The sequence below is a fragment of the Pelophylax lessonae genome, assembly GCF_965119305.1.
Source record: "Pelophylax lessonae genome assembly, chromosome: 1".
NCBI classification, from domain to species: domain Eukaryota; kingdom Metazoa; phylum Chordata; class Amphibia; order Anura; family Ranidae; genus Pelophylax; species Pelophylax lessonae.
In genome coordinates, this window is record NC_138768.1 from 92,368,114 (window position 1) to 92,512,292 (window position 144,179).

At 44.3% G+C, this 144,179-nt stretch overlaps 1 protein-coding gene across 1 annotated transcript; it reads right to left on the reverse strand.

The window, feature by feature from the left end:
• Nucleotides 1-29,646: 29,646 nt before the first annotated feature.
• Nucleotides 29,647-110,550, reverse strand: EMB (embigin). Its single transcript, XM_082246042.1, has 9 exons — nt 110,345-110,550; nt 72,591-72,674; nt 68,515-68,701; nt 53,105-53,187; nt 45,133-45,260; nt 37,337-37,619; nt 34,750-34,783; nt 34,592-34,657; nt 29,647-29,783 (listed from the first exon to the last, which is right to left on the reverse strand). Exons 1-8 carry the CDS (start codon nt 110,430-110,432, stop codon nt 34,600-34,602), a joined length of 945 nt encoding a protein of 314 aa, XP_082102168.1. The 5' UTR covers nt 110,433-110,550; the 3' UTR covers nt 29,647-29,783; nt 34,592-34,599.
• Nucleotides 110,551-144,179: the final 33,629 nt, after the last annotated feature.

Below are 144,179 nucleotides of genomic sequence, written 5' to 3' on the forward strand. Positions count from 1 at the left end.
TCTTCTTGTAGAAATCCTGTCCCTTACTGTCAAGGCTATATTTGTTCTTCTGACCCCCTTGGCCAACTGTTTTGTGCCCAACCCCTCCTACCCCTGTCAACTTTGCAGCCTTGGTATCGTGCCAACAAGATCAGAAGTTGCAGCCACACAAGTGAGAAAGGGAAGTGGATAGGCTGAAGCAGACTTAGCCTTTTCTGCATTCTTTCTTGGTGCTCTGATCCAAAGAAGGAGAACCCTAAGCACAAGTGCATTATTTAGTCAACAAAAAAATGGGGACAGGAGCAACAAGCATCTTTATATTATACATGGGAATGTGATACTATAGGCCAGTAATATGAGGGATGGGTGGTTGTGTGCTGTCCCAGGATCCCTGCCACTTTTGGTTGGCCATATAATTATGATCTTTTTCATATGATTGTGTGCTGTGCAACCTTGCTCTCATACTCCATTATGCATAGATAAAACTAGTGGGATGGAGGTGCTGGAAAACTAAGTACCTCAGCCTGCATTTATCACATTCTGAGATCTTCAGAGAAAAAGGATAACTATCAACTACAGGTTTTATCAATGGACGGCTATATTTCATAGGGAGTAATGTGGAAGTAGAGCTTTGATGACATGCCAGGGGTGCAGAATGGCATTAGCAAATGTTATAAAGGTCAGTGGAACACGGATCATTCTTTAGCTATAAACTGGAGTATTCATAAGTGTGGACAGATGTTGAAAGGATATTTAAAATGAATATACATATTTTGCATAATTTTACATACTTATTCTCAGTGGCTTCCTCTGCTTAAGAGCTTTAGAAATAATATATCACGCACACATGTGCATTGTTTTCAATAAGTCGGCTAATTCAAAGATTTTTATTGTGAGAAGGTTCAGTAAAGCACAACTATGGTGCAGCACTGCAAAACAGGAAACAGAGTCTGTATATGTAATAAGTAAATATGTTTAAGGTTTTCCTTATTTTTCTATTAAACATTTACTGAATATTTACATCAAGATGATGTCTTTTACGTGTAAAACAAAAAAAACGTTGAAAACGCCAGACTTTCCTTTTAAGAATCAGAAGTGGTACCAACAGTGGCTTTGGTGGGCATGCATGATAAAGAAAAGAGCAAGTCTTGTACCCACGTATATGTACTGCCTTGTTCTAGGACCATTTGCAAGTGATGCACATGCACCTGGCCATTCACATGATGTAAAAGTTAACATGATTCTTAAGACCAGTCCACCTTCTTCCCCCATGGTCCAGTTCTGATGTTCAAGTTCCCATTGTAGACAGGGCTGCTGTTAGAAACCACAGGGCCTCATACAGAAAACCTGACAGGACCCCCTCCACCCCAAATAAACACAGTTTACTATGCATCTCTTATGAATGAACACAGTAAACAATTGGCAATGATCACTCATTGTGTTTACTCAGGAAAGGAAGGGGCTGGTAAGGGGCTGTGACATATTAACTAAACCCTTCCCCCACTCTCCATCCTGAAGGATCTTATTGTGTGCTTGCACCTGCCGGTGGGAAGGAGAGGAGGGAACCAGGCAGCACTGCGGGGGTGGGGTCATACAGGGGGCCTGGGCAGCAGGGGGGAAACGTATGGGGCACAGGGAGGATGATCAGTGCGTCGGGGGGGGCTATTACTGGAAATGATTCCCTATATGACTCTCTCTGCAGCAGCTGAAAGCCAGCAGAAGGGAGAGAAGTAAAGAGAACCATATACTGTAGGTAATCGGTTCCAGTAATTACCCCCCCCCCACCATGCCGATCACCCTCCCTGTCCGCATCTGATTCACCCAGTTGCCTGGGCCCCCCTGCTGGCCTGGGCCCTGTACAGGAGGACCAGTGGTACCCCCTTTCCTTGGCCCTGGTTGTAGGTTGGCTTTTGGCTGCAGACACATGTCAGAATGGGCACCCTGACCGCTCTGCAACTAAGCTGCCCCATATACATTGAACTGGCATCAACTTTTTCAGAAATTTGAGCTACAGTTGTTCTTCTACTGGATGAGACCACATGGGCCAGCCTTTGTTCCTCACATGCATCAATGTGCCTTGGCCGTGCATGACTCTATCACCAGATTGCTGGTTTTCCCTCCTTGCACAACTTTTAGTAGATCCTAACCACTGCAGACTGTTAACATCCCACAAGAGCTGCTGTTTTGGATTCGCTCTGACCCAGTTACTGTATCTAGCTAATACAATTTGGCCCTTGTCTTAGTCTTATTGGTTGAACTAGATGGATTTGTGTCTTTTTTGAACCAGACTAACTTACTTATGTATCTATGTAGCTATGCAGTTGCAAAATCCTTACGCTTGACCATTTTTTATGGTTTCAGCACATCAACTTCAGGGGCAACATGTTTACTAGCTAGCTGCCTAATATATCCCACCCACTTTCAAGTGCCATTGTCATGAAATAATTAAAATGATGGCTGATCAGTGTAAATTTACTTGCATCAGAAAGTAGACACAGTCCATGTACTGGTTAATAGAAGACATCTGCAAGAAGACTGGGTTGGGTGAACCCAGTTTGTTCTGAAAGGATTGCATATCATGATTATGTATGCTCACATTTTGTTTGCTGTGAATTTGACAAAATGCTAATTTAACCAAGTGCCGAGTTAAAAAGCAGGAGTTGAAAACAGGAGATTAAAACAGAAGACCTCTAAAGTATAAGGAATTTTAACAGGTCTGTACCAGCACTATTGGTGATTCTTCTGTTCTGGGTCAGATGAGAGGAAGCACCATTGAGATTGAAGGACCAACCATATCCATATATTATCACATGCATCTCTGAAAGGAAGACCAGACCAGTTATTAATGAATACATTTTTTTCTGCCCTCTAATTTAGACAGCAAGTGGTTCTGGTGATTTTGCACTTCATTTTTTTGGTGGAGGAGAGATTGAGGTGGATTTTTGGAGATTGCTGATCATTCCACGCCTGGATTGTTTATTTGCACATAAGGGCATTGTTCTCAGTTTGTGGTGTAATCACTTGATTTTTTCAGTAAAACTCTGTTGATGTACTTTCTTCACTCTTAATAGAGAGTAAACTGATATAATTTGTTAATATTTTATTTATAGCGCTGCATTTTTCATTTTATATGTATAAACTTTGTTTATTGCGTTTTTCAGAACTTTTTGGTTCTTTTTTTGGTCATGCTCCAGACCACCTGTGGATTGCAGTTGATCTTATTCCAGGAGTCCTTCTGCACCACTGTCAGTATAAGACAACTAGAGAATATATATTCCAAAGCTCTCCATATTCACCATCTGGCTATTGTGGTATATATAAGGTGTAGGTGTTTACACGTACCCTCACCCGTGGTGATATAAGAAGCTCCATCTGGATTGATCGCTTTCTATGCCCTTTCTAAATATATTTCTGGTAAGAAGTAAACCTGGAAAGGTGGTGGGAAACTGTCACATCCCTTGCCGAAAAATCACTCCATTTTTTCGTCACTATTTCGCGTCTTTTGGACATTCACCTGTTTGAAGTTTAAATTGGACTTTGGGACTTTTTTCATTTCATACACTTGATTGTGGACAATCTATTACAATTGGATTACACATGTCACAGGATTTGGTTGTTGTATAATTGAATATATTTTATTTATATTGCATATTTAAATGTTGATTTATATTTGCACAGTATTTTTGTAGCGCACCAAACTTTTTTCACTATCACTCTATTTCCAACATTGGATCTTTGGTTGCAGCACAATTATTTTCTACTAGCACACTTTCTCATCTTTTTATATACCATCTGAACACCAGAGGTGCAAACACATGTGATTTTGAAAAGTCGAACATTATAACACTTTAAAAAGCATGAGACCTGTAAGATGCCAGTAAAGTGAAGCCAACCTAGAGGTTCACACAGTACCGTAATATAGTAAGGTATTTGAACTTGAATGACGTATGACAATGGCACAGGTTACCCATAGATCATAAAAAATCATAAAAAAAAGAAAATGAGATTTGCATTATAGTTAGGTCCAACTGGTCATACCAGCAAGATATTCTACATATATAGTACAAATAATAGTACATATAACCAAGATAGACAGAACTTTTAATAATAGGAGGGTAAGTCACCTTGAAAACGATATATGAAACCGGTGACAAAGAGTGAAATCACAGTGACATCTTTGTTTTGTTCTGTTGCTCAGCTATATTAGGTTGGGGGAAAAGGAGAGACAGGGGAAAGATTTTAAAAAAATCCAAAAAATATATATAATATACTGTTGGTGGGGGGGGGGGAGGTAGTTGGAGGGGTTAGAGGCTAGGGTTAGCACTGGATCTCATGCTCAAGACTCTGCAGGGTAGGCTAAGAAAGCCAAATGGAAGTTGAATAGGAGAATGCAAAAGGAGAATGAGTTACGGAAGTATTCCCATTGCATCCACACCGTTGGAGGTTGTTCCAGAGGTTTCTCTTCGACATTGATCATCCTTTCCATGGATTGGATTTTGTTCATGTAGCACCCTCCTAGATAGGCAGGGAGTATAGTTTGCTCTGCCTGCTTACCAGGAGAGTGGCAGGTAAAACCTAGTTGCTCTGTCTGCCTAACAGGGGAGCAGGATTTCTAGTCAGGCCTGTTGCATGTATCCATGTGTGATTTATCTGGTCTGATGGAGTGTCCCCACTGGATCCAAAAGGGGAGCCTGTTAGACAGTGGAGAAAACCCAGCCAGTGACACACAGGCTTTGTAACTATCCCAGTGTTGGCACAAATAGTGGTGGTGCATCCTGGGATAGGTTATGAAAGCCAAGGTCACATGTAACAGGGGGTCTTTGGGCGGGAAGCCAGGTCCCAGGACGAAGGTGACGGCTGTCTCTCCTCCTGTTTGCTGAGGAAGGTGGTCACAGGCAGTCGGCCTAATGAACCAGTGGTGTGGCTGAACCCAGAGGTCCAATGAAGCTGACTGTGGAGGTGAAGGCAGAGCAACTCTGGAAAAACAGTGTCAGTGAGTACAGGGGAGCTTGCCAAAGGATCTGCCTAGGAAGGGGATCACTCCAGTGGCTAGAGTCAGCGGATGGGTGTCAGCACACAGGCAGTGATAGTAAAGCGGGTGCCAAGTTGTTAACCTTGAAGAGAATATTCAAACAGGCACAGTCTTCACTTCTGTGGCAAGGTGAAGCAGCGGCCTTGCCCCACACTACAGATAGCTGTCCTCAAGTTTGTGAATAGTTCATGGTTGGAGTATCCCACTCCTCCCTTCTCCCATCCCAGTTCCAAATAAAACACAAAAACCAAATCCCCTGGACTGATTATTGTCTGAGCCAAGAACTGTTACTGCCGTTTATCTACTGTCAGTCGCTAATGGTAATTTTTAAAAGAATAAGATATTGCGCTCAACATGTGTCATGATCAAAGTGCTTGTGCAAATACAAATATATATAAATAGTGGTGTGGAAAAAAAGGATTAAAAAGTCTCAATAATATCTTAATATCAAAGTGTAAAGTCCATAAACAGCAACAATGAATCATTAGAGTCCATGAAGCGTTGACAATACTAAATAAGATAAAGCAAAGACTTGATAGTGGTATTGAAAACCCTCCACCTCCACACTTCCACCCAGTGTTCAAGCAAGGTACTTCTTACCAGAATTATATGACCCCTTAATTATAGGAGGTCATATAGACATTTGGATCCAATCAATAAACGATCCTCAGCTCCAATTTCCATAATCCTATGGCGAGCTCTCAGACAAAAGACCAGGATCTCAATCCGGACATATATAAAGCAAAAGAGACTCTCATGGTGCAGTAGATTTAAAACATTTCAGTTTTTAATAAAGTATTGCACTTACTACAATTCCATGTCAAATCGCTTGTAAATCAGATATCACAATAGCCGGACGATGAGCACTGCTGAACGCCAGCGCTCCTCCAACCCGGAAGTGGTTATGGTCTCGCGCTCCCCAGGGAGTCGGGCCAGGGGAGGATCAGCGGCGTAAACACAAGCGGGCGGATCTCCTAAGTGACAGGCAGGGTCAGATTGCAGGGTTCAGCATAGCTGAACCTACGATCTGTCCTTGTGTCACTCAGTCACCTCCCCCCACACATGTTAGTAAGCACCAGGCATACATTAACCCCTCCCTCTCCAATAAAATTAACCCCTTCCCTGCCAGTGTCATTTTTACAGTAACAGTGCATATGTATAGCACTGTTTACTGTAGTAATGTCACTGATACCCCCAAAAGTGTCAAAACTGTCAGTCAAGGGTTCCGATCTGTCCGCCGCAATGTCGCAGTCCCGCAAAAAAAAAATCGCAGATCACCGCCATTACTCGTTAAAAAAAGAAACACCAAAAAATTACAGAAATCTTTCCCTTAGTTAGTAAACGCAATAACTTTTGTGCAAACCAATCAAAATACGCTTATTGTGATTTTTTTTTACCAAACATAGGTAGCAGAAAACAAATTGGCCAAAAATTTAAAAAAAATTTGATTTTTAAATTTTTTTTAGGTGAATTTCATATAAAAAAATGTGAAAAATATTGTTATTTTTTCAAAATTTATGCTCTTTTTTTGTTTATAGCGCAAAAAGTAAAAATCGCACAGGTGATCAAATACCACCAAAAGAAAGCTCTGTTTGTGGGGAAAAAAGGACGTAAATTTTGTTTGGGTACGGCGTCGCACGACCGCGCAATTGTCAGTTAAATTCGCACAGTGCCGAATCGCAAAAAGTGGCCCAGACGCAAGACAGCAAAATCATCCGGTGGTAAAGTGGTTAAAGTGTTCTTTCACAAAGCTGATACATTTCTTCTTTAAATATAAATAAATGGATATGTGATTGGTACACTTGCAGAGTTCATATTACTGATTGCTTCAATTCCTCATGTGAAAATAATCTATTCCACATACTCTTGCACCATCTGCTGGATTCTTGTTGTAGTTACACACTCACTATGCTATGCACTGTGTTTATTTCAGAAAAGTACAAATAATGTAGAAGGCAAAGTGCAACACTAAATGACCAGATGTTTGTGGAAACCTGACCATCACACCCATGGGTGTCCACAGGTAGGGGCAAGAAAGGCATCCCCCCCCCCCCTGGAATCTCAACTTCCCCCTTTCAGGTGATTGGTAAGCCAATTTATACCATCCTGTCTGGTCTGTTTAATAATCCTGTTTGTCCCTGTGTCTGTGTTTTAAAAAAATAAGCCATTCTTTACCAGTTTTCAGAGGGCTGAGGCCGCTCACGTGACCCATCGGCTCTCTCCTCTCCCCATCTGACAGCTGCCTGCAGCGGAGAGGACAGAGGGAGGACAGGAGAGCTTCGGATGACGGAGGCGCGTAAACTGACCACACTGTCAGGGCTTAGCCGCCATGGTAAACCATATTCAGTTTACAGAGGAGAGGACATAGCCTGGCAGGATCAGCCAGGTCTTTTAGGTGATAGAAGGGCCAAATTACACAGCACAAGCATTGTGTTGTATAACATGCTTTAACCACTTGCCGACTGCCTACTTTAACCACTTGCCGACTATTTACGTCGGCAGTCAGCCCCTCACAGGCAAAGTGACGTAGATCTACGACACTAGCCTGTGAGGCTCTAGGGAGCGAGCGCGCACCGCTGGAGGAGCGCTCCCGCTTGCTCATGGACCCCCCCCCCGTGCAAGTGACCGGCGGACATCGAGTCGGTTACATCGGGAGAAAGGCAGGCGGCTAATGTAAACAGAGCCGCCTGTCTTTCTCCTCTGTGTAACAGCACAGATCATACGGTCCTGCTATATAGGACTGTAGATCTGTGCAGTTACACACACAGCCACATCCAATCACAGTTAGAATCACGCCCCTAGGGACACACTTAACCCCTCCTTCTCAAATAAAGTTAACCCTTCCCTGCCAGTGTCATTTTTACAGTAACAGTGCATATGTATAGCGCTGATTACTGTAGTAATGTCACTGGTAACCCCAAAAGTGTCAAAAATGTCAGTCAAGGGTCCGATCTGTCCGCCGCAATGTCGCAGTCCAGCAAAAAAAGTTGCAGATCGCCGCCATTACTCGTTAAATAAAAAAACAATAAAAAAGACAAAAATCTTTCCCTTAGTTAGTAAACGCAACAACTTTTGCACAAACCAATCAAAATACGCTTTTTGCTATTTTTTTTTACCAAACATATGTAGCAGAAAACAAATTGGCCTAAAATGTTAAAAAATTTTAGATTTTTACAATTTTTTTTTTGGGGGGGGGGGGGAATTTCATATAAAAAAAATGTGAAAAATATTGTTACTTTTGCAAAATTGTCGCTCTTTTTTGTTTATAGTGCATGATCAAAAAAATTGCACAGGTGATCAAATACCACCAAAAGAAAGCTCTGTTTGTGGGGAAAAAAGGACGTCAAATTTGTTTGGGTACAGTGTCGCACGACCGCGCAATTGTCCGTTAAAGTCAAGCAGTGCCAAATTGCAAAATAGGCCCTGGTCGGGAAGGGGGTAAAATCTTCCGGGGCTTAAGTGGTTAAGGGAACAGGATCATTATTATTATTATTATTATTTTTTTTTTAGGTTAACAAATGCTTTAAAAATAAATGCGACTGTTTTCTCTTTAAAAATAAATACTCAAAATAAGTATATGGGATAAGCCCCTGTCCTTCATGACATTTTTGAAAAGGGGCAGAGCATGGGTGACCTTAAAATGTCCTTAAAATGTTTCCCCCCCCTGAAAAAAGTTCTGCGGAAGCCCATGTTTACACCTATATTAGCATGTTGGACATCCCATTCCAATACTATAGGCAATAATGTGAAGTTGACCTACCTCCTTCTTGCAGAGTTTAGTGATTCTGAAGTGAATTGGCCGGATGTGAGCTGGAAGGACTACAGCAATGCATAATGGTTTGGCTCTGTACTTCTCTCGTACAGCAAACGTTCCTCTGCCTTATGTCAGTAATTCACCAAAGCTGTTTTAAGAAGGGGGTGCACTTTTATTAATTTGTAATAAAATAGTTTTAAGCGGTGAACACTATGCTCCTTCTTTTGTTTCTTTGAGCATTATCACTGGGAATCTCCCCCTGGATGGTTTACCCGGCCGAATAATTGATTAGGCTGTTCCTTGTGAGCCTAATGATGTCTTGATAGTAATACATGTTGGCTGATGCAGACTGGAGGTTTGCCATTTATCTGTCCATTACTAAGCACCTTGCTAGATCCTGGTATAATAGAGATGTGCGTTTCAAGCTTTGTCAAATCTTAAGGTGAGCCAGACACACAGCAACAATCCATTCACTTTGGCTCAGAAATCGGTGTGGGGGATGTTTTTTGGGATTTTTAGTGCTGAAAAACTTGATTTAGGTGTAGGGAACGTAGCACTGCCCCCTTGAGGACTGCTGGATTGTTCACATTGGGATTCCCCTGGGTTACCGATACTAACTGCCGCATGCACAATTTAACTCTTAATCTCTGGCTCAGTCAATGAACAGCCTAGGGGATGTAGTTGTTTTTGCGGTTTTATTTAAATAAGGGATGGGAGAAGGGAAGAGTGGGATACTCCAACTTGAGCTATTCACAGTAGATGAGGACTGTCTGAAGATGCAGCCAGGCTGCAGATTCACCTTGCCACTTAGATGAATTTAGGATTAAGTCTCTATGTAGATGACTTGTTAGGATGAATTATCTTCTGGATACACACCTAGTACCCCTTTTCACTGCACCTGCTGACACCCCTCCTCTAAATATCCTACACCAGGGTGGCCCCTCCCCAGGTCAGGCCCCTAGACATGATCCCCTGTACTCATGATACTGTTTTTTGAGGGTCTCCAGTGTCTCTACCCCTTTAGTCAGCTCTCATGGGCCTCTGGGTTCAGCTCCTTCCTTCTGGTCCCGCCCCCCAAAAAAAATTGTAAAAATCTAAAAATTTTTAACATTTTAGGCCTGTGACCGTGTGCCACTACTACAGAGGAGGAGGCAGCCACTACCCTCTTTCCAGGACTCTGCTCACCAGCCAAAGACGCTGCAGCACATGTGCTCCTGGCTTTTATACCACACCCCACAATGCACTGAGACAACCAGTATGTGCCAATCACTGGGGCTGTATGAAAGCATGTCTACCCATTGGTCAGATTTCCTCCACTGTCCAATATGCCTCCCTATTGGACCAGTGTGAAACACTCCCTAGACCAGATGAATCACACACTGAGCACTATGAGCAGACCCAACTCACAGATCCTGCTCTCTGGTAGGCAGAAAGCAACATAGATTTACCTGATGCTCCTCTGATAGGCAGGCAGAGCCAAAAACTATACTCTCTCACTAGCACCTACCTAGGAGGGTGCTATAGGTGATATGGGATACTGCAGATTTGCTGAATATTTGTAGGAGGACACTCCACTTTGCTAAGCCTTCCTGAACAATCTCTGTGCAGAAACAAGTATAAATGGCAGAACTGAGTCCTCTTTAGAATCTCTCCTAGTCTGAACTATCACTATCACTCTTCCACTCAAAGAAAACAGTACACAGTCACTAGGACCCTTGGCTTCAGCTCAATACTCACAAATGTCACAAGATCACCGGATGCCTCCTTTCAGTATCCACCAGACACTCTTTAGTGAAGGAGAGATTATTACTCACAACACCCCTAGGACAGCTAGACCTTTTCCAACTTCCACCAAGCAGCGTTCAGTGAGCTCTTCATACCAGGTCCTTAGGTAAAGGTTCCATTGATTAGTTCCATATAAGGGATTTTGGAAGCAGTCCTCCCATCTATGCCGAAGATGGGACCTCAATGAACATGCAGCAAACTCCAGCTTTCTACCCAGTGCCCTTCAGACTGGGGACTCCTCCAGCAGGGTTAGACAGAAGACGCTCTCTCCCCTGCTCCAGGCCTCAGAATGTTTATGTGCTCTTCAGCCACCTGCTGGGCACACCTCCATAGGGATTGACTGAAGTCCCATAAATATTTAGACAGCTTTTTTGACTTTTACAGCCCACTGTAATTCCAGAATGATCTAGAATACAGGGGGAAACTTGAATGGCACCTAAAATCACGATGTGGTTCTACCACAATCGCTGTGACCCACATTGTTTGAAGCTTCTTGCCCAAAAAAAGTTCAGGAGCTACTTTTGAGTGACATGCTTCACGTGATGCAGGTTGCCACAACTGCAGCGCGATTTATGGCGTGACAATTGCATCAGAACCAGACCTCGATTTTAGGTGCCATTCAAATGAATGGCATCTCAAATGTGCGTTCTGGAATTTGTCATACACACCTCAGCACTTTGAATCATGGCAAATCTGCCTGAGGTGTGAATGCAGTCTTGGATTGAATTTTTGTTAGTATATGTTTACTTTCAGAACAGTTCCCAATACATTTACATTTTTTGTTCAAATCCCACTGTTTCACAAGGGATTTTTAGAGGTAAACCCATGTTTCTCGTTGTTTGTTAAGTTCTTTGTTTAGTGCTTTCTCTCCTGTTAAAACAAATTCTGATGTTATGCGTATTTATGATAAATTTAATTGAAAGTATTAATAAATGGCCCTTTTCCATCCCCTCTCCCTTCTTGGCCATTCACAGAACCATTCATTCTTTGGACCATTTAAAGACTATATCATTATGTGAATGACCAAGGGGAGAGGGGAGTGGAAAAAAATGACATTAGCACTGGAATCTATAAGACCCACTTATCTCTCATATCCTGAGCAGGCCAGAAGTACAAAAGGAGCTGTACTATCCAGCAAAAAAGTATTGATTTTAAAGTACTGTGTAGCTAGTCAGTCATTTATTACAGGTAAGCAGAGGTAACATTTTTTACACATCTCTATACCTGGAGTACCACTTCGAAGCAGACATAAGTTCACCTCCCCCCAAACTCCCGCCAATGTTGATATGTTTGCCTGGTCTTTTTCCAGGCTCGAGATCTACAGCCATCTTGACTGGCCAGTCCAGAATGACATTCCCTCTGATGTGCATGGGAGTTCATTAATTCTGTCATTAGGGTATACCAAGAATGGATAAAAAGCCTGTTTGCTTGCAATTTTTTTTATTTTTCTGCTAACTTCTGCTTGAACCAAAAGAAGCATTCATAACATTTTCTGAATTTTTGTTAGCAAAAAAAAAAAGAAAAACTGAATTCCTCCTTTGTAAACATTTTTATATACAGTATAGTGTAGATTGGGGTACTCTGAAATCCATGGCTTTGGATAGGCGTACTGTAATAGTATATTTTGGAATTTATTTTTGGTGTTAGATATTCTCTTGTGGTAAATAGTCTTTCACTCTAGACAGGATAAGACATCTAAGGCCCCGTACACACGTACCGATCGTCGGCATACAAACGTTCGTCTTTTGTCCCCGGGATGTCGGTGTCTGTTGAAAAGTGCAAAGACTGCCCAAGAATTTTGTCCGCCGACTACAGCCGACTGCAGAAGTGATGTCATGTAATGGTTAACTTTCCCTGTGTTTTTTCTTTTCTGAGCATGCCCAGTCTTGCAAATCTGCGGTCTGTCGGCCGAATTCTGTACTGACTGGCGAACAATCGGCCGTTCTGGTGTCGGCATACAAAAATTTTAATGCTTGCAAGAAAGACTTGTAGGCAGAATGTGCGCTGACAGCTGTCGGAGGCACCATACTAACAAGCGTACAATCGGCAGATCTTTTGTCCGCCGACGTTTGTATGCCGACGATCGGTACGTGTGTACGGGCCTTAAGGAAGAAAAGGTAATACCAGGTGTATATTTTTTTAATTCACTGCCATAAGATACGTATGTGTTGCATATGTGTAGCTCCACAGATATTAAGTAAGTACCATGAACATGAGCATCATTAGTGACGACTGGATCTCAGCCAGTGAGAGCTTCAGCTCATAGGAAGGCTAGCATTACTCCAGAGTAAGGTTTGCTCATCAGGAATGCTCAGAGATGGATCAGGGTAAAATGTGGCCTTAGGTAATGTATTAGCATTGCTTCCTCATCTCTTTGATTGACATCTTACAGGATTGCATAGGGAAACCCCATTTGCAATGTTTCAACTGGCATGGTCCCATCAGACTCCATAAATGTTCTACAGGTGCATCCTCCTTTGTGAAGTGTCAGGCAGGTATACAGCTTTGACCACTGGTTGCATATGCCCACCTCCCTTAGGCTGCATTTACATTTATTGCAAATCGCGGGACGCCTAGCGTTGCCCGTTGATTTGCAATAGCCCCCCAAACGCCGAGCGATGCTGCCCGCGATTATAAGCTGACATGTGAATGCAGCCTAGAGATCCACAGACTGCCTTGAGAATAATCAGGCTCTGGCTAAGCTTTTGATGAAGCATAAATGTTATTTTGTTTTAATAATTATTTTTATTAGCATGCACTATTTAATACCGTACGTTTCTCTTTTTTTTTTTTTTTTGCAAATATATGCCAAAATAGGAGCTACACTGGCATACCATCTAAAATGCAAAAATCGCTGTTAGTTTTTTTTTTTTTTTTTTCTTTTTTAAAGTGGTTAGGTGACCACTCGGGCCCTGTTCTTCTACAGCACAACTAGGGGCATGGACTCTTTGGCACTGCCACATCACTTCCTCCTTCAGGCCCCGTAGTATTGGTTCTTGCTACAGGATGACAACACCTGTACATACTAGAAAGGGCTGATGCAATCTTGCATGATTGTAGTCCACTGTGGAGCTAGCTACAGGAAGAGGGTAACAGGGAGAGCTGTTCAGTACCTAGTGTATCGCAACCCCTAAGAACTTCAGGGGCAACTCTTATATACAGTCTCTATATACAGCTCCTCTTCTTCCTCCAGCACACACTAGCTTGCAGAACCCAGCTGTGTCACATTGTAGTCATTTTTGTAGCAAAGGCTCATTACAGGCAGGGACTCACAGCCCCTATTCTTGAAGAGCAGATAGGGTGACACAGCTTACCCTTTCCCAGCACCACCTCTTCAGGCACTGCCAACCCGCCTGGCTGCAGCTGCCCCTTTACTAGCCCTCCAGGCTAACTCTCCCCACAGTCCTCCAGACTGACACACACCAGCTGACCTGTTCCTGCTGTCCTCTCCTTGCTCCCATGCCTCCAAGAAGAATTTCCCCCTGTGCGTTTTAAGAGGAATCCCCAAGTACCCAAACTCCAGGCTTAAAACCACCCCCCCCCCACACACACACACACACTAGGGGGCACTCTCAAGGGCCACCGACAGCTTTCTTAGCACTCCATCTCCATCTTCCAGCTGACTGCCCCTTCTGGCATGACTCATGACTATTTATAAGGAAGTCTGCCCCCTGCCAGCCCTTTAACTGGGGATTGGCCAGATGCAGTTGTGCATAATAACCAATTAGCTTATAAACTTCAGCTAGTTCAATTTTGCTTTGATAATAAAATCTAGAAGCCAATTGGTTACTATGCATAACTGTACCAGGTTTTAGTAATTCCCCCCAATAAGTATTGCAGTGAAAGCTGGATTTTTTTTTAAATGCCGGGCAATTTATAAATAAATAAATAAATAAATAAAAATAAAAACAGCTTTGGGGTGGATTAGGTCAGAGCTGTTTCTCCCATTGGGAATTGTCTGGTTTCCTTCATCCTCTTAAATAGTTTTCTTAGTTCCCTCTCAGATGGATTTTCCATAATATTCTTGTATTCACCCAAAATACAATTTGATTAGGCACTAACTGAAAACAAATAAAAATGGATGGTATTCTGAGTCTGTGTGAGGAAAGGAGAGCCGATAACCGGCAAGACTGTCAGTACATTGTTTACACTAAAATCAGTGCAGCCCCATCAGTGCTAATCAGAGCCCATTAGTATAGATCAGTGCCCATCAGTTCAGCCTTATCAGTGCCTCCTCATGAGTGCCCATCAGTATAGCCTCATCGGTGCCCCTCTGTGCAGCCTCTTTAGTGCACATCAGTGAAGAAGTAAAATTACTTATTTACAAAAATGGTAAAGCAGAAACCAAGAAAAACATAAAAAAAAAAAAAAAGTTCAAGGTCTTTTTTCGTTTGTTTAGAAAAAAATAAAAAACCCATTGGTGATTAAATACCACCAAAAGAAAGCTCTATCGGTCTCAGAAATATGACAAAAATGTAATTTGGGTACAGTGTTGCATGACGGCGCAATTGTCATTCAAAGTGTGACCACGCTGAAAAGCTGAAAATTGGCCTGGGAAGGAGGGCGTGAAAGTTTCCGGTGTTTCGTTGATTTACCACTTCCCGCAAACCTACATACCCGTACATCGGCTTGAAGAAGTGGTTGTACTGGGGAGATGCCTGCAGCTAGAGGCATCACCCTGGTTCTGTTTTTTGAGCCTGTGGTTGGCTTCCTGGTGATAACAACCGATGCGGCTCAGCAGCTGCTCGGCCGTTATCACAGGGAGCAGGAGGAGACGCTCTTACTCCTGCCGCCTTCCGCCGCTCTGCTCGGGTCTCTCGTCCCACCGGGAAACCTGAGCGACCAGCCTAGGCCGTTCTTCAGCTCAGTTTCAGGGTCTTGGCAATCTTGTAGCCTAGGCCATCTTTATGTAGAGCAACAATTCTTTTTTTCAGATCCTTAGAGAGTTCTTTGCCATGAGGTGCCATGTTAAACTTCCAGTGACCAGTATAAGAGAGTGAGAGTGATAACACCAAATTTAACACACCTGCTCCCCATTCACACCTGAGACCTTGTAACACTAACGAGTCACATGACATCGGGGAGAGAAAATGGCTAATTGGGCCCAATTTGGACATTTCCACAAGGGGTGTACTCACTTTTGTTGCCAGTGGTTTAGACATTACTGGCTGTGTGTTGAGTTATTTTGAGGGGACAGCAAATTTACACTGTTATACAAGCTGTACACTCACTACTTTACATTGTAGCAAAGTGTAATTTCTTCAGTGTTGTCACATGAAAAGATATAATAAAATATTTACAAAAATGTGAGGGGTGTACTCACTTTTGTGAGATACTGTATATATACTAGTTGCTCAGCTGTAATGCTTATGATTTACTTTTAATACTATCTAGGTTACTGAAGGAAAACATGTATAGGGATAGGGAATTCCAACTTCTTTTTGCCACATGTTTGCTTCAAGTCAGGGTTTCATAAATATTCAAGCCAAGCAAAGCCAGACAACTAGCATTTTCAAAGACAGGTCAGGAATCCGGAAATGTCAGTCCCATAGTTTCTTACATCTGATGTAGATTAAGCCCCCTTGAGCAGCTTGCTAACTTCCAGAGAAGGGCAGCAAAGATAATTAGGGGAATGGAGGACATCAGCTATGAGGAAAGACTACAAGCACTGAACCTATTCTCTCTGGAGAAGGTACAAACTTTTCAGAGAAATGGAATACAATAAGACACGTGGCCAATCACTAAAACTAGAGGAAAAACGGTTTAACCTTAAAATATGTAAGGGGTTCTTTACTGTAAGAGCAGTAAGGATGTGGAATTCTCTTCCACAAGCAGTGGTATCAGCGGGGAGCATCGATAGCTTCAAAAAACTATTAGATGGGCACCTTAACCACTTCCCGACCGCTTACGCTATATTTACTGCGGCAGGCTGGTTCGTACAGGCAAAACTACGTAGGTCTACGTCGCTTGCCTGGAAGGAGCTAGGGGGCAAGAGCGCCCAGCCAACGGCGCGCTCCCACCCCCGATGGTCAGCGGGGAAGCCGATGCGTGTGTCAGGCAGCTCCGATTGCCGCCTAACACACGCGATCGCTCCCCGCAGAGAGAGGACTGTCGGCTGTTGTAAACCTTCTCCCTGAAATGATCACAGAGCTCATGTGATCCTTCTAAATAGGATCACATGTCTCTATGGTCATCTCAGAAGCCACGCCCCCCACATTTAGAATCACTCCCCTAGGGTCACATTTAACCCCTTGATCACCTATATTATTAACCCATTCCATGCCAGTGCCATTATTACAGTAACCAGCGGCGGCCGTTGTGTTGGGGGCGCCAGGGTGCCGCCCCCCTGTCCATGCGTCCGGCTCCCTAATCTGCATGCAGGGGCGCTGGACGCATGGAGTTCAATGGGGTTTTTTTTTTTGCATCACCGGATTAGAGCCAGAGGCTCTAATTGGGCGATGCAAAGGGTGGACCCGGGGCGCAGAGCAGTGCGCCCCAACTCCGCCCATTGTGAAGCCGCCGCTGGGACTGAGGAGAAGCCGCCGCCGGGACTGAGGAGAAGCGGCCGCCGCGGCTGCACCAGGGCTCCAGGTAAGTGCACTGGTCTCGGGGGGGGGGGGCACACTGCATTGAAAGGGGCACGCACGCTGGTCTCTGCATTGAAGGGGGCACGTACGCTGGTCACTGCATTGAAGGGGGCACGCACGCTGGTCTCTGCATTGAAGGGGGCATGCACGCTGGTCACTGCATTGAAGGGGGCATGCACGCTGGTCTCTGCATTGAAAGGGGCACGCACGCTGGTCTCTGCATTGAAGGGGGCACGTACGCTGGTCACTGCATTGAAGGGGGCACGCACGCTGGTCTCTGCATTGAAGGGGGCATGCACGCTGGTCACTGCATTGAAGGGGGCATGCACGCTGGTCACTGCATTGAAGGGGGCATGTACGCTGGTCACTACATTGAAGGGGGCATGTACGCTGGTCACTGCATTGAAGGAGGCATGTACGCTGGTCACTGCATTGAAGGGGGCACGCACGCTGGTCTCTGCATTGAAGGAGGCATGTACGCTGGTCACTGCATTGAAGGGGGCATGCACGCTGGTCTCTGCATTGAAGGGGGCATGTACGCTGGTCACTGCATTGAAGGAGGCATGTACGCTGGTCACTGCATTGAAGGGGGCATGTACTCTGGTCACTACATTGAAGGGGGCATGTACGCTGGTCACTGCATTGAAGGGGGCACGCACGCTGGTCACTGTATTGAAAGGGGGCACGTACGCTGGTCACTGCATTGAAGGGGGCACGCACGCTGGTCTCTGCATTGAAGGGGGCATGCACGCTGGTCACTGCATTGAAGGGGGCATGCACGCTGGTCACTGCATTGAAGGGGGCATGTACGCTGGTCACTACATTGAAGGGGGCATGTACGCTGGTCACTGCATTGAAGGAGGCATGTACGCTGGTCACTGCATTGAAGGGGGCACGCACGCTGGTCTCTGCATTGAAGGAGGCATGTACGCTGGTCACTGCATTGAAGGGGGCACGCACGCTGGTCTCTGCATTGAAGGGGGCATGTACGCTGGTCACTGCATTGAAGGAGGCATGTACGCTGGTCACTGCATTGAAGGGGGCATGTACTCTGGTCACTACATTGAAGGGGGCATGTACGCTGGTCACTGCATTGAAGGGGGCACGCACGCTGGTCACTGTATTGAAAGGGGGCACGCTGGTCACTGTGCATTGAAAGGGGGCACGCTGGTCTCTCTGCATTGAAAGGGGGCACGCTGGTCTCTCTGCATTGAAAGGAGGCACATTATACCTTAATTACTGAAGGCCCCTTTCACACTTTTGCGACCTCAAAGTCACGCATTTTTTTATAGCGTTTTTTGCCGCAAAGCAATGCCTATTACATTTTTCTGTTTGCGCCCCCCCCCCCCCCCACACAAAAATTTTGAGCACCAGCTGCCACTGACAGTAACAGTGCATATTTTTAGCACTGATTACTGTAGTAATGTCACTGGTCCCCCCAAAAGTGTCAAAAATGTCAGTTAGGGGCCCGATCTGTCCGCCGCAATGTCGCAGTCCCGCTAAAAATCACAGATTGCCGCCATTACTAGTAAGAAAAATAAAAAACAATAAAAATGACATAAATATTTCCTGTAGTTAGTAGACGTGATAACTTTTGCGCAAACCAATAAAAATACGCTTATTGCGATTTTTTTTTTTTTTTAACCAGAAATATGCAGCAGAAAACAAATTGGCCTAAAATGATAAAAAATTTTGATTTTTATAATTTTTTCTTTTTTTGAGAATGTCATATAGCAGAATGTGAAAAATATTGTTTTTTTTTTTTTTTTCAAAATTGTCGCTCTTTTTTGTTTATAACGCAAAAAATAAAAATCGCACAGGTGATCAAATCCCACCAAAAGAAAGCTCTATTTGTGGGAAAAAAAGAACGTAAATTTTGTTTGGGTACAGCGTCGCATGACCGCACAATTGTACGATAAATAACGCAGTGCCGAATCGCAATATAGGGCCTGGTCATTAAGGGGGCAAATCCTTCTGGTCTTAAAGTGGTTAAAGACCACAACTTAAAGGGGCACACAATGTACGGTTAACAGCAAACACATCATAGGTTGAACTGGATGGACTGATGTCTTTTTTCAACCTCACAAACTAGGTAACTATGTAACTTTATTGAATATGCCAGTTGGTGACATGTTACAGGTCTATGAACAGGAGCATCAGATTCAGCAGCAAGATAATCTGAGCATGTTTTCAGGAGAAAACTTCTCATATAGGATTTAAAGCTGAGCTGGATGCAAACAGCTGAATGTACAGATGGAATACATAAAAGGAAGCTGTTTCACTTGCCAAACAGAAGTGGTTTTACCCTCCAAATCATTTCTATTTCTGTCCATCCAGTTCTGAAAATGCATAGCTCTGCCACATAGCACAGCCTGTCTGGCAGGGTAGGAAAGCTGATTTATCCCCACTGCAGTTAAATTCCACAAACAGATTTTGCCCCTCTTCCAGCCTATAACTGGAGAATGAAAGGAGAAGCAAGCAACTGCTGAACTCATCGCTTTCACTCTCCTCTCTCCTCCTATCAGCGTGTTACATGTTTGTGTATGAGAACTGCAGCACATTTCAGTGTCACCTTTAGTGCTCATCCATCTCTCTGTGTGAGCTATGTGTTACACAGACGATTGGTAGAGGCTGATACCAGGTTAAAGCAGTAGTAAACTTCACATTTTAATTTTTACCTACAGGTAAGCTTATAATAAAGCTTCCCTGTAGGTAACATGAATATCTCCTAATTGTGCACCGTTTAGGAGCTATGTCAGGGAGCAGCAGCCGGTGACGTTACCGGTACATGCACTCTGAAGAAAGGGCATGCCCATGCTGTTCCTTCAGAGCTCTGTGCCATGGCCATGACTCCCGTATGCATGCGTGGGAGTAACATCATTGCGTCTCGGCCATTCAGGTGGCCTGCAGCCTGCAAATCCAGAAGGAAGAAGATGGAAGCCTTTGCAGCAGTGACAGCGCACCACTGGAGGGCTTCCTTTCAAGTCTTTCACAATGTGCTAGTATGCGGTGCATGCATTTATCTTGCAGGGAGAACATTTTTTATTTTTTGGAGTTTCAGAGTTTACTAGCGCTTTAAATTCAGCTACTTACACAGCTTGTGATTACAACGTGCTATACAATTACTGGTTTTATTATCAAATACAGCGATCCATTAACCACTTGCCGACTGCCGCACGACTATTTACGTCGGCAGTCAGCCCCTCACAGGCAGAGTGACCTAGATCTACGTCGCTAGCCTGTGAGGGTCTAGGGAGCGAGCGCGCGCCCCCGGAGGCGCGCTTCCGCGTGGTCACGGACCCCCCCCACGCGTGTGACCCGATGTCCACCGGTCACTCGGCGATTGTCGCTGCAGAGGGAGAAAGGCAGGCGGCTAATGTAAACAAGCCACCTGTCATCCTCCCCTGTGTATGAACAGTGATCATACGGTTCTACTATGTAGGACCGTTGATCTCTGTTCCTACACCTCAAGCCACAGCAGATTAGAATCACGCCCCTAGGGACACACACCACCCCTCCCTCTCAAAAAAGTTAACCCCTTCACTGCCAGTGTAATTTTACAGTAACAGTGCATATGTATAGCACTGATTACTGTAGAAATGTCACTGGTAACCCCAAAAGTGTCAAAAATGTCAGTCAAGGGTCCGATCTGTCCGTCGCAGTACCGCAAAAAAAATCGCATATCGCCGCCATTAAGCGTTAAAAAAAAACAACAAAAATGACAAAAATCTTTCCCTTTGTTAGTAAACGCGATAACTTTTGCGCAAACCAATCAAAATACGCTTTTTGCGATTTTTTTACCAAACATATGTAGCATAAAACAAATTGGCCGAAAATGTTAAAAAATTTAGATTTTTACTTTTTTTTGGGGGGAATTTCATATAAAAAAATGTGAAAAATATTGTTATTTTTGCAAAATTTACACTCTTTTTTTGTTTATAGCGCAAAAGAAAGCTCTGTTTGTGGGAAAAAAAGGACGTCAAATTCGTTTGGGTACAGCGTCGCACGACCGCGCAATTGTCCGTTAAAGTCACACAGTGCCGAATCACAAAATAGGCCCTGGTCAGGAAGGGGGTAAAATCTTCCGGGGCTTAAGTGGTTAATGTGTGCATTGTATATCTGCCTGAATTTCAATAATAATAGTAGTAGCAGTGAGGGTTATTTACTATAATTGGAGAAAGCAAAATATTTTGCAGCTCTGCATAGAAACCAATCAGCTTCCAGGTTTTATTGTCAAAGCTTAATTGAACAAGCTGAAGATAGAAGCTGATTGGCTAAAATACACAGCTGCACCAGATTCTGAGTGCTCCAGTTTTAGTAAATCTCCCCCCAATTTGTTCAAATTTGCATTTCCAATGAAGTGAATAACAGCAATGCATGGGAAAAGCAACAAGAGAAAACGCTGCTCCTTAGGATCTTTTTTAAAACCACACTGTGTTCCTTTGTAAAAAAGTGATTACCATACACACATGAAAAACACAAATGCCTGTGTATACTAGTCCTGTCCAGGGCCGCTGATAAGGGGGGACCACCAGCCCTCCTGTACCGGGCCCGGATCTGTCATCTCAGTAGGGGGGGCTTGGAGGTAGAGCGGGCGGGGACTCCAAATTCCTGTCTACCAATTAGAAAATCCCCCGCTGTGCAGCTATTTAGGAAAAAAAACATCTCCAGGCCCCCTGTGTTCAGTGGTAGTGTGGGACAGTAAGTGGACTATTTTATTCTTTTTGGGTTTAGGCGGTCTAATGCGCCGCAGCACTCTACACAGTTGAAGCCCGGCCTCTTCATTATGAATAAACTGTGACAGGCTGGGAATGCTGCTTAGTAAATGAGGTAAAGCTTCACTTTGCAAAAAGTACCCAATCACCAGCAAGGAAATAAAAAATCAGCATTTTTTGCTTGCACGTGATTGGATGATGGAAGTCAGCAGAGCTTTTGCTCATTTACTAAGCTCTGGAGAAACTTCACTATGCAAAGTTCACAGTCCTTTTGCCTTTAGTAAATCAACCCCATAGTTGTACATATACTGGGTGGGTTTACTAAAGGCAAATAAATGGTTTGGTTTACTAAAAGCAAATAGACTGTGCACTTTGCAAAGTGCAGTTGCTTCAGAGCTTAGTAAATAAGGTAAAGCTTCACATTGCAAAAAATGCCAAATCACATGCAAGGAAAATGAAAAAGACAGCAATTTTGCTTGCACATGATTGGATGATGGAAGTCAGCAGATCTTCTGCCCATTTACTTAGCTCTGGAGCAACTGCTCTTGCAGTGTGCAACTGCAATTTGCAAAGTGCAAAATGTATATTCTTTTAGTAAATCAACCCCAAAGTGTGCACTTTGAAAGTGCAGTTGCAATATTTTCCCCAGAGCTGATTTCCATCATCCGAACATGCAAAGCAAAAATGCTTTTTTTTTCTAATTTCCTTGCACCTGATTGGGTATTCTTTAACCACTTAAGCCCCGGAAGATTTTACCCCCTTCCTGACCAGGGCCTATTTTGGGATTCGGCACTGCATGACTTTAACAGACAATTGCGTGGTCGTGCGACACTGTACCTAAACGAATTTGGCGTCCTGTTTTTCCCACAAACAGAGCTTTCTTTTGGTGGTATTTGATCACCTGTGCGATTTTTTGATCATGCGCTATAAACAAAAGAAGAGCGTCAATTTTGCAAAAATAACTATATTTTCACATTTTTTTATATGAAATTCCCCCCCAAAAAAATGTAAAAATCAAAATTTTTTAACATTTTAGGCCAATTTTTTTTTTTTACCATATGTTTGGTAAAAAAAATTGCAAAAAACGTATTTTGATTGGTTTGCCCAAAAGTTATTGCGTTTACTAACAAAGGGAAAGATTTTTGTCATTTTTGTTGTTTTTTTTTTAACTAGTAATGGCGGTGATCTGCGATTTTTTTTGCAGGACTGCGACATTGGGGCGGACAGATCGGACCCTTGACTGACATTTTTGACACTTTTGGGGTTACCAGTGACATTACTGCAGTAATCAGTGCTATACATATGCACTGTTACTGTAAAAATTACACTGGCAGTGAAGGAGTTAACTGTATTGGAGAGGGAGGGGTTAAGTGTGTCCTAGGGGCGTGCTTCTAACTGTGATTGGCTGTGGCTGTGTGTGTAAGAACAGTGATCAACGGTCCTACATAGTAGAACCGTTTGATCATCATTCTTACACAGGGAGAACTGACAAGCGGCTTTGTTTACACTAGGGTCATCGGGTCCGTGACCGAGCGGGAGCGCGCCTCCGGCGGCGCGCACTCGCTCCCCACACCCTTACAGGCTAGTGACGTAGATCTAAACGATGATAACCTGTCAGGGGCTGACTGCCAACGTAAATAGTCGTGCGGCAGTCGGCAAGTGGTTAAAAGTAAAGCTTCGCCATATTGCATTTACTAAGAAAAACAGTCTATTTGCCTTAAAGGGTAACCCCACTTTCGTGGGGAAAAAAATATGAAATAAAGAAAAAACAATATAGCGTATACAATTGCGACAAAAATTATATTGTTATTAAAAATGACTTTTCCTTTTCAATCTGCAGATGTTTTAATTTTCAGAAAATGCAATGTAATATGGCCACCTGGAGCATTTCTGTACACAGAATGTGTACTGACCACACCCCAGAAACATCATTTCCTGCTTGTGTGATTGGCTCACCAATTTTCCCAGAAGTCTGCCCTAAGATACAAGTCAGATTTCTGGCATCCCCTGCAACTAAAATGTAATTTTTGGTGAGATACTCCCAATAGGAACACGTCTAAAGTGATGCAGGCCCAGCAGATTTTCTCATGTGAGCCCTGCAGCTGCCACAGCTGACAGATAATTATGAAACCACTCCAATTAGACCCACTCAGCACAGAGGAACAAACAATGATTTCTTCAGAATAACAAAAGGTGGGAATCTTCAACAAAGTTTGTTAAAATCCCTGCAATGTACAGAGATCACCCAGAGGGGAATGTTTTTTTTCTCAACAAAAATGGAGTTACGCTTTAAGAAATTCAACCCCAATGTATACTGCAGTACATAATGAAATAAAAATCACAAAAAAAAAAAAAAAAAAAACAGCAAAACAACAATTTATAGAGTTATTATTTATTTTGATTCAGTACATATATACATATATATATATACACACACACATACAGTATATTCTATTAAATTAAACCTATAAAAAGCACAGTGTTCCTCTACAGCAGACATTTTTTGCTTCTTCTTTGCGGCCATCAATGTAACTAAAAGAAGACCCAGCCGTTCTTTAGTCGACAAAAGCAATTTTTGACGCTCAATACTTCAAATGATTTATGAACCCTCTTTCTGGTTCAATATGTTGCAATGTACAGTTGTTACTATAAAGTTAATTATGAAAAGTGATACAATATAATCTTCTGCAAATAAATAGAGATGTCCCAAATAGAAATAATACAGCCCCTGGAAGATGTATTTGACTCAATGAGCCCACTGCTTCATTGAAAGTCACAGTATATATGAACCAAGAATATAAAGTAAACCAGCAGGTGGCCCCCTTGAGTCACACGCACAACATTTCATTGGGTAATTAATACTTATATTAATTATTATATTCTATAGGGCAGCATTTATGTACAGTGTGGAACGTCATGGTGGCTCGGTGGCTGTTCTGATCTGCTGGATTATTTCCTGCAGGCTGATTCTGTAAGGCACAGAGCAATGAGTATATTACAATAACCCCCAGCAACAAAGCAGAGATTGTATTTCACTTGTGGTTTCAGTAAAGTGAAATATAATTTGTTGCTGTGACTTATTGCCTTTTGTACCATCACTGATTGTTGTACTACTTCACTGAGCTTGCCCCAGTTTTCTCCCATATCACAAAAGATTATGGATTCTGAAGTCTGAATTGCCACAGCTGAGTCACCGGTTTGCAGTGAATTGATCTAACTATATTCCCTGAAATATCTGCTTTGCCCGCAGGCTGTCACCTAGTGATGAGCATATTTTATAGTAGGATTTATCCCTAGTGAATTTTTAGATATATCTGTAGAATATCTAAAATATAATTTTTAGATATATTGTTTTCTGTATCTAATACTGTCAATATGTGACCATCTTCTGTTCCTAAGAACATTTGCCTGCTGCAACCCTGTGTTCAATTTATGGCAGAAGGTCAGGTAAGTAGAACCCCATTCCTTGCAGTGTATAGTCTGGTATTCTATTCCTCCCATGATACTACCCATATTGATTTAACCTCCCTGGCGGTATGATTATGTCAGGAATTACATACCAAAAGCGGTACAATTGTTTTCATGGAAATTTGGCGTTATGTATTATAGGCCTACAATTCTTAGTAATTACTGACTTAAACCTGACCAAAACAAGAGTCTAGTAGACATCCCAGATGTGATAAATTTGAAACACAAACGCATTAATTATAATCGAATCAATAATATTATTTTATTATTTAATATATAATATATATAATAAAATTATATTATTGATTAGATTATAATTCATGCATTATATATTATATATAGATATATGTGTGTATATATATATATATATATATATATATATATATATATATATATATATATATATATATATATATATATATATATATATATATATATATATATATATATATTACATAACGTATTAATTATAATTGAATCAATAATATAATTTTATATATATATATGTGTGTGTGTGCATATATATATATATATATATATATATATATGCATATATATATATATATATACCGGTATATATATATATGCGCATATATATATATATATGCATATATATATATATGCATATATATATATATAAATATATATATATATATGCATATATGCATATATATATATATATATATATGCATATATATATATATATATATATATATATATATATATATATATATATATATATATATATATATAATATAAAATGTGTTTTGTGTTTTGTGCAACGTTTTTTTTTTTTTTTGAATTTCCCTCCCTAGTTCCGCTCCCATGCAGCATTGCTGCTGCAGGGAACGGAACTAGGAAGTGATCAGACCGACGGAGGGACGGAGGAGCGGCGGGACTCTCGGCTGGCGATCTCAGCAATGAGAGATCATCGCTGGATCACCAGGATAAGGTAAGAGAACACCGCTGCGCTCTCTGCAATCCACCCCGAGCGTGACTCGGGGTTACCGATCCTGCGATGAAAAATCAACCCCGAGTCACGCTCGGGATTACCGCCTAGGAGGTTAATATGTTCTCTCCTTGTTTGTGTCATTGTCTTTCGGGAGCATTGGTGTCTAACTAAGAACATACCAGTAATTTAATTTCTTTTAGGCCTCTTTCACACATACGGTCCGGTTGGCCGTTTTTCATCCATCCGTTGATGGATGAAAAACGGAAATCAATGCATTCCTATGGAAAAATGGATGTAAAGGGTTTATCAGGTATTTACATCCGTTTTCATCCCCTTCCGTCAACATTTGTTTTTTTTTAAGGCCCCTTTCACACAGGGAGTCCGTTCAGATCCGCCTGTCAGTTTTTTTGGCGGATCTGAACGGACGCCCCATGTATCTCTATGCGGCATCGGATGTCAGCGGAGTCATGTCTACCGACATCCGATCTGATCCGATCCGTCAAATCTGGACAGATGGAAACCCTATTTCGGATCAGATCGGATTCCCATCCGATTCCCCCATAGAGAACAGCGGGACCTGACGGTTGGGGATCGGCGAATCGATCCCCCGCTGAGAAAGACTGAGTCATCCGACGGACTCCCCAGTGTGAAAGGGGCTTAACGGATGAAAGCCCTATTTTTCATCCGTTAAAAAATGGATCGGATGAAAACGCATGAAAAACTGATGACAACGGATGTAAAACAGAAGACAACGGATGAAAAACAGATGACAGCGTATGACAACGAATGAAAACGGATGAAAAATGGATGACAGCGGATGACAAAGGATGAAAAACAGATGACAAGGAATGTGGGGAAAAGGGGAGCTGTTTCTAGAACCCCTTTTCCTCATGGGATGGCGGCAGGAGTCGGTCAGTTTCAAGGTCCCCTATTGGCCTTGGTCATAGGGTGAGGAGAGTGATGTCGCTGTCTCTAGGGAAAAGGCTAGCTGACCTTTTCCTTGGGGTCAGACGACCTCCTTTCCCGCTCAAAGTTATCTCTGGGGAGATTAGGTTAGGTGACCTTTATTTTGAAGTCAAGCGGCCCTTCCCGCTCAAAATTCCCACCTAAATTTCCCGCCAGAACACTCCAGAACCCAGGGTCAGGTCTACTTGAAGGGGGCTCCCTAGCAGCTCGGGCTCAGTCGCCTCAGAAACAGAGCTGTGGTGTTCCCCTCCCCTCCTCCCCTTGTGTCTGTCGCGGCCATATATTATTATGTAGTAGGGTCACCTTTGTGTAATGCAAAGGGGGCACAAAAATGTTTTTAACTGTGTTGATATGTTGTAATTTTGTTATTGCTGGATAAAATTATTTGAGTCAATTTTGTGTATTTTACAACCTGAGTCGTAGTGGCTAGATTGGTGGAGTGTTTTTTATGAATAATTTATGAAAGTGATTTGTATGTTTATAAAACCAATAATAAAACGGCTGCGGCCTTATTTTATTCAAACCCAATGTCGTGTTGTGGTTTATTGTGTGTTATTATTTCCTGTAATGTTATTTTTTGTTGATTATTTTGATAGTTAAGTATGGGGTATGAAATTCCTGCCTGCTGTCCCACGAAAAACGGATGACAAGGGATAAAAATTGGATGACAACGGATGAAAAACGAAGGACAATCGGATGACAATTTATGAAAATCGGATGACAACGGATGAAAAACAGATGACAAAGGAAATGAAAAACTGATGATGACTGAAAAGAAACTGAGTACAAAAAAAGTGACTGAACTGATGAAATGAATGGTCCGTATGTGTGAAGGGGCCTTAGCCCTGGAGTGTGTTATGCCCATCTGTATGATTGTAGTAGGGATAGTAGATTGTAAGTTTCTTCAAGAACAATGACTAATGAAAACCGTTGTGTGTGCTCCTCAATGCTCTGCATAATAAAATTGAGCTACAAATGTATAGAAACAAAGACGATATTTCCCTTAAAGGGTAACTCCACTTTTGTGGGAAAGAAATAGCAAATAAAGAATTAAAGGTGCGTCTTATGGAGCGAAAAAGTATTTTCCGGCGTATAAGACGACCCCCCTAAGTTTCAAGTTAAAACATAGGTTTTGGGCTATACTCGCCGTATAAGACTACCCCCCTTCTGAAGCAAGGCAACACCATTGAAAAACATCAGATTTCTCATAGATCCTTAAGGTACCCCAAGTACTGTAAGACATGTAATCTCTCATAATATCTCCAAGGTACCCTAAGTATAAGTATTACCAGTAGATGTAATCTCAAGAAGCTGGCTGTGTGGGAATCCTGTACCGGTATACCGTATGTACCGTAGCTTTGGCTACATACAGTATACCGCGCTGAGCCAATCACAGTGAGCGATGTATCCTATTATTGAAGGTCAGGTATAATCTATGTGACTCCAATTTTTACACTGTATGGTTTGTCACCTGTTCCTTTACTAAAGCACTAATAATGGAATTGTATATAAGGCAGAAGCAGCATGATTTAGTGACAACTCACAGGAGGACAAGCTAAAAGAATGTTAAAGGATTTTTTCAAATGTTTTTGTTTTTTTCCAAAGGGTGAAAATCTCACAGTGAAATAATTTGGTACTATGGAATTAAAATTTACATTTCAACAGTATTGACTTAAGTAACCTAATACATATATCTTACTGATGCATAAGAACTTCCATTCTGCTTCTAGCTCCCACCTCTATGGGATGGGTGGGGCAAAACACATAGGGGGTGTGGTTTGTGAAGCGTAGGCTGATCCTACTTCTTATTTCTATATTATACTGGATAGCTGGGAGACCAGCATTCTTGCTATTAACATGCCTGTTACATTTAGACGCTGGCACCCCATTTCCTGAGGAGCAAAGGATGAGTTTTCTTGGAGCGACGCTCCAAGCTCTTCACACATATCATTATAAATATAAACCTGTATCATTGAATGGTATATACAGTTGTTTCTGATGCATTAATAAATAACTTTTATCTGAACTAGCAGACAGAAGCTTACATCTCATTTAGCTCATATAACAAACAGTAACACATACGAGGCTTGTTCTTCACCTAAACTTTTAGAATTAAGAAATATACATGTTACAGTTCCTAGAAGCCCCTGTGACTGCAAATAGGACAAAGTGATCACTGAATCATAACTATGGGGCTTATTGATGATAGAGAGCAGATATCAGTGCGTAGTAAAATTTCCACAACCAGGTCCCAGAAAGTGAGAAAATCTATGCTCAGTCAGATAATCTGACATACTCACTATATAGTAAACTGACCAAGTAGTTTTGGCTGGAGTTGAGTTTTAGCTGTAATTATTTTCTAGGTAATATTAGGGAATATATTTTTTAGCATGTAAGCAGCATATGCATTAAAGTATGCATATATTATTATTGGAAACCACAAACATTCAAGAATGTGGGATAGGTTGAAGTTGAAGCCCAACTTTGGTTCATCCTGAAGACGGTTCAGGTCGGCTGCATAGACCTCTAGAGAGGGGCTGCATCTCTGCAGAGGGAAAGGAAGAGAAATCAGTATATAAATTGGACAATATACAACAGCATCAACCTCATTTACTGTATATTCCCCACTTATCCCAATGAAGATTGTGGGGGAACAAGATGGGCAGGCCAATTAAGATCTTTCTTTGCCTGTTCATTTGCTCAGGTGCCCTCTGTGAGATATCCTCAATATAGGCTTATTATTAATAAAGCCTATATTGAGGATAATGCGCTAGGCCGGTGCGCCCTTTTGTTATTTGTTTGCAGTACTTGTTGGACTACCCCGGTCCTACAGGGCAGCAAGGCCATAGCCATTTGAGATGCCAAATGTGAGTCCCGTGGAAAGAGTGGTCGAGGAGCTTGGATTCTGAGCGCAGGAGCAAGGTGTTATATAACACTATTTTGTTTTGAAGCCCTCTGTGAGATAACATGACAAACCACAACAGGCAATTATTAAAACCGCATTCACACTGCAGCAGCACGACTTCTGCACGACTTTGGGGGCGACCTGTGAAGTCCCGTGCACCGCGACTTCATATCAATGTCTATGCAAGTCGCTCCGAGGTCGCCCCGAAGTAGTACAGGACCCTTTTTCTAAGTCGGAGCGACTTGTGTCGCTCCTATTAGAACGGGTCCTGTAGCACTGCATGGACCGCGAGGGACTGCGACTTGTCAGGCTGACAAGTCGCCTGACAAGTCGCGGTAGTGTGAATGGAGCCGAACAGTTTTTCTTGGATTTGTAATACCTGAAAAAATGTCAGGTTTCAGCCTAGTGTTTTGGTTATTCAAGTGCAGCTCGATTCCCCAACACTCCACCTCAGTTCAGTAAGAGGGCTGTAAACGTAAAGTTGGCTTTCCACAATTAAGGCAGGCCATAAATTATGCGATTTTCTTCAGGAAAGAAAATCACTCAATTCCCCCATCAACATAGTCAGTGTCCCTTCCGTGGCCACTAGCAATAATCACATGCTAAAAATCCGACATGCTAGTTGTACTCAAGTTGATCGATGGATGGACTTGGGTACAATCAGCCTCTCCAAAGATCGACTGAATCTCAGACAGTTCAGCAGGGACTGGCCAAGATTTGATCCATCTATGCTGGCTTTAGTCTTCTAGAACAGTTGAGGCCCAGGTAGATGGGCTATTGTTCACACCAGACCTGCTTCTCTCCCCATACAAGTCTACAGGAATACAAAAGCAGGTCAAATGTAGGTCAGAAGGAGATCAGTTGAAAGTCGAAAGCAGAAAAACAAACAAAAAGGCGCCTCTAAAGCTCCGTACACACGTACCGAATGTCAGCCGAACGATCGGCCGTCTTTTGTCCGGTGCTGTCCTGTCGGCTGAAAACTGCAAAAGACTGCACATGAATTTTGTCGGCCAACAACAGCCAACTTCAGAAGTGATGTCATGTGATGGTTAACTTTCTGTGTGTTTTTTCTTTTCTGAGCATGCCCAGTCTTGCTAAACGGCTGTTTGTCGGCCAAATTCTGTACTGACTGGCGAACAATCGGCCGTTCTGGTGTCGGCCAACAAAAATTTTAATGCCTGCACACCCGATTCTGTTCGGCTGAAAAGTCGCTGTCGGTTGTCGGAAGCATCATACTAACAAGCCGACAATCGGCCGATCGTTCGGCGGCCGAATATTTACGGCCAACAATCGCTACGTGTGTACGGGGCTTTAGTGTAGACTGTAAGATTATTTTTTTTTACAATAAATGTAAGACTCACATGAAAGTTGATGAGAAGAACCATTCCCAATAGTATGTCTGCAGCCAGGAAGGCAAGGGCTTTCATAATTCCTTTAATAAAGTCCACTTTATGCTACTATTGTGTCTGGTGTGAGTCTGGATTCAGTTCAGGGCAGGTCATTATTGGGAATGGCAGGAGGACCCAACATCTCAGCACCTCCCTAGCGACCCATAACAGGTTGAAACCAGAAGGTCCTAATAACAGCAATGTTATTTACATTTTCATAAAGAGTGAAGCATTGTGATCCACTGGAGCGAACACTTAGCTTGAAAAAGGAGCGTGCATTATTTCCTTTCATCCACTGCGCATGCTCCGAAACCTGTCGTGGACCTGTGACGTCAGAGTAGCGACACTGCCTTCCATCGTGGGCCTCAGCCCTCGCTCCCAGCTGGGGGTTTCATCTCACTCCATTTCCAGCTGGATTCAGTGGGACCCGAGAGGGTGACGCAATACAGCACCAGCACAGGCACTACTGCCCCTATTCCTCCAAACGTCTATTTGGCCATCACATCACCTCATATGCTTCTTCTCATGAACTTTCATGTGAGTCTTACATTGATTGTAATACATTTTAATCTTACAGTCTACACTCAGAGGCACCTTTTTGTTTTGTTTTCTTCACGTGTTTGGGGATGCAGCTTCTACTCCCCCCCCCCCCCTTTCTGAAGGGCAGCCCTGCACAGTGGACTAGCATCTTCCTTCATATGGACATTTATATGGACTTTTCCCTTGCATAAACAGTGCAGTTTCATGTATAGATGTATAGACAGGGCTTTTTTTCAGCAGGAACGTGGGGGAACGCAGTTCCGGCACCTCCAGCACTGAATGTATGTAATAGCAAGGGGTGTGTTGGAGGGTATCTTGATGCTGGCTGCTTGGGGATCTATTGTCACTGGTAGGGATCTATTATAGTGTGAGGGTCTATTGTTGTTGGTAGGGATCTCCTGTTGAGGTAGAGGTCTATTGTTGGCTGATATATTGATACTGGTTTCTGGGAGAGCTTTTGTTGCTGGGTGAGGAATTTTGTGGGTGCGTTGGAGGTGGGTAGGGGGTGGAACCAAGGGACAGTGCTCAGAGGTGGGTAGTGGGTGGAGAATAGGTGTGACTCAGAAGGGGGGAGTTCCTGCACCTATTCTCCGAGAAAAAAAGCCCTGTGTATAGATGTCCATGTACTAGTGCCTAACTATTCATGTCTACAGAAAGTAAAAAGCACCTGTTCATTAATTCGGAATGATCTCAGAGGCATCCCAAGCTGATGTCAAAAGTACACTCATTGTGGCAGAAGCTGGTTGACACTGGCCTTTAATCTGGTTCTGGCACTGTCCAGGATAAGGCATTCGGGTACACCGACATGGAGTTTTTTGCAGATAAAAAAATGTGCATTTATTATTTATTTCTTTCTTTATTTATTTATTTTTGAGCCTGTAAAGCATTGCACCAGCGATCAGCAGATCGCTTGTGCTATGCAGGTCTTCTACAGATCTGTCAGTGTATCTGTGTGCCCATACATCCCGTACGGCCAGGAAGAATCAATCAACTACCACAGTGCTCCACAATGCCATTGTAGTTCATTGATAACTACAAGCCGACATCCACATAAGACTTGTAATTCATTAATTTCCCACATGGCCATGGTGATTTAAAAAACTGACAGCTAGTATGGGGAACTTCTCCCTGTACTGCTGTCACAGGGAGGGGCGATCGGGCAACACCTGCAGCACTGGGAACATGTTACTTGTTCTACCCTAAAAATGGGTGGAACATCTAACATGTTCCCAAAGGTGAACTTATCTTTTAAACGAGTATTCACTGACAGAACGCAATTACTTCCAAGCAGCGAAGAGCAATGCTTATATGCAAAGCATAGTATTGGCAGCCACTAAATCAAAGTTCATTATCTGTATTTTGACAATAAAATGCAATTTCCGATTTGTTGGCAAGAGGAACCCCACACCAGGCCGGGTTCACACTAGCTGCGGGCGCGGCTCACAACAGGGGGTCCGGTGCGTCCCTGATTTCCGCTTCAGGTGCGAATCAGGTCCGAATTTTTGCCTGAATTTCAACCTGCAACAGAGCCAAAGACGCACAGGACCCATTTTCAGTATGGACCACGGCCACCCCAGAGCTGTGTACACCAGCTCCATTGAGAGTCGGTCACAGTCTCCTGTCATGCGAATTGAATGTGGGGAAACCCAGCCTAAAGGCAAATCCACTGTGCACTACAAGTGCATTTGGAAGTGCAGTCGCTGTAGATCTGAGAGGGACATACAGTTCACGAACTTAATTCGTGAACTGACTCTGGTCGCGAACCGAATTGGTTGTGAACCGAGGCACATTTTCCCATAGGGTTCAATGTAAATCCGGTTAATCCGTTCTGACCTTTTTTTTTTTTTTTTGGTTTTTGAAGCACAAAAATATGAAACAAATTACAATACACATTAGTACAGTATAGTAATGTATAAATAGAGAACACTAACCTTGCTTGAGATGACTTCTGGCATGGAGGAAGGCAGGTGGGAGGCTGTGAAATACAATACAGTAAGTACAGTATTGTACAGTACAGTACAGTAGTACAGTACAGTACTGTATGTGCTAAAAAGCACACCAAAAAGCAAAAAGTGTCTTCACAGTACTAACAGTACTTCTTTCTGTGTCTCTTCTTCTCTCCACGATCTTCCTACAAGAAGTAACGACCATGTGACAGCCTGGAAATAGCATTAAAATGGCCACGGCTCCTGTTCGTGAACCGAAGCGGAGTTCGTGAACCGGAGCATATTTTTATGAACTTTTCTGTTCGCGAACCGAGTTCTTCGTGAACAGAAGCGTTCGTGAACCGAGGTATCACTGTACAAGGAAAAGAAAAAACAGCATTTGGGCTTGCACATGATTGGATGATAGAAATCAGCAGAACTTCCCCTCATTTCAGATCTTCCCCTCAGATCTATAGTGATTGCACTTCCAAGTGCACTTGTAGTGCACAGTGGATTAGCCTTTAGTAAATAAACCCCTATGTTTCTGTATTCTGAATTGATAGCAAAATGAGATCCCCCGTAGAAGTTCTATCACCTTAGATATTAGGCTTTCCTCTGCCTTGTGGTGCTTGCTTCACTTGTGCCATTTTCTTCAGATTTCCTAAAATAAATGAACATTAAGTACAAATATTAGGTAATATACATTTCACAACAAGACTATTAAGCAATGAAGAAACATGGGCGAGTTCTTACAGGTTTGTCATTTGTTCATCTTCACTTTTAACATCTGTAGAAGAGAATTAAAATATCATTATAAGCAAAGCATAGATAATGCTTGTATAACTCACTGTAATCTCAAATATAAAGGGCAACATAACATGCAGTTTTTTTTTTTTTTTCTTAACACAAAACAAGTATGAAAGAGACCACTGTTCCCCATGCTTGTCTGTAAGGCCCCTTTCACACATGCGGACCATTCAGATCTGCCTGTCAGTTTTTCAGGTGGATCTGATCGGATCCTCCATGCATCTCTATGTGGCAGTGGATGTCAGCGGAGACATGTCTGCTGACATCCGATCCGATCCTGTCCGTCAAATCTGGACGGATGGAAACCCTATTTTCCATCCTTCTGGCGGATCGGATGAGAACGTTCTCATCCGATTCCCCCATAGGGGACAGCGGGGATCTGACACCTCCGTCTCTGCACACAGAGCGGAGATGAAGCTGTCATCCGCCTGCTCAGCGGGGATCGGCGGATCGATCCCCCGCTGAGCAGAACGGCTCAGTCGACGGAATGGAGCCGTGTGAAAGGGGCCTTAAAGTGACCCTTACCTATTTCTATCGCCACCCTAATGCATATCTGGAAGGAGAATACATGCTGTGCAAAATACGACCCACTTTTCACCTGTGTGATTTAACGCCTGTTTCCTAATGCACTTTAATACATGATAAAAGGGTTCCCATTCTTTTCCATGGGGTGCTCCACACCGTGCACTTTCCTGTACACTGGTGCTAGGGGGCAAGAGTGCAATGCTAGGGGGCAAATCCTTCTGGTCCAGAACTGGTTAAATTACACACAGGTGGACTCAGAGTAAAGGGGCTGAATACAAATGCACGCCACACTTTTCAGATATTTATTTGTAAAAAAATTTGAAAACCATTTATCATTTTCCTTTCGCTTCACAATTATGTGCCACTTTGTGTTCATCCATCACATAAAATCCCAATAGAATGCATTAATGTTTTTGGTTGTAACATGAAAAAATGTGGAAAATTTTAAGGGGTATGAATACTTTTTCAAGGCGCTGTATGAATTCAGTTGTTTGTGTTGTGTACCAAGAGCCCCGGGTCTCGTACTTACAATCTGGACCTGGGATTCCCAGTTCCCAGTCACCTAATCACTGCGATAGCCTCTGATTGGCTATCACACTGATCAGTCACTGTGCAGCCCACCCATGTGTTTTCTTTATCTTCTGAATGGAGAGAAAGATACATTATATCTTTTTCTTCTTGCTGGAGAGAAAGATGTAAACAAACAAAAATGTGTAAGAAAAAAATAATTAAGAAAAAAAATTGCTAAATAATGTTTGATCTAGGTAAGTGTCAGGGCTAGTGTCAGGGTAAAAGGTCAGGGTCAGCATATTTTAGGTAGAATTTTAGAAAAACTGCATTTCTAAAATTAGTATCTGTTATTGTCAGAGTGCAAAAGCAAAATGTGCACTATTGTTTCTGGGCCCTACAACGTGTACATACAACAAATGATATACACATATGTGATATCACTGCGATTGTAAGGAGCAGGAAAATTTCTCTTGGGTTGTTCTTTGGCAGTAGTAACTTTGAGCCAGCTTTCCTGTAATAATAAGAAAAAATTTAGAAAATATTTGTTACCGTTTACCACTAAATGAAAGCCCAACTTGTCCTGGGGAAAAACAAGATATAATTCACCTGGATACAACTAGTAGTTGCAATCATATGTACAGTTTTACTAACACACATAGGCATGTGCACAGGGTGTCCCGGGTGTGCCTCGGCATATCTAAATCACCCCTTGCAGTGACGTTTTCCCCTGCTTCCTGGTGCCCCCTGTCTCCCCCCTGCAGTACTTACCACCCCAGCTTACCTCCTCTCCCTCCAGCTGCTGCAGGGGGTATTTCAGGATGGAGAGCGAAGGAAGGAGCTGGGAAATATGTAATGAATGAACACATAGAGTGATCTGTACCGGTCCCTCCTGTGTTTTTTCTTAACTGAAACATAGTAAACTGTTTACTATGCTTCAGTTTGTAAATGAACAAGAAGCCGCTCAGCACAGAGCACTTCCCATTAGTTCACTGTCCAGTGCAGCTGATGCTGCAGAGAAAGGGACTGGGGAAGCTCTGTCCTCAGTCCCTTTCTCTGTCTCAAAAGTGAGACAACAGGGGTCTGTTTAGACTCTTGATATTTCACCAAAGCCCCTGAATAGGGCTCCTAAAAAAAAGTGTAAAAAAAATAAAATTTAAAAAATAATAATATGAAATAATAATATTGTAAAAAAATAATAAAAATAAAAACTACTGACGCCAATCTCTGCTCTACTGACACCATACACTGCTATGCTGATATACACGCATGTGTGTTTGTGCTCTGGAGTGCACACTCTAATGCAATAGGCTGCTCGCACCAATGCTAACACATGACAAAGTTGCAAAATTAGGTCTGGGCAGGAAGGTTTCTTTTGCCCTCCTTCATGAAGGGGTTAATGCTTAGGATCCCTTTAAAACAATATATCCTGAAAGATGCTACTTCATCATTATACTAAAAATAAGGAAACATTTACAGCACAAAGCTGAGAATCTCTTACCCTCTTCCCTGTGTTTCTTCTTGCTTAGCAATTCATAGCCTAAAATAAGGCCTACTAAAACGGCAACTTCCGCTACGATAGCAAGAAAGACCTTAAACGGCACCATTAAATTGAGCACACTGATGTCAACTTGTCCTTCACTTTCTCCAGTCTTAAAAACTGCCTTGCACACATAAGCGCCACTATCGCCTTCAGTCAGGCCTGATATGTGCAGCTTTGTCTCATTGGCTGTTTTGTTGTCTTGTTTGAACCTTGAGGATTCTGAAGAAATAGTTAAAAGTACCTAAAAAAATGCAAAAAAAAAAATTGTAATAAAATACATATACCGGTACTGTATATTAAAGTGGAAATAAACTTAAAAAGCAAATTTTTGCAATATTATTGGGAACATTTAGGGATTATCATTCTGCCTGGATTTCTGAAAGAATCAAAATGTATTTTTGCATTTGGAACAGATACAACAAAACACTTTCTATGGTTTTTTAACAGAACACAGTGGAGCTCACCTATAGCGTTACATACATTTTAAAGTAATTGCTACTTCTAACTATTCTTAAAAACATTTCCCCCCTCTTCCTCTTATATATCTCATGCATAGACTGTATAAAAAAAGAAATATCAGTAAACGTAACTTTTTAATAAGGTTCGGTTACGTGATTCAGCAGTTCTAACTCTCCTAGGTAAGGGAGCGCTCCACAAAGGCTGAGAATTCCCCGAGCAGTGACGCCACCTATAGGCTCCCATGGCCCATCCTTCCTCTTGCCTGCAGATGCTGCTCACTGTCACAGAGGCAGGGCCGCTGATAGGGGGGACCACCAGCCCTCTTGTAGGGGGCCCGAACACACAGGGGGCCCACACAGAGAGGGGGATTAGTGATGGACAACAATTACAGAAATCTTCCTCCAGCACCTGAATCTGATCTGTCCTTCTCCCTGCTATCAGCTTTTATCTGTTGAGAAATAGACAGTCTTCCCTCACTAATCCCCCTCCCGTGTGTGGGCCCCCCTCCCAGCACTTATATCTGCTCAGGAGTTTATTTGTAAATTGTAACTTTGTTTCTCTCTCTCTGTCTCTCTGATCACTGAGCTCCAACTTGCCCAGCCTGTATATTTTTCTCATCTCATCTTCTTTTTTATTTAACATAGTTTTTTTTTTAGATTTAGTAGGAATTATGCAAGTTATGTTTTTTTTGTGTCTGATAATAGTGATTTTTTGTAATTTTAGCTAAATATATCTTTAATATTTTCTTGGGGGGGGGCCCTGCCAGGTAGTCTGTACGGGGCCCCGCAATTTCTAACAGCAGCCCTGCACAGAGGAGCCAGAGCTGCAGGATCACTTCACTGGACCAAGGTGGATTAAAAATAGGTAAGAGCAGAGATCCTTTTTTATACAGAGTATGCAGGATAAGTTGGAGGAGGAGGAGCAAGGGAATGTTTTAAAGAATAGTTAATATATGCCTTAACTTCCACTTTACCTTAAAAAGGCCACATAATAATTCATAGACCTTGCGAGCACACCGAAGGGGCTTACACAGAGAGGGGGATTCGTGATGAACGACATTTACAGAAACCTTCCTCCAGCAGCTGAAAGCTGATCTCTCCCCCTCTGCCTGCTGCCAGCTTTCATCTGCTGAGAAAGAGACAGTTGTCTCTCACTAATCCCAAACCCTGTGTGCCCCCCCCCCCTCCCAGCCATGGCTCCAATGTTAGCTCTGCTCTGGAGTTTGTTATCTCTGTAACTTTGTTTCTCTCCCTGCAGCTTTTCTTATACTCCTTGTCCCAGCCTGTATATTTTTTTAATCTTTCTCTGCTTTGCTCTGTCTTCTTGACTGTCAAAGCTGATTAGCTGCATTTCCATGGGGTGAAGAATTTACTCATACATCGGTTCCATAGCTGGCTGTGATCTTGCCCCAGTGCAGTTCAGTGTGCTTCATGTAGCTGGACTTCACACTCCTCTCCCCCAGACTGCTTCCTGATCTATGCAACTTTTCTCCTTCTCCCCTTCACTGTCGGTTCCCTCTGCATCCATGTATCAACTCCTTCTGTTTAACCATTTACTAACTGATCTGGCAATAGTAAACTCCATTCTTTATCTTGTATCTACAGGTAAGCCTATAATAGGACTTACCGTAGGTACAGTGAATATCTCCTAAATGTAGCAGCTGATGATAGCACCAGCGAATGCGCACTACGCTCTCAATTGATGACATACCATCCAATGAGAGAGCTGTGCTGTGACCATGACACAGGTGTGCTATGGTTGCCATCTCATCCCTTTAAACCAGGACACATATAATTTACACAGGTTCTGGGGCTAATATAATGCACATAAGGCATTAAGGCATTAAGTGAGTTTAATTACCACCTTAATCAGTCACAGAACCTGTGTAATCAAGGTGTGTCCTGGTTTAAAGGGATTGAAGGGATGAGGTGGTAACCCTACCGCGTGCATGCGTGTGAGTTACATCATCGCAGTTTGGCCAAATGACTGGAGCCCAAGAAAGCAAAGAGAAGACCAGATGAAGATATAATTCCTCTTAGTAGACAGCACACCGCTGGAGAGATCTGTTTTTTTAGGTTAGAAAAATAAAATGAAGGGCTCATTCCCACAGGTACTCTGGCTGTGTGAAGGAGGGGTTTGGGCTGGAGCCATCTGTCATTCTTTGGGGTTGCATTGCTTGTATGAACACAGCCGCAGGCCCTAATTGGACAGGTGTGCAGGCGAGTGGCCCCCAAATGCACACTGTCTGTGTTCGGTCTGTACACCTGCATCCCCACGCCTGTCAAATTAGGACCTGCAGCTGTGTTCGTATAGCTCCAGGTGGCTCAAGCCGCATAAATGAACCACTGATTCACACTGTACAGACCACAGCACCCATGTTCATGAGCCCCAACACCTCCCCCACACACAGAGATGTATTTATCAACTCAGTTTCATCTTTTAGATTTAGCAGGAATTCTGTGATGATTTTATTGTATTTTTATCGAAATATAGCTTTAATATTTTCTTGGGGGGGGGGGGGGGCTGTCAGGTAGTCTGTACGGCCTTGTGTGGGATACTCCAGTACCTTTAGCAGCAACTTGAGAACACTAATCTTCCTCTTATCATTCTGAGCAGAGTCCTTGCACAAGAAAATAGTGGACTGAGCTATACAAGGACACCAAGCACAATGCCCCCTTTGGGCAATGCTGACTCTAATATCCAAAGGATAGCAGCAGCAAAGGGATCTATCACTCCAGTCTGTACTCACTGATGGATACCTAATGGTACTACTTGGATAACTGGACGCCTCCGTTCTAATATCTTCTAGACACCTCTCCATCGACATCTGAAACAGGCGGGGCTACCCCTGCACAGAAAAACACCTTAAACACGGGAACACAACTTATCCCTCAAATGTTCAGATATATATAAAACAATACTGGGCATGTGGACAATGTAGATAATGCTGATATTAGCAATCTGCTGTAAAGGTTCATGAGATCTCACTTTGCTAAATCTACTTTTATCAGAGGCACTTCTCAGCTACTGTAGCTACCAGTGGCGGCCGGTGCATAGGGGGCGCCAGGGCGCCGCCCCCCCTGAAAAAAGGAAGAAAAAAAAAAAAGATAAAAAAAAAAAAAAAGATTGCAAAACGAGCAATAAAGTTTGAAAAAAAAAAAAATTGCGTTCGCCGCCGCCGCCGCCAGCCGATGTGGAGGGGGTGGGGGGGTGGGGTTACCACCCAGAAGAGGCGCCAATTGGCTGCCTTCTGGGGGGGCGTGGGGGGCGTAACCTGGGCGCAAGGCAGATTCCTTGGAAACCCCCACTTCGTGGATTCCTGGCTGTGATTGGTCCAGCCTCCAGCCTGGACCAATCACAGCATCCAGGACATCCAACGCTGACCCCGCTGACGTCACTCGCAGCAGTGGACCGGACCGCGGGCGATGGAGTCGGGTGGACACCGGACGGGAGTGACGGCGGCACCGGAGAGGAGACCAGACCACCGGAGGTCATCTGCTGGAAGAAGACATCACCACCGGTGAGTCCTCGTGGTCCTCCTGTCCTGTCAGTCCTCCATGACCATCCATCCAGCTTTTCCACCGCCATCCCCCTATGCTCTGCCTCATCCCATGAGTCATGGGATGAGGCAGAGCAGAGGGGGATGGCGGTGGAAAGGCTGGATGGATGGATGGTCATGGGATGAGGCAGAGCAGAGGGGGATGGCGGTGGAAAGGCTGGATGGATGGTCATCATGGGCCATGACCATCCATCCATCCATCCATCCAGCCTTTCCACCGCCATCCCCCTCTGCTCTGCCTCATCCCATGACCATCCATCCATCCAGCCTTTCCACCGCCATCCCCCTCTGCTCTGCCTCATCCCATGACCATCCCTCCCACCGCCATCCCTTTGCCTGATCCCATCTCTCCCACCACCATCCCTCTGCCTGATCCCATCTCTCCCACTGCCATACCTCTGCAGGGGGCATGTACGCTGGTCACTACATTGAAAGGGGGCATGTACGCTGGTCACTACATTGAAAGGGGGCATGTACGCTGGTCACTACATTGAAAGGGGGCATGTACGCTGGTCACTACATTGAAAGGGGGCATGTACGCTGGTCACTACATTGAAAGGGGGCATGTACGCTGGTCACTACATTGAAAGGGGGCATGTACGCTGGTCACTGCATTGAAAGGGGGCATGTACGCTGGTCACTGCATTGAAAGGGGGCATGTACGCTGGTCACTGTATTGAAAGGGGGCATGTACGCTGGTCACTGCATTGAAAGGGGGCATGTACGCTGGTCACTGCATTGAAAGGGGGCATGTACGCTGGTCACTGTATTGAAAGGGGGCATGTACGCTGGTCACTACATTGAAAGGGGGCATGTACGCTGGTCACTGCATTGAAAGGGGGCATGTACGCTGGTCACTGCATTGAAAGGGGGCATGTACGCTGGTCACTGCATTGAAAGGGGGCATGTACGCTGGTCACTGCATTGAAAGGGGGCATGTACGCTGGTCACTGCATTGAAAGGGGGCATGTACGCTGGTCACTACATTGAAAGGGGGCATGTACGCTGGTCACTACATTGAAAGGGGGCATGTACGCTGGTCACTGCATTGAAAGGGGGCATGTACGCTGGTCACTGCATTGAAAAGGGGCATGTACGCTGGTCACTACATTGAAAGGGGGCCTGTACGCTGGTCACTGTATTGAAAGGGGGCATGTACGCTGGTCACTGCATTGAAAGGGGGCATGTACGCTGGTCACTACATTGAAAGGGGGCCTGTACGCTGGTCACTGTATTGAAAGGGGGCATGTACGCTGGTCACTACATTGAAAGGGGGCCTGTATACTGGTCACTACATTGAAAGGGGGCATGTACGCTGGTCACTACATTGAAAGGGGGCATGTACGCTGGTCACTACATTGAAAGGGGGCATGTACGCTGGTCACTGCATTGAAAGGGGGCATGTACGCTGGTCACTGTATTGAAAGGGGGCATGTACGCTGGTCACTGCATTGAAAGGGGGCATGTACGCTGGTCACTGTATTGAAAGGGGGCATGTACGCTGGTCACTACATTGAAAGGGGGCCTGTATACTGGTCACTACATTGAAAGGGGGCATGTACGCTGGTCACTGCATTGAAAGGGGGCATGTACGCTGGTCACTGCATTGAAAGGGGGCATGTACGCTGGTCACTACATTGAAAGGGGGCATGTACGCTGGTCACTGCATTGAAAGGGGGCATGTACGCTGGTCACTGCATTGAAAGGGGGCATGTACGCTGGTCACTGCATTGAAAGGGGGCATGTACGCTGGTCACTACATTGAAAGGGGGCCTGTATACTGGTCACTACATTGAAAGGGGGCCTGTACGCTGGTCACTACATTGAAAGGGGGCATGTACGCTGGTCACTACATTGAAAGGGGGCATGTACGCTGGTCACTGCATTGAAAGGGGCATGTACGCTGGTCACTGCATTGAAAGGGGGCATGTACGCTGGTCACTACATTGAAAGGGGGCATGTACGCTGGTCACTACATTGAAAGGGGGCATGTACGCTGGTCACTGCATTGAAAGGGGGCATGTACGCTGGTCACTGCATTGAAAGGGGGCATGTACGCTGGTCACTACATTGAAAGGGGGCATGTACGCTGGTCACTGCATTGAAAGGGGGCATGTACGCTGGTCACTGTATTGAAAGGGGGCATGTACGCTGGTCACTACATTGAAAGGGGGCCTGTATACTGGTCACTACATTGAAAGGGGGCATGTACGCTGGTCACTACATTGAAAGGGGGCATGTACGCTGGTCACTACATTGAAAGGGGGCATGTACGCTGGTCACTGCATTGAAAGGGGGCATGTACGCTGGTCACTGTATTGAAAGGGGGCATGTACGCTGGTCACTACATTGAAAGGGGGCCTGTATACTGGTCACTACATTGAAAGGGGGCATGTACGCTGGTCACTGCATTGAAAGGGGGCATGTACGCTGGTCACTGCATTGAAAGGGGGCATGTACGCTGGTCACTACATTGAAAGGGGGCATGTACGCTGGTCACTGCATTGAAAGGGGGCATGTACGCTGGTCACTGCATTGAAAGGGGGCATGTACGCTGGTCACTGCATTGAAAGGGGGCATGTACGCTGGTCACTGCATTGAAAGGGGGCATGTACGCTGGTCACTACATTGAAAGGGGGCATGTACGCTGGTCACTACATTGAAAGGGGGCATGTACGCTGGTCACTGCATTGAAAGGGGGCATGTACTGTGTGGTCTGTGCTAGGGGGTCTGTACTGTGGGGTTTGTACAAGGGGCCTGTACTGTGGGGTTTGTGCCACTCTGTCAGTGTATCCCATAATAGGGCCCCTGCTCCCTATTATGGGATATACTAGTACTGATGGAGCCCTTAATATGCGATATATTGGGAGAATTGGTTCACGCAAGCAAAATACAGGGGACAAAATGGGTGGGGTCTATAAGGGGTGTGGCTTCTGAGAAATGGGAGGGGCCAAAATAGAAGGGCGGGGTCTTGCGCCCCCCCATCTTAAAACTTCACCAGCCGCCACTGGTAGCTACTGTATAATTATTTAAAAACTCTGGGCATTTGAGGGTTAGGTTGTGTCCCCATGTTTTAAATGTTTTTATGTGCAGGGGTTTTTCCAGCGCTGGCTGTTTAGATATTATTTGGTAAAATATTCACAGAAGTCATGTGAACTGGCTAGTTGCGAGGAGATCCAAAGTGTACATTGGACCTCTCCAGGGATACCAGACCAGATCCTTTAGATAAAAGTCCCTCAGTCAGTTCCAGCTACTTTTAGCCTTATACCCCCCCCCCCCCCGCTAGCTTAACTTGGACCTCGATGAACAGCAGACTCATGGCAAGCCTGTCTGGGTGGGCCCCCCAGGCTGGGATCTCCTCCTCAAGGACAAGAGCCCCTCTGCTCCAAGTTTCAGAATATTTATGCTCCCTCCCAGCCACCATCTGGGCACCTCTCCCCAGGGATTGGCCAGGGCTGCAAACATATTTATCTGCTGATATGACTCTCTCATTCCACTATCTTCCCAGACAGGCAGGGGCAAGCAGTCAACCCTGCACCCAGTGAAACAGAACAGACCAAAGCAATCACATGAAGCTCAACTGATTAGAGTGAGTCATTAACTAAATGTACCTAATCTAGCACATATCTAGGATGGTGCTACACACATACAAGCCAAACTTCCTACTGTACTTGCCCATTGACACAAACCAAAAGCCCTTCAACACAGGCCTGAATGATTCTACAATATCACTTACCTGCTCATTTCCATTGACTTTATACCAGAGCCACTCCACAGGCCTGTACTTGAAACTGTCACATTTCAGAACTGTAGAATCTCCATTATAAGTCACTAAGGTCTTGCCCGCAGTATGAACACCAGGCGCTGGAACAGCAGAAATGTAGATCAGTTCACAAAGTTTTAGAGAGGGTAGCTGAGAAAACAACTTTGTATTTTGGAAAGGTGCTATACAATTTTTGCATATTTGTTGGGAATATTCTGAAGGTAACAATCCATCTTTTGGACATCATCCTTTCACTTACATAGCCACTTGTAGCAGGTTCAGGCTGTATTCCTCACTGTAGGTAGCGATCGATCAAAGTGGCAATGCAGAAGGGGAAGTTGCGAGGAACTTGGTTCCACTATGATTTCCTGCAGTCACCACGGGAACAGCTGTCTGATTGGATGCTGGTTCACCCCGTAACCTCTGCAGCCATCTTGGGTGAGGGCAGAGGCTATTTAACTACAATACTGGACACGTTTACCCCCTTCCTGCCCAGGCCAAATTTCCGCTTTCAGCTCTGTCACACTTTGAATTGTGCAGTCATGCAACACTGTACCCATATGAAATTTTTATCATTGTTTCTATACAAATAGAGCTTTCTTTTGGTAGTTATTAATCACCGCTAGGTTTTTAATTTTTTGCTAAATGAAAAAGAAAACATAGTGGAAAGAAACAACAACATTTTTCTTCCTTTCTGTTATAAAATTTGCAAATAAATAATCGTTCTTCATAAATTTAGACCAAATGTATTCTGCTACATTTCTTTGGTGAGAATAACTCATATCAGTGTATATTATTAAGTCTGTAGGAAAGGTATAGAGTCCACAAACTATGGGATATATATGTGAAAATCGAACAATCCTAATGTACTGATGGCCTATCTCATTTCTTGAGGTCCGAAAATGCCAGGACAGTACAAATATCTCCCAAATTACCTCTTTTTGGAAAGTAGACAGTCCAAGGTATTCAGTAAGAGGCATGGAGAATTTTTTGAAGTTGTAATTTTTTGGCACAATTTTTTGGAAAATGCAGAAATGAGAAAAAATAGTTTTTTTTTCACAATTTATTTAGCATACTGTCCTTACTGCTGTACAGCGTCATCATATACATTGTGTAGCAGTGATCAGGGACACTGACTGGTGACAGTATGTTAAACAGAAAAAAATATAAATATTTTTAACATTTTTTCAATTTTTTTTTTCTTGCATACCGTGACTAGAGTAGCACAGTGTTACCATAGTAACAAAGTACTACTCTGGGGAGGTGATCATGATTTTTTTTTTTGCACACTATGATTGCTTATATTGATTCATTCAGTGTTTACTATTGTGATTAGCTGTAATTGGCCACAGCTAATCTCATAGTACACATGAGCTGTGATTGACCCTGTCTGTACCATGTGATCAATCGCACAGATCAACACAATAGTATACAATAAATGGCATTAATGGAAGTCATCCATTGTGTACAGTTGTCATGTGATCTGCTGTGATTGATCATAGCGATCACATTGAATCGGCAGGGGGCCGGTACACTGATCTGTCATCCGCTGTGTCCACTGGACACAGCGGGTGACAGATTGCGCCGCAGCACAGCTGTGGGGTGTACGAGGTGTGTTTTTGGGGAGGATGTCATATGACATCCATTCTTATCTAGAGCGGTCCTGCCTAGCCATTCTTGCACTATAGGTCAGGTGGGAACTGGTTAAGGCCATAGCTTCCTTTTTTTGGTGCACATTGTGCAAGTGGTTAGTGTAGGGACAGGTTTCCCCTCGGTCAGTGACACATAAAGGGTGGGGAGGGAGAATATTCAAAGGATGGCATGGGAGGGTGTGGAGCTTCAAAATTTTAAAGTCTTCAGCAGAACAGTTACTTAACCACATCCCGCCCGCCCTATAGCAAATTGACGGCGGGATTGTGGTTGTATTATCCTGACCGGACGTCATATGACGGCGGCAGGATAATACAGCTCTGCGCGCCCTACGGGGGCGCACAGAGCGGCAATCGGTGATGCGAGGTGTCAGTCTGAATCCCTGCATCTCCAATCTCTGTAAAGAGCCTACTGATGTAGGCTCTTTACCATGTGACCAGCCGTGTCCAATCACGGCTGGTCACATAGTAAACATGAAGAGCCGTTGATCGGCTTTCCTTAGTTCGTGCCTGACAGGCACGACGAGTAAAGGAGCGCCGATCGGCGGCTCCCTTGACAGGGGTGGTCAGCGCTGGTAATCAGATCATTGATTACCAGTGCAGACCCTCGGGGGGGTGCCACTAGAACCACCAATGATGCCCACCCATGACCACAGGGATGCCCACTAATGACCCCAGGGATGCCCACTATGGCCACCAGGGATGGCAATCAGGGCTCAGGGAGCCCCCCATTGCCCTCCCCATCAGTGCTGCCCACCAGTGCCCCCCCTATCAGTGCTGCCCACCAGTGCCCATCATTGCCATCTATCAGTGCCCCTTATTGCCCACCAGTGCCACCTATTAGTGCCCATCAGTGCCGCCCGTCAGTGCCCATCAGTGCCGCCCATCAGTGCCGCCTATCAGTGCCCAGCAGTGCCGCCTATCAGTGCCCACCAATGCTGCATATCAGTGCTACCTACCAGTGCTGCCTATCAGTGCTGCCCCATCAGTGCCACCCCATCAGTGCCACCCCATCAGTGCCTGTCAGTGCAGTCTCATCAGTGCTCATCAGTGTGGGAAAAAACTTATTTTTTTACAAAATTGTATAACATAAACAAAAAAACTTTTTTTTTTTTCAAACTTTTTGGTCTATTTTTATTTGTTTAGCAAAAAGGAAAAAAACCCAGAGGTGATCAAATACCACCAAAAGAAAGCTCTATTTGTGGGGGGAAAATGACATAAATTTGGTGTAGGTACAGTGTTACATGACCGCGCAATTGTCATTCAAAATGCAACAGCGCTAAAAGGGGAAAATTGGCCTGGGCAGGAAGGGGGTGAAAGTGCCCTGTATTGAAGTGGTTAAAAGAGATCATAACACCTAAATGTGACATTGTTTCCTAATTGTGAAAACCATTCAAGGGTTCACAGGGCGATACAGGAACATGTGCAATCCTGCACATGTTCCCGCAGCTCCCGCAAATGAATGTGGTGCTATTCATTCTTGATGGTACTCCAAACGCACCATCCAATGCCCATACACTCACTTGCACCACAACGCATGATAACGTATAGCCATGTGTTGCAATGGTATACGATAAAAAAAAAAAAAGGTGACAGCACTTATTTTGTAACACTTAGGGCAGCCCATTGAAATGAACAGACTGCCCTAAATGTGACAAGTGAATACAGACAAGACCCTAGGCACATTGTAGCACCTGTATAGGCATGAATGGAGCCTGATTCTGGGATTAACAAGTCAATTGAAAGAATTTCATGAATTAAGAAAACATTTCCCTCTTTGATGAATGAATTGGTATTATTAAACCTCATAATAAATTAGTAATAAGATAGCTTGGCAGTTTACATTTGCTACCAATATGTAGTGATGTGCAACTTGCTTCATCAGTCTACTGTCTGTAATTGGTTTGTGTAAATGCATCAGCTCACATCTTTTTTTTTCTTTTTACCTAAATATCTATAAAAGGGATTCAGCTCTACCATAAATACTTGTGTAGCGCTAGGAAGGAAAAACCTTATACAGATGAATCCTGCCGCTATTGTGAAAAGCCCCTCATATGGAGATTATTGGGAGACAAGTCTATCATAAGAGTGGCCTCTAGACTAATTAAACATATATGATTAAAGAGGACGAACCTCAAGAGATTCATCAGAGAGTGCCTTGTACAAAAATGTATCACTTTATTGGAAAAAACAAAAACACAATAACTAAAAAATGTAACACCTTCACCAAAAAGATATAAAATTGACAATGTTGTCATTGGGGATAGGCAGCTGCCACAGACACTCCTACATTCAGGCATACATCTCTAAAGTAGGGGCATGTAGGATAATATCTAGGTATGTAACTCTGGATGAGCTCAGCAATAGAAGTTAATACAAAAGTGGAAGATCAGAGACTCTCCTGGTAAACTGTGTTGTAGATAAGGGCAATACGAGGTCTAATAAGGCTCCGTTCACATATAGGTGTTTCAGATCGTGGGCAGAATTGCTGCGATTCTGCCCGGGATTCCAAACCATTGCCAGTTGCAGGACGCCCTGAGCGATTCCCTTGACTTGCAATGGCACCCCAAACCCGACGAAAGCTCGGAAGTCACGAGCGAAACATGTCAGCGCTACGTCATCACGTAGTTTTAATGGAATAGACTCTTGCCACACAGCCTCTGAGCTTACAATCTCTTGGGATCATCGGAGGAGAAATTCACGAGCAGCGAGGTTGCCAGCTCAGCCCAGTAAGCACAGCAAGAGACGAAGTGTATTTCCACATGTTTGCTCACATACCATGAATTGGTGAGACAAACTGCTTATCATATCTTTGGCACGAACACTGCTTATCTTACCTGTCATTTTCCTGCCCCGCTTTACCGGCATTTCTACACACACATTCATAACTACAACTCAGGAACCTACAGGAACTTTTCCTTATTCCATAGAACAGTGTGTGTATGACAAAACTGCACGGATCAAGATCTATTTTTAGCTGGGCTTTATCATCTTTAACTACCGGGACAGGCGACAATTATTTAATATATATTGATTGAATTAATGCTGACCTAATGGCCACATTATCCTGAATGCATAAATATTCACAACATCTACAGCCAGCTATTTGTTATCTTGAACGGACTACAGTGTACAAGCCCGATTCCAAAAAAGTTGGGACACTGTACAAATTGTGAATAAAAACAGAATGCAATGATGTGGAAGTTTCACATTATTTTATTCAGAATGCAACATAGATGACATATCAAATGTTTAAACTGAATAAATGTATCATTTTAAAGGAAAAATAAGTTGTTTCTAAAGCGGAGTTCCACTCTGGGAAAGTTTTTTTAATAAAAATACCCCCGGGACAGTCAGGGCTAGTGCATTCCACAATGGCTAGCCTCTGATCTGTCCCGGGTTGCACTTACCTTTTAGAAGAAATACTTACCTTGAAAATGTATTGTCCAGCGCTGCCATCTCAGGTGTGGGCAGCTTGAAGCCAGCGCGATCCTCTTCTGTGTCCTCTTCTGTCTTCTTTGGTCCCACGATGCACTGCACCGGCCCCGCCGTCACTTCCGGTGCCGCAGCGTCATCCCTGCACAGCTTCTGGGCATGCCCAGAAGCTGTTTAGCAAGGTATGACGGCGATTGCACCGGAAACTGACGTCGGGGCCGGTGCAGGCGCATTGATTCCTGGGAGCGATGACGTTCAGCTCCCAGGAATCATTGCAAAGCCACGAAGTGACGAATCGCCGTGGCTGCCGAGGGGAGGAAGAGGAAGTAAGGTAAGTATATTTTCTTCTAAACACGGTAAGTAAAAAAAAAAATAAAAAATTGCGATTATCCATTTGTTTTTCAGGTGACCTGGAGCAAGAAGATGGAGGTAAGTATAATTTTAGGGTGGAACTCCGCTTTAAATTTCATGGCATCAACACATCTCAAAAAAAGTTGAAACAAGGCCATGTTTACCACTGTGTGTCATCCCCTCTTCTTTTTATAACTGTCTGCAAACGTCTGGGGACTGAGGAGACAAGTTGCTCAAGTTTAGGAATAGGAATGTTGTCCCATTCTTGTCTAATACAGGCTTCTAGTTGCTCAACTGTCTTAGGTCTTCTTTGTCACATCTTCCTCTTTATGATGCGCCAAATGTTTTCTATGGGTGAAAGATCTGGACTGCAGGCTGGCCATTTCAGTGCCAGGATCCTTCGTCTACGCAGCCATGATGTTGTAATTGATGCAGTATGTGGTCTGGCATTGCCATGTTGGAAAATGCAAGGTCTTCCCTGAAAGAGACAACATCTGGATGGGAGCATATGTTGTTCTAGAACTTGAATATACCTTTCAGCATCAATAGTGCCTTTCCAGATGTGTAAGCTGCCCATGCCATACGCAATCATGCAACCCAATACCATCAGAGATGAAGGCTTCTGAACTGAGCGCTGATAACAACTTGGGTTGTCCTTGTCCTCTTTAGTCCAGATGACATGGCGTCCCAGTTTTCCAAAAAGAACTTCAGATTTTCATTCGTCTGGCTACAGAACAGTTTTCCACTTTGCCACAGTCCATTTTAAATGAGCCTTGGCCCAGAGAAAATGCCTGCGCTTCTGGATCATGTTTATATATGGCTTCTTTTTTAGCCTATAGAGTTTTAGCCGGCAACGGCGAATGGCACGGTGGATTGTGTTCAGACAATGTTTTCTGGATGTATTCCTGAGCCCATGTTGTGATTTCCATTACAGTAGCATTCTTGTATGTGATGCAGTGCCGTCTAAGGGCCCGAAGATCATGGGAGTCCAGTATGGTTTTCCGGCCTTGATCCTTACACACAGAGATTGTTCCAGATTCTCTGAACCTTTGGATGATATTATGCACTGTAGATGATGATAACTTCAAACTCTTTGCAATTTTTCTCTGAGAAATCTAATATTCTTCTGATATTGCTCCACTATTTTTCGCCGCAGCATTGGGGGAATTGGTGACCCTTTGCCCATCTTGACTTCTGAGAGACACTGCCACTCTGAGAGGCTCTTTTTCTACCCAATCATGTTGCCAATTGACCTATTAAGTTGCAAAGTGGTCCTCCAACTGTTCCTTATATGTACATTTAACTTTTCCGGCCTCTTATTGCTACCTGTCCCAACTTTTTTGGAATGTTTAGCTCTCATAAAATCAAAAATGAGACAATATTTAGCATGACATTTCAAAATGTCTCACTTTCAACATTTGATATGTTATCTATAATATATTTTGCATAAAATATAAGTTTATGAGATTTGTAAATTAGACCATTCCTTTTTTTACTCACAATTTGTACAGTGTCCAAACTTTTTTGGAATTGGGTTTTATAACTTGTGGTATCGTCATTCATAGTGTAGCCTTCGTGTCAGTTTATCAGCTGATATTTCTGCTGCAATCACTCAGTCTGTCTCACCTTCCCCCCAGCATAATGGCTAAGGTTCCTTTCACATATAGGCGTTTCGGATCCCATGCAGAATTTCCGTGATTCTGCCCGCAATTCTGTACCATTGATTGTTGCGGGATGCCCGAGCGATTCCCGTGACTTGCAATGGCTCCTCAAACGTGGCGCGGGTTTGCCGCGATTGGCGCCCAATGAATCGCGATAAAATCGCACAAACAGAATTGTGGGATGCCTGAGACCCAAAAGAAGTTCTTGTAGTTCTTTTGGGCATGAGTCCTCCCGCGATTCTGATTGCGCGATTTTACCACGATTCGCCGGGCAGTGTTTGGGGTGCCTTTGCAAGTCAAGGGAATCGCTCGGGGGGCGTCCTGCGACTTGCAATGGTTCGGAATCGCGGGCAGAATCGTGGCAATTCTGCCCACGATCTGAAATGCCAAAATGTGAACAGAGCCTTGTTGGACCTCTTATTGCCCTTATCTACAACACAGTTTACCAGGAGAGTCTCTGATCTTCCACTTTTGTATTTACTTCTATTGTTGGGCTCATTCAGATTTATATACCTATATATTATCCTACATGCCCCTACTTTAGAGATGTATGCCTGAATGTAGGAGTGTCTGTGGCAGCTGCCTATCCCCAAGGACAACATTGTCAATTTTATATCTTTTTGGTGAAGGTGTTACATTTTTTACTTATTGTGTTTTGTTTTTTCCAATAAAGTGATACATTTTTGTTCATGGCACTCTGTTATGAATCTCTTGAGGTTCTTCCTCTTTAATCTCACATCTTTTTTGTACAGTTCTCCCTCTAGTGGTCAAAATAGCACTGCAGCCTTGTGGAATCACCATATAATAATCACAAATGTATAAAGAGTGTCACACACGGGCCTTTCTTACCTTTTATATAAAATGTCGCTTTTGTTTCTGTAGCGAAAATGCAAGCATAACTTCCCGTACTGTTCACGTCTGCCACAGACACTCTGTACGTTAGAATAAAAAATATAATAGATCTTATGATAAACAACACTTTTTTGGAAGAATAAGGTCAGCTGCCAATATGGAAGCCACTGCTAAGGACACTCATAAATGGAAAAAGAAAAATGGTCCAATCCTCTCTATTTTGCTGGTATAGGGTTGTATTGCTGTCTAGTTCTCCATGAGGGAGATTTTCTACAGGGACATAGACATCATTTGGACCCTGACAGAGGTTCTAACCCTTCCCTGCTCTAGCCAAAAGAAAAAAAAAACAATATATATATATATATATATACATATACACAGTATTTCACAAAAGTGAGTACACCCCTCACATTTTTGTAAATATTTTATTATATATTTTCATGTGACAACACTGAAGAAATGACACTTTGCTACAATGTAAAGTAGTGAGTGTACAGCTTGTATAGTAGTGTAAATATTCTGTCCCTTCAAAATAACTCAACACACAGCCATTCATGTCTAAACCACTGGCAACAAAAGTAAGTACACCCCCAAGTAAAAATGTCCAAATTGGGCCCAAAGTGCCAATATTTTTATGGCCACCATTGTTTTTCAGCACTGCCTTAACCCCCTTGGGCATGGAGTTCACCAGAGCTTCACAGGTTGCCACTGGAGTCCTCTTCCACTCTTCCATGACGACATCACGGAGCTGCTGAAAGTTAGAGACCTTGCACTCCTCCACCTTCCATTTGAGGATGCCCCACAGATGCCCATTGGGTTTAGGTCTGGAGACATGCTTGGCCAGTCCATCACCTTTACCCTCAGCTTCTTTAGCAAGGCAGTGGCAGTCTTGGAGGTGTGTTTGGGGTCGTTATGTTAGAATACTGCCCTGTGGCCCAGTCTCTGAAGGGAGGGGATCATACTCTGCTTCAGTATGTCACAGTACATGTTGGCATTCATGGTTCCCTCAATGAACTGTAGCTCCCCAGTGCCGGCAGCACACATGCAGCCCCAGACCAAGACATTCCCACCACCATGCTTGACTGTAGGCAAGACAAATTTGTCTTTGTACTCCTCACCTGTTTGCTGCCACACATGCTTGAAACCATCGGAACCAAATACGTTTATCTTGGTCTCATCAGACCACAGGACATGGTTCCAGTAATCCATGTCCTTAGTCTGCTTGTCTTCAGCAAACTGTTTGCGGGCTTTCCTATGCATCATCTTTAGAAGAGGCTTCCTTCTGGCTGTGTGTTGAGTTACTTTGAGGGGACAGCAAATGTACACTTTTATACAAGCTGTACACTCACTACTTTACATTGTAGCAAAGTGTAATTTCTTCAGTGTTATCACATGAAAAGATATAATAAAATATTTACAAAAATGTGAGGGGTGTACACACTTTTTTGAGATACTGTATATATATATATATATATATATATATATATATATGTGTGTAAAATAAGTCTGGGGTAGCTGCACTTACATTTTTTTCTAAGAAACAGAGTATTTAATGCAAAGTAGATGAAGAAAAAAATGCAATGTGTTCCATTAATGTCAACGACAGTTTCAGGCTATTATGTTAACGCCCTTCCTCAGGCTGGAACAGGCTCAGACTTACAACACTAGCCACACAAGTATATATGGAAAGAGAAAATATACACCAGGAACCAACTAGAAGATAAAATGCAGCACTGCTAGACAGATACTCAATTAGAGACAAACTAGTTAAACTACCTCTGGCTAGGCATTTTGCGGAGAAGGGTCATAAAATAGCACAACTTAAATTGATGGTCATTGATGCAGTACTCCACAATAGATGCATGGAAATGGAGAACTGACTTTACAGAAACAGGAAGTACAAAGGATTAACTGTTTAGACACCTTAACTGCAAGGGGACTCATTTTATAACTTTCAAATAAGGATTATTTATTGAATTTTCAACAATTGGATCATGCACATTTTTGGTAAGAGTATATGGTGTCATTTTTTTTTTTCTGTACATACAGTATATGCGATTTTATATTTTGTTAATTAGATTGTTTATATTTTATAATAATAGGTAAATACTGGAATATCTTCAGTAGGCCTTCACTCTCAAATATGAAAAACACATTCAATCTTAGGCCCCTTTCACACATGCATTCATTTTATCAGTTCAGTCACGTTTTTTCAAACAAAATTCAGATGAAGTTTACATCAGTTTGTCATTAGTTTTTCATTTGTTTTTACATCCTCCAGCTAGAGTCTTTAACCACGTGGCAGGGAACATCTCACGAGTAGTGTTGAGCGAACACGGACTGTATTATTCGTGTTCGTACCGAATAATTGGATTTTTTGTACCCGAACACGGACACGGACACTTTACTGTATGTTCGGGTAAAAATCCGTGTTCGGTCGTTTTATTTCCGGGTTTTGCATGCTTTGGCGCTCTTTTCATGGCGGGCTTTCAACAGCCAATCAACAATCGTTTAACTGGTGTGCCTTAAGCCATCCCAGCCATGCCTGCAAATGTCTCAGTAGCTGTGATTGGCCGTCTGAAGCATGTGACCAAGTCTTTATAAGTTCGAGGCAGCCGCAGCGGCGTCATTATGCTGCTTAGATTCAGGGACAGAGCACACATCAACGTGCTGGCTGCTGATTAGGGAAAGATAGGCAGGAAAAAACCATTTGTGTCCGGATAGAATTGAGGGACAGGTCGGAGTGTTTAGGCAGGGCGAGTTGTAGGCATTTTAGGGATAGAGTCTGCTGAATTATAGGGTCAGTGTCTTCTACAAACTACAATCGATATTGCTGTGTGGGGGGTGGGGTCTGCACTCAATCCTGATCTACGATCTCTTCTCAATCCTGTTAGGGACAGAGTCTGCTGAATTTTAGGGAAACTGTGTTCTACAAACTACAATCGATATTGCTGTGTGGTGTGGGATTGGAGATAGGCAGGTGTCAGTGATCCACATCCATTTTTCTGTGTGTGAGCTGCAGTGAACACAATCTTTTTGGGCTGCAGTGAACACAATCTTTTTGGGCTGCAGTGAACACAATCTTTTTGGGCTGCAGTGAACACAATCTTTTTGGGGTGCAGTGAACAAAATCTTTTTGGGGTGCAGTGAACACAATCCTTTTTGGTGTGCAGTGAACACAATCTTTGTGGGGTGCAGTGAACAAAATCCTTTGTGGGGTGCAGTGAACACAATCTTTTTGGGGTGCAGTGAACAAAATCCTTTTTGGGGTGCAGTGAACAACATCCTTTTTGGGGTGCAGTGAACACAATCTTTTTGGGGTGCAGTGAACAAAATCCTTTGTGGGGTGCAGTGAACACAATCTTTTTGGGGTGCAGTGAACACAATCTTTTTGGGGTGGAGTGAACAACATCCTTTTTGGGGTGCAGTGAACAAAATCCTTTTTGGGGTGCAGTGAACAAAATCATTTTTGGGGTGCAGTGAACACAATCTTTTTGGGGTGCAGTGAACACAATCTTTGTGGGGTGCAGTGAACACAATCTTTTTGGGGTGGAGTGAACAACATCCTTTTTGGGGTGCAGTGAACAACATCCTTTTTGGGGTGCAGTGAACACAATCTTTTTGGGGTGCAGTGAACACAATCTTTGTGGGGTACAGTGAACAGAATCTTTGTGGGGTGCAGTGAACACAATCTTTGGGGGGTACAGTGAACACAATCTTTGTGAGGTGCAGTGAACACAATCTTTGTGGGGTGCAGTGAACACAATCATTGTGGGGTGCAGTGAACACAATCATTGTGGGGTACAGTGAACACAATCTCATACTTCTGAAGGTTTGAGGGTGCTGCCTGTTCTATACTCCCCCTACTCCTCATCTAGCCTTTTAGGGGTACAAACAATAGTAATTGGGGCCTAGTGTGGTTGTGTACGTGTGATATACATACACTTTTTTGGGATCATATTTTCTATTCCGCTATTTAATCAAAAACCTTTGGGGATCAGTTAAATTGGGGGATAGTCTGTGTTGGTACGTGTGAGAGAGATCCACCTTTCCAAGTTGTTGGGGTTCATCTCATACTTCTGAAGGTTTGAGGGTGCTGCCTGTTCCATACTCCCCCTACTCCTAGCCTTTTAGGGGTACAAACAATAGTAATTGGGGCCTAGTGTGGTTGTGTACGTGTGATATACATACACTTTTTTGGGATCATATTTTCTATTCCGCTATTTAATCAAAAACCTTTGGGGATCAGTTAAATTGGGGGATAGTCTGTGTTGGTACGTGTGAGAGAGATCCACCTTTCCAAGTTGTTGGGGTTCATCTCATACTTCTGAAGGTTTGAGGGTGCTGCCTGTTCCATACTCCCCCTACTCCTAGCCTTTTAGGGGTACAAACAATAGTAATTGGGGCCTAGTGTGGTTGTGTACGTGTGATATACATACACTTTTTTGGGATCATATTTTCTATTCCGCTATTTAATCAAAAACCTTTGGGGATCAGTTAAATTGGGGGATAGTCTGTGTTGGTACGTGTGAGAGAGATCCACCTTTCCAAGTTGTTGGGGTTCATCTCATACTTCTGAAGGTTTGAGGGTGCTGCCTGTTCCATACTCCCCCTACTCCTAGCCTTTTAGGGGTACAAACAATAGTAATTGGGGCCTAGTGTGGTTGTGTACGTGTGATATACATACACTTTTTTGGGATCATATTTTCTATTCCGCTATTTAATCAAAAACCTTTGGGGATCAGTTAAATTGGGGGATAGTCTGTGTTGGTACGTGTGAGAGAGATCCACCTTTCCAAGTTGTTGGGGTTCATCTCATACTTCTGAAGGTTTGAGGGTGCTGCCTGTTCCATACTCCCCCTACTCCTAGCCTTTTAGGGGTACAAACAATAGTAATTGGGGCCTAGTGTGGTTGTGTACGTGTGATATACATACACTTTTTTGGGATCATATTTTCTATTCCGCTATTTAATCAAAAACCTTTGGGGATCAGTTAAATTGGGGGATAGTCTGTGTTGGTACGTGTGAGAGAGATCCACCTTTCCAAGTTGTTGGGGTTCATCTCATACTTCTGAAGGTTTGAGGGTGCTGCCTGTTCCATACTCCCCCTACTCCTAGCCTTTTAGGGGTACAAACAATAGTAATTGGGGCCTAGTGTGGTTGTGTACGTGTGATATACATACACTTTTTTGGGATCATATTTTCTATTCCGCTATTTAATCAAAAACCTCTGGGGATCAGTTAAATTGGGGGATAGTCTGTGTTGGTACGTGTGAGAGAGATCCACCTTTCCAAGTTGTTGGGGTTCATCTCATACTTCTGAAGGTTTGAGGGTGCTGCCTGTTCCATACTCCCCCTACTCCTAGCCTTTTAGGGGTACAAACAATAGTAATTGGGGCCTAGTGTGGTTGTGTACGTGTGATATACATACACTTTTTTGGGATCATATTTTCTATTCCGCTATTTAATCAAAAACCTTTGGGGATCAGTTAAATTGGGGGATAGTCTGTGTTGGTACGTGTGAGAGAGATCCACCTTTCCAAGTTGTTGGGGTTCATCTCATACTTCTGAAGGTTTGAGGGTGCTGCCTGTTCCATACTCCCCCTACTCCTCATCTAGCCTTTTAGGGGTACAAACAATAGTAATTGGGGCCTAGTGTGGTTGTGTACGTGCGAGATACATACACTTTTTTTGATCATATTTCCTATTCCGCTATTCAATAAAAACCTTTGAGGATCAATTGAATTGCGGGATAGTCTGTGTCGGTACGTGTGAGAGAGATCCACCTTTCCAAGTTGTTGGGGTTCATCTCATACTTCTGAAGGTTTGAGGGTGCTGCCTGTTCCATACTCCCCCTACTCCTCATCTAGCCTTTTAGGGGTACAAACAATAGTAATTGGGGCCTAGTGTGGTTGTGTACGTGTGATATACATACACTTTTTTTGGATCATATTTTCTATTCCGCTATTTAATCAAAAACCTTTGGGGATCAGTTAAATTGGGGGATAGTCTGTGTTGGTACGTGTGAGAGAGATCCACCTTTCCAAGTTGTTGGGGTTCATCTCATACTTCTGAAGGTTTGAGGGTGCTGCCTGTTCCATACTCCCCCTACTCCTCATCTAGCCTTTTAGGGGTACAAACAATAGTAATTGGGGCCTAGTGTGGTTGTGTACGTGCGAGATACATACACTTTTTTTGATCATATTTCCTATTCCGCTATTCAATAAAAACCTTTGAGGATCAATTGAATTGCGGGATAGTCTGTGTCGGTACGTGTGAGAGAGATCCACCTTTCCAAGTTGTTGGGGTTCATCTCATACTTCTGAAGGTTTGAGGGTGCTGCCTGTTCCATACCCCCCCTACTCCTCATCTAGCCTTTTAGGGGTACAAACAATAGTAATTGGGGCCTAGTGTGGTTGTGTACGTGCGAGATACATACACTTTTTTTGATCATATTTCCTATTCCGCTATTCAATAAAAACCTTTGAGGATCAATTGAATTGCGGGATAGTCTGTGTCGGTACGTGTGAGAGAGATCCACCTTTCCAAGTTGTTGGGGTTCATCTCATACTTCTGAAGGTTTGAGGGTGCTGCCTGTTCCATACCCCCCCTACTCCTCATCTAGCCTTTTAGGGGTACAAACAATAGTAATTGGGGCCTAGTGTGGTTGTGTACGTGCGAGATACATACACTTTTTTTGATCATATTTCCTATTCCGCTATTCAATAAAAACCTTTGAGGATCAATTGAATTGCGGGATAGTCTGTGTCGGTACGTGTGAGAGAGATCCACCTTTCCAAGTTGTTGGGGTTCATCTCATACTTCTGAAGGTTTGAGGGTGCTGCCTGTTCCATACTCCCCCTACTCCTCATCTAGCCTTATAGGGGTACAAACAATAGTAATTGGGGCCTAGTGTGGTTGTGTACGTGTGATATACATACACTTTTTTTGATCATATTTCCTATTCCGCTATTCAATAAAAACCTTTGAGGATCAATTGAATTGCGGGATAGTCTGTGTCGGTACGTGTGAGAGAGATCCACCTTTCCAAGTTGTTGGGGTTCATCTCATACTTCTGAAGGTTTGAGGGTGCTGCCTGTTCCATACCCCCCCTACTCCTCATCTAGCCTTTTAGGGGTACAAACAATAGTAATTGGGGCCTAGTGTGGTTGTGTACGTGCGAGATACATACACTTTTTTTGATCATATTTCCTATTCCGCTATTCAATAAAAACCTTTGAGGATCAATTGAATTGCGGGATAGTCTGTGTCGGTACGTGTGAGAGAGATCCACCTTTCCAAGTTGTTGGGGTTCATCTCATACTTCTGAAGGTTTGAGGGTGCTGCCTGTTCCATACCCCCCTACTCCTCATCTAGCCTTTTAGGGGTACAAACAATAGTAATTGGGGCCTAGTGTGGTTGTGTACGTGCGAGATACATACACTTTTTTTGATCATATTTCCTATTCCGCTATTCAATAAAAACCTTTGAGGATCAATTGAATTGCGGGATAGTCTGTGTCGGTACGTGTGAGAGAGATCCACCTTTCCAAGTTGTTGGGGTTCATCTCATACTTCTGAAGGTTTGAGGGTGCTGCCTGTTCCATACTCCCCCTACTCCTCATCTAGCCTTTTAGGGGTACAAACAATAGTAATTGGGGCCTAGTGTGGTTGTGTACGTGTGATATACATACACTTTTTTTGGATCATATTTTCTATTCCGCTATTCAATAAAAACCTTTCTAGGGCAAGATCTTAAATTACAGAAATATGAGGAGACCGTCAAATAAGGGCCGTGGCCTGGGTCGTGGTGCTGCTGGTAGAGCTCCTGTTGCAAGGAGAGGACATGGTCGATCTGTGCCAGCTACACGCACAAGTGAAACACCTTCCTCAAGTGTGAGTAGGCGACAGAACCTGCATCAGTATTTGGTAGGGCATCAAACGCCCCTAGAAGTGATGAGGCCAGAACAAGTTGAGGCGATAGTAGATTGGTTTGCTGCTGACAGTGCCTCCAGTTCCTTCACATTGTCTCCCACCCAGTCTACTGCAGAAAGGTCAGAGTTGGCACCTGCAGCCAATGTCCAACCGTCTTTCACCTCACCCCCTTGCAAATCAGGCCAGCAGTCTGAGCCCCAAGCCATACAGCAGTCTCTTATTCTTTTTGAGGACTCTGTCAGCAGGGTTTCCCAGGGCCATCCACCTAGCCCTGCCCCAGAAGTGGAAGAGATTGAGTGCAGCGATGCCCAACCACTTATTTCTCAAGATGAGTACATGCAAGGATCATCGCAGCACGTCTCCGATGATGACGAAATGCAGGTGCCAACTGCTGCGGCGTTCAGCATTGTGGAGACCGACAAGGAGGGCAGGGGTGAAGACTGGGTGGAAGATGATGTGGAGGACGATGAGGTCCTCGACCCCACATGGAATGAACGTCATGCAGGTGACCTGAGTAGTTTGGAGGAAGAGGCGGTGGTCGCACAGAGCCACCAGCACAGCAGAAGAGGGAGCAGGGTGCAGAAGCGGAGCGGCCGTGCCCTAGACACTACGCCCGCTACTGCCCAACGCAGCAAGGGAACGAGCGCACCAAAGTCAGCTCAAAGGAGTTCTCTAGCGTGGAAGTTCTTTAGAAAATGTGCTGATGACAGGACACGAGTGGTTTGCACCCTGTGCAATCAGAGCTTGAAGCGAGGCATGAACCTTCTCAACCTGAGCACAACCTGCATGATCAGGCATCTAAGTGCAAAGCACGAGCTGCAGTGGAGTACACACCTTCAAAACCAAGAAACGTCTCTGGCTCATCCTGCTTCCTCTTCTGCTGCAGTCTCGGCCGCTCCAGCCACATCTGTAGTGATACCGGCACCTGCCACCCCGCAAACAGACGATCTGTCAGCAACACCACCACCTGGGTCACCAACAACCATCTCCACAATGTCCCGTGGAAGCGTTCAGCTTTCCATCTCCCAAACACTTGAGAGGAAGAGGAAGTACCCCCCTACCCACCCGCGATCCCTGGCCCTGAATGCCAGCATTTCAAAATTATTGGCCTTTGAAATGCTGTCATTCCGTCTGGTGGAGACGCACAGTTTTAAAAACCTTATGTCGGTGGCTGTCCCACAGTACGTCGTGCCCAGCCGCCACTACTTTTCCAGGCAAGCCATCCCTTCCCTGCACAACCAAGTGGGGGAAAATATCAGGTGTGCACTGCGCAACGCCATCTGTGCCAAGGTCCACCTAACTACGGATACGTGGACCAGTAAGCACGGTCAGGGGCGTTATATCTCCCTAACGGCACACTGGGTAAATGCAGTGGCGGATGGGCCTGAGGCGGATAGCAATTTGGCGCATGTCCTTCCACCACCGAGGATTGCAGGGCGCTTCAGTTTGCCTCCTGTTCGTAACTCCTCCTACTCCGCTTCCTCATCCTCTACCGCCTCCTCATCCGGACAGCGTAACACCTTCACCACCAACTTCAGCACGGCCAGGGGTAAACGACAGCAGGCAGTTTTACAACTTGCCTGTTTGGGGGACAAACCACACACCGCGCAGGAGTTGTGGAGGAGCATGGAACAGCAGACAAATGAGTGGTTGCTGCCAGCGAGCCTCAAGCCCGGCCTGGTGGTGTGTGATAACGGGCGAAATCTCATAGCAGCTCTGGGCCTAGCCGGTTTGACGCACATCCCTTGCCTGGCGCATGTGCTGAATTTGGTGGTGCAGAGGTTCCTTAAAAACTACCCCGATATGTCAGAGCTGCTGCAGAAAGTGCGGGCCGTTTGTGCGCACTTTCGGCGTTCTCACCCTGCTGCTGCTCGCCTGGCAGCGCTGCAGCGTAACTTCGGCCTTCCCGCTCACCGCCTCATATGTGACGTGCCCACAAGGTGGAACTCCACCTTGCACATGCTGGAAAGACTGTGCGAGCAGCAGCAGGCCATAGTGGAGTTTCAGCTGCAGCACGCACGCGTGAGTCGCTCTGCGGAACAGCACCACTTCACCACCAATAACTGGGCCTCCATGCGAGACCTGTGTGCCTTGTTGCGCTGTTTTGAGTACTCCACCAACATGGCCAGTGGCAATGACGCCGTTCTCAGCTTAACTATCCCACTTCTATGCTTCTTGAAAAAACAATTCGGGCGATGATGGAAGAGGATGTGGCACAGGATGAGGAGGAGGAGGAGGATGAAGAGGTAACATTTCCAAGGCTTTCAGGGCAGTCATTCGCAAGGGGCTCCGAGGGTGGGTTCCTGCACACGCAAACGCCAGGGACGCAATTGTCCAGCAGGGGCACAGTTCTGGAGGATGAGGAGGATGAGGAGGAGGAGGAGCTGGAGGAGGAGATGGAACCATGTTCCCAGCAGGGTGGCACCCAGGCCAGCTCATGGCCATCACTGGTGCGTGGCTGGGGGGATACAGAGAACACGGACGATACACCTCCCACAGAGGACAGCCTTTCGTCGCCTCTGGGCAGCCTGGCACACATGAGCGATTACATGCTGCAGTGTCTCCACAACGACCGCCGAGTTGCCCACATTCTAACTTGTGCTGATTACTGGGTGGCCACGCTGCTGGATCCCCGTTACAAGGACAACGTACCGTCCTTAATTCACTCACTGGAGCGCGATCGCAAGATGCGCGAGTACAAGCGCACGCTGGTAGACGCCATGCTGCTGGCATTCCCATCTGACAGCGGGGCCACAGTGGAAGCACAAGGCAGAGGAGGAGGAGGAGGAGGTCGCCAACGCAACCAGGGCACCGCCAGCACCTCAGAAGGCAGGGTTAGCATGGCCGAAATGTGGAAAAGCTTTGTCAGCATGCCACAACAAACAGCAGCACCAGCAGCTCAGATGGAACGTCTTAGCAGGAGGCAGCATTTTACCAACATGGTGGAGCAGTATGTGTGCACACGCCTACATGTAGTGAATGACGGGTCTGCCCCCTTCAACTTCTGGGTCTCCAAATTGGGCACATGGCCTGAGCTTGCCCTTTACGCCTTGGAGGTGCTGGCGTGCCCTGCAGCCAGTGTATTATCTGAACGGGTATTTAGCACGGCTGGGGGCGTTATAACAGACAAGCGCAGCCGCCTGTCCAGAGACAATGTGGACAAGCTCACGTTCATTAAAATGAACCAAGCATGGATCCCACGGGACTTTTCCGTACCTTATGCAGAATAGCAATGGATACCGACCTTACCCACCCATTGTTCCATTTTTGCTCTTTCTCACTCTTTTGGGGTGTACCCTCATTTAAAATTTTTGAAAAGAAGCAGTGTTGGCTACCTCGTCCTCCTCCTCAGGGCCAGATTAATGTAGGGGCTATTGGAGCTGCAGCTCCAGGCCCCTACCTTTTATATAGGCCCCGGGTTGGCCATATTCACTGTTACCGCTCTTCTGTCACTTGTAAACACAGAAGTCTGGCTTCTATGCTCGCTTCCCCAGGCAGCACCCTCAGAACCTCCCCACACAGCGTGAAGGCCGGACAAGGAGGGACAGTTGGCGATGCATGGATGTGTTTATGGGCTTCAGAGACAGCATCCCATGTTGAATTAGGCATGCATGGCTGCACCCTTCCTCCTCTGGGTGCATGGCAAGGCACGGCCCTTAAGGCCCTTCAAAATCCTCAGCACCAAGCCCATGATGCTGTTAATCCGGCCCTGGTCCTCCTCCACCGCCGCTTCCACCTACACCGCCCATAGGTGTGCGCAGCCTATTGCATTAAGGTGTGCACCCCAAAGTTGAAATACACATGCATGTGTTTGCCAGCAGGGAGAGTAATGTATCGGGGCCATGTACCTGTAGGCAAGGAGAAATAGAGCAGAGCAGGTCCCAGGGAGATCTTTCCCATCTCCTCACTGGCAATGCTATGTGCCCTAGGTGATTAGGGTGTGCCCAGGCACACCCAGCACACCCTGTGCGCACGCCTATGTCACCGCCACATCCACCACCACCTCAACCTCCCTCCTACTCCATATGGGCCTCGTCCTTCAGAGATGAAGAAGAACATTGTTTTATTTTTCTGTTTTTTTTTTGTTGTTTTAAGTTATTTCCCTATCCACATTTGTTTGCAGAGCACTTGCCATGCTCTTAATTACGTTTTGCTGCCATTTGCAGCACTCTAGCCCTTTCCTTTGGTGTTTTAGAGCCATTTTAGTGCCTTAAAGTTCGGGTCCCCATTGACTTCAATGGGGTTCGGTGTCCGGGAAAAGTTCGGTAAAAGTCCGGGACACGGACCCGGACTTTTTTTTAAAGTTCGGCCGAACCCGTCGAACACGGACATCTAGGTGTTCGCTCAACCCTACTCACGAGTAGAAGGAAAAATGGATTCAATAAAATTTCAGCAAATTTTGGATGGTAACTTGACGCCATCTGTGAAAAAGCTGAAGTTAAAGAGAGGATGGTTTCTACAAATGGATAATGATCCTAAACACACCTCGAAATCCACGGGGGATTACATCAAGAGGCATAAACTGAAGGTTTTGCCATGGCCTTCACAATCTCCTGACCTCAACATAATTGAAAATCTATGGATAGACCTTAAAAGAGCAGTGCGTGACAGACAGCCCAGAAATCTCAAAGAACTGGAAGACTTTTGTAAGGAAGAATGGGCAAAGATACCTCAAACAAGAATTGAAAGACTCTTGGCTGGCTACAAAAAGCGTTTACAAGCTGTGATACTTGCCAAAGGGGGCAGTACAAGATATTAACTCTGCAGGGTGCCCAAACTTTTGCAGACACCATTTTTTTGTTTTCGGTAATTTTGAAAGTATCAATGATGGAAATAAAATCTAACTTTTGTTGGCATATTATAAGAATGACTAATCTGTAATTTGATGCCTTTTGGAGATTTTTTCATCTTTCCTTGGCTTCTTTATGCACATTAATACAAATTTTTACCTGGGGTGCCCAAACTTTCGATCCCCACTGTATAATATATATATATATATATATATATATATATATATATATGTAACTTTTTCTCTAGTCTCTTGCTTTTTTTCCCCTAGCAACTGATGTGGGGGCTGAATGACGATGGATGTCAATAACAAGAATGGCAAAACTTAGTAGCGGGGTATAACTCCAGGTTAAAGGTAAGTAAGACAGCAAAAGCTGCTTTCTTTTTTATGCTTTTGTACTCTTGCTCTTTTGTTTTGTTTTTTTAACCTGGTGCTATGAATAGCATCCCTTTATTCACAAGGTGTACTATTGTGATGGCTGTGAATGGTCACAGCTATCACATGGTACAGATGCACTGTAATTGGCCCTGTCTGTACCATGTGTGTTTCTTGACACCAACATGGTAGCATATATGTGATAAATAATGAGCTTTATTACAGGTTTATTATGAACTTTATTACAAAGGACATGGAAGCCTGGACCGCCATTCTGTCGAAGTCCATTAATATACGAGCCTCTGTATCTTCCCTGTAGCGTCTGAGGCAGGGGCACTGCACCAACCTGCCTGTTGCTATGCAGATGTCTCTATAGGCATTGTGCATGCGCTGCCCCAACTTAAAGATGTAAAAATGGACCTAACTGAATGAGCCTCTATCATTTCTCGAGGCTCTTGGCTGGCCACACTGTAAGTTTTCTGGATGACCTTGACTCTACAAGATGACAAGGTTTTGCTTGCCTGATGGAAACACAAACAGTTTTCTGAAGGATTTTAACTAGGAAGCTGCTTAAAGGTAGGCATTGTAGACACTTTGCAACAAAATAAATGCATCATGGACTTCAGCAGCCAAACACCAGCTCAGGTGTGCAGAGAAACACATGCAGCATGGACTGCAGCAACCAAAGACCATCTCAGATGTGCAGAGAAACAAATGCAGCATGGATTCCTGCAGCCAAACACCAGCTTAGGTGTGAAGTGAAACAAATGCAGCATGGACTCCTGCAACCAAAGACTATCTCAGGTGCAATGCATGAGGTTCTGACATCTCTAGTTAGAGAACTCCTCAGCCAGAAAAGACCACTAGAAGGGGCTCCACACCTTGTTGGTGCATTTAGCAACCTAAGATGTGGGACTACGCCTGCGAGAGGCTGAACCCAGATGGACTGTGACTCAGTCGGCAGGTAAGGACTTATTGCAACATCACTGTGTTGTGGTGTAGAGCTTGAGGACAATATGAGAATTGGGGAGGTTGCTCTAGCTTTCCCTTTATAGATTTAAACACGTCCTGTGGGTGGATATAAGGGCAGAGCTATATCACATGTATGCTGCCATGTTGGCATCAGAAAGAAGTTTTGCCTAAAGTTCTACCATAACTGCTTGCCGACTGTATAACTTACATATATGGTGGCAAGTACTTAGTATGTGATCCTGCACTTCCAGGTCTGTGGCACGCATGCATTACGCCGGGGACCCACTCCCACTGCGATTATACACACTGGGAGCAGTTCTGCTGGTACCGCAGACTCAATATCCACCGACACCAGCAGATCATTAGGCAGAGAGCCAGAACGGCAATCTGCCAATGTAAACAAGGCAGATCACCGTTCTGTCAGTAGGAAAGGCATTGATCCTCTGCTCCAGCAAAGCAGGAACATGGACCCATGCCTTCCCCTAGAAAAAGCATCTCCTGCAAAGTACACAAGCACTGGCAAGCCACACAGGTAACCCTTTAATCGCCCCTGATGTTAACTCCTTCCTAGCCAGTGTCATTAGTACAGTGACAGTGCATATGTTTTAGCACTGATCACTGCATTAGTGTCACTGGTCCCCAAAATGTGTGAAAAGCATCTGATTTGGTCAGGTGCAAGTATGTACAACTTCTATTGTCTCGTTGTATTCCTGTGTTTGTTATGCAAATTTGTGAATAAACAATTTTCTACTTTTTATCCATCTACACTTTATTATTTTATGCCCTATAAAGTCCCACCTCTAGGGGGTTCATATCTGTTTTTTTTTATTTTTGAGGGGTGTGGGCAATTAACCCAAGTTTTCAGCAGTATACTTTCTTGACTAAACCTTTAAGTGCTTTTTTTTTTTACCCCTACTATTCTTTATATTGGCTTTTGGAATTTACAAATGCAACAATTTAGAAATTGGATGAAAGGTTTAGCACTGGGAAACACTTTTTGATAGATAAGTTGTGAATTTTATATACAACTATATAGATCAGACCAAAATGAGGGATAAATGAGGGGGAAAGAGGGACAGAGGGACTTTGTTCAAAATCAAGGACAGTCCCTCGAAATAAGGGACAGTTGGGAGCTATGGCCCTTTGTGACCAGGCCATTTTTTGCGATACGGTATTGCGTTACTTTAACTGACAATTATGCGGTCGTGCGACACTTTATCCAAATTAAATTTGTCCTTTTTTCCCACAAATAGAGCTTTCTTTGTCGCTTTGTCAAATGTCAGCGTGTTCATATTGCTGTCATAGTGCCGGCTGATGAACACACACACAATACTCACTCCAGTGTGGTGCGCCATTCATCAGCTGTATTATTTTCTGAATAACGCTCTCTGCTGATTTCTTCCTCTCCGTGTTTCCATGTTAGATTGGAGATCTGCATGGAGTCAGCCTTCAGAATACATTCTAGTTTCAGATGCACAGGACTGTCCAGAATGATGTTTTCTTCTGCGTCCTTGGATGACAAGCCTGGAGAGAGATAAATAAAGATTGCTTACACAACGATCGAGCAAGCATTATGATTTAGAAGCTGAAATGTAGCTGAAAGAGCAGAATGGCGCAAAGCCAGTTACAATATGGAAGTTTGTACAGTGACATATTTGACTATCCATACAATGAGCTGTTAACGTTTGCTTTTGTAGCCTTTGATAAAGCTGAACTCCAGGTAAACAGCTAAATACATAGGTGAAATATAAATAAGGGAGCTATTTTATTTGCCAAAGTGTGCCTATTTTGTCTATCCAGTGCCAGGATTTACACAGCTCTGCCACACAGCTGAGCCCTCTATAAGACAACAGACCATATTTTTTCTACTGCAGATTGTAACCTCTACAGGGCTTTTCTCTACCCTAACCTTTAAATGGACAGTAAAAGGCAAAGCAGCAGACTGATGAGCTCATCTCTCTGGTCTCCCCTCCTCTTTGTTAGCAATGCAGCACAACTGACTGGTTCCTTGCGCTTCTTTTATGTATCCTAGTCTGAGTTCTGCTGTACAGGGGACTACGAGAGGCTGACATCAAGTCAAATTCAGGGACTTACACTGCTCAAAACATAGTTGTACAATATAGGACCTAACCTATTTTTAAACATTGGAACTTAAATAGGACTTAAAGGAGTTTAAAAGGTAAAAGGTTTTTTTTTTTTTTTTATCTTAATGCATTCTATGTATGCAGCAGCCACCCCAGCAAACCCTAATACTTACCTGAGCCCATCTCTATCCAGCGATGTCCACGAGTCCCTCGGCAGTCCAGGAGTCTCTCTCCTGACTGGCTGAGACACAGCCGCTGCGCCATTGGCTCCCGTGGCTGTCAATCACTATCAGTTAGTCAATCAGGTGTGAGAGGGGGCGGGCCGAACTGCAGCTCCGTGTCTGAATGGACACAGGGAGCTGTGACTCGGCTTGGGTGTCCCCATAGCAAGCTGCTTGCTGTGGGGGCACTCGACAGGAGAGAGGTGCCAGGAGCACTGAAGAGGGACCCGAGACGGGGAAGGATCCTGGCAGCCCTGTGCAAATCCACTACACAGAGGAGGCAAGTATAACATGTTTGTTATTTTACCTAAAAAAAAAAGGAGACTTTACAATCACTTAAACCCTTGGTTGGTTCAGTGGATACAAAGTCGGCTAAAAAATGGACATACAAGTGTGGCTGTAAATTGGGTTAATGCTGAACAGATTGGTCACTAGTGGTGTACCCCAAAGGCTCTGTACTGGGTCCTGTGCAGCTTAATGTGTTTGTAAGTGATATACCTGAAGGTCTAATTGGTAAGATATGTCATTCTGCTAAAAACACAAAGATAGGGTTCATATATATAGGGTTGATATTCCTGGAGGTGTTGGTGAAAAAAGAAAGCAATATAGCAGTGCGAGAAGACAGGCCAAAGCAGTGGAAACTGAAGTTAAATGTCTATAACTGCAAAATCATAGAAAAGATGAAATGTAAAAAAAAATTAGGGATGCTTATATTGAAGATTGCAAGATGAGACAACAGTGTGGCTTGGAAGTTGGTAAAGAAAATAGAAAATTCTGGGGTGTATCACAAGAAGGATCACCAACAGGAGGAAGGAGGTCCTGAATAGATCTTTGTATGTCACTAAAATAATCATATGCAAGAGGAAGGAGGTCCTGATTCCCCTACACAGATCTTTAGTTATCACTAGAGGGTTCACCAGCAAAAGTAAGGAGGTCCTGGATTTCTCTCCATATATTTCTTGTTAGACCTCATTAAATACTGTATCCAGTTCTGAGACCAAACTTACAAAGATATTGATAAGAGAACAAGTATAAAGATGGGCAATACAAATAGCAAAAAGTCTGAGGGATAAAACATATTGGGGGAAACAGGAGGAAGTTAAGATGTAGCCCTGAGGGAAAAAAAAGGAAAAGGCTGACGTGAATGAAACTTTTAATTACATAAAAAGTGTGAATAAGGTTTAGAACAGGCATGTCCAACCTGCGGCCCAGGGGCCGCATGCGGCCCAGAACCGCAGGCAATGCGGCCCACTGCCTCCTGACAATTTTTTTTTGCTGGGGAGGAAGGAAGTCGGGTCAGGGGCACAGCCACAACGGCTTCCAACTAACTGTAGGCAGAGGCTGCCTCCGAAGGGATCATCCTCTAGTTGTGTTAAATTAGTGCTGGGGGGGGGGGGGGCGGCAGCGCGGGATGGGCGCGGCAGCGTTTTATTACTTATATACCTTAACTATAGTATATATTTTATATGCGGCCCGAGAAAATTTCTCTACACTCAATGTGGCCCAGAGAAGCCAAAAGGTTGGACACCCATGGTTTAGAAGGACAGCATTTTAAAAGAGAAGTGTGGGATTTAAACAAAAATAAAAAACTCACCTCAGTCCAATCTGTCCCCCGCCATTTCTACACCGAGAACTGAGCGATCAAAGATTTCATATCGCCTATTGCTCAGTCTTTAATGAGCAGAGAGCTAGGCTGTGGAGGGGGTAGGAGCAGGTGACTTAGAGGCACAGCCAGCTGCCACTAAGGCATCTGGGTGGACATTAAAGCCAGGATCTCTCCAGAGTGGTTCAGCTGTGTGAACACAGGTCACAGAAGTGAAGAATTAGGTGCACTCCTGTGACCAACAGGAGAGGTAGAGTCAAAAGAGCTTTGGCTCTAGTTCTCCATTAAACTAGCAGGAGGAACGATCAAAGCTAACTTTAGAAAGTATTATTTTACAGAAAGTGTAGGGGATGCTTGGACAGAATTCCAGCAGAAGTAGTAAGTCAATCTGCAATAAGTGAATTTAGAAATGCTTGGAACAAATATAGATTTATACTTAGAAAAAAAGGTTTCCCCCTCTCCCCACCATCACCACCACCTCCACAAAACCAACAAAATATGGAGCAGACCCAATGGACCACTTGGTCTTTTTCTCTCATCACTTTTCTATGTCTTTTATGTCTGCCTGGAGTTCAGCTTTACCAACAGAATATTTAACATTTTAGAACAGCGTCAGTTAGACAACAGGTAATAGATTAGGACTAGGTGACCTATTTTATTTATAAAGAAGTTGCACAATCATTTGAAAAAAACTGAGCACCAATAATTTTAGTGCATAAGGTAATAGGTTAATAGGGGTTAGGTTATGGCTTTGTGATATTCTGTCACTCTGCCCATTCTAGACAAAGTGACTGATTAAAATGAAAAGACCCCCACCACCACCACCATCAACGATGCTCACCTTTGAAGCGCTTTCCTGGTGCCCCATTTCTATGTGGGAGCACTAAGAAATACCCAGGTCTTCTAGATATGAGAGCATGTGACCAATGCTCAAACAAGATGGGCCAGTCCTAAACACAGCCATGTGAGGGAGGGGTGAATGAAGTGACAGGGAAGTGCAGGTAAGATAAGAGGTGGGGGGTGCATGAATGAGCAAACAAATGGATTCTCTTTAGTGTTTAGTGTTAGGAAATAGGTTAAGTTTTATGGTGAGGAAGAGGGACAGAGGTGGCAATAGGAATAGGTTACAGTATACCTGAGAGGCATGGGTGCCTAATGGGACATTCATATTTGCTGTCAGCTACCAAAGCCCCATGCCTTGCGTCAGAATGCCAGCAACAAAAACGAACATACCGATGGAAACCAAATAGTTTTTCTGATACCCCAGAAGTATTTTGAAGAAACAAATCACTATTGTTGGGACTAGCTCCCGACCTTTAAAGGATTTATATCAGGGATCCTCAAACTACGGCCCTCCAGCTGTTGCAGGACTACACATCCCATGAGGCTTTGTAAAACTCTGACATTCACAGACATGACTACTCATGATGGGAATTGTAGTCCCTGAACAACTGGAGGGCCAAAGCTTGAAGACCCCAGTTTAATATCATAAATGTAGATTTTACCTGATATAGTCAGGCTATGTAAAATAACCGAGTTGTCAGTACTTTCCCCACTTTTCACAGAAGCTTGGGATATTTCTTCTGAACCTGGAGAAAGAGGCAGACAGCATTAGGTTAGACAACATCTACTATATATACTGTGATCCAAGCGTAAAGTTCATTTTAAGGAGTATATACTCTAGTAGTCTATAATATACATCATTGTATGTATATCATTTTAAGTTTAAGTGCCCATAGCAAAAGTGTAATATATTGCTGCGTATCAGTCCTTTGATGTGGTGGCTGGGGAATCAATAACGACTTTCTTCGCCAATATAAAAAGAGTGTAGACATGGAGAGACAGGAACTGTGTTAATCACAGTAATAAAGGTGAAAATAAGAGGAACATAGCTTGAATAAGAAAATAAATACAGCCACCTAAGAATTGGCAACCTGTAATATAATCCATTTTTGTTTTTGGATTTAAATACATTTTACAACACGGGTGTACCTTTGTATAAACAACCCTCTACCGGTTCCCATTTCCCCTTCCTTATCTACTGTTTATCCAAAAATCAGCAATCAGATTCAGATGGTGCCTGCATAATTACCAGCTCTACAGAGAATATTAAGAGTGCCAGATTGGGTTAAAATCCCTGCCAATGTCTGTGTCTCATTGTAGATATGTTCCTTCACTTACTGTGCCAGAGACACAACAGGAAGTGAAAGAGAATCTCTCCAAAGCGAGGAGAAATCTCCTCTTTGAGAAATATCCCCAGAACATGTGCACCTATAGGAAGATTTCTTCTGTATTCCTGTTCCGGTGACAACTGCATCCTTTTTGATTTTCAAACTCTCCTCTCTGCCAAATAGAGAGGATGCATCTTCTGACATACAATGAACAACATCAAAACTCCCAGACTTTTTTTTTGTAATTATTTTCAAGCTCCCTGGTAGATTTGCCCCAGAACATAATTTAATGTATGTGAGGCTCAAAGACTTTTTGCTATGCACCACCGCCAACTCCAGATCCCTCTTTGCAGCTTCCCCAACTCCCTGTGTGGGAGCACACTTATTGGGTATCAGGTACCAAAGGGACATCATGGGCACCGGCAGCTGTCCCTTAAATAGTGGAGGGAGGAGGATAAGGGAACAGGTGAGTGGCTTGCCATGAGGTTGTGTATTGGCATGGACGCACACAGTGTAATACCACAAAATCGACTAGGAGCATACATGTGTAGCACAAACCCCAGACTGGGCTGGCTGTATTATCCCAGGTTCCTGGGAGGCACATGGTAGCCAGGCACACAGCAGTTCAGTCACTCAACTCAGAAAGCAGTGCATGTCTTTTTTGTAGTTTATTTGCTGGTATACTTGGGTAGGGAGCAGGTGAGTCTTGGGATACTCCAAACTATCAGAAAGATAATGGAGGACACTTCTACCTTTGATGTCTCCTCAGGGAGCAGCCAAATTCTTATATTTAGTGTCTAGTGAACTACAACTCAGGGAATCCCTTTGCAAAGGTAAGGCCTGAGTCAGCAATAAGGAGTGAGCTCTTCCAAAAGGAGGCAAGGACAGCCTCTGGACTCCTTTAGGCTTAACACTCACTGTGCCCAGTGTACTTACTGTACATGCTTTCTTGCAGTGCTAGCCAGGCACTGTGGACTTCCTGCACTGCTCTTCAGGAATTCAGAAGGTGGGAGCTGGCACCCAGATGGTCTCCTCTAAACTGCAACTATCAGTCCAGAAGGCCTCAGCCCCCACTGTACCCAGTGTGCTTACATGCTTTCTTGCAGCCTTTGTACTTGATGCCTCAGGTTAAATTATCTGTGGACTTCTTGCGCTGCACTTCAGGAATTCAGGATATTGATCCCCTAGCTCTTAGCTTGAGCTGGCACCCAGATGGTCTCCTCTAAACTGCAACTATCGGCCCAGAGGTCCTCAGCCCTCAGCCCTCAGCTTGGGTCTTCCCCCATAGGAACAAGGATCCTGCTGTTCTAGGCCCCAGCCATTTTATACCCTACAAAGGATTGGCTGAGGCGGTATGAATATGCAAGTGTAGGCCCATCTCTTCCATCCACTAAATAGCCTTCCAGAAGTCAGGGGAAAGCAGTTGAGCCTACACCAGTAGAATCCAGAACAGCCAAAAGCAACTGAACACTGCTTCAAATGAAATTTGCATCAACCACTGTACTGTATTAGCAACCTAGCTAGGAGGGTGCTACACATGCAAGGGTGGTCCCACAGAATCTTGCAAGGGAAAGGGATCACTCTAAAATCATATCTGTGGCTAGCACTCAAGGGACCATCTGTTTCAGAGAGAAGAAAAAACTTTAGTTGGTTGGTGGAAGGTTTTGGTTTGCTAAAAACAGAACAATTAACTTTTAAACAAATTCTGTTTCAAATTTAGTTGGTGGTAGCCGCAGGTAACTTTTACATGTTTTGTCAATTTATTTTTGTCAATATATATATTGTTGTGCTCAACATATGCAAAAAAAAGCGTGTGCCAGATTTACTACATTTCTTACTGTATATCTGCACTTATACTTTGCCAAGTGATGTTATAATTAACTGAATAAAGGAAGAATTAAAAAATAAAATAAAAGGAAAAACATCATAACATCAAGGATCAGTATACTGTGTAAAGCTGGGTTCAGCAACCTGTCAGTTGCAATCTACCCATCGATCGCAGGCAGGTAATGGGTAGATCACGATCCTGCTTTACCGACCCCGGACTGCTCCTCCCACAAATGCAGGGAAGGAACAACCTGGTATGCTGCACTGATCCTTGCTGGCTCTTCTCTCATGTCCATGCCAGGCACTTGTGTGTGACATTACATGGGATGTACAAGAGAGGAGTGCGTTACCGACACTTCCCTTCTGTGTATCTGAGGAAAGTTTTTGCTTTCCTATTAGTCCCTGTACACACATCACTGCGCTACCTACTGACCTCATCTACTTCCCTAATAACTGACACCGTCCTCTGCCCTACTGTCCCCATCCACTGCCCTCCTAACTGACAATGCCCTTTGCCCTATTAACTGACACTGTGCAATGCTCTACTAACTGGCACCATCCACTGCTCTACTGATTGACACCATCCACTGACCTACTAACACCATCCTCTGCCCTACTAACTGACAGCATTCACTGCCCTACTGACACCATTCTCTGCCCTATTGTCACCATCCACTGCCCTACTAACTGACACCAAGAACTGCCCTAATGACTGATACCTACAGCTGTCCTACTGACACCATCCACTGCTCTAAAGACCCCTGCACACTGTCTACTGGGGACTGACCATGTCCTCTGCCATACTGACCCTTATAATCTACCCTACAAATTGCTGACTCCTGTATAAGGATGATCGAACGGTTCGGGTCGACCATCGGTTCGACCCGAACATTGGATGTTCGATATTCGGCCGAATACCGAACTTTTTGCGGCAAAGGTTCGGTATTCAGCCACCAGAACCGCCCAAAATGCACTGGGACAGGAACTGGGCTTTAAAAGCCTGTGATTGGCCCAGAAACGTCTGCAAAAGCCAATGAGGGGGCAGGAGTCTCCTAGGAACGTGATTGGAGTGACTACGGGGACCAAAGGCCAATCAGGAGTGAATACGCCCCACACTATATAAGATGGCCCCGCCTAACCCCTAGCACAGTGATACAGAGCCTGTTGAAGAGAGTTGAAGCAGTTCTGTCTGACTCCTGCTTGCTACACTACATTTCCTATATATCGAGTGGTTCTAAAGCTCCATATAGCAGAATTGTATTTAGCTTACAGCCAGTGTAGATAGATACAGCGATTGTGCTGGTTCTTAGAGTTACAAAAAAAAAAAAAAAACTTAAGGGACAGTGTCAGTCTTCTGCTGTATGGAGCTTTCTATTTAGTGGAAAGGGATATCTAGTGTAGTTAGGGAACTTTGTACTACATTAGTGTAGCACCACCCCCGCAGGAGCTGCTGATTATATTATTGGGTCTACACCCTGCCTAACAACCCAATCAAATTGGCTCGATCCCTCCTCAGGCACAACTGACCCAGAATAGGACTGGACTATCAAATAGATACACAGGTTGGAATACAATACTTCACTATGCAACAATACCTTGTTACCTTCTTGAATAGTAGTCCTTCTGGGTGACACAATGGAACAACGCACAAGATTGTAATTAACCAAACTTAGTTTACTATATATCAAATTGAATAGGGGAGATACAATACAATACAATACAAGTCCATAAAAGGTTATTTAAAACAGCTTTAAAAAGGTAAAAGAATACCCCCACACTCCTCCTGCATTAAGGCTAGACACAGTACCAGGTAGGTGGGCCTATCTGAGTCCCTCCCCCAGAGTTCTCTTCTTTCTTGTTGATCTTCGCTAGCAAGGTTATTGAATAGAGCTCATTTGTAATCCAGATTAGGAATAAAGATCAAGAGAGAGAAAACAACGAGCTGTTAGTTGTCACCGCAGGGTATCTGCGTAACTGAGCAATAACTTCTGCGAGAGAGATAAGCCTCTGGCGACTCCTTTACAGACCTTATTGTTTGTCTATGAGTCTCCTGAGAGAGTATGGTGATAAACCCCGGGGTTTTATCACCTCCTGCTGCGCTACCGCTATCTGTAGATAAAACTGTCTCTTCAGCAGATAAAGTCAGTTATTGGGCATGTGCCCTCTCACCAACAGAAGTTTCTCCTTCGCGCGCTTCCACTGCGGTCTCAGTCCTTTGGCTATATGCCAGCCGCGCGGGGTCCTTCTGGCGGATGACTTCCGGTCTCGGCAAACAGCAGTATGACCTCCAGGAATGTGCCTCGTGCTTGAGATGGGACGGTTCCACGTCGTCCCTCCAGGCTAAAAGGCTCTGGCCCAATATCCAGTGTCAGTCCTTCACTCTCGCTCGCTGGTTCCTCAGAGTCCAGCGCAGAAAGGCCCCCCCTTCACGCGCTTCTCTCTTCCTTTAAATAACCTCCCCCATAGTGCCGTGCGGTGCAGCCGTGCACCCTGGATCTTGCAAAGCAGCCTGGGAGATGTAGTTTCTTCATCTTGTGAAAAGGAAGTCACAGCCCGGGAAATTCCATGCAGCTACCACTAGAGGGAGCCTAGTTCCTGGATCTTGCAAAGCAGCCTGGGAGATGTAGTTTCTTCATCTTGTGAAAAGGAAGTCACAGCCCGGGAAATTCCATGCAGCTACCACTAGAGGGAGCCTAGTTCCTTCCCACATATCAAACAGTGTCTTTAGGCATGTTTAACCCCGCTACACACTCCCCCCACTTGAGAAACTTTGGTCCCCAAAGAGGTCAACAGTATGTACCCTAGTGCATAGGTTGGCATTATACAACAAAAACATTAACATTTTGCTGAAATAAGTCAATCTGAATACATCCAATTTTGTATTCTAATAGCAGTGCAACAGTAAAACGATAAAGTGCAATTAATAAACAAATAAGTGATTTCTACAGTGTTAATATAGTGCTGATTTCTAGTGCTTTTATATAGTGCTCCTTTAAAAAGCACATGTGCCTTTGCAATTTCTTAAACACTTACATCTTAAAGTTTGTGTTGAAAAAAAACATCAAAAGGTGAGAAAGAAAAAAAAACATATAGTGAGGTCAGAGCAACAAAATGTGCGCAAACATTAACTCACAAAGTAAACCAAATTGTGAACATCAAAAACTGTGCTTATTATAATGGCCAAACCCAATATCCTTATGTACAAACTTAAATGCAAACGTTTTCTACTTCAATACTTTGTTCTCATGATCTCTCACAGACCCCCCAAAACTTGGGTGGCTTGTACAGTTGTGCCTGGGGGTGAGCTAGGGTTGTCCCCCACCAAATCTACAGTGGAGGAACTAGGCTGGTCAGGAGACCTTTTGGAGATAAAAACAGCTTCTTCCGAACATTCACCCAATTGATCATAGGTCAGTCTCTTAGGTGGGTGAATGACTCTCCTTTCCCTCTGTTCCCGTGGAGGCATGCTCTCAGAGGTACTAGGATCAGGCACTTCTGAGGATTCTTCCATGTCCCCCTCCTCATGTTCCAACACAGAGGCACCTGATGGTTCAAGAGAGGTCAGTTCTTCTTCAGAGAAGGGTGCAACCTCCTCCTCAGGATCTTCATCCTCAGCTGCTTCTTCTGGAAGCATATGAAAGGGTATGAATTCAGGGGCTTCTGCCCGAAGGGCTCCTCTATCAGCCAAGTCAGACGAAGACAGGGATGCAGGTGTGGGTTCTGGCAACTGAGATGACCACAACCAGTCGGGTACCTCCTCTTCATCTTCCAAATCTTCAGATGGAGAACTTCCCTCTCCCTCATCTGGGAGCATCGTCTGAGATCTGGTAACTGGTCTGGACCGGCGAGAAGTCGAAGGGGCCGCTGACAAGTCTTCCACAGGGGGCATACGAACCGCTTCAGAGAGAGGCAGCAAATGGTTCCGATGCCAAGCCTTCAATGGACCCACACTTCCCTCAGGCCGAATTTGGTACACAGGAAGGTTTGGCAGTTGCTTACAGATAACATAAGGCTGGGACTTCCAGCGGTCTGCCAACTTGTGTTTTCCCGGGACACCCAAGTTTCTCAACAAAACCCTGTCCCCTGGTTGCAGGTCATGGATCCGAACTTTTAGGTCGAAATTTTTTTTATTCCGCAGTCCACGTTGATCAGATGTGGCCTGAGCCTTGTCATAGGCCGCTTTCAGACTCTTCCGCAGTCGGTCCACATATCCTCTATGCGATGCTGAAGAGGTATGATCAGGCGAAATGCCAAAGGCCAAATCCACTGGCAACCGAGCCTCCCTCCCAAACATCAGCCGATAAGGGGAATATCCAGTAGCATCACTGACAGTGCTGTTGTAGGCATGCACAATGGCAGCTACGTGCCTGCCCCAATGCTGTTTCTTCTCTGAGCTCAAAGTCCCCAACATATCCAAAAGAGTCCTGTTAAATCGTTCAGGCTGGGCATCCCCCTGTGGATGGTAGGGAGTGGTTCTAGTCTTTTGAATGCCTAATATATCTAACAGTCTCTTGATCAGTCTGCTTTCAAAGTCCCTTCCCTGATCAGAATGGAGGCGCTGTGGTAACCCATAATGTACAAAGAACTTCTCTACAAGAACTTTGGCTACCGTTGAGGCCTTCTGATCCCTTGTTGGGAATGCTTGAGCATATCTGGTAAAATGGTCTGTTACCACAAGGACATTCCCCTGGCCACTCAGATCAGGCTCTAAGCAAAGGAAATCAATGCACACCAGCTCCATGGGTCCCTGACTTTGTAGATGGCCCATTGGGGCTGCTTGACGTGGCAGAGTCTTCCTCTGTATACACCGGACACAAGAATGACAGTATCCTTCAACTTCGGCCCTCATACAAGGCCAGTAGAACCTGTCCCTGACAAGCTGAAAGGTTCTTTCGGGCCCCAGATGGCCATGATTATCATGAAGAGCGGCCAGAACTCCCTCTCTGTATTTAGCTGGTAAGAACAGTTGCCACTTCTCCTCCAGATCTTCAGATGGACCTCTCCGGTAGGCCACTCCTTCTCTGATCTGTAACCGGGTCCACTCTCTATGCAACAGACGGGCCCCCTGAGGGGAGTCAGTTAGAAGCAACTCAGGGCTCTGGATCTCCAGGGCTTCCAAGAGAAGTTTTCCCAAAGGGTCTTCCAACTGCTCCTTCCGCAAGTCCCTTTTGGACAGCCGGGGCAAACCCTCCCCTTCAACTTGGGTCACCTGGCAGTAGCATTTGGGTACTCCGATAGCCGAAACCCCAATCTCTTCTGCTCTTGACCCTCCTCGGGATCGAAATTCAGTTCCCTGATATAGGGCACGCACCCCTTCTGGAGCCAAATGAGTCCATTCTTCCGCAGGTTCCTGTGGAACATGCAACCTTCTGGATAGGGCATCTGCATCCCTATTTCCGATTCCTGGCCGATACTTCAGGCTAAAATTGAAGCTAGAGAGGGCAGCCAACCATCGATGTCCTGTTGCATCCAGCTTGGCCGTAGTCAACAGATAGGTGAGGGGATTATTATCTGTCTTGACAATGAATTCAGCTCCGTACAGGTAGTCTTTCAATTTGTCAACCACTGCCCACTTCAAGGCCAAGAATTCAAGTTTGTGAGTAGGATAATTCCTTTCAGCAGGCAGTAGGCTTCTGCTCACATAGGCAACAGGTCGCAGATGACCCTCATGCTCCTGATAAAGTACCCCCCCCAGCCCATCTCGGCTGGCATCAACATGCAGTTCATATGGTTTTGTGGGGTCCGCATAGGCCAACACAGGGGCAGTGGTTAGGGTTTCCTTCAGCTGGACAAAGGCCCCTTCGCATTCCGGGGTCCACTGATCCTGGATGGATTCCTTAGCCTTCCGGGGGCCTATGGTGGACTTCGCCGGCTTTACCAACTCAGGGACATCATCTTCTTCATTCTTCAGGAGCTCATTTAGGGGTCGGGCAATCTGGGCGAACCCCTCCACAAACCTCCTGTAATAGGAGCAAAAGCCCAAGAATGACCGGAGTTCGGTCACATTTGTGGGTCTCGGCCAGGAAGCAACAGCATCCAGCTTGTCCGGGTCAGTGGCCACCCCTTCTTCAGACACGATATGGCCCAGGTAATGGACCGAGGACTGATAGAATTGGCACTTCTCAGGAGAAAGTTTCAGACCTTCTTCATGTAGCCTCTTCAAGACCTTTTCCAACCTCTCCTCATGTTCTTCTAAAGTTCTGCCAAACACGATAACATCATCCAAGTATACCAGTACCTCTATCAAATTCATATCTCCAACGGTCCTCTCCATCAGCCTTTGGAAGGTAGCAGGGGCCCCGGACAACCCCTGAGGCATGCGATTGAACTCAAAGAACCCCACAGGGGTGATGAAGGCTGTTTTCTCCCGATCTTCGGGGTGCATGGGGATCTGATAATACCCACTCTTTAAGTCCATCACACTGAACCACTTCGCCCCTGACAGACTCTGTAGGGCATCTTCGATTCGAGGAGTGGTATACTGGTCTGGGATGGTTCTTCTGTTCAGCGTTCGGTAGTCGATACAAAGCCTCAAAGATCCATTTTTCTTCCGGACTACCACTATCGGGGAAGCATACGGGCTCCTGGATTCTCGGATAATCCCGATCTTTTTGAGCTCTGCCAGCTGTTGACGTAGATCTTCTAAGTCACCTAAGGGGACTCGCCGGACTCTCTCCCTGAAAGGCTTGTCCTCACTCAGGCGGATCTTATGAGTGGCGCTCCTGGCACATCCCACGTCAAACTCGTCCTTAGAGAATATTTCCCTCCATCGAGCAAGTTGTGCCTTGGCCCTCTTCACCCATTCCGGCGGGAGGGCAGCGTTTCCAGAGCAAAGCTCCTCTATAACCGCTTCACCCTGTTCCTTTTCTTTGAAATCAATGGGGGCAACTGGGGTAGCCGGGTTGACTTGGCCCAGGAGCACTCTGGCCGGTACCTTCACTGGTGTAATAGAGGTGTTTCTGACACTCACTAAAACCCTTCCACGGTTTTCCTGTAACACCTTCAAAGGGATCACCTCAGGGATCACTTCTATCCCTCTCTGTCTCTCCTTTTGACCTGATTCAAAGATAATGAAGGGACCCGGCTGTTGCCATGTGAGTTTAACAGAAGCCTTAAAACAGGCCACCTCTCCTGGCTGTAAGACCTTTTCTGCTCTATCCAGCTTCCAGAGTCGTCCAACTCCTTCTGCGGGGGTCTCTTGCTCCAACACTAATCGTTGGTAGGCCTGCCGTAGCATGGGATGGATCCTTGGCGCCTGAGCATCTTGTCCCTGGACCAGTTGTATCAGAAGGCGCCTTACCAGGTCAGTGTTTGTTCCTACGATGAGAGAGCTTTTGTTGGCCCCTGGTGGACGAGGACAGACCACCGCTAAGGTGTCGAAGGTTTCCGCTTCACCAGCCACTGATGGATCAAAGGTCAACTTGATTGGCAGATACCCGTCATAGGGAAAACTTTGGGTCCCAATACCCCATATCTCCAGATCTTCCAACTTCTGCAAAGGTAGATGGGTAAGATATTTATCATAGAAGTCTCTATACAAAAGAGTCACCTGGGCCCCTGTGTCAAGGAGGGCTCTTGTGTAAATTCCTTCCACCTGAACCGAGACCACTGGGGAGGGCCTGACCAAGTTAGTTGGGAATTCTCTTGATGTAGCCTTGTTATCTGATTCAGTTCTCTGTACCCTGGCCCTCTTCTCCTTTTTCTTCCTTGATCTAGGCCCCCGCCGAATCCGGTGTGCATTGACTTTCCTTCCCTCAGTAACCCGGAGTCTAGAACTGGGGGTGTTATATTTGGGTCCTGACCCCCTGACTCAGTTTCCCTGATCCTGCACCACTTCTGGAGTCCCTTAAGACTGGCGGACACCCGGTTGACTCCTTCACCGGTGTCCTCTGAAGTTTCCCGCTGGCTCGCGAGGTTTCGCGGCAGCATTTCCTGAGCTGGGACATACCCTTCTAACATGCCCAACTCCCCCGCAGTTGAAACAAGTTAACAATCTTGCAGGCCGTGGCTCTGGATCTGTGCTGAGACTAACAGGTTCATCTGGCCTCTCCGATATACTCCCCTTGGGTAGAGTGGATACCTGACCAGTCAGGATGGACACCATTTCTATCAACTGAGACACTTGGGTCTTTAGGAGTTCAACTTGAGAGTCACCCTCTTCCACACTTATCACTCCAACCCGGGCAGTTGAGTCAAACTGCCGACTTTTCTTCTTGTTGTCCAACATGACCTCTTCCTCTCTGACCATTCGAATCAGATCGGGGTATTCTAGAATGCCGCCATCTCGACGAGTTCGTAACAGTATGGCAATGGGATCTAAAGGTTGAGCCCCTTTCAGAACCTGTCGTGCACGAGTCTCATCTATTTTCCGGGGGTCTATTCCTTTCTTTAACAGAATCTGGTGGATAATCCTATCCAGACGTTTAATGAATTCGGACAACTTCTCCCCCTCTTCTTGATAACAGTGGTCCAACTGGTAGAGAAGTTCAGCCGCGTTCTCCGTCCGACCAAACACATCTTGCAGAATGTCCAAATAATCCTGTGCAGTGCAGTTCTTCTTGCTAAGCTTTAGATTACGTACAGCCTCTAATGCAGGTCCCCTTAAACTCTCTGTGATCCTCTGCTTCTTGTGCTGTTCTGGTACCTCCCATTCCTCCAAAGCCTGAGTGGCGGTATCTAGCCACTATTCGAACCCATCTTCTGCTGAAGGCACAGGCTGTTTCCCAGAGAATGTCCGGAGCTTCCTATATCCAGTCATCAGATAGCTCGAGGAGTCCCTGCTACATTTTGCCACAATCTCCCCAAGAACAGCACACAGTTCTGAGCTAAAAGTCGACAAAGGTGATGACTCAGGATGCCCTTCTTGGACACCTTTTTCTTGGCTGGATACCCCAGGGGTGGTGGATGAGGGACCCGCAGTAGGAACTCCTGGATGTATCAGGAAAAGTTCTGTTTGGTCAATAGTTTTTACACTGTTTCCATTGAAATAATCAGGGACCCCTTTCCTCCACTCACACAGTGCATACGTGTGTGGGGCAGTGGTGTCAGTTTTTATGTCAATCACCCAGAATTTCCTGTCTGTGGATAGTGCCCTTAAAACAGGGAGGAGCTTTTCTTCAGTCCAGGCTTCTCCCTTGATTTCAACCACCAGGCCATTTTCCACTATGACATTCTCTTCCTTGCACCACTCAGCAGCAGCGACAGGATCCATTTCTGCGTGGGAGGGGATTCTGGGGCTGAGAGGGTTGTGTTGCAGGACTGTAGAAATCCCGGACGAGCCCCCACGTGTAGCACCACCCCCGCAGGAGCTGCTGATTATATTATTGGGTCTACACCCTGCCTAACAACCCAATCAAATTGGCTCGATCCCTCCTCAGGCACAACTGACCCAGAATAGGACTGGACTATCAAATAGATACACAGGTTGGAATACAATACTTCACTATGCAACAATACCTTGTTACCTTCTTGAATAGTAGTCCTTCTGGGTGACACAATGGAACAACGCACAAGATTGTAATTAACCAAACTTAGTTTACTATATATCAAATTGAATAGGGGAGATACAATACAATACAATACAAGTCCATAAAAGGTTATTTAAAACAGCTTTAAAAAGGTAAAAGAATACCCCCACACTCCTCCTGCATTAAGGCTAGACACAGTACCAGGTAGGTGGGCCTATCTGAGTCCCTCCCCCAGAGTTCTCTTCTTTCTTGTTGATCTTCGCTAGCAAGGTTATTGAATAGAGCTCATTTGTAATCCAGATTAGGAATAAAGATCAAGAGAGAGAAAACAACGAGCTGTTAGTTGTCACCGCAGGGTATCTGCGTAACTGAGCAATAACTTCTGCGAGAGAGATAAGCCTCTGGCGACTCCTTTACAGACCTTATTGTTTGTCTATGAGTCTCCTGAGAGAGTATGGTGATAAACCCCGGGGTTTTATCACCTCCTGCTGCGCTACCGCTATCTGTAGATAAAACTGTCTCTTCAGCAGATAAAGTCAGTTATTGGGCATGTGCCCTCTCACCAACAGAAGTTTCTCCTTCGCGCGCTTCCACTGCGGTCTCAGTCCTTTGGCTATATGCCAGCCGCGCGGGGTCCTTCTGGCGGATGACTTCCGGTCTCGGCAAACAGCAGTATGACCTCCAGGAATGTGCCTCGTGCTTGAGATGGGACGGTTCCACGTCGTCCCTCCAGGCTAAAAGGCTCTGGCCCAATATCCAGTGTCAGTCCTTCACTCTCGCTCGCTGGTTCCTCAGAGTCCAGCGCAGAAAGGCCCCCCCTTCACGCGCTTCTCTCTTCCTTTAAATAACCTCCCCCATAGTGCCGTGCGGTGCAGCCGTGCACCCTGGATCTTGCAAAGCAGCCTGGGAGATGTAGTTTCTTCATCTTGTGAAAAGGAAGTCACAGCCCGGGAAATTCCATGCAGCTACCACTAGAGGGAGCCTAGTTCCTGGATCTTGCAAAGCAGCCTGGGAGATGTAGTTTCTTCATCTTGTGAAAAGGAAGTCACAGCCCGGGAAATTCCATGCAGCTACCACTAGAGGGAGCCTAGTTCCTTCCCACATATCAAACAGTGTCTTTAGGCATGTTTAACCCCGCTACATTAGTTATATTTGAAAATTTAGTTTCTGTAGGGAAAGTGTGAGGGTTCTGTTTAGTGAGCACGTGGCACAGTGCTGCTCTATCACAGCAGGTATACGTGCTTGCTAGGCAGCAAAATACAGTGACAACTTAACGCCTGTTGTTCAAAGCGTTAGGTGCACTGTACAAAAACCTTTGCAACTGTGCGTGACACGCAACTGCTGTGCTGTATCCAGCGACAACTGTGGGTCGCATAGCAGTGTGCGTTTTTCACCGCACACAGTTGCCAACGCATCAGTGACAACCTAACGCCTGTTGTTCAAAGCGTTAGGTCCACTGTGCAAAAGCCTTTGCAACTGTGCGTGACACATCTGCTGTGCTGTATCCAGCGACAACTGTGGGTCGCATAGCAGTGTGCGTTTTTCACCGCACACAGTTGCCAACGCATCAGTGACAACCTAACGCCTGTTGTTCAAAGCGTTAGGTCCACTGTGCAAAAGCCTTTGCAACTGTGCGTGACACACATCTGCTGTGCTGTATCCAGCGACAACTGTGGGTCGCATAGCAGTGTGCGTTTTTCACCGCACACAGTTGCCAACACATCAGTGAGAAATATGCCTGGTAGACCAAGAAAAGGCATACGTGGCCCTGCTGCGGAAAGGGGCACAGCTTCTAGGGTGCCTAGAGGCAGGGGTGGACGTGGTGGTCAGTCCTCAGCCAGGCCACCATTTGGATTGTTCTCCGGCAGTGGCCAAGCTATACATCCACAGTATGTACAGGAGGTGGTGGACTATATGACCAAACCCTCATCATCGGCATCATCTGCAACTACAGTGACCCAGGCAGAGAAAAGTGGTCAGTCTTCTGCAGTTGTCAGAACAAATACAGATGAGTCCATGTCCACCTCACGTCCTCCCTTAGACCCAACTTCAGACATGGCAGAGGAGTCAGCTGAGCTGTTTGACCACAGTGTCGGCCATCTACTCCAGCCTGATGCTCAGTCCTTTATGGAGTCGGATGTTGGGTCTGAGTTTGAGGAGGAGGCAGAGCAAACAAGAGGGGAGAGCAGACGGCCCGCTCCATCTAAGGCCGCACCTGTTGTCTCCCGGGCCAGGCCTGATGCTCAGTCTTTGATGGAGTCAGATGTTGGGTCTGAGTTTGAGGAGGAGGCAGAGCAAACAAGAGGGGAGAGCAGACGGCCCGCTCCATCTAAGGCCGCACCTGTTGTCTCCCGGGCCAGGCCTGATGCTCAGTCTTTGATGGAGTCAGATGTTGGGTCTGAGGTTGAGGAGGAGGCAGAGCAAGCAAGAGGGGAGAGAAGACGGCCCGCTCCATCTAAGGCCGCACCTGTTGTCTCCCAGGCCAGGCCTGATGCTCAGTCTTTGATGGAATCAGATGTTGGGTCTGAGGTTGAGAAGGAGGCAGAGCAAACAAGAGGGGAGAGCAGACGGCCTACTCCATCTAAGGCCGCACCTGTTGTCTCCCGGGCCACTATACACACCTCATCTTGCTGGGACTTTTTTGAGACATCCCATGCAGACAAAACAGTTGCGATCTGCAAGATTTGTAAGAAGGGTATAAAACGTGGCAAAAATGTCAACCACCTGGGTACAAGCTGCCTAAACAGGCATTTGACAACCCACCACTCGGCCCGTTGGCAGGAGCATTTAAAGAACCCACAAAAGGGCCACAGATCGGTCAGTCGGCCTCCTAGTTCTCCTCGCGCTCCTCCTCATGCTCCATCTGCTCCACCTGCACATCAGTCTGTTCCTGGCCCTGCTATAGTCACTCGTCACCTGTTGGCAGCCTCCACTGGCAGGGATGATGATATAGCAGGCAGTGTCGCATCTACCTCCAGCACACCACCAGCTGTAACATCTAGACACCAAATTTCGATTCCACACATGCTGGAACGAAAAAAAAATGTATACTCCCCGCCACCCACATGCCCAGCGTCTAAACAGTAGTTTGGCTAAACTACTGGCTCTGCAACTATTACCATTTAACCTGGTAGAGTCTGCTCCCTTCAGTGACTTCGCAAAATGTGCAGTTCCACAGTGGCAGGTGCCAAGTCGGCATTACTTTGCCCGTAAGGCCCTGCCATCCCTATACCAACATGTGGAAGGCAATGTAGTGTCGTCCCTGGCCAAGTCAGTCAGCCGTAAGATACACTTGACGGCTGACACTTGGTCAAGCAAACATGGGCAGGGACGGTACATTTCGGTCACTGCTCACTGGGTGACACTGCTTGCCAGCGGAAGGGATTGTAGCCAGGGCTCGGTGCTGCAGCCAGTGTTGCCCCCACATCTGCAAACAGCTGGTGGTGTTGCTGATCCGGGTAGATCGATCACTTCTACCCCCTCCTGCTCCTCCTCCTCTACCTCCTCCATCCCCTCCTCTGCAGAATGGTCCTTTGAATATGATGAGGTACCACGTAAACGTTCAAAGGGCTATTCTATGTCTCAGGCCAAAAGGTGTCACGCAGTGCTGCAGCTTGTGTGTCTAGGGGACAGGCAGCACACTGCCCCTCAGATTCTTGGGGCTCTGCAGGCACAGGCCCAGAGGTGGTTGACACCACGCCAGCTGCAGCCAGGGATGGTGGTTACTGATAATAGGTCAAACCTCCTGGCCGCCCTTCGTCAGGGAAAGTTAACCCATGTGCCATGCCTGGCGCATGTCCTGAATCTTGTGGTACAGCGGTTTTTGAACTCGTACCCGGGAATGCAGGATGTGATAAGGATGGCAAGAAGGGTGTGCAGTCACTTCAGGCGGTCGTACAGTGCCACTGCACGTTTGGCCGAAGTGCAGCGCGAGTTTCACCTGCCGGTACACCGCCTCATCTGTGACATGCCCACCCGCTGGAACTCCACCTTGGCTATGCTGCAGCGCCTGTACACGCAGAAGAGGGCCCTCAATGAATACCTATGCGAGTACGGCACCAGCATTGGCTCTGCGCGCCTGGGCTTCTTTTCACCCCGGCAGTGGCTTTTGATTAAGGATGCATGCGCTGTCCTCTCGCCATTTGAGGAGGCCACAAGGATGGTCAGCCGGGACAGCGCATGCATCAGTGACACCCTACCGGTACTGTTTTTGTTGGAGCACACTCTGCGTGGCATTATGGACAGGGCACTGGAGGCAGAGCAGCAGGAGGAAGAGGAGGACTTCCTTGCCTCTCAAGGCCCCCTTTATCCTGAGAATCCTGACCCCATTATGCCTAGCTCCCAGAGGCCCGAGCAGGATCCAGGGGTGGAAGAGGAGGAGGAGGAGGACGACGATTCTGCGGGAACTTTTGCAGGGTTTGAGGAGGAGGAGGAGGAAGACATGCGGCAATCTGCAAGGCCTAGTTTGACTCCCTCGGGACACTTTGGAGTAGTATGTGGCTAGGAGGAGGAGGAGCCCGTTGAAGATAATGTTGTTATGAGTGACCCCGAGGAGTCAGCTTCTCAGGCCTTCGCTAATTTGCGACGCATGGGAAACATCATGCTTCAGAGCCTGCGAAAGGACCCCAGAATCAAGGCCATTAAAGAGACTAACCACTATTGGTTGGCCACCCTACTTGACCCCCGGTACAAGTGTAAAGTCTCAGAGCTTTTCCCATCCACCCAGAGAGTCCACAGGATCAAATCCCTTGAGGACAGTCTCAAGAGGAATCTGGTGAACACGTTCCCCGACTCCCGTAGGGTGCAGGGGCAGGGACAACCTACCATGGATTCTACTGGTGGTCACGAGAGGAGCGTTGGAGAAGGCGTGCGGTTGACGGATGCCTTTCGGTCTTTTTTTAGTCCTCACCGCCCAGGCCTCTCAGCTGCCACATCGCATCGACAGCGTCTGCATCACATGGTGGACGATTACGTGAGGGCACAAAGTGACACAGAGGGCTTTTCATGTGACGAATCCGATCCACTGGCATACTGGGTCTTAAGATTAGACCACTGGCCAGAACTGGCCCAGTATGCCATGGAGTTGTTGGCCTGCCCTGCTTCCAGTATCCTATCGGAACGGGCATTCAGCGCAGCAGGAGGATTCGTCACAGACCATCGAACGAGACTCTCCACCGACTCAGTCGACCGTTTGACATTCATTAAGATGAATCAGTCGTGGATATCAAGCTTTGATGCACCTGATGCAGACCTTGTAGACTAGGCTATCGTTGTGATGTGGCAGTTGAGCCTCAGTTTAAGCCTGGACCATGGTGCCACCCTCAAACCCTCCTCTCATTCTCTTTACGTTCACAGAACCTCATTTTGGTTATAACAAAAACTACAATGTTTGCGCACCTGTTCCACAGGTGCACACCTTTACAATTGTTGGGCCTCCTTCAACACCAGCTCTTTGGGGTTAAGGTGGGGAGGCTATGCTAAACAAAAACTACAATGTTTGCGCACCTGTTCCACAGGTGCACACCTTTACAATTTTTGGGCCTCCTTCAACACCAGCTCTTTGGGGTTAAGGTGGGGAGGCTATGCTAAAACAAAAACTACAATGTTTGCGCACCTGTTCCACAGGTGCACACCTTTACAATTTTTGGGCCTCCTTCAACACCAGCTCTTTGGGGTTAAGGTGGGGAGGCTATGCTAAAACAAAAACTACAATGTTTGCGCACCTGTTCCACAGGTGCACACCTTTACAATTTTAGGGCCTCCTTCAACACCAGCTCTTTGGGGTTAAGGTGGGGAGGCTATGCTAAAACAAAAACTACAATGTTTGCGCACCTGTTCCACAGGTGCACACCTTTACAATTTTTGGGCCTCCTTCAACACCAGCTCTTTGGGGTTAAGGTGGGGAGGCTATGCTAAAACAAAAACTACAATGTTTGCGCACCTGTTCCACAGGTGCACACCTTTACAATTTTAGGGCCTCCTTCAACACCAGCTCTTTGGGGTTAAGGTGGGGAGGCTATGCTAAAACAAAAACTACAATGTTTGCGCACCTGTTCCACAGGGGCACACCTTTACAATTTTTGGGCCTCCTTCAACACCAGCTCTTTGGGGTTAAGGTGGGGAGGCTATGCTAAAACAAAAACTACAATGTTTGCGCACCTGTTCCACAGGTGCACACCTTTACAATTTTTGGGCCTCCTTCAACACCAGCTCTTTGGGGTTAAGGTGGGGAGGCTATGCTAAACAAAAACTACCATGTTTGCGAACCTGTTCCACAGGTGCACACCTTTACAATTTTTGGGCCTCCTTCAAAGCCAGCTCTTTGGGGTTATGGTGGGGAGGCTCCGCCAACACCAAAACTACCATGTTTGCGCACCTGTTCCACATGTGCACACCTTCATAATTTTTATGCCTTCTTCAACACCAGCTCTTTGGGCTTACAGTGGTATGGCTCCGCCAACACCCAAACAACAATTTTTGCGCACCTGTCACACAGATGCATATCATTGTAATTTTTTTCCTTACAAAGGCAATTATTGCCTTCATTACCAGCACTTTCATAGGGATATGGTGTCAAGGCATCGTCCGCACCACCAAATGCCCAATTTTTAAGCATCCTTTACTTCTATTCAAAGTCAAGAGACAACAGTATTCATCCAAAACATCTCTAATCTTGTTCACTGTGCACTACATTGTGGCCCCTACCCCTAACCCTAACCCTCAATGTATCCGTGCATGTCTGTTTCTTGTGAGAATTCAAGTTAAAGTGCACCAAACACCATTTTACATGAAATAAAGTGCAATTACATACATCTTTGGACTTCTTGAAAACATTTGGTAATAATAGCCCCATTGTGGAAATACACCCGTTAATGATATGCACATTTAAAGAGACAGCACCTTTTTCCAAAAAAAACTCTAATCTTGTTCCCAGTGCACTGCATTATGTCCCCATCATACACATTGGCTGAGCCGTTGATTAGGAGCAAAAGAAAGGTGCGGTTAAGCAAAAAAGTCATTTTTGAAGGTTTGGTATGCTGTAATTCTGGTTCTGGACATGCTACAGAGCTGAAACTTCACAGGTAAACCTTTTAGACCCCCAGACACTAAATCCAAAGAAATCTCTTTTTTTTTTTTTTTAATTTTTTCAATAATTGGCTCTCTATCAAAAACGACAATTTTTAAGAACTTTTTTTTGTGTGATTAATAGTCCCTGGGGCATGACCCAGAACCCTAGGCACTTTTTAGGGGCATTTATTGGGTTTTAGGGCTTCAAAATGGTGTTTTTTGATTCCAGAAGTTCGGGTCCCATTGATTTCAATGGGGTTCTGAAATCCGAACCGAACTTTCGGGAAGTTCGGGTGTTCTGGTCGAACCAAACTTTTCAAAAGTTCGATCATCCCTACTCCTGTACTCTGCCCTACCCATTACTGATCTCTGTACACTGCAGTACATCCTACTGATGTCTATTCATCGACCTACCTATTACTGAACTCTACACACTGCCCTACCTATTACTGACATCTATACACAGCCCAACCTATTACGGATCTCTACACGGCGCCCTACCTGTTACTGACCTCTATATATACCACCCTACTTATTACAAACCGCTATACATGGCCCTACCTTTTTGTTGATCTCTGCACACCGCCCTACCTATTACTCACCTCTACACACAGCCCTGCCTAATACTGCCCTCTATATACTGCCCTACCTATTATTGACCTCTACACACAGCCCTACCTATTATTGACCTCTACACACCGCCCTCTCTATTACTGACCTCTATACACCACCCTACCTATTACTGACCTTTTGTACACCACCCTACCTATTATTGACCTCTATGCACTAACCTTAACACCACCTTTCCTATTACTGACCTCTATACACTGCCCTACCTATTACTGACCTCTATACACTGCCCTACCTATTATTGACTTCTACACACAGCCTTACCTATTATTGACCTCTACACAACACCCTACCTATGAATGACCTCTACACACTGCCCTCCCTACCTATTATTAACCTCTATACACCACCCTACCTATTATTGAACTCTACACACTGCCCTACCTATTATTGACCTCTATACACAACTCTACCTATTATTGAACTCTATACCCCACCCTACCTATTATTGACCTCTATACCCCACCCTACCTATTACTGACCTTTTGCACACCAATCTACCTATTATTGACCTCTACACAACACCCTACCTATTATTGACCTCTACACAACACCCTACCTATTATTGACCTCTACACACTGCCCTCCCTACCTATTATTGACCTCTATACACCACCATACCTATTATTGAACTCTACACACTGCCCTATCTATTATTGACCTCTATACACAACTCTACCTATTATTGAACTTTTTATATGGGAGTTTATGGGGATCTTTTTTTTTTTCTAGGACTATTGTAGAGAATCCTGTAGATGAGGTAGGCAACTTATGTGTCACTCCACTTATAAAGTCCACCGTAAGAATGTATTTAATCCTCCAAGTGCCTCCCCTTCTATTACAATTTTTCCTTTAGTCAATTAAGACGCTCCCTCTATGGAGGGGGGGGGGATAAGCATCCTACATCCGGTGAGATGTGGGAGGCGAACCCCCCATTTTTCCATTCAGGGAACTGCGACATACAGCAGACTATATTATCCCACTTGAATGAGTCTTGTTAACACCCCCTCATTTATTACCATATCCTTCTATACTCCAAACCGACAACTAAATTAAAGAAATCATAATCCTGATTCCCCATTGAAATTCTGTATGCCTACCCACAATTACCTACCTACTGTTATCTATGTTATGCATCACTTGTTCTTGACCCCCTCAAGACTTAAAGGCATTCTTTTGAGTAGACTTATTCCCTACATTTCTCAACTTTCAATGCGAACTAATAAGAGCTAGTGTACTCTCTTGAACCGTGTTTTATCAATTATTGTTATTGTTTTTGAATTCATACAGTATTCTTGATTTTAGATTATGACTGTAACCTCATAATACTCGTTAACACAGACGTTACTTTGAATTTGCTGGATGTAAGTTTCTTTATATATTGATCCTCAATAAAGATATTTTGGAAAAAAAAATGTATTTAAATTCACCAAGAGAATACAACATGTTTCAGGGGTTGCAAAGGTCCCCCTTCTTCAGGGTTAACTTGTGTGAGGCCTATTTTCGCTATAACTCAGCATCTTAAAGCTAGATGTGTTTTCTTCTTATGATACTTGCAAATCAATTCTAATTCTATCTTTTATAAGTGGGGTGGTGCTTCTATTGCCTACTTCATCTAAAAACCCAACGGTCGTTTTTCTGAGGCCCCTTTCACACAGGGCTGATCCGTTTTGATGGACTCCGCTTGCTCAGCGGGGATCGCTTCCCTGATCCCCGCTGAGCAGGCGAATGACAGGTCCATCTCCACTCACTGTGCAGAAAAGGACCTGTCAGAGTCCCGCTCCCCTCTATGAGCCTGTCCGTTTTCATCTGATCCCATCTGATCTGACCCGCTGGATGGATGGCGGACGTATCACCATACATCTATTTTCAGCGGATCTTGTCGGATCTGATGCCAGGCAGGTGTCAGGGTACACATGTCCACTTACACCTGCCTCACAATAGAGGTCAATGGGTGACCCAATCAGGTCCGCCTGAAAAATGGGCAGGCAGACCCGATCGGTCCGATCAGATGAAAGGGGCCTGACCCTTCTACAAATGAAAGTTTTGGTTGGAGATAAACCTTTGTGTATTATTTTCAATACAACTATACATGTGACAGAGTTTTGTTTTTTTACAGAAACAAGAAAATATAAAACACTTTTGACAGTGATGACCACCAGAAATGGTAAGTACTGGAATGTACCTGGCTTACTGGTGATTATTCTCAGTCTGTGTCTAGCTGTACTCTCTGTGGTCAGCAGCAATCCCTGCTTGTAGCCGTCTGCCACTTCACAATCACAATCATCATAGACAGGTATATAGAACATTCTGCTCAGCACACCAACCTGACCTCCTGTGCTAGCGGCTGGTACAATCTGTTCTTGAAATATGCTTCCCCACACTACTTTATTAAATGAAAGGATATTGCTGACATTGTAGAAGCATGCCACCCTTGCTGATGTGTTTGTGTGGGTGTGTGTACATATTATATGCTGTAAAAATTGAACAATGCAGCTGCAGAAAAATTGAAGGAGATCTCTGGGGAAGGAACATGACATTGATTAAATTCACAAAGCTAGCACTTTTTTTTTTTTTTTATTCAAGTGACTCTTTCAGCTCTAATAAGATTTTAAAATTACCAGTCAAACTTATGAAATAAATACCCTTGTAGTTATTTTACCACTTCAGTTCTGGGCACTTTCACCCCCTTCCTGCCCAGGCCAATTTTCAGCTTTCAGAGCTGTCGCACTTTGAATGACAATGGCACAGTCATGCAACACTGTACCCAAACTTAATTTTTATCATTTTATTAACACAAATAGAGCTTTCTTTTGGTGGTTTTTAATCACCACTGTTTTTTTTTTTTTTGCTAAATAAATGAAAAAAGACAAAAACATTTGGAAACAAAAAAACGCATTTTTCTTCGTTTCTGCTATACAATTTTGCAAATAAATAATTGCGCTTCATAAATTTAGCCCAAAATGTATTCTGTTGCATTTCTTTGGTGAAAATAACCCAAATCATTGTATATTATTTAGACTGTAGGAAAGTTATAGAGTCCACAAACTATGGTCTATATCTAAAAATTGATCAATCCTGATATACTGATGGACTATCTTATTTCTTGAAGCTCTAAAATGCCAGGACAGTAAAAAAATACCTCCCAAATTACCCCTTTTTTTGAAAGTGGACAGTCAAAGGTGGGGTTTTTGAAGTTGTAATATTTTGTCATAATTTTTGGGAAAATTATGAAACTAAATAAAAAAAAGTTCACGCTTTTGTTTTTTACATACTGTCACCAGTGCCGTACAGCGTCACCATTTACCTGGTGTAGTGGTGAGCAGGGACACGGACTGGTGACAGTACAAGAAAAAAAAAAGTTATACTTTTTTGTTTTTCGTTACATTTTTTTTTAACACACCGTGACCAGAGCAATAAGGTGTTATCATATAATGCTACCATATCATTGTACTACTCTAGGGAAGTGATCAGGATTTTTTTTAGTTTTATACACATTATGTTTGCTTATAGCAGTGAATTACATTGCTATAAGCAAGCATTTTACTGAATGAAACTGAATTATTCAGTTTGTTTTCTTGTGGTTAGCTGTGATTGGTCAAAGCTAAATAACATGGTACAGATGGGCTGTGATTGATTAAATTGGTCAATCACAGCTAGCAACACAATTGTACACAATGGATGGCATGAAAGGAAGCCATCCATTGTGTACAACTGTCATGTGACCTGCTGTGATTGTTCACGGTGATCACCTGGTATCGGCAGCAAGTTCGTACTCTGATCAGTCATTGGCTGTGTCCCGCGGCCGCATAGTCGGCACTTCCTGACAGGTTGTCTTGAGACGTTTAGTCAGGATGAGAAAGCCACCGCCCAGCCGTCAATTGTTTATAGGCTGGGTGGGAAGTGGTTAAATCTTTGACTACAAATCAAGATCCGATCACGGGAGTTTCTTGCAAAACTTAAGGTTTCTTTGAACAAGCTTCGGTTAACACTGATGTGCTGCAATTTTCCAGTGTGGCTATGTAGTGCGACCTGCTTGCAACATTGTTGCAACTTTGATCCTACTTCAATGTGACTTTACTGACAGAAATCACATCAACATTACTGAGATCAGTGTTTTTTTTTTTTTTTTAACCCTCAGTAAATTTCAATCTGGAAGGTTGGCAACATTAATCTAACACAACCCACCCCACAAGTTGAAGATGCCGCTCTTCAAGGATCCCTATGCTGCTCCTCCACAGATACAGTACAGTGAGAGTTGTCACCCTAGGGTAGGAAGTGTGTTACTGGCAGGATCACCAGGTGAAAATAAAGGAGGAAAAAAAAAGGAAATTAATGCAGCCACAAAAGTATCAGTAAGCTGTAATATATTCACTTTTTGTTCTTGAGTTTAGATTCCCTTTAACCGCTTGCCGCCTGCCCGCCGCAGTTGTACGGCGGCAGTCTGGCGCTCCCAAGCAAAGTGCCGTACATGTACGGCGCTAGCCTGGGAGGAGCTAGGGGGTGATCACGCGCCGCCGGAGGTGCGCTCCCGCCCCCGCTCGTTGGCTGGGGAGTCAGCGCGTGTGACCGGCGGCTCCGATGGCCGCTGGCCACTCACAATCTTCCGCTGCAGTGAGAGAAGGACAGACGGCTGATGTAAACACAGCCGTCTGTCATTCTCTCTAAAGTAATCACAGAGGCTATGCGATCCTGATATGTAGGATCGCATGTCTCTGTGATTACATCACAAGCCACGCCCCTTGACAGTTAGAATCACGCCCCTAGGGACACACTTAACCCCTTGATCACCTGTAAAGTTAACCCCTTCCCTGCCAGTGTCATTTTTACAGTAACAGTGCAAATTTATAGCACTGATTACTGTAGTAATGTCACTGGTACTCCCAAGGGTGTCAAAAATGTCAGGGGTCCGATCTGTCCACCGCAATGTCCCAGTCCCGCAAAAAAAAATCGCAGATCGCCGCCATTACTAGTTAAAAAAAAACAATAAAAATGACATAAATCTTTCCCGTAGTTAGTAAACGCAGTAACTTTTGCGTAAACCAATCAAAATACGCTTATTGCAATTTTTTTTACCAAAAATATATAGCAGGAAACAAATTGGCCTAAAATGTTAAAAAAAAATTATTTTTTTTGAGAATTTCATATAAAAAAAATGTGAAAAATATTGTTATTTTTTCAAAATTGTTGCTCTTTTTTTGTTTATAGCGCAAAAAATAAAAATCGCACAGGTGATCAAATACCATCAAAAGAAAGCTCTATTTGTGTGAAAAAAAGGATGTCAATTTCTTTTGGGTACAGCGTCGCTCGACCGCACAATCGTCCATTAAAGTTACACAGTGCCAAATCGCAAAATAGGGCCTGGTCTTTGAGCAGCCAAATCTTCCGGGGCTAAATTGGTTAATCATAAATTCAAAAGTCTCAGTGTGTTAATCTAATACCCACTGTATGAGTGCATTTTTGAATAAACCTATTTTGCAAGCTATTTATGGGACTAATTCATTTGTTCCAGTTTATGTGGCAGGCCCAGGCAAGTCTGAAGCTTCCTGAGAACCGTGCTGCACCCTGGTTGTGTGGTTTTCCTTACGTCAGCAGAGTTGTTCTGTTTTAAATCTTTGTGAATTTAAGTTTTTGACAGTAAGGCCAAGTTCACCTTTTATAATAAATTGACTATGCAGTGCAGGGGCCTCATTGTGTAAAAAAAGCCAGGTGTAGTATTGCAGTTTTGTCCTTAGTTTAAAAATCTTACCATTAGGCCATGAGGGGCATCCCAAAAACTCATACCAGGGGCGTAACTACAGGGGTTGCAATTGCATCTGGGCCCCATGCCCCAGGGGGCCAGTGCGGCTCCCCTGTACACCTGGATAGGAGGAGTGGTGGGGGCAGCATGTAGAGAAATCACTGTCCTCCTTTTTCCTCCTGTAGCTGCAGGAGGAAAATGGAGGAGATTGATTCCTCTGTATGCTGCCCCGCCACTCCTCCTATCCAGTTCACTTGTGTTCTGCTGTCTCTGGGACCCTGTGTGCTCCCCTGGTCCATCCCCCCCTACTGTGCTGCCCCCCCCCCCCCCACTGTGCATCCTCCCCGTTCCTGCTGGCTGCTGCAGGGGATGTGTCACAATAGAGAACCAGGAAGGGGTCGGTAAATATTTAATTTACCAGCTTCTTCCTTTTCTGAAAGGACAGAGTCATAGTCAGTGACATTGTAAAAAAAATAAAATAAAATGATAAAAAATAATACAATTAAAATACCAAAAATAAAAACTAATGACACCAGTGGGTGAACTTCCAGGATTGCAAAGGTCACACTTGCAACCGGGCCATGGCATTTCACCACCGTGGGGAGGCCCCAAGATGGCGGGAAGGGGGCCCACTTCAGAACTTGTGAAAGGGTCCCGCTGCGGGACCATAATAAAGGGCCCTGCAATGAGATTAAAGGGCCCCAGGATCAGTGGGAAGAGCCCCAGGCTTGAAGGGAAGGGCCCTAGCCAGGGGTCCGGGGGGCCCTTCATGGTTTCTTGCACCGGGGCCCTGAAGGTTCTAGTTATGCCTCTGACTCATACTGAGGTTGTTAACCCATCCTGACCAAAAACCAGACCACTCCAACAAGGAGCTCATTCCCAGGTCCCCAAGAGTGAGCACGCTTCCTCATCCCAAACAATCACATGCGTGTGTAGGCAGGTAGAAGTTACCGCTGCTAATGATATGAAGGGTAGTGTTCATTATGTTCCGGGATTTTGTTTTGGCAGGCTCTGATGGGTCCGATCCATTTGTTCTGTGTGACATAAAAGGATCAGGGGTTCACACCCAGGGGGCTCAGGGCTAGGGAAATTAATTGTGTGTCACTGGAGTCCAGACCACCAGTGTCATGCCGATATCGTAGTTCCCGCTATTAGGGGATATTGCTGGGATTTGCAGTACTCCCTGAAGAAACCTCCTATTTACTCAAGTATGGACTCTCATCCTATGCAGATATGCTGGGGAAGCCACTAGCCTGAAGTTAGGGACAAGCGGTGTTAGACAAAGACTGCACTTTATGCTGCACTGTTACCAATGTATGTCATCATAGGGGCAATTCACTGAGAGTTAAATAACAGCCAAAAAAAAAGTGTTAAAAAAACGCTTGCTGTAAATCAGTTTGCACTTGCAATCAACCAAGAATTTTGCGTTAAATACCGAATGTGGGATTTGTTTGATTTAGTGGTAATTACAGCATTTAATTAACGCAGTGATTTATCATATTGAGCAGGTTTCTAAGGAGCAGGCCGGGAAGCCGGCGACCGCTGACAGCTGGATGTAAAAAAAACATGCCGGCATTAAAAAATTATAAAAAAAAAAGCGGCATGGGGTTCCCCTCTCTAGTCCATACCAGGCCCTTATCCGAGCATGCAGCCCGGCAGGTCAGGAAAGGGAGGGGGACAAGCGAGCGCCCCCTCCCCTCCTGAACCATACCAGGCCACAAGCCTTCAACATGCTCAAAAGCACCTTGTCCCCATGTTGCTGGAGACAATCGCCTTATCCCCAAAACCCTAGCCGGTGGTTGAGGGGGTCTGCAGGCAGGGGGCTTATTGGTATTTGGAAGCCCCTTTTAACAAGAGGGCCCCCAGATCCCGCCTCCCCCTATATGAATGAGTATTGGGTACATAGTTATCCTTAGGTTAAAGGGGTGTGTGAAGTGATTGGCGCTGCCTATGTTATATCAATGAAGGTGTAATATGTAAATAGAGTGTCATCCAAATCCTGCTACCACATATTATTCACAAGTAACATTAAATAAATAGTATCACATGAACCATATATACAAAGAACATACAGTATATATCCCGTGCAAATAGTGCAATAAAGTGGCAAGTGGTAATTTTAAACAGGTAGATGCTGATAAATAATAAATGTATCAAAGTGGCTCAAATAAATAAATAAATAAATAAAGTGCGGAGTGGTGGTGCAAAATTTGCTGGATAGGATTAAATAGATATTCTAATTATAATATAGGTGGGTATTCCAACAATATATAAAATTTATAAATTAAAGATAGACAAATAAAGTGCAGATGCTACAAAATTCTGGTGTTAGGCTCGGTTCACACTTGTGCGATGCGGGAACGCTGCGAATATGCAGCGTGTTACCGCATCGCATCCGCACCTCTGGCAGTTCACACTGCCATATGCGATATGCAGGGGGTGTCAATTAAAAGTTAACGACACCCCCAGTTTGATTGCATATCGCAGTGCGATCTGCAAGTACGCACAGAATCGGATCGCACAAGTGTGAACCACTGTGCGATCCGATTTTGATGCGGCTCAAAAAATGCCTCCTGTGCGTCTTTGGTGCGGATGCAGTGCGAATTCAGCCATACAAAGTGTATGGCTGAAATTCGCACCGCACATGAGATCGCATGTAATGAAGGAGCAGTGCGTTCCGAATTACATGCGATCTCCGCAGCCGCACAAGTGTGAACCGGCACTGAAGGTGACAAAAAAAAAAAAAAAGACAAAATCCACAAACTTGTTGTGCAACAGTATAAAGGAACAAAATATTAAGGTGACAGTTGTGAAGATTCACTGTATCCACAAACTTGTGGCCCAGCAAGAAAATATCAATGAAAAATTGGACAGTGAAAATTGATGATAAATCAATAGGTGATTAAATTAATGTTTAAAATTTTAAAAAGTCCATAAATAGTTGATAAGTGCAAAGTCCAAAAAATATATGTATTCTAAGGTGCTTTCTTGAGGTGATCTGGAGTGGGTGTGCGGGTGAGGAATGTTGTGCTCCCCTCTCAATACAGCCCGCACTTACCAGAGCTACAGTTGTGTTCAAAATTTTCAACCCCCACTGAAATTGATTGTTTTGGCCAGTTTGACATTGATTTTGATCATTCAGTCATCCTGCTTACAATTAAATCAAAGAGGCACGTGTAGGTCAGACAAATATAACATAACATTTATAATGAAATAACCACAAATGTCTTTTCTGTGCTCACATCATTATCAGTTTTATTCAACCCCCAAGTGACATTCAATCTTAGTACTTAGTACAACATCCTTTTACAGTTATAACAGCTTTTAAATGTGAAGCATAGCTTGACACAAGTGTCTTGCAGCGATCTACGGGTATCTTCGCCCATTCATCATGGGCAAAAGCCTCCAGTTCAGTTACATTCTTAGGCTTGTGCACTGCAACTGCTTTCTTTAAGTCCCACCAGAGGTTCTCAATCGGATTTAAGTCTGGTGACTGTGATGGCCACTCAAAAATGTTCCAGCCTTTAATCTGCAACCATGCTCTAGTGGACTTGGAGGTATGCTTGGGATCATTGTCCTGTTGAAAGGTCCAACGTCTCCCAAGCCTCAGGTTTGTGACAGACTGCATCACATTGTCATCCAATATCTCCTGGTACTGAAGAGAATGAATGGTACCTTGCACACGCTGAAGCTTCCCTGTGCCTGCAGAAGCAAAACAGCCCCAAAGCATGATTGACCCCCCGCCATGCTTCACAGTAGGCAAGGTGTTATTTTCTTCATAGGCCTTGTTCTTCCTCCTCCAAACATAGCGTTGATCCATGGGCCCAAACAGAAAATGATTTTGTTTCATCGGTCCACAGAACACTATCCCAACCACTTCTGTGGTTTGTCCACATGACTTTTGGCATACTGCAGTCGACTCTTCTTATTCTTTGGAGACAGCAAGGGGGTGCGCCTGGGAGTTCTGGCATGGAGGCCTTCATTACGCAGTGTGCGCCGTATTGTCTGAGCAGAAACTTCAGTACCCACATCTGACAAATCTTTTCTCAGTTCCTCAGCAGTCACACGGGGACTTTTCTCCACTCTACGCTTCAGGTAGCGCACAGCAGTCAAAGTCAGCATCTTCTTTCTGCCACGACCAGGTAGCGTTTCAACAGTGCCCTTTGCCTTGAATTTGCGAATGATGCTTCCTATGGTGTCTCTTGGTATGTTTAACATCTTTGCAATCTTCTTATAGCCATTGCCCTTCCTGTGAAGAGTAATCACCTCTTCTCTTGTCTTCCTGGACCATTCTCTTGACTTCACCATGTTTGTAACCACACCAGTAAATGTCTAGAAGGAGCTGAGTATCACAGTCATTTTAAAGCTGCCTAATTGGTGCTTATTAGGCTTTATTGCTGCTCCCTGACATCCACAGGTGTTTTCAATACCTGATTGAAAACACTTCAATGAACCTCTGTTCTTCAGAGTGGTAGTCTTTAAGGGGTTGAATAATTGTGTCAATGAAGAATTCACAAAAAAAACATTTACTACTGTATTACAAAACCAATTGATGTCATTTTAGTTGCATATGGTTCTTTAAGAAGTCCTTGTAGGATTTAATTCTGAATACAATTACAAATGTACACTGTAAAACCCTTTACATCATTGGGGGGTTGAATAATTTTGAACACAACTGTAAGTACCCCTACAGGGGTGGCCAGCTTGTAGTTAATATTGAGGTTCACTCCCGTATGGCAGGGGTCCTGGACCCTGATAACCTTAGCTGTGGTCCTTCTCTCAGATCATTTCTCAGGGGTGCAATATAGGCTCATAAACATCAATGGACATAAGTATTCCAAGGGTAATAGAGAGTAATCCCAGGTCATATATAAAGGAAGAATGCTTCATATAGTGAAGTATTGCTATTAAAAATTCCTTTATTAAGTATAAAAACCAGGTACTCATATTAAAAGGAGATCAACAAGCATGTATGCAATAGGAGCCGCCTTATTTCTCCCTACACATTCACTAAAAAAGTGTAAAAAAGTAATGAAAACACAGGCAGTTTAACAATTCTTTTATTTATTCTTGGTGCCCATCGTGAATCACACCGCCCCCTGCACTGCCAAACCTGTAAAAGAAAAAAAGGTGTACATGTAAAAGGTGGGACAGCTTCTAGCAGGAGGAGTTCTCGGCACTCTCTCCGTGGGCAGGTCCATCTCCCAGAGTAATGGGAGCAGACCTGCACCACAGAGGTTCTCAGCCTGTACACAGGTACAGGAGAGGGAGAGTTAAGGGAAGTGCACGCATAGAGTCAGCTCTAGCTGTATGGCGGGGCCCCATTCTGTTACTGTGAGTGAGGTTGCGATTATGTGCTGGACAGGTGGAGCGGGCATTGGCTCTGCCTGTCCCTCCCAAATGCTCAAGTGACCATGGTGGTGTATAATACATCGAGAGAGTTTATTAGGATTCTGTCATCTGTTACCTGAAAGTAGTCCATGTGTGAAGTAGTGACCCTAACCAAAGTGCCTAGCGTAGGGTGACCACTTGTCCCGGACTGCCAGGACAGTCCCACATTTTGCAAGTCTGTTCTAGGTGTTCAGCTGTTCTAGATAATACAGTGTTGCGGAATAAAATTAACACAACAGATGCAGCTGTTAGCCATTTTGCATTAATGCAAAGAAAAGCTGCATCAATTGCCAATGACGTCATCGCGGCACCCTGCCTCTCTTGGAGAAGCACAGCAAGAGGTGGATAAAGCCCCCACCCCTTCCTAGTTGGATGCTTTCACAAAGGAGGAGCCATGGGCGTTAGCAAGCCCTGTTTTCCTGCCTCCCGCCACTGGCTTCACCCCCAGCCGCCAGTGTTCAGCGTGTCAGCGGGGAGCCCAGAGCTTCCCGACTCCCAGACTGGATGCCACAGTGCTCCTCCTGTGTTACAGAAATCAGATACATTAAGTACTAGTAGTTCCCTATGGCTGAATTTTGTTTGATGCACGTGGATTCACTGCAATGTGCTTGGATTTGTACATATATATATATATATATAAAGTAAAGGAAGCTAATTTTAGGTTCGTCTTGAGGCTTGATTTATTCAAATTTTTACTCCAGATCCGTCATTTGTAACTTTAGTGCATTAGATATAAAGAGAATTTTTCTATCTAAGGCACTAAAGTTGCATATAAACCCTGCTTCGCTCTCGAGCCCGGCCACCCGCCGACCGCACTGTAAGCTGAGTGATATTTCTTAAAAAGGTAAGGGGTCGGGCCACCTGGCGATGTCACATGGTGGCGCCGCCGCCTTGTCACATCATTGACTAGTACATGCTGAGGGGGTGTCCCTGAATGGCAGTTTGGAAATGTGGTCACTCTAGCCTAGCATAGCCCAGAAGAACCTACCCCGGGGTAGGCCTCCTATATGACCCACACTTGGCGTCCAGTAAGGAGGGGAGCATGGAAGACATGTCATCCACCTGAAACACATTTTGCTCTTCCTGAGCCTCCTGGAAGGCTGGGAGCATTGTCCCTGTTGAATGCTGAGTCTGAATGTCCTGGAACTTGGACACGACAGGTCGATTTTAAAGCTACAATCACCTCAGAGGTAATTTTTCTGGCAGGCTTTGGGGATGACAATGTTGCAGCACTGCACAGTGTTAATTTAACACACTGGGGCCAATAGACTGCACAGTCCTTTTTCTTGAAACTTTGAACTAGGAAGGAATGAAAGAACTACTATATTCTGTAGGACCCGACACATGCTCTTCATAATGGAAGGCCAGTGCTAGTAGGCTCAGAGTTCCTGGTGCTAAGAACAAATCACAAAGCAACAGCTCCTGTAAGGGCCCATTCACACAAGCGGACACATTAGGGTAAGCATAAATATAATATAATATAATATAATAATGTATGCTGCCATGTATTTTCAACTATTTTTTTTTTTTTTTTAAACCTGACAGTTCAGTTAGCAGATAGCACTCAGGTCCTGCAGTGAAAACATGTAGCGCATGGATGCCACCACCCAGTACCAGGGCAAGAATGTGGAACTGCGCCTCCCTCCTCCATGGCTAATGAATGATGTAGAATGATTTACCATCCTGCACCTATTGTCTGCCCTCTTGCTCTGGCTGCCCATGGTGGGTATTGAATGCATGCTGCACATGTGTGGACAATCACCTGTTTTCTCGCAGCTAGAATGTAATTGCGCATTCACAGTGTGTTTTCCATGCAAGCTGTGGGCAGATAAGGTGGAGAGTGGGCATGTTGGAGCATGCTGTGACAGCCCACTGGTTGCCAGCCACTTATCTGGAGCATCAGGTGGATGTTCCCTTTACCACTGCACCCAGGAAAGCTTCCCCTCCTGTCATTCCCCTTTTCCCAGTCCTGCGGCCAAAAGAGTAACCTTATTTGACTTACAGTATGTGTAAAATTAAATGTCTGAAGTATTTCAAACTGGTCCAATAGGGAGGAATATTGGACAGTAGGAGGAAACCTGACAAATGAGTGCACAAGCATTTAGTACAGCACTAGTGATTGGCAGAGGAAAGCGTTTTGGTGCATGCTTGCATACTGTATAAATGCCAATGGCACATGTGCTAGGGGTCTTTCAGCTGGAGAGCGGAGACCCGGAGGAAGGGGGCGGCTGTCCCTCCTCTGTAGAAGTTGCCATGTGGCCTCAGGTGGTTGACCTGAGGGCCTAAGAGTTAGAGAGGAACTGAACCCGGAGGTCCTGCAGAGCTGACTGGAAGGGAGAAACTGGAAAGGATCTGATTTTGCATACAGTGAGTACAGATCTGTGTCAAGGGGCCTGTCCTGAGGGGGCCATCCCTTCAGCTAGAAGAGTCAGTGGATGGGTGTCAGTAAAGGGGATGCTAGAGAGTGTCCTGAAGATAATGTAGTGCATCAAGTCTGTTGCTGGAGAGAGCAAGAAGACGTAACCTTTCCATACAATTGGCAGTATGGTTAAAGCAATGTGACTGCTTCCACAAGTAACCTGGTGAGGCTAAGTGAGAGTTGTCCTTATCAACTGTAAATAGTTCAAGTTGGAGTATCCAACTATTCTCTTCTTCCATCCAAGTTCCACAATAAATACCAAAAACCAAAACCCCTGGACTGTTTATTATACATCAAACCCTATGGGGACAGTGCTACATGTAGGAGGATTTGTTTCATCTCTGTGTATCACCTCAGGCCAGCCAATTCACTGGGTATATGTAAGGGTTTACAACTACTTTAATATATCATATCCCTTACATGATCTGCATAAATCTCATGGGATCTTACCTGCTATCCTGGATAAAGGCAGGGGAATCATCCCAACTCTGATCACAACTATGAGAGTTCTACATTTCAGAAAAACTGTTGTGATTCCATTAGAAAATGTCTGTACTGAGACCTGCGCAACTCCAACCAGTACTGAACTCCAACCAAACCTGACAAATCCAACCAAACCAGTTTTCAAAATCCATTTCTGTCTAGGTCATAGACTCTTTGGGAGTAACCAGCATAGATTAGCATAAAATAAATATAGGTGATAGAACATTAAAGTATATCTGAATTTTAGCCCACAATTGTAATATATTGCAACTTACCAGTCCTCAGATGTGATGGCTGCATTAGTCTTTTTTTGTTTTGTTTTGTTTTCAGTACAATTTCAGCAACCACATAAAAATACTTGTGACTCCTTCCAGAAATCCAGTATACTTCAAATTTTCTGTCTACCTAAAGAGGAGCAGTAGTTTTTGTGTAGCTGGTAACTTTAAATAAGCAGTCACCTGTCCCACGATTCAGCAATGTGGTCCCTGAACCGTCACTTGTCTCCCTCCGGCTATGACAGCATGCGCACTGCGCATACATGAGTCGCGATGCACCTGTTGAATGGTCTGGCAGTCTTCTGGGACCTGTGATCTGTCCCAGAAGACTGCAGGCAGGCAGGGGGAGAGGAGAACTTCCCCTCGGATCACCTAGGCAATCCGTGCAGAAGTAGCAGCGGGTGCCTGTCAAAACTAGGTACCTGCCCCCCCCCCCAAATGTGACAGGGGAGGGGGGGAGAGGAGTGCTTAAAGTGACCATTTGTTTGTGTTAAAGTGGAACTTCCCCTTTTAACTGAAATCTATAGAAAAATAATATTATGAACCTTCCTAGTTCTCTTTGGTGGACTATAGAACAGCTCTCTCTTTCAAAGAGTGGAACTTTATCCATAACAACTTGATAAAAAGTAATGTTCTTTAGTAAAGAACATACATTCTAGGATTGATAAATCTGCTACCAAAATTAGTGTGTGCTGTAAATTCCCTCCAGCATTGCTTCTGTATCTTCTTGCCGGAGGCTGCCATTTTGCTGAAGCCCAGAGCCCTGGAGCAGCAGATTAGCCTCTAGTGGCTCTAATTTGTAGCACAATGCCAAAAATGGAGAGCAACTGAGCATGTGCAGAGCAGGGTGAGACAGTGCATTACTGGATTTTAAACAGTATAGGCACTTATTTTTAATGTTTTACAAAGTTATACCTGCAAAAGGGGCCAGCCTGAAGTGATCTAGCAGGACTTTTTTTCTGACTAAAGTTCCACTTTAACCACTTTACACGAAATCACGTACCTGTATGTCATTTTGTTGAAGTGCTTATACTGGGGTTATGCCTGCAGCTAGAGACATCACCCCGGGACCGTTTTTTCATATGATAACAACTGATGCAGTTAAATAAACGCTTGGCCCTTATCATAAGCAGCAGAAGGGGGCGCCCCCCACTCCTCCTCCCGCTGCTCCGTCCAGGTATCCTGTCCTATCGGGAGACCCGAGCAACCAGCAGGAATGTCTGCCAGCTGGCCGAAGTCCCGAACAAAGCCGGAATAGTCTTTGATCGGGTGTCCAACGTATTAACCTGGAAGCGATGTTACGACCTAACTTCTGGTTTACTTGGCAGCCAACGGCGCAGGTTTTATAAAATTCAAGATATTCAAAAATGCAGATTTTGGCATTTGGAATACTGTGCAGAGGAGGGGTTTGGGGTCTTTTAGACCCCAGATCCTTCCATAAAGAGTCACTGCCTATTACTGTCACAAGGAATGTTTACATTTCTTGTGACAACAATAAAAGTGATCAGAATTTTTTTTGTGTAAAAAAACAAGAAAAAAAAATTAAAATTTGAAAGCGCCTCATCCCCGCGTGCTCGTACATCAAAGAAAACGCATACGTAAGTCGCTCCAGCAAATGTAAACAGTGATCAAATCACACATGTGAGGTATCGCCACGATCGTTAGAGGGAGAGCAATAATTCTAGCTCTAGACCTCCTCTGTTTCTCTAAACAGGTAACCATTAAAACATTTTAAAGCGTCGCCTATGGAGTTTTTTTAAGTACCGTAGTTGTCATTCCACAAGTGCGAGCAATTTTAAAGCGTAACATGTTAGGTATCTATTTATTCAGCGTAACATCATCTTTCACAATATAGAAAAACTTGGGCTAACTTTACTGTTTATTTTATTTTTTTTAATTCAGTGAAGTGTATTTTATTAAAAAAAAATTGCGTTTGAAAGACCGCTGCTCAAATACCATGTGACATAAAATATTGCAACGACTGCCATTTTATTTTCTAGGGTCTTGCTAAAATATGATATATAATATGATATATATCTTTGGGGTTTCTAAGTAATTTTCTAGCAAAAAAATACTGATTTAAACAACAAGTGCAAGAAATAGGCTTGGTCTTGAAGAAACGCGTCAAGCCGTCCGAATACGTACTACGTCACGTCCGGCCACATCCGACTTCCGGCTTCCAGTACACGGGTGCACCGCACGGCCATTTGTTTGGCGGCCCATGGGATTGCATAAGGCGGACTTTTTCCTTGAACACTGTAAGTGTAATTTTTATTTGCGTGTACAATAAACTGTTTTAAATACTACACGATGAAAGCCCTTTTCTTTGCATGAAATTGGGGAGCAATATCTGGATATAGTGAGCGGCAGAGGATCGATACTACTCCATGATTGGCGATCTATAGAGGTGTCCAATACTCAGGACCACTTATAAGGCGGTTTATTACTCAGCTTCTGGTGAGTGGGGAACTGAGAGGGGAGCACCTACTCACAAGGACTGAGCACTGGCACTTTGAATTAGCACGAGGCACCTATATGAGCACAGAGACTTTCACTTTTATAATATTGGAAGAGGATTTATGAACTTTATTAGTTATTTCACAGATTATTAAATAATTGTATTTAGTTTAATTGCACTATATATGAATGTACAATGTTTGTATTATGAATATATGAGACACTATTTTTTGCACAAGCACTTTAAGTATATCACTGTCAAGTATATACTTTTTGTTGTTGATATAGTTTTTCGGTTATAAGCAGCGCAGGTACTTTATGATTTACTACTTGAAGTGGTTAAGGAGATAAAGAGAGTGTTTGTAATACAAAAAAAAGAATTCAGCCCAGGCGGACAACGATGCTGCTCCATAGACATAGCGCAGTGTGAACATTGTCACCTTAGGACAGGAAGCGAATCACCTGCAGGATCACAAGGTGAAAATAAAGGAAAACATGTATATGATGAGGTCACTCTTCCCGGGTGATTCCCCATACTGTAAGAACAGACTAAAAACAGCTGCAAAAGACTGACATTGTACGACCTTGGGGGGAGAGGAAAGACGCACAAACTGATACATGAGAATCATAGCCCCGGGGTCCCCAGGAAACAAGTACATGATGGGTGACTCAACACACCAGTGCCCACCCAAAAATGAAAGATCATTCTCGGTGGGAGTTGACATTTAGACCTGATTTGCTGCCTGAACAAACACAGGTCTGCTGGTTCCATGTACCTTTATTAAAAAGAACACAATCTGTCATCCTCCCTTCCCCCAGTGTACTGGACAATCAATATTCTGCTGGTAGATCTATAATTACATTCCTTGGTAATACATACCGTATGCTTTTGAATGGCACACTGCACAGAATGTGCAATGTGACGGAAGAATAGACAGACAAAGATAGATAGATAGATAGATAGATAGATAGATAGATAGATAGATAGATAGATAGATAGATAGATAGATAGATAGATAGATAGATAGATAGATAGATAGATAGATAGATAGATAGATAGATAGATAGATAGATAGATAGATAGATAGATAGATAGATAGATAGATAGATAGAATTCACCTATGCAAATTCAGACAATGTCAATAAAGGAAACTCATCATTGACCAATATAGATAGATGTATTAAATGAGACATAAGCGGTCATACAGTATATACATTACTATATAGTTTATGGTAATTGAAAGGCTTACGTTACCTAGCTTCATGTCCTTCCCAGCATCCTTCAAGGACAGCGGAAGGGAAGATAAGATTTTGGTCTGGAGGGCACTTACCTACTGTGTGTGGGGTGACGGATGGGACAGATAGGAGCCCGGTGAGGATGAGGGTCACCACGGTGGGCTGGAGGGGAATGAAGCCCATTCTGGCAGTACAGGCTAGACTGCTTGGCACAGATGCTGCAGTGTGAAGGCTTCTCTGATACACAAAGACTCCAATGATGTGTGAAGACTCTCCTCTATTCAATGAAGATTCTTGTCTGTTGTATAAGACTCTCTTTGGTAATAGGAACACTCTTTTGTGATGTCTGCAGACTCCTCTGACGTATGAAGACTCACTCTCTGCTGGGACAGGGATGTACCAGGAAGACTGTGCGTTGCATCAGCCCCCAGCTCTGCCTTGTGATGTGAACCTTCACAGAGTGTCATTAGTGAGATCAGCATACGGTTGCTTCACTAACTCACATCCTTCCTGAAGTCATCACCGTACTGAAGAAATCTCACATCCAAGGCAGACAAACAGCTAATTAACTAGATAATATAACAAAATGGGAGCTGTCTTATCTGCTGACTCTAGATTCACATGCATTTTTTAGTGCATTTTGCAGTTTGCAGAAACGCACTACAGTACATTTAACGCGGTTTCCTATGGTACACGTTCGCATCAATGCCTTTTTTAGCCGGCACACTTTTATAAAGGGACTTTTTTTCTACAGCATATTGCGTTTTGCGTGTCATAGACTTCAATAGACCCAGACCAAAAAATGCATTTTGAATGCGTTTTTTTTTCTCCATAACAAAGTATGTATAGCTGGTTGTTAAGGAGCGGGCCAGGAAGCCACCCACTGCGCCCTTAACAACCGATGAGTCATCAGCTGTCAGCGGGGTTCCCACTGGTATGGATTTTAGGGGGGGACCCCATGCCATTTTTTAAAAACATTTTGGCGTGGGGTTCCCCTCAAAATCCATACCAGACCCAAAGTGCCATGCCGTTTTTTCCTGATTTATTTTTTAAAACCTTTAAATGTATTGGACTAGGTGGGACTTTAGATGAGACCCAAGCTGGTGTTGCCCGGCGTCTCCATCCCTATAACGAGAAACAAAATTAGGTTGAGGGATTGTAAGAGGTGCATGAAAGTCAGCCAGCCCCCAGTCTGATGTACTCACCCTCCAGTCTGTCACCAACCAAATAAACCTGTCTCTTGGTACAAAGAACAGGGGTTTAGTTGACACACATTTGCAAACGCATTTGAAAGCTGCAGAGCCACTTCAAGGCACCCTGTTTAAATCTGCAGTCCTACACTCTTAATTTAGTGTCCTCACACTGGAGGCACATGGCCGCTAATGGGTGGATGGGGAACAGGTGAGAGGGAGACAGCCCAACCTCCCCCAACCCATCCCCATGCACGTTGGGGGAGGTTGGGCTGTCTCCCTCTCACCTGTTCCCCATCCACCCATTAGCGGCCATGTGCCTCCAGTGTGAGGACACTAAATTAAGAGTGTAGGACTGCAGATTTAAACAGGGTGCCTTGAAGTGGCTCTGCAGCTTTCACATGCGTTTGCAAATGTGTGTCAACTAAACCCCTGTTCTTTGTACCAAGAGACAGGTTTATTTGGTTGGTGACAGACTGGAGGGTGAGTACATCAGACTGGGGGCTGGCTGACTTTCATGCACCTCTTACAATCCCTCAACCTAATTTTTTAAAACCTTTTTTTTACATTCAACTTTCAGCAAGGAACCCCGCTGACAGCTGATGACTCATCAATTATTACCCTGGCGGCTGGCTTCCAGGCCCGCTCCTTAACAGCCAGCTATTCACAGTTTGTTAAAAAAAAACAAAAAAAAAAACCTCATGAAAACTGCATGCAAAAACACATCAAATGCAGGTTGCAAAATGCGCTGCAAAGCACACCGGAAAAAAGCATCAACCCCAACTGCATAGATGTGAACCTAGTGTAAAAGTCTATCCAGGAAAAACCCACATCTGGGGGCTCATGCACACGGGGGCAGAAAAAATGCTTCTGCTAGGAGTGTGTGGCATTTTTTAACGCCCATTAATGCAGTTACATGTTAAAGTGGTTCTAAAGCCTCAAGATTTTTTACCCTAATCTATTCTTACCTGAGCCTGAACCGATCCAGCGACGGGTACAAAAGCAATGGCTCTTGCCGCTGTCTCCCTCCTCATTGGCCAGATTGATAGCAGTGGGAGCCATTTGCTCCTGTTGCTGTCAATCAAATGCTGTGACAAAGGAGTGGGCAGCGGGGCCGAGTTGCTCGGTCTGTGTCAATCGACGCAGATAAGGCAGTTCGGGAGCGAGTGGCTGGATACAATACATTACATCATCGTGGGAAGTTGTATTCTGTCTGCTATCTGTATTTACATGTCTATTCGCTTTCGATATGAGACTAGCATACAAAAAAAATGGACAATTACTCATCCAATATTCTCATCATGTGTACGAGGCTTTGGTGTTTAAAGCGAAACTACACTGTAACTGAGCACTGCAAACCAAAAACCCTATTTAATTTATTTTTCTTCTTCAAAGCAAACTCCCCATCCATTCATTTCTCTGTGCTTTATTTTTCTTAAAAAATACTTTTAAAAACAACCCCCTAGTCACATCTTGAGTAAGTGCAGATGATCGATGTAGCATTTACTTCCTGGAATGTATCTGCCCTTAGCGCAGGTGTTGCACATATGCTGAAAGTATGGTCAATAATTCCAATGTGCGAAGGGATCGAAGCCAGAATTATTTTTATTGAGAAGTTTCTGCAATTACAAGGACATGAGTGAGGTATGATGACCTTTTATTTTGAGGGACACAGCAACTGCTATTCTGTTCATACATACTATTACACACATATATATATATCAACATTCTCATATACAGGAATAACGTCCTCATAGAAAATAATAACCAATTAAACATGTGCTAATATGTTGTTACTCCTCCTGCATCACAGTGGTCTCATAATACAATCTAATATAAGATATAAAAACATAACACTAAAATAACCACATTCCTGGTACACTGTAGTCATGTGAGGCGACAGTGTGACCCACTAACATTTGTGCAGTATGTTATTCAATCACACAGTAGTAACAGGAGCCTTTACTGATCACAGGGATGTAAATTAAATCAATTTTGCCCTGTTTATAGCCTTAAATATACTCCTTCTTACCTGCAATTACAAGGACATGAGTGAGGTATGATGACCTTTTATTTTGAGGGACACAGCAACTGCTATTCTGTTCCCCCAGGAACAAAAGGTCTAACTTTTTAGTTCCTCCCATGCCTTGCTTGCAGTTGAACTTTGTGCTGCCATCTACTGGTGGTTTCATAGAAATGCCATGAAACGGAATGTGTTTTTTTTATGGGGTACCTGACATCCCTTACACTGGCATGCAGGCAGGAGAGTGTGTGCTTAGCTGAGAAAACCCCTCCTTCCTCCTGAAGACTCCTGGGATGTATGACATACAGTGGATACGGAAAGTATTCAGACCCCCTTAAATTTTTCACTCTTTGTTATATTGCAGCCATTTGCTAAAATCATTTAAGTTCATTCTTCTTCCTCATGAATGTACACATAGCACCCCATACTGACAGAAAAACACAGAATTGTTGACATTGTTGCAGATTTATTAAAAAAGAAAAACTGAAATATCACATGGTCCTAAGTATTCAGACCCTTTGCTGTGACACTCATATATTTAACTCGGGTGCTTTCCATTTCTTCTGATCATCCTTGAGATGGTTCTACACCTTCATTTGAGTCCAGCTGTGTTTGATTATACTGATTGGACTTGATTAGGAAAGCCACACACCTGTCTATATAAGACCTTCCAGATCACAATGCATGTCAGAGCAAATGAGAATCATGAGGTCAAAGGAACTGCCTGAAGAGCTCAGAGACAGAATTGTGGCAAGGCACAGATCTGGCCAAGGTTACAAAAAGATTTCTGCTGCACTTAAGGTTCCTAAGAGCACAGTGGCCTCCATAATCCTCAAATGGAAGACGTTTGGGACGACCAGAACCCTTCCTAGAGCTGGCCGTGTAAGACACATGAAAGCCCGCATGGAGTTTGCTAAAAAAACACCTGAAGGACTCCAAGATGGTGAGAAATAAGATTCTCTGGTCTGATGAGACCAAAATAGAACTTTTTGGCCTTAATTCTAAGCGGTATGTGTGGAGAAAACCAGGCACTGCTCATCACCTGTCCAATACAGTCCCAACAGTGAAGCATGGTGGTGGCAGCATCATGCTGTGGGGGTGTTTTTCAGCTGCAGGGACAGGACGACTGGTTGCAATCGAGGGAAAGATGAATGCGGCCAAGTACAGGTATATCCTGGACAAAAACCTTCTCCAGAGTGCTCTGGACCTCAGACTGGGCCGAAGGTTTACCTTCCAACAAGAAAATGACCCTAAGCACACAGCTAAAATAACGAAGGAGTGGCTTCACAACAACTCCGTGACTGTTCTTGAATGGCCCAGCCAGAGCCCTGACTTAAACCCAATTGAGCATCTCTGGAGAGACCTAAAAATGGCTGTCCACCAACGTTTACCATCCAACCTGACAGAACTGGAGAGGATCTGCAAGGAGGAATGGCAGAGGATCCCCAAATCCAGGTGTGAAAGACTTGTTGCATCTTTCCCAAAAAGACTCCTGGCTGTATTAGATCAAAAGGGGGCTTCTACTAAATACTGAGCAAAGGGTCTGAATACTTAGGACCATGTGATATTTCAGTTTTTCTTTTTTAATAAATCTGCAACAATGTCAACAATTCTGTGTTTTTCTGTCAGTATGGGGTGCTATGTGTACATTCATGAGGAAGAAGAATGAACTTAAATGATTTTAGCAAATGGCTGCAATATAACAAAGAGTGAAAAATTTAAGGGGGTCTGAATACTTTCCGTACCCACTGTAATTTGCCTAGGCCAGAAACCAGATAGCAACTGAAGAAATGTAAAAAAAAAAATTGTGAAACAAGCAAATACAATATACTTTCCTATCAATTTACTAATGCTAGCAGCATAAGGATTAAAAAGAGTCAATGTTGATTAAGAAAGTGAAGTTACACAAGTTTTAGAGGTGCTTTTTAAAATGAGAAATTAAAAGAACAGGCAACTCCAGTTGGGGTTGTTCATGGTCAGAATATGTTAAAGTGAATCTAAAAAAATATTGGATATACCGCTGCTTAGAGCAGCATGATTCTGGCAAAAATTAGAATAACAATTTTTTTGCTTAGAATGAAGATCACGATGTGTCCACACCTGGAAAGCTTCTAAAATGGCAGATGGTTAAGTCTGACAAGTGACACAAGTCTGTTTCTTGTAGAAACCTTGTAGAACTACAGAAGCCAGCAGAGGAAGTTGTGGTCATACAGCCCCACTCCTCACACAGCCCCCACTCTCTCCCTCTGTACTTCGTGTGTAGATACACAGGTGTCAAAACTGCAACTGTCATGTTAAACTGCTGAACTGACAGGAAGAAGCCGAAATATGTTAAACTGCTGAACTGATAGGAAATAGCTGAGATGTATGTCTTGTATGACCCCCCTGGATACACCACTCCAGGGTATAGCAAGCTACTGACCACACAGACTCCTGGCTGAGCACAGTAGACCCTCAAGACCCTTTAAGGCTAAAACTGACCAGAGAAATTAGAGGGAAGAACTCCAGCCCTGCTCCAGCACACACCTGGAAGCTGTCAGGCCTGCGCACGACGGAAGATAGTTGGACTACAGCCCTGCTCCCAACACATACCCGGAAGCTGACAACGGAACTGGTCAACGCACAGCCGAAGCTGGGAATATACACTGATTAGATGTTTTTTAGAAATGCCTTAATTAGCTTTCTGGTAACCATAGTGATAATACTGGCCAGGCCCATGGGGAAGAGGGCACATTATGTGACCCATGTATCAAAACTACTATCAACAAAGTAGGTGACATAACCACGAAGTGTTGTAGTGGCATTCGTATTACAAATGTGAAAGCGTAGTAACTGGCACCTGCATGCATAATGAAACCACCTATTCAATGTTTACCGCAGTGGACCAGGTAACCTGTTATGACCCCACTTATGCACTCACCAAAACGTGGTTAGCCATTCGGAGCTTTGGCCCCACAGGCAAGCTGATAAACCGTACTCTGATAACTAACCCCAATACAGCAGCAAGCTTGATTTTTGATGTGTGTTCTGCCATTAACCTCAATAGCTTCGCCCAGGGAGGTTGCGGAGGATTAGGATGGGAAAAAAAACAGTATCTGGCTAACGACAGATACATCTGTTCAGGTCAGTTGGGAGCAAGTTGCCATAACATGGACTCCAAAGATATAGTACTGGATTTGTGGGATTTGTGGGAACAAAACTTACGCGGAGCTCCCCAAAGACTGATCAGGAGCACGTGTCTTAGGTACCTTGAAACCCTCATTCTTCCTTCTTCCTATTAGGAGCGGGGAACAACTGGGAATCCCTGTATATGAGAAGCTACAGAGGAAAAAGAGGGCATCTGGCCTCCAGATAGGGAGTTGGAAAGACAATAAATGGCCCCCTGAACGTATTGTCCAGTATTATGGCCCTGCCACCTGGGAGGAGGATAAATCATATTGTTATTGTACCCCTATCTATATGCCTAACCAAACTATTAGGATGCAAGCTGTATTAGAAACCATTACTAATGAGTATGCAAATGCTTTTAACTTACTAGCTAAGCAAGGAACTAAAGTCTGGTATTTACCAGAATAGGCTTGCCTTAGACTATTTGATAGCTGCAGAGGGAGGGGTGTGTGGAAAATTTAACCTGAGTAATTGCTATCTGAGAATCGATGATCAGGGAAAGGTAAATGAGGAGATTACTGATAGAATGAGGAGGCTAGCTCATGAACCCCTTAAGACCTGGCATGGGTTCAATGCTGGTGGTTGGTTTGAGGATTGGCTCCCAGATGCGAGTGCGCTAAAAGCCATGTTGGGGGTACCAATGGCAATAGTGGCCGCCTGCCTATTTCTTCTTGGTCTAATTCCCTTGTGGCCAGGGCGATCTGAAGTTTAATCGAGGCCATTGTAGAGAGGAAGGCAGCAACCCATGTAATGGACAAGCGGGCACGAGCCTGGCTAAGTCCCTTGGCTAACGAATGAATAAAATAAGGCTTGATTCCTGAAAAGGTTCGTGTCTGAAAATTCCATTCCTGAGTTTCATTAACTATTTCCTGCAACAAAGATTCTCTCACGATTTTCAAAACCTTCTTTTTTTTTTTTTAAAGATATACAGTATATAAATATTTTTTTTTATTAACTATTTTAAATAAAGCTGTGACTAGGATTACCTCACCCTCTGTCATGAATTACCCCCTCCTCTGTCATGATAGTAACTGGTTAAATAAAGACAGCTCACATTTGAAAAAACATGACAGGAATGTACACTTCAGGGAGAGGGATGAAGGGTGCGGTGTCCCCAGGGCCTATGTGGGCCCATCCACGGCATCGCGTTGTGTCTCAGCTGATGTCAGTTCCTGTATCGGCGCCATTTGCATTCCAGGCTGGCTCCGCCACGATCGATGGCTTCCCCTCTGGTCCCGGCTATCTTAGCAATCCCGCCACAATACCAATGCCAGCATCCCGGGGACACCCTTGATCCCAGCATCTACACAAATGTGAGCTGATCGTTTTTACTATGCAGACATCCCAACCTGCAAAAACTAATTTCAGGGAGGTGTCACTCTGTGCCCCCCTCCCCCCACCAATTTAACACAACTAGAGGATGATCAAATGCAATGCAATCAGTATACAGAGGTTTACTTCTTCTGAGAGATATTAAAGGAACACTCTAACCACCATGACCACTTCAGTGATTTGAAGTGGTCATGGTGGTAGGAGTCAGAAACACTGCACATGCTGGGATATTTACAATTATGTGCTGGGGGGTCTAGTTGTACCCCTAGCACATGTGACTTTCTGCTGGCAGGTACTCCTGACGGGTACTGCTGGCTGGTACTGCTGGTGGTTACTGCTGCTGGTTACAGCTGGCTGGTACTGTTGGTGGGTACTGCTGGCTGGTACTGCTGGTGGTTACTTTTGGTGGTTACTGCTGGTGGGTATTGCTGGCTGGTACTACTGGTGGTTACTGCTGGCTGGTACTGCTCTGGGTATGACTGGTGGGTACTGCTGGCTGGTACATACTGCTGGCTGGTACTGCTGTGGGTACTGTTGTGGGTACTGCTGGCTGGTACTGCTGGCGGGTAATGCTGGCAGGTATTACTGTGGGTACTGCTGGCTGGTACTGCTGGCAGGTACTGCTGTGGGTACTGCTGGCTGGTACTGCTGTGGGTACTGCTGGAAGGTACTGCTGGCAGGAAATGCTGTCAAAGAGTGAGTGTGAGAAGCGGCACATAGCCTCAGCTCCATTCTGACAGCTGAGCTCTGAAACAGACAGCCAGGATATCGCCCGGGTGTCAGACAACCGCAGCCCGCATGCCAGAGACGTCTGGCTATGTGGGGAGGTAATGGGGGGGGGGGGGTGAATCGAGATTGTGATTTTCATACGATTAATCGTGCAACTCTACCGCTGCTGCTTTTCAGCCCTTAGGCCTCATGCATACAGGTTTGCTCCATGTATGCTGCCAATAGTTGTCAAAAAAATGCCTCTAATCTCATATATTTGCATGCATTTACAGGTGTACAGTGTATATAAGCAGATGAGCATTCTGTTGGCTAGAAAATTCATTTACTCTAACCACTAGAATAAATCTACAAGCATACATCCATGTTTATGCACGATAAGAAGTGTTTATGCATGCATGCACAGAAATTATACTTATAAGCGCCTCTCTTTTATGCCCCTGAACATGGTATACTTACCTGCTCTGTGCAACAGTTTTGCACAGAGCAGCCCCGATCCTCCTTTCCTGGGGTCCCCCACCAGCACTCCAGGCCAGTGGCGTACCAAGGGGGGGGGGGTGCGGGACACCCCTGGTGCCGCGCACTGAGGGGTGTCAGGCCGTTGTGTGCTGCTTAGTGCTTACGCGAGCTGCTCGCAGGGACAGGAACGGGAGTGGGTAGAAGGTGAGTGACCGAGGTCCTAGTAGCCTCCCTGTATGACTGGATAGGAGGAGCAGTGGGCAGTTGCATATAAAATAATTGATCTTTCCTTATTCCTCCTGCAGCTGCCGAATGCCTGCTTCTCCTCCTCTCCCTCCTGCAGGCATTCAGCGGTTGCAAGAGGAATATGGAAAGATCAATTCCTCTATATGCAGCTGTCCCACCGCTCCTTCTATCCAACTTCTTTTTTCTTTTGCTGGGCCCCCAGTGCTGTCCAGCCCCCCCCCAGTGCTCTTCAGCCCCGCCTCTCCAGCCCCCCCAGTGTTCTCCAGTCCCCTACATGCTCTCTTGCCCACCCCAGCGTTCTCCACCCCCCTGTGCTTCCTGGCTCCCCGTTCAGTAATCTCCAGTCCCCCCCCAGTTCTCTCTGGCTCCCCCGGTGCTCTTCGCCCCCTCCCCCATGCTCTCTGCCCCCCTCCACTCCGTGTTCTCCGCCCCCCTAATTTTCCATGCCCCCCCCGCGCTCTCCAACCCCCTACAATGCTTTCCAGACCCCCCCAGTCCCCCCTAATGCTCTCCAGCCCCCCCCCCACCTTTCAGCTCCTCCAGTACTCTCTGCTTCCCCTGTGCTCTCTGGCCCCCCTTCTCCTCATTAAACCTCATTTGCCATGTATTTGCCACTCTGTTATTTTGTTCAGGTCATTCTGTAATCATGACATGACCTGTGACATGCCTGTACCATGACCTGTGCCCTGCCTATACCATCACCTGTGCCATGCCTGTACCACCATCTGTGCCATGCCTGTGCCATGCCTATACCATCTTCTGTACCATGACCTGTGACATGCTTGTACCATCACCTGTGCCATGCCTATACCATTACCTGTGCCATGCCTATACCATCATATGTGCCATGCCTGTACCATCAGCTGTGCCATGACCTGTGCCATGCCTATACCATCTCCTGTACCATGACCTGTGACATGCCTGTACCATCACCTGTGCCATGCCTATACCATCATCTGTGCCATGCCTGTACCATGACCTGTGCCATGACCTTTGACATGCCTATACCATCACCTGTGCCATGCCTATACCATCATCTTTGCCATGCATGTGCCATGCCTGCACCATGACCTCAAAGTCACGCAATTTTTTACCGTGTTTTTTGCCACGAAGCAATACCTATTACATTTTTCTTTTTGTGCCCCCCCCCCCCCCCCAAAAAAAAACATTTTGAGCACCAGCCGCCACTGAGTAGTAGTGTCTGTCCAGCCCACTGAGTCCACTCCAATCCACTGTCTAGCTTTTGTCTAGCTTTTTTTTATAGTAGTTTTGCACTGACTGTGCTGCGCTGCAGTCAGTGAAAAAGTGCTAGAAAAAAAGCTAGACAGTGGATTGGAGTCAGTGGACTACTGCTGCAGTAGTGCGCCACTCACTGCTGCAATAATTTTAAATCACTACTGCAGTCACTGCAGTAGTGATTTAAAATTATTTCAGTGAGTGAGTGCCCTACTGCAGCGGTAGTCCACTAACTCCAGTCCAATCCACTGGGTAGCTGTTGCCTAGCTTTTTTTTTCAAGCTGTTTTGCACTGACTGCAGTAGTTGCAGTGAGTGCCCTACTGCAGCAGTAGTCCACTGACTCCAGTCCAATCCACTGTGTAGCTGTTGCCTAGCTTTTTTTCGAGCGGTTTTGCACTGACTGCAGTAGCTGCAGTGAGTGCCCTACTGCAGCGGTAGTCCACTGACTCCTGTCCAATCCAGTCCACTGTGTAGCTGTTGCCTAGCTTTTTTTCTAGCAGTTTTGCACTGACTGCAGTAGTTGCTGTGAATGCCTTACTGCAGTGGTAGTCCACTCCACTGACTCTAGGCCAATCCACTGTGTAGCTGTTGCCTAGTTTTTTTTGAGCAGTTTTGCACTGACTGCTGTAGTTGCAGTGAGTGCCCTACTGCAGCAGTAGGCCACTGACTACAGTCCAATCCACTGTGTAGCTGTTGCCTAGCTTTTTTTCTAGCAGTTTTGCACTGACTGCACTGTAGTAGTGATTTAAAATGATTGCAGTGAGTGAATGCACTACTGCAGCAGTTTATTATGCATCAATTAATAATCAGAATGATATGAAACTAAATGTCCCTGCAATTGAAGTTTTCCTATCAGTTCTCATGCAGTTAAGGTGTGAAGAACGAGCCCTTAATGTTAAAAATGTTAATAAATAGATTTACATGTTCAGTAACAGATTTTTGTCGAAATTTGTGTTTATTTTGCAAAATTTTAAATGTACAAAAATATCGGCCAATATCAGCCGATACTGATATGCGATTGCCAAAATATCGGTATCGGCAATGAAAAACCGATATTGAGCAATCACTAGTTTTAGCATACACAGTTTTAAATATCAATCAATGCAGTAGGAGTGCCTCCTTAGGTTATGATAAAGCTGCATAAACTGTAGCTTTCCCCACTGATAATGAACAACATAAGGCGAGTGTAATTTGGTATCAATAGAACAATGACTAAGTCAGCTAAAGTCACTTACAGTGAGGATGCTAAGGCCTAGGCTATAATGCAATGACAGTAAAATAACTAGTGATGGACGAACATCTAATGGGACGGTTCGCGAACGCGCAAACTCGCTCAAATGTTTGCGAACCGCAGGTTCGCAGTGGGTCCCATTCATTTTAATGGCAGGCGAACATGAAAAACCTCCAGCTCATATTTGCAGCAACAAAATACTTACTATCTGTGCACACATAGTCCCACAACATGGACACTGACATACCAGAAGTATTAAGCGAATCTGTGATCGACAAGCATTCTTTTTTTATTTGCAAAATTTTGTCAATTCATGAGCGCATGAAGGCCATGGAGGAGAGGCAACGCCAGGCTATGAAGTGGGTGCAGGAGATGATCCTGCTAATGGAAAAGTTGCCATAAAAATGTATTTTCTTTTTTTATAATTTATATAAATCGTTATACAGTTATAACGTGTATTTTGTTTTTTGTAATATTGCTCGGTTTTAGTTTAATAACTCGGCCTAAATCAGCCAGAACTGACAGCAGCCGGTAAATACATGTCAAATACATATAGGGTCCATTCACACGTCTGTAAAATGGGTCTGCATCCGTTCTACAATTTAGCAGAAAGTTTACAGACCCATTGATTTTCAATTCCATTCTGAAAAATTAGGCATTCACAGGATACAGGGGTAAGTGTCGGCCATTACAGGCTCCAAAAATTAGCCCACAGGCTTTCATCTGACAGCAAAGAACTTTGTATTCTGTGAGTGGAGGTACATTAGGCATTCACAGGTGATGGATCGGAAAATAATTCCTGTGACTCGAGCGGATTGTATATGATGGTGGTGGTGTTGGTGGTGGTGTCTTTGGGGGGTGCACACGGCAGAGAGTGAAGAGGGTGCAGATAGAGAGGATGAGGAGGGTGCAGAAGAGGAAGGCTGAGTGAGACACTCAACCAAGTCTGGTGCGTCCTTTGACGTAATCAAACGCACCTTCTGCAACTTCCCACTTTGTCTCCGGCCTGGTGCTGCTGCCCTACCCCTACCACCCCTGCGGAAGTGCCTGCCTCTTCCTCTGCCTGTCATTTTTTAAATGATTCTGTGACAAAAATCTCTAGAGAAGCGCAGTATATGTGGAAGAAGGTATATAACACCCCGCTTCAATCTGTCATTTTGGGGGGCCACTGGTCTATCACACCAGTTATAATACTTTTTTTCCAGTTAGGGGAAGTATGGGGTGATAAATGCGCTGTCACGTGCGTATCCAAGTGAAAGGATTCCTCTAATCTGTTGCTGGTGACAAATAACAAATAGCTATGAGATTTGGATCAGATCCTATTCCACCTGCAGCCAGCTCTAGTATTTATCACTCAAATACCAATAACAATATCACCTTCACAGTGAGTCGGCGCAAATAGAAAAAATCTCAGAAAAGGCTCAGATCAAGCCAACCAATGTGTGAATCGCAGCGGGACCCCCCCCCCCCCCGCAAACAAATGTAGCTGAAATCACCATAAATATATGTCAATAATCAGGTTAAATAGGTAATCCATAAAAAATAAAAGATGTAAGAGGCTAAAAAGCATAAAATCCAACTCTTAAAAGTCAATCCGATTCCAAAAAATATGTGTGTATCCATCTCTAATAAAAAAATCAATCTATCTGACTTGTGACGGGTCCTCCCATAAAAACATCTCTGATTCTACTGTAAAGAGATTCTGACACCAGACAGTTCATTTCAATAACAAGCTTCCTATAAGATTATGTGTGCATTTAATGAATTTTATGTATGTTATTAACCTGTAATGTCTCCTTTATGTAGACACCCAAAAGCCTTGAAACTCCTGCTGAGTGCTTTGATCTTGGATGGGATGTCAGCAGCCCCAGCAGACTCAGAGCTGTCCCTCAAATGACATTCTAGAGTGTTCAACTTCACTCCTCTCTTGGAAGATACATAAACATTTATAGGGAGAGGTAAGAAGAGGATCAGAGCAGCTGGGTCAGCACAGATGGTAGTTAGAACACTACCAGAAGAGGAGAGGGGTATGATCAGGGCCGGATTAAGAGCATCATGGGCTTGGTGCTGAGGATTTTTAAGGGCCTTAAGGGCCGTGCCTTGGCATGCACCCAGAGGAGGAAGGGTGCAGCCATGCATGCCTAATTCAACATGGGATGCTGTCTCTGAAGCCCATAAACACATCCATGCATCGGCAACTGTCCCTCCTTGTCCGGCCTTCGTGCTGTGTGGGGAGGTTCTGAGGGAGCTGCCTGGGGAAGCGAGCATAGAAGCCAGACTTCTGTGTTTACAAGTGACAGAAGAGCGGTAACAGTGAATATAGCCAACCCGGGGCCTATATAAAGGTAGGGGCCTGGAGCTGCAGCTCCAATAGCCCCTACGTTAATCTGGCCCTGTGTATGATGCTCAAGAAGGGAGGAGGGCTGTGCTAGGGCATTGACTTTTGCTGTGGTAGGTACATATTGTAGGAAGTTCAGAGGCACAAACAACGAGAAGAGGAATGCAAAGGCTGACATACACACACACACACACACACACCCTGCCTCTGCAATACTATGGCCGTAGACTGTCTGTGTAGAGCCAAGACAAACTACTGTTATAAAGTAAGCTGCCTCTTTCCTGTTTTTGTATCAGTCGCAACAGGCTGGGGGCAGTTCTAACCTCAAATTTGGGCTTAGACTGCTAGCCTGGGTTCACACTACTGCGTGTGGAATCACACTGCACTCCTATGCACATTACATGCATTGTCTGTACTTTGCAATTTGAGCCATACATTTTGCATTTTCACAAAATATCAGCAGCCTATACACTACGGTACACGACGACTTGTCTGTTTTGACAGAACACCAGCTAGGAGTAAAAACATTGTCGCCGCCTCGGAGGCGGCCATGTTGTTAGCGTGTGAACTAACAATTTTCTTTCATTATATAGTGTACCGTAGTGTATAGGCTGCTGGTGTTCTGTTAAAATAGCCAAGTGGCCAAAGTCTGCAATTACTGCTGCTGGAGGGTCACCAGAAGTGACGTGATTGGAGATTTTGACAAGTTGGCTCTTTTGACAGAAAACGGGCATCAAGCGACACATGGAATAATATATACAAAATGAATCACAATTTAACCTCTTGCCAACCGTGTAGTGTATATGTGCATCAGCTAGGAGGGTGGGCCTTAACACCCACACACCTCATTTATGCATCCATAGGAGCTGAGTTTTCTATCACAGATAGCTCCCAGTCTCTAGTGATGATCAGGAGCTGACAGGACAGGCCACAGGATCATGTGGTCACTGTGACAGCCAATCACAGTGGGTACGTGATGGAGAAGCCTGTACTGCCCCCCCCCCTTCCTCCTTAAGACCCAGGTAATGGACAGGAAGAAGGGGTTAAACTTCCATTCTTATGGATGCAAATGATGGTTTCAATAATAAAGGAGCCTTATAAATTGAAGAAAAGATTTGCTTCCTCAGTAAATAAAATATATGTTCGGGGGGGGGGGGGGATTTAACAGAAAGATAATTAGCAGTGTGCATGGAGAAAGTACATCCCTATAACATTTATGCTGTTAATAACCAACAGCCAACCAATAACCAACCATGGGTTACCTTGATATCATTTATTTAAACATCAAGGAACACTAGTCACGTCTACTACAGACATTTAGGCACTGAGACAGGCACAATATATTGCCTGCCTCGCTGGTCTTCCCGTGAAATTATTCATGGAAAGCAATAAATAATTCACCATCAGCCTTCTCCTCACACAAAGGATGAAAACCCAGCTACCGCAACTGAGCTTAAACAACTCATATAAAACACCATATATTTTTTGATAATCTCCCCTGTTTTTACTTATGGGATGGTAGGCCGGAATAGGTGCAATAATAATAATAATAATAAAAATACCAACAATTTATTATGAAACTATAAATAATAACACCAGACATTGAGTTGGATAAATAAGGCCGCAGCCGTTTATTACTGGTTTGAACTTTAAGTAAATAAAACACATCAAACATCATACCAAAGCTTAAACAACCCAGTCACTACAACTCGATATCATACATTTCGTCCCCCTCTGCCAAAGCAGAAGTGACCCTACCACGTAATAATTTGACCGCGACAAACCAAGGGGAGGGAGGGAGGGGAACACCACAGTCTATGATTCTGAAGGGATAGAGCTCTGATAGCTGGGATAGCTGCCTAAATACCCCCAGAACCGGTTCTGGAACAAACCGGTGGGCATTCAGGCGGGAGAAAAGAGCGGGAAGTGGGGCTTATTTCAAACTAAAAATAGGGCTAAGGCTTCATGTACACGGGACGTTGTTAAAAGTACCTTGAATGCTGGAATTTTTTTTATTTTTTTTTAGGATGTTTAAAACGTCCATTGTGTCGCATTTGCACCCGCGTTTAGCGGGCGTTTGAGTTTAAAACCGTTCCTAGAGGTCAAAAAAATAATTCCCCTTTAAAATGGAAAAACGCGAGCGCTAAACGCGGGACATCGCGTTCGTTCACGTTCAGCTGCGTTCGGTTGCATTTTTGCGTTTGAAACGTCGGGAAACACACGTTCGAACGCAAATAGTTGCTTTCCAAAAAACGTCCCTGAACTCAACTGCCTGCAAATGACTGTAAATGACCCTGTGTACATGGACAGATAAGATAACATGTGGGTGGGTTCAGGGGCTTCTGAAAAAAACGCCCAACTGCTAAATGGCCGTTTACAAGTTGGAGTGTACATGGACCCTTATGGCGCTTTTCCACTGCATGGAACCGTACCGGTTCGGCACGCTTTTGTGCTTTTCCACTGCTGGTACCGCATGGTATAGGGTCGGAACGGTTCGGTACGGTACGGTATAGGTTTGCTTTTCCACTGCATGGAACCGAACAGTACGGTACGGTACGGCTCTGAAAAAACAGTACCTACTCGATTGTGGTTCCAACAGGTACCAAACTGGTACCATATCCCACAATCCTTTGCATGCAGTCACTACTAGCCACTGATTGGTCAGAGAATCACACCCACCCCGTTGTTATCCCACCCACTTAACTTAGTACTACTTTAGTGGAAAAGCAAACCATACCATACCGTACCGAACCGTTCCAACCCTATACCATGCGGTACCAGCAGTGGAAAAGCAAACCGGGCCAAGCAGGGCCGAGTAGAGCCGAGCCGGTACGAGCCGGTACTTGCAGTGGAAAAGTGCCACTAGCCTAAACTCCCTAGATACTCAGCCTGATCTCCCCAGATACTACCTAAAAAGTGGGAAATTTGAGCGGGAAAGGATCTAATTGGAAGTCAGAGACAAAAGGTCAGCCTGACCCCTTACCACAGAGTAACAGAGCTCAATCAAATCAATCTATATTGAATCAAATTGAATTAATCTCTCTCCTACCACCATCCCATAAGAAAAGGGGGGCAAAAGCTCCCCTTTTCCCTCATTCTCCCTGTTTTTAAATCTGAACTCAATGTAAAAGCTACACACAAATACACAAAGGAAATACATACAGAGATCTGTTTTACCCGCCTAAGAAATTGTATTTCTGTCCATCCAGTTTTGAGATTTACACAGCTTTGCACACAGTAGAGCTCTGCCTAGCAGAACAGGAGACCTACATTTTTCTTTGCTGCAGATCCGTTACATTTAAAGGTTTTCTCCCTTCCCCAGCCTGTGACTGGACAGAGAAAGGAGAAGCTGCACATTGAATAGCCTATCTGCCTCTCTGCTTTCTCCTCCTATCAAGATACCCACCACTGCACAGCAGTGTAACAGATTTGCTCTTGATGGCCGCACCTCCTGAAGCCCTTTACTCCGTCTACTTGGGGCTTAGTGACTAAGCCCAGATGGGCAGGCTGAAATGCGTCAGTGGGTGTGGCCATCATGAGATGCTGGGGCTGAGGCCGCTCTTTATGATGATGTTCTCTGGAACGAAACGCATCAGGTCGGCCTGAGCTTTTTCCTTGTCATTGCGCTTATGGATGTTTTGGTGATCACCTTTGAAGATTTCATAATGATATGCCTGTCACTTCTGATTGGATGTAAGTGTTCCACCTTTAAAAAAAAATCTCAATGAGATGGTTTTACACAATGTGGAGGTCTTTTGTTTCTTTGTGAGTATTGGATCTTCATGACCAATTAAGAGGGCTTGTTTGTCGGAGAGATATGGTGTTTGATTCTTCCCTCTATGTCTGTTTGACTCAGTGCTCCTGGCACCTGGGTCCATCCTTTTTGGTAAGAGTATTTATTCTCTCCCCTGGGTGGTGGATGCACATGTGACTGTGTCTCCTCTATGGACATCAGTGGTTCTTTAACTGGTTCCGACCGACCACCGCATAAATACTGCAGCAGGCTGGCCCTCCTGCGCGAACTGACGTAGGGCTACGTCGGTCATGCGCCGGCAGCTAGGGGGCAAGCGCACGCCGGCAGCGGCACGCTCCCACCCTCACTTGGCAGCGGGGATTCCAATGCAATGGGCAGGCGGCTCTGATTGCTGCCTGTCACCCATGATCGCTCCCCACTGAGAGAGAAGGACGGTCAGCTGTTGTAAACACAGCTGACCGTTCTTCTCTCTGGAATGATCACAAAGCTCATGTGATCCCTCAATATAGAATCACAGGCCTCTATGGTCATTTCACAAGCCATGCCCCCTTACAGTTAGAATCACTTCCCTAGGCTCACATTTAACTCATTGATCACTCACACTCCCTTCCCTGCCAGTGTCATTATTACAGTAACAGTGCATATTTTTAGCACTGATTACTGTAGTAATGTCACTGGTCCCCTCAAAAGTGTCCAAAATGTCAGTCAGGGGTTCGATCTGTCCGTCGCAATGTCGCAGTCTCGCAATAAATCGCAGATCGCTGCCATTACTAGTAAAAAAACAAAACAAGCAATAAAAATGACATAAATCTTTCCCGTAGTTAGTAGACGCGATAACTTTTGTGCAAACCAATCAAAATACGCTTATTGCGATTTTTTTTTTTTTACCAAAAATATGTAGCAGAAAACAAATTGGCCTAAAATGTTAATGATTTTTAAATATTTTTTTTTTTTTAGGAATGTCATATATCAGAATGTGAAAATATATATATATATTTTTTCAGAATTGTCGCTCTTTTTTTGTTTATAGCGTGAAAAATAAAAATCGCAGAGGTGATCAAATACAACCAAAAGAAAGATCTGTTTGTGGGAAAAAAAGTACCTCAATTTTATTTGGGTACAGGGTTGCACGACCACGCAATTGTCCATTAAAGTAAAACAGTGCCGAATCACAAAATATGGCCTGATCATTAAGGGGGAAAATTTTCCTGTCCAGAAGTGGTTAAGATCCTAAATGGAATGCCAGCTCTCCTCACTCGGACTTTCTTTTTGCACCTTTGCTGTTTCAAATTTACAGCTACAGTAACAATTTTTGTAAATATTTTATTATGACTTTTCATGTGACACACTGAAGAAATGACACTTTGCTACAATGTAAAGTAGTGAGTGTACAGCTTGTATAACAGTGTAAATTTGCTGTCCCCTCAAAATAACTCAGCACACAGCAATTCATGTCTAAACTGCTGGCAACAAAAGTGAGTACACCCCTAAGTGAAAATGTCCAAATTGGGCACAAAGTGTCAATATTTTATGTGGCCACCAATATTTTCAGCAATGCCTTAACCCTTTTGGGCATGGAGTTCACCAGAGCTTTACAGGTTGCCACTGGAGTCCTCTTCCACTCCTCAATGACGACATCACGGAGCTGGTGGATGTTAGAGACCTTGTGCTCCTCCACCTTCTGTGTGAGAATGCCCCACAGATGCTCAATAGAGTTTAGGTCTGGAGACATACTTTGTCAGTCAATCACCTTTACCCTCAGCTTCTTTAGCAAGGCAGTGGTCGTCTTGGAGGTGTGTTTGGGGTCGTTATGTTGGAATACTGCCCTGCGGCCCAGTCTCTGAAGGGAGGGGATGATGCTCTGCTTCAGTATGTCACACTACATGTTTGGCATTTGTGGTTCCCTCAATGAACTGTAGCTCCCCAGTGCCGGCAGAACTCATGCAGCCCGGACCATGGCACTCCCACCACCATGCTTGACTGTAAGCAAGACACACCTATCTTTGTACTCCTTACCTGGTTGCCACCACACACGCTTGACACCATCTGAACCAAATAAGTTTATCTTGGTCTCATCAGACCACAGGACATGGTTCCAGTAATCCATGTCCTTAGTCTGCTTGTCTTCAGCAAATTGTTTGCAGGCTTTCTTGTGCATCATCTTTAGAAGAGGCTTCCTTCTGGGACGACAGCCATGGCAACCAATTTGATGCAGTTTGCGGCATATGGTCTGAGCACTGACAGGCTGACCTCCCTACCCCTTCAACCTCTGCAGCAATGCTGGCAGCACTTATACGTCTATTTTCCAAAGACAACCTCTGGATATGACGCTGAGCACAAGCACTCAACTTCTTTGGTCGACCATGGCGAGGCCTGTTCCGAATGGAACCTGTTCTGTTAAACCGCTGTATGGTCTTGGCCCCCGTGCTGCAGCTCAGTTTCAGGGTCTTGACAATCTTCTTATAGCTTAGGCTATCATTTTGTAGAGCAACAATTATTTTTTTCAGATCCTCAGAGAGTTCTTTGCAATGAGGTGCCATGTTGAACTTTCAGTGACCAGTATGAGAGAGTGAGAGTGATAACACCAAATTTAACACACCTGCTCCCCATTCACACCTGCAACCTTGTAACAATAACGAGTCATATGACACCCACGGGAGGGAAAATGGCTAATTGGGCCCAGTTTAGACATTTTCACATAGGGGTGTAGCAAAGTGTAATTTCTTCAGTGTTGTCACATGACGGACCTGTCAGAGCCCCCGCTCTCCTCTATTGGGAGATCGGATGGAAACAGACCGCCTGTCCGTTTTCAGCCAATCCGATCCTCCAGACGGATGGAAAATAGAGTTTCCATCCATCTCGATTTCACGGACAGGATCGGATCGGATAGCAGCGGGTGTCAGCGGACATGTCACCGCTGACATCCGCTGCCCCATAGGAGTGAATGGAGGGTCCAATGAGGTCCGCCTGAAAAACTGACAGGGGGACCAGAATGGAAAGCCCATGTGAAAGGGGTCTAAGAGGACAGTAATAAAAAAGCAACTGCATTATTCTGTGTCAAGGTATAGATATTTTTACATTGTTTCACTTGTCCAGCTTGGATAATTGTAACTATGTATATCATACCTTCCAACTTTTTGAGATGGGAATGAGGGACACTGATTAGCAAAATATGTAGCCATAGGACACACCCCTGCCACGCCCCCTTAAAGGAGAATTATACAAAAAAAAAAGATTAGTTAAACCCACAAGTTCTTTTTTTATTACCACTACTATGTCTTTATACTGGCTTTTGGAATTTACAAATACAGCAATTTAGATATTGGATGAAAGGTTTAGCACTGGGAAACATAAAAAGTGAATTTTATAAGGAACTATATAGATCAGACCAAAATGAGGGACGAATGAGGAAAGAGGGACAGAGGAACTGTGTTCTGAAACAGGGATAGTCCCTTAAAATCAGGGACAATTGGGAGCTATGGTATATAGCAGCCGTCATTAAATGGCTGTCTGCGGTCCAAACACGGACAGAGCGACGCTCCTGTCCGGACCATCAGCCAGTGTACAATGCCACATCCTTGATTGCTGGGACTGCGGGAGTCCCTGCAACCAATAATGTCGCGTGTGCGCCCCGCCCCCTGCTGCTTACTATCACGCAGCTCCAGGCCAGGCCGTGAGGTAAGACGTGACATTACATGCGCACCCACGCCCCCTGCTGCGTGTTACTCGGCTGGCCAGGAGGTATGATGCTATATGCACGCGCCCTTTAGCAAAACACCCGGAGCAGCTCTCCCCCTCTTGTTACCTCTGCTGGCTCCAGCTCCCTGCCTGTCTTAAGGTATGATGGGTGTGAAATTACAGGGGCACGATGGGCACATTTTCTCTTAAGGGGCACACTGATAGGCACATTTTATGTAACGTTCACTCTGATGGGCACAATAAAATGTGCCCGTCAGCGTACCCCTTAACATAAAATATACCCATCAGTGTGCCCCTTAACATAAAATAAGGGGCATTCTGATGGACAAATTTTTTGTTATGGAGCACATTAATGGGCCTATTTTATGTTAAGGGTCACGCTAAAGGGCACATTTTGTTGTGCACATCAGTGTGCCTCTTACCATAAAATGTGCCCATCAGCATGCCCCTTATTTTATGTTAACTGTTCACTGATGGGCACACCTAATGTAAAGGAGCACTCTGTTGGGCACACCTGATGTTATGGGGACAAATAATGTAAGGGGGCATTCTGATGGGAGACACCAGATGTAAGTGGGCATTCTGATGGGAATATCTATCGTAAAGGGGTACTCTGATGGGGGGCAACTGATTAAAAGGGACACTCTTATGAGAAAACCTAATGTAAAGGGGCACTCTGATGGGCACACCTGATGTGATGAGGACACCTGATGTAAAGGGGTACTTTGATGACTGAACCTAATGTAAGGGAGCAGTCTGATGGGGACAAATTATGTAAAATGTTGCACTGATGGGAGACACCAGATGTAAGGGGGCCTTCTGATGAAGAAACCTGATGTAAGTGGGCACTCTGATGGGAATACCTGATGTAAGGGGGCATTCTGATGGGGACACCTGTTATAAGAGGGTACCCTGACGGTGGCAATTGATTTATGGGGGTAGTCTGATGGGGGCACCTAATGTAATGAATTACTCTGGTAGGGGCACCTGATGTAAAGGGGAACACTATTGGGGACATTTACATTTACATACCAGAGTGTGTGGAGGAAACAGTAAGAAAAGTGCCAGAGAGCACGGTTTATGCCAAAAAAGGAAAGTACAATCTTTCATGGCACAGACTTGTGATCCGGACCTCGGCTGGGAACGTTTTTTAGTGACAGGACCTCTTTGAATATTAATTCACTACCCCTGGTAAATACCATATCTGTGGGATATCTCTAGAAGCTGGAAGTACTAGACACTGCTGCTAGAGTTATCCCCATTAGCTTCTAAAGCCTCGTACACACGCAACGATTATCGGCCGACCGATCGGCTGTCTTTTGTCCAATGTTGTTGTGTTGGTTGAAATGTGCTCTAGACTGCACACAAATTTTCTCGGCCAACAAAAAACAACTTCAGAAGTGATGTCATGTGCTGGTTAACTTTCAGTGTGTTTTTTCTTCTCTGAGCATGCTCAGTCTTGCTCATCTGAATTTTGTCTGCCGAAATCTGTACTGACTGACGGAAAATCGGCCGTTCTGTTGACGGCCAACAAAAATTTTATAGCATGCACACCAGATTTTGTTCGGCCGAAAAGTGGGAGTCGGTTGTCGGAAGAATCATACTAACAAGCCGAAAATTGGCAGATCGGACGTTGGCCGAAAATTCACGGCCAACAATCGTTGCGTGTGTACGAGGCATAAGTCCAATGCTGAGCAGCTGCCCTGCTGCATTCAGAGATTGCTTTCAATGAAAAGCATTCTCTGTATGTTGAGGTGGAGAGGCAGGGCTGTGACTGTCATATGTACATAGATAATGCAATTTACTGGGAGATTTTGTGCTTCTCAACTAAAGGAGATCCTTCTCTTGTGCACGTATATATGTAAACAACTGTGGGGTTAGCATTCGTGATGAGGGCTGATTTTATCGAAATTGGCCTCACAGTTAGCCATGATAAATTTGCAAAAGGAAAATCACACAGATTTGTTTTCTAACAAAATCATGTGATAACCCTTCTGGAATTAAGAAGATGGAGCACTGAACTCTTGGAATCTTGAAGGATGTTCCAAATAAATCAATTGACTCCTGGCATGTGGCTGGTGGTGCCCCAGTGGGGTCCCTTTTCAGCTTGTGTAGAATAAAAGAATGAAAGTGGTAAGCATTGGTTCAGAAATAAAACATTTTTGGTCACAACAAAAGGGTCTTATCAAGAGTTGACAGTTATTGGGGTTGATTTACTAAAGGCAAATATACTGTGTATTGCAAGTACACTTGCTCCAGAGCTTAGCAAATGAGGTAAAGCTTTACTTTGCAAAGAATACTCAATCACAAGCAAGGAAAATAAATAAAAGAGCATTTTTGCTTGTACATGATTGAATGATAGAAATCAGCAGAGCTTCCTCTAATTTCAGAGATTCCCCTCAGATCTACAGGAGATCTCCTTGATCTCAGGAGTTTCCAAAAATCCACCTTCATCATGGCTTGACCGGTTGGTTCTCCTGTCTTGTCCCGTCCTGTCTTGCCAGACAGCTCACTAAGCAAACTCCTAAACATGTTTCATGAAGAATTAAAACTCAGGAGGAGTACCTCCCAGTCCAAATTCCAGTCGCAAAGGAGATCTGATCCTATTCTCTAGATGACCTCTGAAAGATCAAACATCCCACCTGTAAACAGTATACCTTTTGATTACTAAAATGTACTCCAGATTGGATTATTTCTTACTCCCCTCTAATTAACCAAGTACTACCTACAGACATAGATCTGATAACATGGTCTGATCATGCACCAGTTCCTTCTATCAATTTCTTCTATTGTATCTCTGTCCATGGCTAGAACTAGAACTTGCCACTGGAAATGCAATGAATACTAAGACATATATGCGAATTGGATGCGGCTTTTCTCGCATCTAATTTGCATGACATGCGAGTGTGACCGGCTCTCAATGGAGCCAGTTCACAAAGGTCCGGGGCAGCCACGGAGCGGATTGCAAAAGGGTTCTGTGTATGTTTGGGTCTGGTTCAGGTGCGAATTCAGACAAAAATTAAAACCTGAATCGCACCTGAACCGGTGAACAGACACCAAACCCCACAATCCCGCGGCTTTTCATTTATTTTACTTTGTTCACACCCAGTTTTCTGTTTCATTTATCTTTGTTTGTGTGTGTATATATATATATATAAATAGATAAAAAAACAGCTTTATATATATATATATATATATATATATATATATATATATATATATATATATAAATATATACATATAAAAAACAGCTATATATATAGATATAGATATATGTCTATATATAGATATATATAGATCTAGATCTATCTATATATATATATATATATATATATATATATATGTATATATATATATATATAGCGTTTTTTTTTATCTATTTATATGGTTTAAGTAGTGTTTACTTCAGCATTATATTCAGTTGGGGTTTTGTAACAATTTGAGTACTTGAATGGGACATGACAGCTTTACAAACTTCTCATCCCTTTATAAGTTGTGTTTTCCCGATGGAAGTTAATTTAAACAATAAAGGGATGTTCAGCTGTGTATGACCCTATTTAGGTAGTGCACTTATGTTTGAGAATTCAGTTATGACTAAGCGAATTGAATTCGTGAAATGCGTCAACTGTTCCCTTGTTCGTCCATTTGTCCATGATGGCTGTCATACTTGCAACATATTTTATTCAATAAAGTCTGTTTGTTCCATCATGTCGGAGTGCGGTCCACAATTTTCTTGTATTGGCTCGGACCGCAGCCTGAACGTGCACTCGGCTCTTGATGGTTCTATCATTCACACCTGATCGGCTGTCTCTCCATTGTGTTCAAGCGCGAACCTGCGGCTGCACATATGTGAACCGGTCCTAAGAGAACTCCCCGCTTTACAAGAAGGCTGGCTAATGTTTCGGAACAGTATTTTACAACACAACCCTATGGGAATCCTACTAGACATACATTAATCGCCACTGTGTTTCTGCAGGCACCAGTTTGAGGAGAGATGATAATGTCAGCTTAGGATACCTTAAATACCAAGTTTAGTTAAACATTTGTTTTTAAATTGGGACAAGCAGATTGGCTGCTGTTTTAGTGGAAATCTGAAGTCTTCTGAACCCTCTCTCTATCCTTGCAGTGGTAATTTTCCAGGGGGATATTAGAAAAAAAAAACATGGGGTTCCCTGCACTGCAGGGGTGCTCATTAAGTGTAGGGGTAGAGGAATAAGCTGAAATACATACCTTACTCCTCAATTCGGCAGGCTTTCCCTAAGCTGTATGACTGGTCACCTTGAAGACTTCTTTAAGGCACTCCAGCTGGCAGTCAAACTTTGATGTCAGTACATACAATGCAGGACCAATAGCCCTGAATTCTATGTTAGGATGGCGAGGGCCCACAAACAACCTGGAGTACTGGAAAGAAGAGGTGAGTGCCCAAAGTCTGCTGCAGGGAGGAATATGGTACATATTACAGCTCTTTTTTCTTCCCCTAGACTTAACAAGCATTTCACTCTTGCAGTGTGTAAGTCTTAAAAGAGTACAAAAGGCACTTCTATGGTCATGGCAGACATATTAGGAGCATTCAAACAAGTTACAAACAGTGTTGGCTAATAAACTGAAAATCACAAGGTCCTTTATCATCCCTGAACTTATCCAACCAGATTGATCCCTACCTATAATCGCACACAGATAGCTTGAGTATTTTGGTTCATACTACAAAAATGTATATAATGACCTTACAGTCCCTTAATATCCTACCTTTAATCACACAGACTTCCAGCAATTGATGGCTAACAAAGCAATCTGTCAACAGAAAATTTGTTAACGTTAAACAAGGCAATAACACATGAAGAAATATAGGAGATTTTTAAACACAATAGACAATTGGTCTCTATAGTACTCCCAAATATATTAGACATTAATACCTCCAACATGAATGGAGAAATCCCACTCAGAGGTTTTACATTCATACGTTATGGTGATTCCCAAGCTGGGTAAAGACCCATGAACTTTTTGTGCCTATTGCTGTTCTCAATATATATTAGCAAACAGATTGTCTCTTCTCCCATGCCTTACTAACAATGCTCATGTGCGGTTTGTATATTCTAGATAGATGGGGTATAGCACCAGAATAAAAAGACTTAATAGACAAAGCAAACAAACCTAACAGACCAACCCTACTATAAAGCCTGCCCTGAACGGACAGAACCTGGTCCGGTTTGTTTGCTTTACTACAACATATAGGTTTTAGAGGCTCTTTTCTATCAGCTATGCAATCCCTCCAATCCAAAATAGGAGACCAGGCGAACCTTCCCCCGGCAACATTAGAGTCTTTCCCCACCAATTATGGTTACCCCCAGGCAGGGCTTTTGTTCAGCAGGAACACAGGGGAACGCAGTTCTGGCACCTCCAGCCCTGACTGTATGTACTGGCAAGGGGTGCTAGGGTGTGCTGCAGGGTCTATTGATTGGAGGACCTATTTTACCTGCAGTGGATCTATTTTTGCAGGGGGGTCTATTGTTGCTAAGGAGGTCTTTTGTTGCTGGTGGGGGACATACTGTTGCTGGGGGTTGGTCGTATATTGCTGGGGGGGGGGGGTCAGTTGTTGCTGGGAGAGATCTACTGTTGAGGGAGGGATATATTGTTTTTGGCTGACAGAGAGTCCATTAGTGCAGGCTGCGGGGAGATCTGTTGTTGCTTTAGGGGGTCTATTGTTTCTGGGAGGAAATTTTGTTCCGTATGGTCCATGTTGTTAGGGGGGTCTATTGTTGCCGGCTGGGGGCCCTATTGTTACTGGCTGCAGGGGATCTATTTTACTGCTTTTCTTGTTTTTATTACTCAATTCCATACAAATGACTTAGCACCACAAAATGATACATGGTTCTGTATTCTCGAAAAGGGCAGTACTGGGAGGTGGGTAGGGGGTGGGGCCAAGGAATGGTGCTCGGAGGTGGGTGGGTGGAAAAAAGGGGTTACCTTAAAAGGGAAGTTCCTGTACCTTATTTCTGAGAAAAAAAAGCCCTGTCCCCAGGGATGGCCATTATCACCATTACTTTTTGTCACATCTATTGAACTCCTGGTGGAGGCTAATCAAGCTAATATTGATATACAGTACAAGGAATGAAACTGAAAAACTCTCTATGCATGGACAACATTTTCCTTACATTTAATAACTTACATGCATCCCTTCCATAACCTACATGAGCTACTTTTTTTTTTTTTTTTTTTTTTGCGCTATAAACAAAAAAGACAGACAATTAAAAAAAAAAAATGTTTTACTTTCTGGTATAAAACATGCCCAATAGTAAAAAATAAAATGTCTTCATCAATTTAGGCCAATGTGTATTCTGCTACTTATTTTTGGGGAAAAAAAAAACCCAATAAGCATATATTGATTGGTTTAAGCAAAAGGTATAGCGACTACAAACTATACTTGTACTATACACTGTACAAATTGTGAGTAAAAAAGGAATGGACTAATTTACAAATCTCATAATCTTATATTTTATTCACAATATAATATAGATAACATATCAAATGTTGAAAGTGAGACATTTTGAAATGCCATGCCAAATATTGGCTCATTTTGGATTTCATGAGAGCTACAGATTCCAAAAAAGTTGGGACAGGTAGCAATAAGAGGCCGGAAAAGTTAAATGTACATATAAGAAACAGCTGGAGGACCAATTTGCAACTTATTAGGTCAATTGGCAACATGATTGGGTATAAAGAGAGCCTCTCAGAGTGGCAGTGTCTCTCCGAAGTCAAGATGGGCAGAAAATCACCAATTCCCCCAATGCTGCGGCAAAAAATAGTGGAGCAATATCAGAAAGGAGTTTCTCAGAGAAAAATTGCAAAGAGTTTGAGGTTATCATCATCTACAGTGCATAATATCATCCAAAGATTCAGAGAATCTGGAACAATCTCTGTGTGTAAGGGTCAAGGCCGGAAAACCATACTGGATGCCCGTGATCTTCGGGCCCTTAGACGGCACTGCATCCCATAGAGGAATGCTACCGTAATGGAAATCACAACATGGGCTCAGGAATACTTCCAGAAAACATTGTCGGTGAAAACAATGCACCGTGCCATTCACCGTTGCTGGCTAAAACTCTATAGACCAAAAAAGAAGCCATATCTAAACATGATCCAGAAGCGCAGGCATTTTCTCTGGGCCAAGGCTCATTTAAAATGGACTGTGGCAAAGTGGAAAACTGTTCTGTGGTCAGACGATTTAAAATTTGAAGTTCTTTTTGGAAAACTAGGACGCCATGTCATCCGGACTAAAGAGGACAAAGACAACCCAAGTTGTTATCAGCGCTCAGCTCAGAAGCCTTCATCTCTGATGGTATGGGGTTGCATGAGTGCGTGAGGCATGGACAGCTTACACATCTGGAAAGGCACCATCAATGCTGAAAGGTATATCCAAGTTCTAGAACAACATATGTTCCCATCCAGATGTTGTCTCTTTCAGGGAAGACCTTGCATTTTTCAACATGACAATGCCAGACCACACACTGCATCAATTACAACATCATGGCTGCGTAGAAGAAGGATCCGGGTACTGAAATGGCCAGCCTGCAGTCCAGATCTTTCACCCATAGAAAACATTTGGCGCATCATAAAGAGGAAGATGCGACAAAGAAGACCTAAGACAGTTAAGTAACTAGAAGCCTGTATTAGACAAGAATAGGACAACATTCCTATTCCTAAACTTGAGCAAATTGTCTCCTCAGTCCCCAGACATTTGCAGACGGTTATAAAAAGAAGAGGGGATGCCACACAGTGGTAAACATGGCCTTGTCCCAACTTTTTTGAGATGTGTTGATGCCATGATTTTTAAAATCAACTTATTTTTCCCTTAAAATTATACATTTTCTCAGTTTAAACATTTAATATGTCATCTATGTTGTATTCTGAATAAAATATGGAAATGTGAAACTTCCACATCATTGTATTCTGTTTTTATTCACAATTTGTACAGTGTCCCAACTTTTTTGGAATCGGGTTTGTATTTATGAAATTTTTATTTTTTTGCTAGTAATAGTGGCATTTAGCGACTTATAGCGGGACTGTGATATTGAGACAGACAAATTGGACACTAACTGCCACTTTTTGGGGACCAGTGGCACTAACACAGTGATCAGTGCTAAATAAATATACACTATCACTGTACTAATGACACTGGCTGGGAAGGGGTTAACATCAGGGGTGATCAAAGGGTTAACTGTGTGCCTAGCCAGTGCTTATGTACTGTGTGGGAGGTGCTTTTACTAGGGGAAGGCATTATTCCATGTTCCTGCTTTGCAGGAACACAGGATCAATGCCTACTCTACTGATAGAACGGCAATCCGCCTTGTTTACATAGGCAGATTGCTGTTCTGGCTCTCTGCCTAATGATTGGTGGAAGCAGTTCACCGGCGGCGCACATGTTTCAACATACTTCTATTTTCCAATATTTGTATTACATTTTTTGACAGGATACAGTACATGCATAGTTTCTCAGAGTCAGGACAAAGGTCACAATTCTAATAAACAGACCAGAAGAATAATATGCATAGAAATGCATAGGCTGGTTAAACTACATTTTCCATATATAATGTATAGGCAATAATAAAACATGGTGCTGGTCGTGTTTTAAGTGCAGGTCCTTTACATAACCTCAACAAAAAACTCTCATAACCAGAAGATGAAGATTTTGAAACAGCATGCAACAAAAAAAAAAACAAAAAGAAAAACATGAAATAGGTCAGGGTTCCCAAGAAAGGAAAAGAGGAAAGGTCCAAGTTCAAGTCAAGCAATTTATAGTCTCTTACATTAAGTTGTCCCATGGGGTCTACATTACAGTGCCATTGTATTCCTCCGGAAATACTGTATATTGTATCCATGGGTCCTGTATCTTTTCAATCTGGCAATTGTTATTTTTGCAGCTATAAAAGATAAAGGCAATCCGCTTCTCCCAGAGGTAAATTTAATAAAGTCTGTAGTGGATGTTTTTTTAGATTGATTTGTGTTACCAACATACATTACTTCTCAATCTATCTATACTAGATTGGCCTTAAAATGTCCTTCATATTCCCATGGGTACAAAACAGATTCATCCAGGTTAGACATACTGTTGACCCAGTGACCCTCCAGCAATAGCCTATTTAAAACTCTCACAGACAAATATGATAATTTGGAGACTACATAGAAAAGGTCATGGGGACTTTAGATGAGGCCAGCCACTTTGTCAAAATTAGTATATAAAATGCATAGAATGATGAATTTATTGAAAAAAACAGCAAAACAACAGCAACATTCCATGATCATAAAGTACATAATGCCAATTCATAAATATAATAGGAAACATAAAATACAGAGCTGACATGTAAAAATTCATAGTTTATAAAAAAAAAAAAAAATTTCATAATAAACTGGTACATGATTATATATGTGTAAAAAATATACAAAATACATGATTGATGTAGATATAGCACACAAATCAATTTGAAATCCTAAAACTCAACGCGTTTCGCTGAACCCTGTCCGCTACATCAGGAGTGTGATGCAAGAAAATACCTATAAAAATAAGTAAACCTAAATATAAAACATATAAGGAAATAATGATGAGTGTTCCCAAAAAAAAAAAAAAATTACTCACAGGTCAGCTCAACAAGGGAGACCAGCATCTAAAAAATGGGCGTGAGGAGGTGTCAGACACACGCCTCCCCGGGGGCTGTGGCAGGAGAACCCATTCAGGTCAAGGGGGCATCCAGAGGGCAGGCCAAGTTTGAAATGTGATCCATGGAGAGGAAAAAATATGGGCACATCCAGCCCGTATTGATCTAACAAATAATAATAAAATGTAGTATACATGTAGTATATGTGAATTATTAAAAGTAAATGATAATTTGAAGACCCAGTTCTTCTGTTATTTACAAATTAGGCAAGCTATATATTATCTCATTCATCAGTTTTACACTTGGATCGCTTTACTTCCAATGACCAATTCTGTTCTCAAGGTCAAACCTACCAACATATTATCTCATCCATATATCAACATTTTATAAGGCCCCAATGACATTAAGGGTAAACATTTATACATGTGGAAATGGGAATGTATCTTAAAGCATGATATATCCTTACCTCTTTGGAAACAAATGTGGGAAGGGTCTACCAAAATCTCTATATGTATGACACCCAACACAGGATATTCATTTTTAGGTTCAGGAATACCACCAAATTACAGACATTTGATCCCTCAATTGGCAATGCTCTAAAATTCAGGCATATTGGAAATTTGTGGTGAACATCCTGTATCAAGTGTTTGAATTCTCATTAGACCTGATATTCTTTCTGCTGTGTCCTCCAATTCCATCTGAGAAAAAAACCCATGATCTATCATATTCTGACTGCAGCGAGAATAAAAGTTGGATACATTGGATTTTGAAGACCAACAAAGTGTCCTAATCGCTATCATATTGATGGATAAACAGATGAAGGATGTAAATGCTATAAACAATTCCATACCTAGGCTTATTCATATATGATTCCAATGGTAAAAGGTTTCCCCCTTAACTTTATTGCATAGATATCCTTTGACATCTGTACCTCACCCCACAACCCAACAAAAACTTTCAGTCCAATGTATTGTAAACAAGAGACCACATCATTCATAGTCAACAATTTTTTGAAAAATGTTGTACTGTTAAATGTTTACAGCTTCTACTGTGTTTTTACAGTTGAAATAACATTGATATAAAAGGGTCAGTAAATGTTCAGTCATTAATGTGACACTAAATGATAGCCTTTTTTTCCACTTTTATTGATTGAACCAGATGGACTTGTGTCTTTTTTCAACCAGACTAACTATGTAAAAAAAATAACCCATACACATCCATTCATTTTCAAACAGCCTTTGAAGGGAAACCGGTCAGGTTAACACCAATGTCCACCTCTTTACCATGACCTTAATCAATCTTTCATTAGATGGAGTTGCTTTTACGGAGGCTATACCTACTGGCCTAATGAAATCCACAAACAACAGGATCTGATAAGTATACAATATCTTTCTTGGATGTGGGACTTAAGATCATGATTTGTAGCCATTATTTACAAGGATTACGTATTAAACTTTGGTAACATTGAGTGGAGCTTTTAGATTGAAACTTGCCCCACAAGTGTGGCTCATTTTCTCAGTTTACAGTGTGAAGGAGGAATTCAAAGCATAGAGACAAATCTGGGTTCAGTTACATAGGCTTGATCCTCTGCTGAGGTCCTATAGCAGAGATGTATCCTCTAAGCTTTAACCAGCGAGCCTCCTTTAGACCACTACATCTTTCAAAGTTTCTATCCAGATGGAACCTTTGGAATTCTGTACTTTGCACACAATTCATTATGGATTCCGCACATCTTCACTTTCTGATATCTTACAACTGTGGTTCCTAGGGTGCCGAGACATCCATTTAAGGGACCATACCAGAGTGTCCCTCTGCATAGCCATTTGTTTAGGATCACTGGACTTTGTTGACCCCATGTCACTGGCAGCAATAGCCTGGGGGCAAGAATACATAGTGTAGCAGGTTTTCCAGGCCTGTGGCCCGATGTGGGTCTGCCATCGGTACCGGTTACCCCTCCAGCCCTTGTGAGCTGCGGCCCTGGGTGTGAGAACTGAGACATTGACAACTCCGGCATTGTTGTTTTGTGGCTTTATTGTATTTAAGGGGATGGGAGAAGGGAATGAGTGGGATACTCCTTTAGGCTCAACTAGATACAATTGTGGGACTTTTCTGGCAAAAAATGCCTATTAGCGCTGCCTTGACGCCAGCCGACGCTAGCCAACCCTTCCTGACACTTGAACGCTGTGTAATTACTGAAACTGTGCTGGATCCTCAACATTAGTCCAGAAGATCCAGGACTGTAGAACTGCTTGACTTGTAACACTACAATAGCTCAGAGTCACTGAATGGCTCCCTCCAGCACTGCACTGGCTGAGAAAGCTCCTTGTAAGTTCCTGTACTGCTGCAACTCTCAACTTGCACTATCTCAACTCTCAACACTGTGCACTATCACTTCAGGGCCCAAACCACAGGCACCCCCTTTACACTTTAAGCTATTCAGGGTCCACTGACTATGTACCCCCTCTGTCACTTCAGGGTCCTCAACCTAGGTACCCCCTCTCACCACTAGCTGGCACTGGATCCCAGAACCTCCTCCAGAGTGGTCCCCTCTAACTTCAGGCAGACCCCCAGGGACAATTCTCAGTACTCATGACCTATGTAGGCTTTCCTGGGGCTGGACCCCTCTGACTCTCCACAGATTCTCGGCACACCGGATCCCCTCAGCTTAGCTCATCACTCTCTGGATCTTCAAGCAGCACTCCAAGATCCTCCTCCTCAGACAGGAGGGGGAGACAGCCGTTCTTTCCCTCCTGGGACTCTGCTCCCGCCAAAGACATTGTGTCATGTGCCACCCCCAAACTTATACCCACTCCCAGAATCCTTTGCAGCACAATATACTTTCTGGGGTAGTTACAAGCGATGTGTCCCCTGATTGGG

Bases quoted from the DNA above. Each gene is read 5' to 3' on its own strand.
- EMB (XM_082246042.1), bottom strand. From the start codon at position 110,432: ATGGGCTTCATTCCCCTCCAGCCCACCGTGGTGACCCTCATCCTCACC. The intron at 45,261-53,104 runs GTAAGAAAGGCC...CTGCTGTTCCAG, and splicing joins AGCGACATTTTATATAAAAG to CGCCTGGTGTTCATACTGCG. The intron at 34,784-37,336 runs GTAAGAGATTCT...TCTCTTCTACAG, and splicing joins GAAGAAACACAGGGAAGAGG to ATGTTAAAAGTGAAGATGAA.